The sequence below is a fragment of the Pteronotus mesoamericanus genome, unplaced genomic scaffold (assembly GCF_021234165.1).
Source record: "Pteronotus mesoamericanus isolate MK-2021 breed Mesoamerican mustached bat unplaced genomic scaffold, CSHL_Meso_final contig_182, whole genome shotgun sequence".
Taxonomy (NCBI): domain Eukaryota; kingdom Metazoa; phylum Chordata; class Mammalia; order Chiroptera; family Mormoopidae; genus Pteronotus; species Pteronotus mesoamericanus.
The window spans coordinates 34,673,726-34,817,904 of NW_026555078.1; the positions used below are offsets into that span (position 1 = coordinate 34,673,726).

The window sequence follows — 144,179 nt, forward strand, 5'->3', positions numbered from 1 at the left end:
GAGTCCCATCATTTACCAGCGCTTTGATCTGGGCACTCTCTGATCTCCCTAAGCACCCGATTGTCTCATTTATAAAATGGGGAAATAATAGGGTCTCCCTCCTGGTAGGGTTATTGTGAGAACTATATATGATTCTATAATACTCTATAAATGAAAGTGACAATGATGATGATGGTCCAACAGATCAGAAAGCTAAACATGCCAGATAAATTTATAGCCCAAATAGTTGGATAATTTTTGGTTTAAATGTCTTTTCCACTGCCTCCCACAAGACTGAAAGTAACCCGAGGGCGGGAGCCATGTAGGTCTTGCTTCTCTTTGTCTTGCCCTGCATCCAGTGCAATACCTGCCTCATGGAGGGCTCCCTGGAAAGCGTGTTAAAAGACAGAGCAGTGGACTGCACACCGTCAGCCCGACAGCCACGCAGGCTCCTGACCCCCGGGCGCCTTTTCCCTCCCAGCACAATGTCTCTCTGGGCAGTCTTTCCCTTCTGTGTTTGCCACCCTTGTGACAATAACTAATCTTTCTTTGTGGTCACTAGACAAAAGAATAATAACTTCCTGATTTGGGCTCTACACAAGCATACTTTACTTTGTTGCACTTCATTGTATTGTACCTCACAGATGTTGCAGGGTTTTGTTGGGGTTTTTTTTTTTTTTAACTGATGTTGGGTTTTTTACAAATTGAAGTAAAAAAAAAACAAAAAACCAAAAAACTCCCCCAACAAAGAGATACAACGCAGCCTACTGTGGTGCCCGCTTTATTGGGGTGGTCTGGAAAGGAACCCTGAGTAACTCTGAGGTACAGGTATGCCTGTACTTCAGTTCTGGAAACACAAAGCACATTATTATTCATCATTAAAGTCAGGTGACCTGTTTCCATTGGTTATAAATTTCCAAGAATTAAAAAGGAAAAAAAAAGAGGATGATCTTCTACTGAAAATAGATTTATTTTACAGGTAATCTTTAAATTACCTGTTTCCATGACCATTTGCATTCTGGGAGGGACTGAGCTGTAGGAAGTTGAGTGGGTTCAGGGTCCATATGCAGAGACCCAGGCCCAGAGGGACAGAGAAGGGGCTGCAGCAGCAGGGGAGCCAGCTCATGCCACCCTGAGGGGTGCCAGCCCAGCGAGAGGCAGCGCTGGATCTAGACTAATGAGGAAAGGCCTCCATCAGCATGAATACCAGAAGCCGCAGCCTACCTGCGTCTGGTTGCTGATTGCCAGTTTGTTCACCACTTTTGAAGACACTCAGCGTCACCTTGTTCTCTCCCTTCCTTTGCTCCTTCAGGTGAGATGCAGAAATGCAGCTGGTGTGCTGCCTGCAGATATTTAGGGGTAGATGTGCCAACAAGATGGGTAAATAATGGAGACAAAGCAAGGAATTCAGAAAATCTGTAACCTGTATGTCACCCCCTCCTCAAATCATCCCGGCCTTGGCAACTGAGCGGTTGCAAAGCAGAGGTGAAGTTTATAAGGGTCTAACTTTCCCCAGAATACTGAAAAGCCAAACGCTCTGGGTTCTTCCTACCTAACCACTCACTGGCCACCAGGGGTCAGTCTACAGCTAAGAACAGCAGCGGACACCCCAGAGCAGAGCTCTGTCCTTGTTCCCCGCCACATGCCAACCCTTGTGCCTGAGAGCCCTCCCAAACGTGGCCAAGCTGATCCAGCAGTGGTCTGTGGGATTCCTTTCCTATTTGCTATACAAGTGGCCAGGAGTTGGGTTAGTCCCCAAATGAATCATTCCCTCCTTTCCATTTGTTAAGTTTGAGAACCACTCACCTCAGAATCACGGTGCGGGGTGGCCGGGGGGGAGCTTATTAAAAAGCAGTTTCTGAGCCCTGACTGTAGAGGCCAGTTCTGGGGTGGAAGGATTGGCTGGAAAAATCTGCATTTTCTGCAGACTCTTAAGTGGTTCTGATGCAGGTGCTGCAGGGCCGCACTAGGACAGACAATGCTTTAGGCAGTTGTTCAAACCCAGGGCAGTCCCAGAGCGGAGCCTTTGGCTTTGTGCTGTGCCCAGGGCTCCGGCAGGCAAAGCCCTCCGGGCTGCTCACCATCAGAAGTATGATCGCTGGCCCACCTGAGGTGACAGGTATGATGTCTGGCATACCGGAGGTGACAGGGCTACTCCTGGCCACATGGATAAACATGGGATGAAGAGGCTGCGGTTGGAGGAGGATCCTGAACGCCCAGTGCAGGAAGACGACCACAGCAGGCTGGCCCTGCCTGCGCCCCATGCTTATCACCCTCAAGTTCTTCTAATCATTTCTGGGCACTGGTTTCCTTATTTCCCTCTTTGAGGTGCCTCCCTCCTCCTTATTGCTCAGAAAAAAGCATCCTGGATTTAGAAGCAGCTACGCTCCCCTGCTCAAGATAATCCTTGTTTGTCCTCCTTGTTGGTGCTAAGAACCATCTACAACATGAGCAGCCTGATGTACTAACAGCTTTTCAGGGAGAAGCGAAGCAAGGTCCGACATCACATATGCACACCCACTGCAAGGTGCCGGCCAATTCCAGGATCAGTGGAAAGTATGCTTTAGAATTGAGAAAACTTCTCTCTTACTTGACTCATTCAACTCAAACTCATTGAGTTCCTGTTAACCATGAACGTGATATAGGTGCTGGGGGAGGGTTAAGCAAGATTCATAAGGTTGTCGGCCTCACAGGGCTCTTTCTCATGCAGGAGGCAGATAATCAAATAACATATAAATGAAACAGTGAATCAGAGAGTTGGAGGTTGTGACCAGTTCTTTTAAAGAAACAAATAGGGTTATGTGGGAGAGATGCAATGAAGAAGTCAGCTTCAGATGGAGTGTTCAGGGAAGACGTTTCTGAGGAGGGACCATGGAGCAGAATGAAGAGAAAGACCAGAGGAAGAGCATTCCAGGCAGAGAGCGCCTCCATGTGCTTTCTACCAAGCCCACCTGGTGCCCTGGGCCATGGCTACCGACCTCTCACTCATTGCTTAACTCAACATCGACTGAGTACCTTTTCTATGCTGGCATGATGCTGGCTCCTCAGGAAACAGTTGTGGGCAAGAAATAGTTTCTGCCCTCGGGTGCAATTTTTAGAGCCAAGGTTCTGCTGTTTCTCAGTTTCTAAGTTTACCATTTATCTTCATCATGCAAAGTCTAAAATAGATTTATTTTACAGAAAGCATGGCTTTGGTGGGGAAACCTTTGTGATTACAAATACCAAAACCCAATGGGAAGATTATCTACAGAGGCCCCAACAACCTAAATGCAGTGTCTGCTGGGTCAGATTTTTAAAAAGTCCAGCCCACCTCATGCCCACTTTTGGGGGGAAGAGTCCCTGTTCATTCTTCAGAACCCTCTTGGCTCTCTCAAGTTCCTTTCATACCATCCCAGCGCTGGGTGAGGGAAGGAACAGGCTCCCAAAGCAGGGTTCATGTCTCCCATAACCGAATGCAGCCCACCCGGCCATCGTCATTTTGGGGTGCCGTGTCTTGATGCTGAGCAAAAGCACAGCAGCCTGGCCAGCCCTGGGTGGCCCCCTGCCCATATCTCAGACCTTGGATGCCATCAAAGAGCAATAAATATTTATCTTTGAACCTCTTAGTCTCCTTTCAGAGGTCCTCACTGAAGATGGATGATGAGAATAAAAAAGGCAACAATCTATAGAAGAGCTTTGCTCCTACTCTTCCCAGAAAGCACCTGCTTCTCCTACAGCACAAATTTATAACTGACAAATGCTGTCAAACCACTGGCAAAAAGCAGGCTTTTACCCCTGGGTTTCAGAACATTCCCTCCGCATCTGAACTGCTTATAAAGCAGAAAGAGGAAAACCTGCTCAGAAAGAGAAAGGACTGACTTTGGGCCTTAGGCAGGAGTGGTCTGGAACTGGCCCGCGGGGTTTTCAGGAGTGGGTAGAAGGATGAATGGGTGCATCAGGAGTCCTGGGCCTTACCCCTAGAGGTTCTGATCAGTAAACGTGGTACGAGGCCCAGAAAGAAAGCTATCTTTTTTAAAAGCTTCTTCGGAACTTGTGATAATCATTTAGGTTTGTGAACGCTTGAACTGGGGATAGACTGATCACCAGTCTCCCAGTGAGCTGGCCTTCCATCCTGACATCCTCCGTGTCTCCACCTCCTCACTCCAATACCAGGCCTCAGGCTCAGTCTTCTGCCCCATGGTTTATCCATCAGTCCTTAGGGGCCTGTGGCTGAAACCTGAGTCAGCCCCAGCCTCACACCAGGTGGAACAATCAACTTGGGCCAGTTCAATAAAGGCTTCGGGTTACCAGACACTCATCTGCTGGCTGTTCTCACCAAGGAAACGGGAGCCAGATCACTTTCACTGGGCAGCAACTCCACGCTTCCCAGTGTGCAGGAGGGAAGGAAGATCCTCCCCACCTTCTGGCGCTTTCACTACAAACAACTCCCTTGTGGCTCCCCGGGGCCCTTTTCATTAATATCTCAACACCTCCCAGAATAGCCCGCATGAGTTGTCAGGAGGAGCCCACATCCAAAGGAACAACAGCTTCACTCTTCTACTCTACCCTCTGGGCTCAGAGCCCACGTACTCTGTTCCCTGGAGACAAATTTAACAGCCCACTGCTCAAAACACCTTGCTTCCATTTGCTGGTCCTTTTCTCTTTATGGCCTCTGGGAACTCAGGGTTCTATGCTAGTAACTGAAATAATTTTTATCATCCTAAAAATAAATTTAAAATCATTTTTAAAGTAATGCATCTACGTAATTTGAAAGTCAAATGTACTGCAAAGCCTCTAACAATAAAAAAATAAAGCAATTTCTTCTTCCTTCCCTCTCCAGACACTAGCACTTTCAACTCCTGAAGTAGTTTTAGAAGAAAAGTATTTACCTCTATATTTCTAAGTCATAGTCTTATAATATATGCGTACTTCTTCAGTTTGGGATATTATCTTTCAATTTCCTATTGAAGATGAGAAGCTAGCACTTTTACACTCACTCTCTCTTACCACCCTCCCAAGAATTCCCCTCTCCTCCCAATAGTTATGGCATATATTTTATTAAGTCAATATTGTAATAACATTTACGCTATGATCATACATGTTCATTGTTGAGCCAATTGTAGATGCTATGATGATGTTTTTCTTCAATTTTTTGTTTTGAGATAATAATTTCCTCTTTTCGTTCAGCTATTCTATGTATATTTCTTCAAAATTTCTCATATTCTTCACAGGACCACAAAAGCTCTCTCAATACTATGTTCTACTTGGTTAAATGCATTGAGTGATTCATCAGTTTTATACCCTCCCCCCCAGCCCTACCCCAAAGACACTCCTTTTGGGACCCTCTATTTTCTTGCTCCTATGTGGACTGGGCTGCTCAGCTTTAAATCTGTCTTCCTGTCACTTCTTCCTGTCCTGGGGGTCCTGTTTCCTGGATCTCATATCTATCTTCCTTTTAAATTTACCGCCCCCCCTTTTTGTGGGAGCATTACTTCAGTAGCTTTCTGAGGATGAAGCTATTAGAGATAAATTTTTAAAAACTTCAATGTCTTGGGGGACTTCTGGTCAAGATGGTGGCACAGGCAGACATGGCTCACCTCTTCGGACGACCGCATCAAAATTACAACTAAAATATAGAACGAGCAGCACTCAGAGCCATCAGAAATTGAGCTGAGAGAAAGTCTGACAACTGTGAAATTAAAGAAACCACATCCATCCAGACTGGTAGGACAGGCGCAGACACAGAATGGGCTGGTCCCACACCCACATGGGGTGATAAAAATTCAGGAGGGATATCTCAGGAGCAAGGAGTGTCAGTCCCTCACCAGGCCCCCCAGCCCAGGTTCTAGTGCCAGGAAGATAAGTCCCCACAACTTTTGGCTGCAAAAACCAGCGAGGATTGAACCAGTGGAAGAAACTGCTGGAACTCCAAGCCATTTCTCCTAAATAACCCACACACAGACTCACTCAGTCAGCCTCACTCCCTCTGAGCTCCAGCACTGGGGTAACAGTTTGAAAGGCACCCGTGGTACACAGAGATAAACTGAAGTATCTGGCATCAAGGTGAGCATAGGCCATTGCCCCATTTCCAAACCCTCCCCCTACAGAATCAGCAAGTTGGTGCCATATCTGACACTCCATCAACCTGGCTAAAACTGTTTGACTCACCTTGGCGATCCCCAGAGACTCTGCCCCACCCAACTTACAGGTCCACCCAAACTACTTTTCTATATGAATGGCTGTTCTTGGCTCACGCTACACAACTTCCTAAATCCTCTCAAACAAGCAGCAGCTGGCCTCAGTGAGCCCCAGGCCCAGCACTAGCAGCAGCCAGCTTAAATTCACAGCGTGGCTTCACCTAGGAATCGCCAAGCCCAGTACAAACAATAGCCATCTCAGATTGCTTTATAGCTTAGGAATGGCCCTGGGCAAAACACAGGTGGAGGCTGATCTTGGTGTGCACCACCTGGGAAACCCTAGGGCCAGTGCACCCAGTGGACAGCTACAGACCACGCTGGAGCATCACCATCCTGCTCCTACACAGATGATCTTCCATGGATGGCAGACATTGGTGGTCAGTGGTCATAGCCAGTCCTTATAGCTGACCAGCCTGGGTAAATTCCTCCCAGTGATCTGCCGAAGGCAACCAAGGTTCAACTACAAGAGGAGAGTGTACTCAGCCCATACAGAGGGCATATCTTGAGTAACCAGCTTGGGTGATAGGAGGCTGTGCCACTGGACCCTACAGGACACCTACTATATTGGCCACACTACCAAGACATGGAGTCAAAACAGCTCTACCTAATACAAAGAAACAAACACAGGAAAGCTGCCAAAACAAGGACACAAAGAAACATGGCCCAAATGAAAGAAGAGATCAAAACTCCAGAAAAAGAGCGGAATGAAATGGAGATAAGCAATCTATCAGATCCAGAATTCAAAACACTGGTTATAATGCTGTTCAAAGTACTTCATAAGGACCTCAACAGCATAAAAAAGATCCAATCAGAAAGGTAGGATACACTAACTGAAATAAAGAACAGTTTACAGGGAAACAACAGTAGAGTGGATGAAATCAAGAATCAAATCAATGATTTGGAATGTAAGGAAGAAAAAAACAACCAATCAGAACAAGAAGAAGAAAAAAGAATGAAAAAAAGCCAAGGATGGTATAATCAGCCTCTGGAACAACTTCAAGAGGTCCAACATTCATGTCTTTTGGGTGCCACAAGGAGAAGAGAAAGAGCAAGAAATTGGAAATCTATTTGAAAAATTAATGAAAGGAAATTTCTCCAATTTGGTGAAGGAAATAGATATGCAAGTCCTAGAAGCACAGAGAGTCCCAAACAAGATGGGTGCAAAGAGGCTGACTCCAAGACACATCATAATTAACATGCCAAAGGTTAAAGATAAAGAGAGAATCTTAAAAGGAGCAAGAGAAAAGCAGTTAGTTACCTATAGAGGAGTTCCCATAAGGCTGTCAGTTGATTTCTGAAAAGAAACTTTGCAGGCTAGAAGAGATTGGCAAGAAATATTCAAAGTCATGAAAAGCAGGGACTTATAGTCAAGATTGCTCTACCCAGCAAAGATACCATTTAGAATTAAAGGGCAGGTAAAGAGCTTCCCAGACAAGAAAAAACTAAAGGAGTTCATCATCACCAAACTATTATTATATGAAATGTTAAAGGGACTTATTTCAGAGAAAGAAGATCAAAACCATGAACAATAAAATGGCAAAAAAATACAAATCTGTCAACGACTAAATAAAAAAAAACAAATTAAGCAAACAAGAAAAATAGAGACAGAATCATGGATACAGAGAGCATTTTGATGGTTGTCAGATGGGAGGAGGGGTGTGGGGGAATGGGTGAAGAGATTAGGGGATTAAGAAGTACAAATTGGTAGTCACAGAATAGTCATGAGAATATAAAGTACAGTATAGGAAATGCAGTAGCCAAAGAACTTAAATGCATGACCTATGGACATGAACAATAGTGGAGGGATTGCTGGAGGGAGTGGAGGGTGCTGGGTGGAGGGGGGCAAATGGGAAAAAACTAGGACAACTCTAATAGTATAATCAACAAAATAGAATAAAAAATAAAATAAAAAAAACATCAACATCTTTATTGTGCTTTTATACTGGATTAATTCATTATACAATTCTAGGTTGAAAATCATTTCCCTCAGAATTTTTAAATTATTATTCATTGTCTCCCAGTTTCCTGTATTATTGTTGAAAACACTGATTCCATTTTGTGTTCTGATTCTTTGTATATATCTTCCTTTCTTTCTTTCCTCCCTCCTTCCCTCCCTCCCTTCCTCTCTCCCTTCCTCCCTTCCTTCCTTCCTTTCTTCCTTCCTTCTTTCCTTCCCTCTCTGTTTTTTCCCCTTCTCTCCTCCATTTCTCTCTTCCTTCCATTATCTAAACACTTATGTTGTGTGGGGGCAAAACATATACAAGAAATCTCTGTACATAGGAAATCTTTGTACCTTCCCCTCAATTTTGCTGTGAACCTAACCCTGTTCTCAAAAAAATAGTCTTAAACACACACACACACACACACACACACACACACAAGGATCAGAGGAACACGTGTAAACTTTTAGGACTTTTTTTTCTTTATCCCTAGTATTTAAAATTTTATGATGAAGTCTCCCAGATTGGTCTTTATTAGTCTTTTTTCTAGGGATTCCATGCATTTTTTTTTAGTTTAGAAATACATATCTTGAAGCTCCAAATTTTTTCCTTGTAAGATTTCCTCATTTCATGTATGCATGCACATAAGCTATTTGTATGCATGCATGTTAACATCTACCCTTGGATGCTTTTGTTCTGCCGAGAGGTTCCCTTTATCATCCACCTCTCCATTGATATGTTTATTTTGGTTATCATATTCTGAAGAGCTCTTATAATTCTCTATATCTGTATTCTTATAGCAGTGTTTTCCAATTTTCTGAGTGCAATATTTTTATCTCTCTGAGAATATTAATAGGTTTTCTATAATGTATTTTTACTCTCTGCATTGTCTGTTTTCCTCTGAGAAGAATATGGCGTTAAAACAAACAAACAAAGCCAAGTCCCCCTTCCTCCTCTGTCTTTAATCACTCCCATCTTCAGACTTACCCAGTTTCGTTTGTTAGATATCCTTCAAGGTCATTTTTCATGCACTTATCTACATTAGCACACACACAGATAATTACATGCTTTATCTTTTTTCATAATTACAATAGTGTGCTGTAGTGCGTCTGTTTTTATACTTAGCATGTGATAAAGATCTTTTAATGTCTGTACTTTTAATCCACTTGTTTTTAACTGCTGCATACTCTTCCACAATGAGAGATTGGCAATATCTATTTAACACAGATCATAGTACATGTTTTTCTCTTTTCAAATTAATACTGTTAAGTCTTTTTTATTTCTGTAGGATAAATATCTAGAAATAAATTGATGAGTTGCAAGTTAACTTTAATCAAAATTGTCCTACCAAATGCTGTACTAATTTATTTATACTCCTATAAAAATTATCGAAGAATCTATTTCTTCACACTCTTACAATCAGTGGGTATTATCAAATATTTTAACCTCTGATGAATCAGTGGTCAATTTGCCAATAGGCAAAAAATATCTTATCAGTACATTTTTTGGTTACCTAGTTATTGGTGAGATTGAAGTGCCTTTCATGTAATTATTAGCTGTTTTAAAAATTTCTCCTTCTGTGAATTGCCCTGTCATATTTTCCCTGTATTTCTACTGTGTTGTGATTGGTAGAATCTTTTTATATACTATAGATGCCAATTATTTGTTTTTTTAAAAAGTTCCAGATATTTTCTCCCTGACCCTTGCCTATCTTTAGAGACATCTATTTTTTAGGTACTACAAAGGATAGTTTAAAAAAAATTTGGATTCAAATTTATCAACTTTGTTTTTTTGTGACTTGTTTACTTTAGGAAGTTCCCCTCACCCCAAGTTTATAAACGTATTTTTCTTTATTGGTCTATAATACTTCTGGAGTTTTAATTTTTAATGTTTAGCTCTTCAAATAACTTATATCTGTGAATGGTACAAAGTTGAGATCTTATTTTATTTTTCAAAAGTACAGCTCATTTTTCTGCCACTAACTATTGAATAATCCATCCTTCCTCTATGATTTGAAATGCTACCTATTTCATTTACTAAGTTCCCTTTTATGTATCGGTCTGCTCTGGTCAATTACATTGCTGTAAATCAGGAATTGGCAAAGCACAACCTGTGTGCTAAATCCAGTCTTCTGTTTGGTGGGTAAAGTTTTACTGAAATACAGCCCTGCTCATTTGTTCACATATCATCTATGGCTCCTTTCGTGCTACAAAGGCTGAGTTGAGTAGCTGAAGCAGAGAACACTTGGCCTCCAGAGCCTAAAATATCTACTATTTGGCCCTTTATAGAAAAAAAATTGCCAACCCTTGAGTCAGTATCATTAATAACAGAAACTCTACAGTGTGTTTTGCATTTGGAAAAGTAAATATGTTCTCACTGGGTTTATATTTCAAAAAGTTCTTGGCTATTCCTTATAAGTGCCTTTGCATGAATTTTACATTCAATTGATTATTGATATTGTTGTGTTTAAATGTACCAACTTTCTACTTGTTTTAAATTTGTCTTATTTGTTCTTTTTTCCCCTCTTTGCCTTCTTTAGGTTTAGTAATTTTTATCTCATGTCTTTTTGTTTTATTTTTAGTGGTTGCTTTAGATTTTATAGTATGTGTCTTTAAGCTATGATAGTCCACCTTCAAGTAATATTACATCACTTCAAATATAATATAAGAAACAATAGTAGAATACTACTTTCCATTTCCCTTTCCTGGTCTTTTTGCTAATATGGTCATACATTTTACTCTTTGGTATGTTACAAAATCTATAAAAACATTTTTATTTTTTGCTTTAAATAATCATTTTCTAAAAGAGATTTAAAATATGAAAAATTGTTTTCTATTTACCCACATATTTATCATTTATGGGGCTCTTTATTCTTTGTGCACATAAAGTTTTTCATATGGTATTTTCTTTTTGCCTGAAAGGCTTCTATTAATATTTCTGGTGCAGATCTGCTGGCATTGAATTCTTCTAGCTTTTGCAGGCCCGAAAAAGTTTTTATTCCGTTTTTCTTTTTGAAAGAGATTTTTGCTGGGTATAAAATTAATTCTAAATATTTAAAAAGACTTGCTTTTTAAGCTTTGTTAGGCAGGACCAGTGCAAACTTTAGTCTTAGAAAATACCCTTCTGAGTACTTCACAAGAAGCCACATGTATTACAAGGTTTTCACTCCAGGTGGTGGAAACACAAATTATTTCTGGCTCTATATGGGCTCCAGGACTGGTTTCGCCCTCTTCTCGTGGTTCTCTCCTTAACTCCAAATGCTTTCCCCACATATGTGTGCTGAACAGTACTCAGCTAGAGACCCCAGAGCAGCGTGTGCTCTCTCCATCTCTCCCTTCCGCCCCACCTCCTGCTGTGGCCCAACCGCCTGCTCTGTGCAGAGCTCACTTCCCTGGTACTCCACCCTGTGAATTCCAGTTTCGTTGCCCTCCCCGAATTTTTCCCTCCACCTTCTCAATTCAGGGAGACCTCGTTGTGGCCTGGAAGCTCTCTCCAGAACAGAAGCTAGGGCAATGATCACGCTCATCTTGTTTCTCTCCTTATGGGACTTACTCTACTGCATTGCCTATTGTTGAAGGTCTACAAAACATTTATATACAGTATGTATTTTGTTAACTCAGGTGAGAGGGTAAAACTGGCCCTTATTACTCCACCATTGTTAAAAATGTTTCATTTGGGGTTTTGAAATTGCTGGGGAAAATTGACATTTATATTATTGAGTCTTTCCTTTCAGGAACATGGTACAGTTTACTTACTTAGGCCTTCTTTTCGTTTTGCCAGTGGATTTTATGATCTTCCACATTCATATTGATGTAATGTTTATTAAAGGCCCCAATATGGGCTCTTTCACTTCTTTCTTAGTGCATCTTATTTGTACCCTGTAGCAGCAATTCAGATACAGTCTATGGGAGACTCTGGGGCTTCTGCCTCAAGTGGCTCCTAGATTCCTCCTCTTCCTCCCACCACTGTGGATCTGAAGGAGAGGGGGCCTGTGGCCTGAACTGTTGGCTTACGTCCTGATCACTCTTTCATGATGGCAGAGCAGAGCTGAGCAGCTGGACTGGGGCCTGGAGTCTGGACGAGAAAACCCTGGACACACCCCTCACAGAACCCCTGGGTTGTACAAACAGGTTTACAGCTTTTTCATGTTGGCATGGCTTGTCTGAGCTTTCTTTTTTTCCTCCTGCTTTTATTTATAGTTTGGCATGGGTGAACCCTGAGAAGTAAACCTTGCTGATTGAAGTACTGTCTATTGGGGGTGCTACCATCTCTATCTGATTGTGAGGTCCCCCACCTACCTTATCTGTATTCTGAGTCTCTTTGATTGATGGTTACTAATGCACAGGAAAAAAAACACCCTAATATTTCTGGGATAAACAGTCATTCATGAGCTAGTTAGGAAAGTTGGGGATATGTGTTCTAAATATCAAACAACAAATTTAGAAGGAAATTTGGAGCATAATTCCTTCCTAAATTGGGAACTGCCTATTCTTGTGAAATCCATCTCTTACCATAATGACAGTAATAAACTGGGGAGACCTTAACTGACTACAATTCACACTAGATGGGTAAACACTCATGCTGTAATGAGTTGGTTAATTATAGCTGTGTCATGTCTATAGATCTTCGATTAATCTCTTGAGAGTACATAAATCCATCACCTACAGTGGCTCACAGCTTCTGAGAACTTTTTGGAGGTCAATCTCCTCCATTAACTCAGAATGCATGTCTTAAGAATCAAAGGGTGCGGTGGAGTTTAGCTTATTTTCATTATACCTCTCTGTGTGGATCAACTAGTATGAAGCATCAGAGTAATGATGAGGCAAATACAACAGTGGCAGGGAGATTTTAAAGTATTTTACTATACTCATATAACCCTGACCCTTTTATTTAGCCAAACAGCCATATTCATATAAAGCCCCAGTCTCTAGAATGTGGGGGTATTCAGAACTTCCTGAAACAGTGAGTTTAGTGCCTCACTTGAATTCTGATTCATTCTCTGACAGCAATTTTTTTTCTGGCAGAAAAAAAAAATGTTACTCTTACAAAATGCAATATACCTGGATACTCTGGAGTTGCCACCCATCCCAAGTATGGACCATGCTAGTTCAGGAGCAGATAACCTGGTGGTTCTGTATTGCTTGGGCTTACCTGCAGACCAATGGTTTGCAGCTCTGACACATGCTAGTATCACTTGCAAAACTTTTATAGTACCATACCCACCCCACAACAAATCAGTCAGAGGCTCTGTTCTGTGGCCCAGGCATTGCTGTTTCTCATTCTCCTGGTCATTCTAACGTACACCAGGGTGGAGAACCACTGATAGACTAGTGTTCTGGTGGCCATTGTGCCAATATTCAAGGTATTCATGCAGGGTAGACTTTTAACTTATAATATAAAGCATAATTAACTCTTTAGTCTTCCCAAGGATATTTCCGAGTATGGCCAAACCACCTGTCCCCAGTATTTAGCTTAGGAGGTGACAACTGTGTGTGTGTGTGTGTCCTATTATTCTGCTTCCTACATAGCTTTTGAATTTCCCCCTTTTTCTCCTGCTGCCACATCTTTAGTTCATCTCTCTAGTCTAGCTGCTCTCTCCCCATTTTCAACTAGCACTGCTCCCATGATTTCTCAGACCTCAAAAAAAAAAAAAACCCAGAAAAATCTCAATGTCCTCATCTACGGGCACCCGAGGCCCTTCATGATGAGGCTGGAGAGTCTCATCAAGTCAAAGGCCCCTTGTGGGTCCTTGCAGAGTCCTTAATGAGCAGCTGTCTCCAGCTTTTAAGCCTCTGCCTGGACAGCTTGTACCTCAGCCCACCCTGCCAGAAGGCTGCCCCATTCAAGGCTCTTCTTCAAGTAAAACCTTCTCTGATCTTCCCAGCTCCTGTGTCCACCCTGTAGATCTTCACCGCCAAAGCGATACATAAATCTTGTGTATGTCAGGCAGAGAATGGGTGCTGGAAAAAAAAAAATAGTGCGTGAACAAATAAATTTCATTTAATGACACTATCAAAATTTTAAGTCTGCCTCCCCTATTAGATTCTGAGCTTTCTCTAAGGACAGTGGGTAACATGGTGTATGTAAGAGAAAAACAAAGGTTTTGGAGATGAGTTCGGGTTTAAAACTCCACTGTATCATTTAGTAGCCATAGGATCTTGGGCAAGTTGAAGAGTTTCCTCAACTACAAAATGAAGGTGACAGCTCCTTGAAGGGCTGTGAGGATTAAACTTGTGTGTAACATCAGACACATTAGTAGGCAAACAAGTATTTTTTTCCCTTGTCTCTAATTTACTTCCAGTTTACCACTCTGCAAAATTCACGAGTAACACCCCGCCAGAGAGCTTGTGTTTTGAATTTTATGCAACCAAATGACCAAATGGCTCAATTCTATAAAAGTACAATGTTTGTCAGATTTAAAAACCTTCCTCTCTTTCACCTTAGTCATCCAGGGCATATTATACTCATTATCTTATTTAATCCCCAGCAATCCTTCGAATTATTATTCCCACTTGTTTTATATTTATAGTCAAGAAAACAGGAGCGAAGAGCAGGTAACGGGGTTTTCTGTTAGAAGATATAGGGGCGTATCAGATGCTGTGTACGATCCGAAACTCTGGGCTCTGTCCTTCACGCCCCGTTGCCCTTACGCTCAGCCTGTGAATAGGTGCTTTTAAATGCAACCACTTAGTTTTTTAAAATTAAAGCCAACACTCCAATGATGACTGTTTCAAGGGCAAAATTTATAGTACAATCATTATTATTTTAACTAAAAAAAAAATATATATATATATTTAAATCAGTAGAGGCCTTGCAGCCCCACACTTTGGAACTGAATAGTGGCTCATGGTCACAACCTCTCACACTGGACTTAGCCTCTTGGAGCCTTGGTTCCTTCATCTCTCTAGCTTAAGAATAATAATGGTACCTGTCTTCTGGAAATGTGAGGATTAAATAAATTAACAAAGGAACTTCTAACACACATGGAGCAGGGTCTGGCACACGGCAGGGCTCGGCATTCTATCACTGGAACTTTAGGTTGTCCTTTAATGTGCTCTATTATAGGAGAGAACACAAAGAAAACATTCACTCTTTAATACTTTTTGTTTAATTGAGAACTCTAGTAACAAAAAAAAGCACTCAAAGACAAATAAAAAGTAACTTTATTGACTGTTAATCTTGCCATGAAATGCCTGTAAGAATAATTACAAAATAATGAAGTTTTTTTTTTTACACGCTTTTGGTACCATCCCGATATGATCATCCTTTCACAGAAAGGATTATTTACAGTTTATGTAGATATAAAGCTCACTGTTGCAAATACAAATGTAGAAGTGGAAGCAATATATACCCAATTGGTATACTAACTAGCAATGGACATTAACAAATGTGGAATAAATAACAGCTTTATACTTTTCTTTTTATTTTTTAAAACAATTTTCAAATACAAAAATGTAGGTATTCAAAATGTAGGATTTTCATATACATATATATAATTCTGCTGCAAACAGTGGATCAAAAAGCAAAAACGTCCTTAGCATGTTTCATTTTTGAAAACCCACAAGACTATTCATCAATCCAATTAGAAAGGAGGTGTGCAAAACCACCAACAGTGCTGGCAAAACCCTGAAGACTTGATTCTAGTTAAAGCAGAGAGAAAATAAAGTATAAAGCACTACCTAGTTAATAAATTTGCTTTTTTTCCCCTTGATGCTTGCAAGAAACACTAAAAGCTAAGGAAATGCAGCACATTATGATTTGGGCTCTTTACAGTCAAACTTCACCAGGACTTGTCCCTTAAGCATCTATAAGAAATGATGGATTATTTAATGACTTTTAAGTAAAATAGTCACTAGATGATCCTTTCATACTTCATCCTTTTATACAGAGACTGAGATAATTTTATACATTCTGGTATCTGAAACTTTGGTTCTTTCAAAATATTTAATAGAAGTAAAACAACTTCACAACTATAGAATTCTATAGAATTTTTTTCCTTTTAAAGTGTCAAGTTAGACTGATCTGACCAGGCTTCTTGTGTGCACACTGCCCTGCCACATCTGCGTGGGGACATGTGAAGGACAGCATGGGTGGAGCTTGTTCATGTTTTCTGCGTGTTTATAATACTGACTCCCATCCATGGGTAACACTGCATGTTCTGCTGTATCCTAAATCTATTTCTTTGTTACCTGAAAACTTAATTTTGTATAAAAATATGACTGTTTCTTTAGAAAATAATATATAGTTCTTTTTAATAAAACCTGGTAGGTAGAAAAAAATGGTATATCAAAATATGGTAAACAAATGTTTTAAATATGAAACCATTAAAAACATCGCATAGAAAGACATTGTGCTAAAGTACTCTCTTGAAGTGTGAGTAACATTGCTATTGTACATCTGAAGGTTAACAAATTCACTCTCCCCGCGTGGCTTCATTATATATCCTAACAGTAGTGGCAGTAACTATCTTAAAAACGGCCCTTTCTCAAACATTAACATTTTCTATATGCTTTTACTTCAAAATTAATAAAAAGACGGCCTTCTGATCAGTGGTTTTCAACTCTGCTGCATATTAGCTCCATATGGAATACTTTAGAAGAAGAGCAATTCCATTTAAGTCTCACCACAAGAGACTAATTCATTGGAGGTGGGACCCAGACTTTTTTTTAAAAAACCTTCCTAAATAATTCTATTATGCAACCAGGGCTGAGAATCACAGCAAAAAAAATACATGAGAAAATAGTCATTTTTAACTATATATGTCAACTGATTGTCTGTAGGTATCATTCATTCAATGACACATCCTCCATATTAAATAAGAAAAACCATGTATGCAAGATACTCATGGAAGGTTTAAACACATACAAACACACACAACCTCATGTATTTATATATGTATAATTACATATGCATATAGTTAGGGTATTTTTGGTTAAGCAGAAACTAGCATTACCATAATTTGTTCTTGATTTATAAAAATAAAACAACACTAAGCGCAAACATTTTCTAAGACACTGTGGTACTTTTAACAGAAACCAGTGTTGGAAACTCCACAGAATACAATATGACATGAATACAACTGATCTGTTACTTGGACGAGGAACTCGACTGAGTCCCGGAGCTTTCTGGGAGAGCAGGAGGTGGCCACGGCACTGGGCGTGGAGGAGTCGCCGCCATCCTAGCATGCACAGCCTCCTGCTTATTGCTTAACTCACGTCTGTCTGACCCTGGACGGCCCTGCGGTCACGTCCATCTCTTTGGCTTGCGAGAAGCACGTGGCTCGGACTGCTTCCTTAGCATTCTCTTTGGGACAGCCCCAGCGAGGCGGCAATGGCTACGGGCTTGGCGCCGTTCTCTCCAGTAAAAGAAGAGAGATTCTTTTCTCTCTCCTCCCTCAAAACATGAACATTTCATGAGGGAGTGATAAAAAAACAAAAACTGACAGGCAAAAAAATCTAACAATATCATTTCACATGATAACAAAATGGGATGTTACGTGTGATTGAACTAAAAAAACAAAACAATGCACAAACACACCATGTTTCAATATTCCGAAGGCTTAGAAACCAGTAAAGCACAATTCCTTCCAAAGGATCATGAACTTCCAGGCACTTGTCTTGCTGTACATTCTCTTTTACCTCTGCGTAATACTTAAAGTGCAATTGTCTCAAGGCTTTTATTTCCGTCACAAATATCGTAAAGAAAGAGCTGTGTTCTGGGTGAAGAAGATATGGCACAAGAAATGAGAGAGAGCTCATGGCTTTTGCAGCCTCTGGCCAACAGCAGGCTGCCGTGAAGCTGCACGCAGACATCCTTTATACAACAAACTCTGGAACTTCATCGTGCGTGAGATCCAGAGAAAAGTATTTGCTGGTTCTTTTGACTGGAAAAGCATCCTGGATGTTGACGCACTGCTGAGCCAAGCAGCTGTTGCAGTAGAGGCCTTCCTCGTCCAGTCCATGGCCACATCCAAAAGTGTAACTCTGAGCAGTGTCTTGACACAGACCAGCAATGCGCAAGAAGTCTTTCTGGTAAAGTCTGATGTCATCAAGGCTCAAGCTATGTCGATCGGTGGAAGTCTTTGGTTTTCGACATATAGTCTGCAAAACAAGGGAAGGCTGAAACAACTTCAAGAGTATAGGCTAAAGAGAAAGGTTAGCAATATCTGCCCTGTGAACAGAGGGCTGCAAAATTTATAAAGGGTTAACACATCCCTGTTTGTTAGAGAGGTTTCCAATCTGAGATACCTGGGCCCCTGGGAAGATAAGTATCAGTACCACTAATAACGATAATAGCAGCTAATATTTACTAAGTCTTTATTATGTGGTTGGCCCTGATACAAACACACTACATGTATTATCAACACATTTAATCTTCCTATTTGCCCTATGAGGTGAGTGTTGTTATTCTCCCCATTTTACAAGTGAATAATCCAAGGCTCAGAGAAGCAATGTGAGAGGAATCCAACTATTTCTAGCACCTCAGAAATCAAACAATTACCTTAAAGTAAGACTGTATAGGTAAAGATACTGTTTCTCTGTTTCTTTTTCCACTAGGATATGGCAATTCAGTGTAGCCAACGCTTTCATGCTGAGGTCTGTTATTACGTTAATAAGAAATGGGAACACAAACCAATTATTACTCAAGAAACACAGAGTGAAGAACTATTTTTCAAAAAGCCAGAATTCTTGGGTAGAAAAAATGATCTGAAGTGTTCTTGGTGCAGAGAAGGTTGGAGGCAAGTGCCAGGATTAAAGGCAGCGCTTGAACATCGCTAGAAGCCATATTCTGCCAAATGCTTCACACAGCAGGTAGCAGACTTTTGGAACTCATCCCAAGAGGTGGTGCTGGTTGAACATATATAAACAGGCTGAAAAATGGCTCAGATAATTACAGTAATAGGAGATACTAAATGGGTTATTTATGGAAACGAGGCATTGGATCTCTAACTTTCGCTGCTGAACATCACATTAGGAGACAAAAGTAACAGGAGGAGAAAACAGGGTCTGAGCCCAACAATATTTTACTAGGCAGTGTCACATCTGAGCACTCCCTGAAGATGACAGCCCCTTGTACTAACGTCATCTTCTCAGGCACTGGTGTGGTTTCACACAGAGAATTCATTAGGTCTTCACCACAAACCCTCAAGGGAGGCACAAGGGTGCTCTCCCCACTTTGTAGGAGGCCTCTGATCCTTAGCTGTGCCCCCAAAACATTTATGTACAACAGCTCACACTTAGTGGCCCAGCAAGGGGGCAAACCCAGCCAGTTTGACTCTGGAACTCGTCTGCCAAATCATCATGGTACACACACAGCTTTACAAATCACTCACTGGAGCTTTCAGAAAACACTTAATAAAATGTCATTTCCCATTATGACTAGTTAAATGGAAGTTAGAGGGAAAAAGGGCAAATGGGAAAAAAGAGAGAAAAATGTAGGAGACGAAGACTGCCAGAATGTAAGAGAAAAAAAAAAAGAAATAAAAGAAACACATAGAAGAGAGAACCCAAGAAAAAGGACATAGGAGACAGAGTACTCAGAAAATAGAGGCAAATATAAGTTGTACAAATGCTGCAACAATGAGTATTAAAGTATGTTAATTTATCTCTACCTTTGACATTTTAACAGCCTAACCAGCAAACACATGTTATCAAATACTCTCCCTCAGCAGACTTTGAAAATTTACTCTGAACAGAAGAATCAGAGTACGAAACCCTTCCGTCCCAGCACACCAGACGAGTTGCTTTGGTCACTCAACACACACACACTCAACTGAAATCTGAACACTAGAGGCTTCCCATCTACAAAAAGTGTAAAACTTAAGTACATAATTTATCCAAAAACAAAATCAACTCAAAGATAAATGGAACTAGCAACTAAAATGGAAGTAAGTTTGGAATAAAACTATGATGTAAGAATCATTTCCTCAGGATTTTTAATATTCACCTCTTTATATAAATATAAATTTTAAAAGTTCCTATTTAAAATTTTCAATTCCTTTCATACCTGTGGAAGAGAATCAGTACTCTGGCCACGAAGTTTTACAACTGTTTCTGAGGAGCTGGAGGTGGAAGAACCAATTTCTTTCACAATCAACCCTAAACAAAACAGATGGAAAAAAATGAAGACTTCAAATTATTTATACCTCTGGCCACATATCTATACTGCTAAAAATGAAAGATCAAATGTTAATCATTATTGGAAAATCTCAGTGACTCTTCAGCGGTGGACAACCAGAAAGGAACACACTTTATCTCAGATCTTACAGTAAATGGTGGTAGTCGGGGGTGGGGAGTGTGTGTGTGAGATGAATGTGGGGTTTGAATATAGAAAGGAGTTTAGAGCTTCAATTTTCTAAAATAAACTTCTAATTAAGCCATTTGGATGAAGTCAGTATTACAAAGGCCACAGGAGTAAAGCAGTGCCTTTATGACACTCCTAAAGTTTCCCCACCTTCCACAGAGCAGCGCCTTTGAGCGGATCCCCGCCGGAGCAGGGACGGCCCTCCAGGCCCGGCTCCGCTCAGATGTGCGGTGGGCAAGTGCGAGGGCTCCGGCCTCTGGAGTCACACAGACCTGGGCTGCCACTCGGCCCAGACATGGAACTAGCTGTGTGTGCTGGCCAGTTCCTTATCTGCCCTTAGTCTCAGTCTCCTCTTATAAAAGGGGGCTGGTACCAGCACCTATCAGCGAAGTTATGGTGGTTAAAGGGCACATGCATGATGAAAGCGCGAGGCACAGAGCCTGTGTGTGGAACATGCGTGGTTCACGGGAGTTCTTCCGGGCCGACGGGGACAGGTGGCCCATCCCTCCTGCAGCCAGTCCCACTCACTGGTCACAGGCAAACATGGGAGGCCACAGTGAAGAGTCAATTCTGGATCTTTAGGATCAACAGGGTCTCAGTCATCCCAGAGCTCAGGGGCAACCTGCCAGTATTTGGAAACAAATCCAGGGCTGAAACTGCCTTATGACTGGCATGTGAGTGAAGGTAAAATTGCCAATAAGAACTGGAGACATAAAGGAAGACCTTGCAAATAAATGAAGCAAGTGGGTCAAGTCCCAGATCCGTAAGGCCAAATGGCTTCAGTACCTTACCATCTTATTTAAAAACCAAAAAAAAACTCCATCATGTGATTTTTATTCAGCCATTGCTACTAACCTGCAGAAATAACTTTTTGTGTTAAATGCTTCCCTTATATGCCCTTCCCACAGCCACTTTTGTGTATATTGTTTTAGACACACATACACGCGCACGCACAGGAGCAAGAGTGTGCTATCTGTGCACCAATAATGTGCATATAAGTTTGTATTTAACATATGTTGAAATACATTTGTAAAGAAAAATTTAATACAATAAAGCAAATGGGTAAAAATGGGGGAAGTTGGGTGTAAGAACACTGAGTGCAGTTAGACCAACCAGCCTGCTGAATCTTTTGTTGGTCAGGCAGTGATTCCCTGCAACCACTGGCGGCTCTGTTGCGGGTGGAGTGTTCACAGGCCAAGGTTCTGCTGGGCTAGCAGATGGAACTCCGCAGTAAAGGCTCCTCATGCTCTTACAGCGTAAGTGCCAGGAGGGCGGGGACTGGGTGCTGGCCTTATTCACCTCTGACCCTCCACCCGTGCGCAGAGAGGCTCACCACCAGGACTGTGGGTCTCACAGGGCGATGCAGTCACTCTGGTCCGAACAGGGTCTCTCAAAGCTCTGAGGGACCTAATGATAAGCACTGGGGCCACCTGGACAGTACTGGTTCCTAAGGCATATTTCTCTGAAGAATAGAGGCTCATTCATGACATGTGACAAAAACAGAAGTAACTGAGGTTTAAAAACAAAACCCATTCTGCTCCTATATTTGAAAGATAACATCTTTCGCTTGATAGAAATATGTATTTTAGAATATTATAGAACCCTGTAATAATAGGGTTAGGGTGAAGGCATGTTTTCTATAAGAATTCATCAAACATGGAATTTTTTAAAAAGTGTTTTTTTATGTCAATCTTTTTTGAAACTTTTTCCTCCAAATTCCTGTACTTAGTATAATATACTGGGAAGAAACCAAACAAACCTGGAGACCCAACTTCTCTTTCTAGCCATGTAGCATCTGTCCTCTCTCATCTCCTGGTTTTCTCAACTATAAAAAGGAGGAGGCTGGTCTAAAGGGTCCCTGAGGACCCTTCCAGATGTATTATAGATGTATTATATAATTTTCTAATTATCATTTAAAATAGTGAAGGAGAGAGAGAGAAAACCCTCTTTTACAACTTTGTCCAGAGCAAGTGGTAGAGGATGCCGCTTCCCAATCCTGGGAGCTTCCCTCCCCTCCCCCTTTGCCTCCCCACCAAGAGGCACTCAGTCCTGCAGTCGGTAACACTGACTTGGACAGGCTCCAGTTCCAGCCCTGTCTCTGGTCCAGTCCCACCCCTTCTATTTTCGGAGCCACTGATTCTCAGTCCAGGACAATCCGCTAGCTAAGGAGAGCTTCCCGCGAGCTCACCGGAGTGTCCATTCAGCTTCCGCGACAGGAGCATGTCCTCCGTGATGTAGATGCACATGTCTGGGCTGACTTCCAGAGACTCAGCATTCATCTGCTCCAGGTCCCTGGGGTCATCTACCAACATCTCTATTTCTGACACAGAAAAAGGAAAAGACATTTAGTTACATAAAGGGAAATGACCACCATAAGTCATAACCACATTCTGAGGAAGGCTATGTAATTATTCATATTTAAAAATAAATTGGCTAAGGAGACTCTGCAACAGTCCACTCTAGGGACAATTCTCAATTAGATGCCATTTGCTCTCCTTCTCATGGGATTGCCGACAAGTCTCGTAAGTGGCACGATCTGACTCTCGACTACTGTGCACTCCTTAAGAAAGAAGAGCTGTGCTACCACGCTGCAATGACAGCGCAAACCGAGACTGATGGGTCCCTTGCCTAATGCCAGAGCAGATGGCCGACACAGAGAGCATGAGGAGTTCATGAAGCTCCCCACTGCCCACAGCTGCCTACTCTTGGTGCATTTAATGACTCAGTTTGAGATCCACATGAATTCTGCAGTAACCAGATACATGTTCTGCAGTTTTCCTTAACAGAGTATCTTTTCCCCAAACCTGAATGCTATAGCAATTATTTGACAAAGAAAAATAATTAAAAAAAGATGTATACAAGTGCTAAGTTTGGTGGGTATAGGCTGCAGGTCTCATCTATTTCCTTTATACAGAGTCAGGCAGCCACGTGCTGTTTCCTTTGTACTCCCTAGCATTCTGGTGACACTAGAAGTATTTAAGAAATCATAACTAATCAAATGACCTGGGCTCAAACGCTTCCTTTTCTTATTTTTGGCAGAAATTCAAGACACTTATGCCACTATCATTGAGTCTAGTCTGTGTCCTGACCAATGCTTATTTCATCTGGAAATCAGAAACGAAGACCCGAGGGCGGCAGGACTAACGTCTATTCACTTCATATAAACCACTAACACTCAGGATACACAACCATCCAGCCCTGTGGTAGCAAAGGATTATGACTAGAGGGATGTTTTGTTCGCAAACACAAACAACTGAACCAAGTTGTTGGGGAAGATGGCAAGAAAACGCTTTCTCTACTATTACTTCTTGGTTATTCTCCAGACACCAAGTCTATAGAACTCACACTTGGGAGAGAAAAAACAAAACTAGGAGAGAAAAAGAAGAGAGCCAGTGAGGACGAGTCAGCACTGTTAGCTTGGAGGGCCTGGGGGAAAGGTTACCATCGTCCTGTGAGTCCTCCTCCAGCCGGTCCTTGCCGCCACTCTCTACCCCTGAGGTGTGGGAGCTGCCGTGGCTGGTCATTGAGCTGCAGGTCTTCAGCTTGCGGTGGATGGCACTGCCGGAGTAGCTGTCCTCTGGCCCCGTGTCCCGGGGCTTGGTGTCTGCCTCGATGCCCGAGGTGTGGGAACTGCTGTGGCTGGCGGTGGAGTGACGAGACAGGCGCTTATGCTTCATGCTGCCTGCGCTGCTCCCGCTGGCCCGGGACCGCTTTTCCAGCTGGTCCATGTCAAGGTCCAGGTTGTCGCTGATATAAGATTCCCGGTACTGCTTCTTCTCTGTGTAGTAAGGAATACAGCTCGTCATTATACTCAGCCAAGACAGAAGGAATGGTCGGTGAGCTCAAGTGAGTCATCAGGCCAAGAACAAGCACAATTCCACACTCACAATCTAGTGCCTGGAAAGTGGTCCTAATTCTGATAGGCTCTCCACTTAAGAACACTGCAAAATGAATAAAAACCAGGACAACACATTCGAGGGGACTACTTAAACTACTTAAAGAGTTTTAAAGCTTCAAACACTATTGAAGAGTGCTACTTGACCGACCACCTCTTGTCAGCAATCTGTTACTGGTCCACAGTGACATAAGTTCAGTAATTGAGAATAAATGTTTAGAAAGTTTTAGAGCAATGTGACGTTGGCATGACAGCCATTAATGTGATTTTATATTTTGCAAAAGTATCAGTCCAAGGGAGATTAGGAATTTTAAAAACCTGGTCCTTCCCCACAGATAATTTTAGAAGCACTGCTATAGGAGACTGTTTAATAAATATAATTATGCTAATTGCCATTCATTTTATTTGTTCATTTGTTCAATTTGTTCCATCGTTTGCTTAGCTCTGTCAAATACAATTTAAAGTAAAACTAGTCTTCTGAGAATTTCTTTCAAAGAATTCTAAAATTTAGATATACATTAATGAAGATTGCTTTTCTCCATTTGGCTGAATTAGTGAGGCTTTGTCATCTATTTTAGAAAACAGTAATCACTACTGGTTTGCCAGTTGGCCTCTCATTGGTGAAAATGTTCTTTAACATGCCAGCGCTGTTCTTTAATGCAAACACAATAGAGGAAAATCCCTTTTATCAAATGCTAAACTAGCCCTTATTACATTAAGGCACAAAGTTACAACTGAGGTGCAGGTGTACAACTGATAAAAAATATCATTTTGTGTGCTTCACGTCAGACATTTAAAACAAAAAAAGTTTAGCTCCCTTGTATTTTTTAATACTGATGAAAAATAACACAGAACAATGCTAAAAATGGAAAGTGCATTTGGGGAACGTTAAGTTGATATTATCTCAGAAACTGCTAACTAGTAGACTAATTAGATTCTTAGGGGGCTGATAATGGATTTAATTATCTTGTTTTTTGGTTAAGTAAAAACACTTGCACTGCTGATGTCTGAGTCCAGCCCTTAAGTATAATCGCCACAGGATCCCTAGAGAGGGACTGAGCGGCAGCAGAAAGAGAAGCTATGTCTTCCAGGACGCATGATAGAAAAAACGCTCACATAGGCTACGGGTTCACTTCTGGGCTCCAGCCACTCACGTCAATTCTAAGGAGTCAGGCTAAAACACAAAGGCATGTGCGTGTGGTCACAGAGAAAGCTGACTGGAGCTAGGGCATCACAGCCCAATGCACACATTACTCAGACAAAAGAGCATCCACCCCCTTTTTTAGAGCTGGATGGGGTTCCAGTGATTCCCATTTTCTGAAGGCAATACGGGTTGAGATGAAGATGAGAGCTAAAAGCATTTACAAAATTCTCATACAGTTTCTACTTACTGTAGTTTCAAATAATAGATAGCCATGTGACCCTTGAAAGGGTGGTAAGTGAAGAGAAAAAACAGTAAAAAAAGAAAAAAAAGAATTTCTACAGGGCGTTGGAGTTCTAAGACAATTGGGAATTGCAGATATACTAATTTAAAAGATTTTCTACCGCTTTACAAACAGTCCTTTTAATCCCAACTTCCAGGCAGGTTTGGAGCCAACCCTAGTCCTTTCATACTCACTAGCACAGCCACTGAAAGACAAGCACTCGCCAGCCTGCTCTCTTCCTGACAGGCGCTTAGTGTAAATCTACTTCCTGTCAAAATGTCAGCGCAGCCTTGGTGCTGCTCCACAGGGTGGCTCCTGTTCCCTTCATAGCGAGTACTACTCACTTAGGGGCTCCCAACTCTGCGGGCCGCATGCGGTCCAGGATGGCTATGAATGGGGCCCAACAGAAAATCCTAAATTTACGTAAAACCTCTTTTTTTTTTTTTTTTTTTTTGCTCATCAGTTTTCATTAGCGTTTGTGTATTTAATGTGTAGCCCAAGCCAACTCTTCTTCCAGTGTGGCCCAGACACACCAAAAGGTATGGACAGCCCTGACCAACCCTCTGCAAACATTTAAGAGCTTCACACCACCCCGTTACAAACAGAGGGAAATGCTAAAACAATTCAGAAATCGGTATAAGAAATGCAAAACACAATCTATCATCCCCCTAGCATTCACTGGTGTCAACAGTGCAGACGGTCAACATGCCAGTGAGTTTTATTCCCTCTGTGGTGAAAGCTCAGAGACCACAAAGTTTTCCATTCGCTATTTTAGAATGTAACGCAGTCAATATGACTTCTGGATATATGACCTGAGACTAAGCTCCAGCTACTGAATAAAGATGGGTTAAAAATTTTTAATGACAAAGGCATTTCTTCTCTTCTAAATACTGTGGAAGGATTCTTGTGATCATTTTCTACCATAAAATGCTAAAAAAGTATTTTAGACAAGCTAACTCTAAATTAAATTTAATTAAGAAAAATAAGATTCTTTTTGTGCTGCTTTTTTGCTAAGCCAATGTTGAGAAAGGGTTTCTGTTTTTAAAAAAGATGAAGTCCGTAAGTGTGGGTGAGATAACTGGATTCAGGCCAAGGCTGGTCCAGAGAAACTTAATTTCAGGTTTTCTTCAGGCCTGGAGGGATCTGAGTAGAAGAAATTAAATATGTTTTCTTTGGAAGAGGGAAAAAAAGATGTTCCCTCGAAATTTATCTGTACTTACCCAAATAAAAAATCCAATTTATAACTTCTTCACTCCTTCATTGCTCTACACACATAAGCCTTCAAATGCACTTGGTACTATACTTGGTAGTTTACCTTAGACCTTATGGTTCCTTAATTCTTATAGACTCTAAAAAGCTCCCCTTAAAGTCACCTAAACAAGAATTTGCTAAAATGCTGCAGGCAGAGAGCTGATGGAATAAATGAACTTCTCAAGGCACCAATTAGGAATGAGGCTGATTTGGCAAATGATGGGCTCTGCACCTAAGTAACTCACCTACCTATTCTCCCAAGTTTCCCTGGCACTCTGTCCCGTCTGAATTCTTTTTAATATTCATGTCAGCATCAGAGAGACATATTTGTTATTCCAATGAGTCATCAGAGGGAAGAACTGGCAGTCTGGGGCGAGGAAGCCAACACACCTGACAATTTCACCCATTCTCTCCAAAGACAGACACAGCTTGGTGGCAGACAGTGGGAAATGATTCATACTCTAATCACTGCTTAAATTACAGTGACATCTCCAAACTGGGTCTCATTTAGATAGAGACAGCTTTTGAAAGATATCAATGTGCAAAACTTTATAAGGTTTTTTGCTTGTTAAGAGAGAACAGGCATTTGCCTTGTTTCTGCAGGAAAGGTGGGCTAGAGATGTCCAAGTTTGTTTCAGATGTGAACCTAAGATACAAATCTGCATCCTAATGGTCACACAAATGCCTGAAATCTACTAATCTCATTGAATTACTGAGAATTAGTGCAACACTAATTTGCAAAACAAATTGAAAACATTAAAAAATAAACAAATATGCAAAGTAGCATTTTGGGGAATCAGAAGTTGGAGTGTTAAAAGGAGAAACCCCAGGGTGCTGTAACTCAAGACGAAGGGCTAACCAGGAGCTTGGTATTGTAAAGCTGAAGCCTGCTATTAGAAGCCCTATTCCTGCTTTCTGCTTCCCCTCCATGTGTCCTCTTTTCAGGGCCCAGGATTCTGGTGCCCCGAATAGACTGCTCAATTCTGTGTCTCGGCAAAGCCCCTAAAGGACTGGCGGAAAAACCCTCAAATACGAATTTCTCTCTCCTTCGTTTGTCATTCTTGCTAAGGCAGATTTGGGGGCCTCCCTGCAGTCAATAAGAGAAATTAGACACATCCCTGTGACCCGCCTCATTGGAAGGAATTTCAGATTGCCCGCAGATAACAGAACCCAGGTGGATCAGGGTATATACAGAGCTCTGAGATGCAGATAAACCTTGACCCAAACCTTCACGTGGCAGCTTTTTGCAAGGATTTTCAAGCCAAGTGTGGGATCATTTAAAGAGGCTGTACTCAAGGGGTAGCTGAACGACAGGGATAACCTCAGCTATTTGGGATAGGTATGGCTGGTGGTCAAGGCTATCCCTTGCCTTCTGACACAGAGCTGAGATGTGAATGGGAATGCGGCACTAAATCTGGAGAGGCCCAGTCTCCAAATCCCACTCTTCAGGAGCTCAAAGCTCCAGTTCATGGCAGCCATAGAGTAAGGGGTGCGGGGTGGCAAAGGCACCATTTGCTTCCCCATCTGAGACCCTGCGATACCTTCATTTTCCTCCAGCTTCCGAATGTGGCGCAGGACAGGCTGCAGATTCATGTAGAGGCGGTGGCTGTTGCTCAGCAGCTGCAGGAGGTGTCTGGAGCGCATGGGGCACCCCGTGTAGTATATGAGCTTCCTGGCTGAGGGCAAGCCATCTGGCAAGATCTCAAATTTCTTACCCTGTGGAGGGAAGGCATACATTGGATTCGGGAAGAAAAGCCTCTGATTTGCCAAGGTCCCTTTCATTTTCTATTTAGTAAGGAAAACTGCAGATTCAGAAATAGATGTGCAGTGGGTCCTCAAATAATGTTGTTTTGTTGTAACACTGATGAGCTGCTGCAGGAACTTAACTCTTGTTAATATTAATTAGCCTATGTAGAACAGGTTTCATGATACATCATTTTGCTTAAAGTCACTGAACCTGTTGATGACTTTAAGTGAGGGCTTATTATACAAAGTTCCATTCAAAATTTGCTGAACATAAATTACCATGTTCCCTATCAAATGTACCACAGACAGAGGATTACCAGAAATTCAGGAAAGTGTCTAGCAAGGGTCTTCTGGTAATCACGGACTGGGTTTCCCTGGCTGGTCTGGCCATTTGTTGTGTAGAAGGGAAGGGAAGGGAGGGGGAGGGGGAAGGGAAGAGAAGAGAAAAGAAGGACCCATCAGGACAGCACCCTCAAATGCAATCCCAACACCTTAACTCAGCAAGCAAACAAATTTTAGAAGCGTAAGGCATTCAGATACTTGTTAAACACTTGCCATGTGCCAAACACTGTGCTAGACACTGAAAATAACAGTGAACAGGACAGACAAGGCCTCTATGCTCTCGGAGACACATTCTGGTGGGACAGATGGTAAATTAACACATAAAATAATTATAGTTTATGATAAAATCTGGGAAGGAAATAAATAGAATTATGATAGTGGAAAATACAGGATACCTATTAGGGTTTAGAAAAAAATATAAAACTTCTCTAGTTGGATAAAAGAGGGAGCTGGAAGCTAGAGGGACAGAGAGAGGGATAGGACAGGAAAGTGAAAGCAGAGACATAACCAGTGTTAAGTGTCTATCGACTGAGATATAAAGAATCTCATTCTTTAAATATGGGATCATTAACATAAAGTTCAAAGTTGATGGTGAGAGTTTCGTAGCATTCCTTACAGTTATGGAATGTTATGAATTACTTTCACTTTGCCATTAATGAATAGCACAGCAGAACTACAAAAAGGAAAATTCCAGACACAATCATTCTCAGCCAGAGGGGAGAAGTCAAGCAAAGGGGGAAGCATATTCTAACTTGGAGCCATTACAAAGCAATGTGGGTTTCTCTAAGTCAGACATGAAAATTTTCACCTCTGGACTTTAACTGATACTTAATGAGCACTAAGCGGATATTAACTCATTTATCCTCACAATAAGTCTATGGGGAAGAGCTAATTATCCCCATTTTTAAATGAAGAAACTTAAGGCACAGACAGGCTAAGTAATTTGCTCAAGGTCAGGGCTAGACTGGCTGTAAGAAGACTCATCTGAGAAGCCTGACAAAGTAGATTTCTATTCTGCAACCTACAGCCAGTGAATCAAAAATCTCTAGGATAGGAGAATGAGGCACAAAAATCTGTATCTTCAAAAAGCTCCTCAGATGAGTCTGATGCAAAATTAGATTCAGGAACCACTGAGTCCAGGACCTGTAAAACACTCGATTTCATAAATGTATTTTATTACTAATTTGGGATATGAAAGGAGCAAATATGATAATAATTTGCTCATTTCTGAACAGCTCAGATACTTTCACAAAGAGCTGGAACAAAAGAGAGCCCATGAGGAGGAGGCGGGTCAGGCCTCACTTAATGTATGAGTAAAGTGAAATCAGATTGAACTGTGCCCAAGTAATTAAAGTAATGTAAAGTCAGGAACAGGTCTTTTGACTCACAGAGCAGTGTGGAATCAGTACCCAAATTCTATCTGGCAATTTGGCCCTTTATTTATATAGGCCATCCTCTTTATGGGAGAGAAGCCCATGTGTACAAATCTTTATCTTCCTCCTTTCTTTGTATATTTTTTCAGTAATTTTTGAACAAATCATGGATTTTAATGACTAGTAGATAGACACACTATTAACTATAATTCTTTGAACCCTATTAAAACATGGATATAGCTGCAAAGTAAAGAGTGAGCTGGAAATGCCCTGGCTGGCGTGGGTCAGTGGACTGAGTGCCAGCCTGAGAACCAAAGGGCCGCCAGTTTGATTCCCAGTCAGGGCATGTTCCTGGGTTGCGGGCCAGGTCCCCACTGGGGGATGTGTGCGAGGCAACCACACATCAATGTTTCTCTCCCTCTCTCTCCCTTCTGTATAAAAATAAAAAAGTAAAATCTTAAAAAAAAAAAAATAAAGCTGGAAAAATCATGCATTTGCTCTAACCAACAAAAAAGTATACTATTCTCAATATTCTAAAAATCAAAGTATTTTCCTGTTAAGAACTCTAGACCTTTCTTTATAATGATGAGTTTAAATGAGTCAGATATTAATAGAAACATCTTTTTATATCACCCTTTATTCCTTGTTCAAAAGAACTGGCCAGCCCCCACACTAACAGTAACTTACCCTGTGATTACGACTTACTATTTTCTAATCTCTCTGCTTTACGCTTTTAAAATAATTCTATTTGATGAACTCATCTTGTTACATTTCTACTGCAAGCAGAATAACTTAGGGTAGTGTGGCAAAGACCAGGCACAAAAATTAAAATTAGTAATTTATTTTGCTATGAGATCCTTTAACTTTAGGTTCACCACTGATGAGTGACAAGGATTACAGCACATGGATAAGAATGTAAGAAAGCTATCTTCATCATCAACTTTTAAAAAACATTAACTTTTGTGTCTGGGACAGTATTGTTTTAAAAAACAAATGACAAAAAACCTTCAAAAACAAAAAAGTGACTCATTTATTTTAGTCAGTTATTTTGAACTTACCACAAACACCAACTTCCCAACATTTGTCCAGGGGAAATCATAAAGTAATTGTTTCTCTTCATCTAAATTCTGTGGAAAGAATTACAATGTATATAGAGTTAGTGATGGAACTGACAGACACTAAAATGGCTCTAATTTATCTCCCAGAAAACGAAAATACATTAATTAAAATCTGAAAGAGGTCCTCAACTCTCTTTGGAGATGTGCAGACAGTAATTAAAAGATTAGTGATACAATTCTGCAACTTCTAGTTCATGAGTGACTGTATTAACTGGCCCTTTTAAGGCAAGCTTTTCTCTTTTGGCCTATCCCTAACTTTAAATAAAGTCCAAAAGGCTCAGGCACTCACAAGATGAGATAAGGTACTCAGACTTTCATAGCTGGATATTTTGCCCACATTAAATACAAGATATCCTTATATTCTTCTAGGCTCACAGAAAAAGGAGTTTTCATCCCCCTTGTCGATGGCTATAGGACAGCACCATCCCACCTACTTATTCCAGGCACAAGCTTTATCAAAAAAGCATACGGAAATTAAAACATCTGGTCAGGTACTGTATTAATATCATCTTTACACAGTTATAAATGCTCCAGGGTAAAAGAGTACACTTTAAGTCACACACAAAATGTTTGGCTCTCTCTCAGTGATAAAAACGTGGGCCAATCTTTGGCTTTTTGTTTTCTGTGTAGAAGACGTATTACTAACAAGGTTTAGACTGCGTCACATTGTCTCTCCCACGTCATCCACATCAGTGGTAGACAAACAGGAAGTAATGAGCAATCCATAGCCACCAATGGATCGGTGAACCTATCACAGGACCACACAGGCATACTGTCGATTAAGACAGAGTAGATACTGTTTGACACTTCTCTCACTCACTAACCTGGAAAATCTGTATTCCCCGCATGGTCAATCCCAGGGTCAGAGAAGCTTCAATTTCCCTTTTATCCTGTAGGAATTTTATTAAAAAAGGACATTTTTCTTCAACAATAAACAATTCAGCACCAAAGAAAACAAAGAGAAATTTCAGAACTGGCAAGTTTTTGACTTGAAATAACTGTCTATCTTTTGAATCGCTAGTTTTCTACAAGCTTTAAGAAAATCATAAGCACATGGTAAATCAATAATTGTATAGTCTATATTTTTAAATCCTTGAGAGTTAAAAGCTCTGTTACTGTTTTCACTATGTTAAATATAATTTCATATCTGACAATATTCTACGTATGTTTTCAGTAACTCCTGAAAATAAGCCTATTTTTGCTGCTTTCGCATCATTTCTTTTTACCTTCCATTTTATACCTAAGAAAAGTATAAGTACACTTTTGTGATAGAATCTTAAATCTAATGTCACAGTTAAATTCTGAGAGGCACTAGACTAGACTTCATATGTTTCAAACTGGTCACACCTTTCGGCTCAGAAGCTAAAATTAGAGGCCAAAATGCTCCAGGGTCTCTCATGAGGACAAGTCATAAAGCTGTAAAAGTTTTATATTTGGTTAGTTTTTTTAAAAAGTACTTATTTTTAAAATGTTCTATTATTACTTGCCAAAATGATATACATTCTACTAGCTAAACGATAAACTGTAAAAATAAAGTACAACTATATAAGGAAAAAAATTCTGCAATTAAAATGTACTCAGAAATTTGGCCACATCTTTTAAGTGCTTATCTGCAATAAGTTGATGTAAAATATAAAGTTTAAAATAAAAGATACATAAAATTACTAAGTAACTACTTTTGCTATGAAATTTCTCAGTAAAAACAATAAATGAATATGTACAGATCCTTATCATGTTCAGTGCCAGTTTGCCCATGAACATGGTAAGAAATATTTTTAGAAAGCATATCCTCACCAGGCATAGAAAAGAGAAGATATAGCCTGTTTTTACCTTTTTTAGGCTGTTTTTTTCTAACCAATATTTTTTACATCAAGAAAGGCAAATATAGTAAGAGAAAACAATCCATCACTATGAGTTTAGGCCAATTATCCTTTTCAAGGCTGTTCTGTTGCTTCCTGAAATGAGATTGTGCTCATAAAAATGCTGGTTGTGCGTGTATGAGTGTTCAGTACTGAAAAGGGAGCACAGAATTTTTTTTTTTCCAGAAAGTTTCCTGTCCTCCATCTGCCTTATTTCCATCTTATAACCAGGCCTTAAATGAACCAGTTTTAATGGCTGCCACTTGACTTCTCCAAAGAATGAAAACTCTGCCCAGGAGGTAACAATGTCTATTTCCCCACTTCATTCAGTTATACTATTATTAATTATCTCCTTTTAAGAAGACAAGAGTAATCTTCTCTAGCAAGTAGAAATATCACACTTTAAGTTAAATTTGAAGGATTAATTTTTACACAAAAGATAAATTGAGGATATCTACTTCACTAAATGATTTTTAATAGGAATTTTTTAAATACTAAATTTTCTTATCAAATAAGAATCACTAATATACCAGGCATTCCATCTGGTTATTTCAGATTCATTATCTCACAGAACTTTCTCAGCTTTGGAAATGCATTGAATCATTCCCACTTAATAGATGGCCCATAATTATAGTTATATTTGCTTAGGGCCCCAGTAACAATCAGTGGTAATACAGAGTTTCTAACTGATATCTGATTCCGAAGCCACACTCTTTTCAATGCATCACTGATACTTCTAATACATTTTAAAATTGTAAATGAATTGTTAACATTGTTATTTATTTGCATTTTCTCCTATAAACTGTCACAAATAAAATGTCTTATGGAAAAAAAAATACCAACTCAGTCCTTTAGGAATTTAGCCAAAGAGATTTTATGGAATTCAATTACGCCTTTCGAGGATGACAGGGCATTAACAATGCATCCCTTGGGCATGGAAGAGAGAGAAAATGCCATCCTTCGCTCTCTTACTAAATTTTCTGAACTGGGCAGGATCATCATCAGCAATATATCCAAACTACAATCCAGTCTCCAACAGTCTAGTTATGCTAATCTTACCACACAAGGGCTGTAGTAGTGATAATAAACATAATAACAATGATAATGTTAAGAACTGCACGGAGCACTTTTCCTCCATTATCCTTTAGGTCTTCAATAAACCTCAGAGGTGTTACCATCCCCATTTAACTACGGGGAATCTGAAGCAGAGAGGTTAACTTGTCTAAGGTCACATGGTAAAAGCTGAAGCTGGGAGTCAGTCCCAGAAGTTAGGTCCAACAGACCACACCCTGAACTACTTCATCCTATTTGGGTTGAGAATTACCTCCGAGTACGAGTACATGAGTGGGAATTTTGGAGTTCTTGCCAAAGATGTGATACAATGAAGTAAGAGAGGTGTGGAGAGGAGGAGGAGTTAAGGGAAGAGAAGACAGAAGATGATAAACAATAGTGAGTGATTCCCTGCAAAGCCTGGCCCCAATTGTTACTTGGGTGACCTCTGACCTCTGAAAAAATGAGGCTAGGGATACACAGGACACAAGAGAGAGTAACAAACATCAGAGGGAGAGGGAAGCCAGAGTGGTGTGGTGAAAGCACACAGGCTCTGTGTTCAGATAGACCCTGAGTTGAATCCTGGCTCTGCCACTTACTAGTTTCGTGGTCTTTAGTCTGTTTCCTGGTCTGTAAAATGAAGATTACAGTTGCCATCTTACAGAGTTGTGAGGATTTTTTTTTTAAAAAAAGGATAAATATAAAGTGTGCCCCATAAACACAGGACTCCATAAACGCTGTCATGGTGATGTTCTTGTTATGAATGGATACAATGCAGCCATGACTTCACTTTGAGGATATTAGAAACTACTGATTCAACAAGTTGCCAATGTTACTCCCCTAGGTGGATGTGCAGATTTTTAAAGGAGAAAAAGAACTATTTCTTATCACTGGAAAGCCAGATTCACAATTTGCAGTCAGTGTTATCTCAACATTAGAACCATGAAAGCCTCTGTCCCAGGCCCAAGGAAAAGCATCACCAACTCCATGACTGACCTTTGATGACAAACTCCTATGAAACTCTTGTAAAAGCTCATTAGAAAGTTAAATGAGAATTTTAAATAAAAGCATCTTGTGATGGAGAAGGAAGTTTTTCTCAGAAGCTGCAAATGCACTAGTTTTGTACCTTATACAGTCTATAGTAGTGAACGGCGACATCATCCAGTCGGACGGCCTCTTTGATATATTTAAGATGAGCTTCGGAAGCTGTCAGTGCAAACTGATCTTTGTGCATGTTTGGAATGTGCTTCAGGATGTAGTCCTTCCCTCTCTTGGAAACAACCTGTTGGAATACAATGGGTGTGCAATGTAGCATTTGTTGGAGGGATGTAACTACCCTCATCCACAAATGGCAAAAGGACAAGGACATAAAATAAGCCATATAAACTAGCTAATGTCTATTAGAAAATTCCTACTTTCACCATTGGTTATGTTAGTAAGCTGAATCAGCTAATACTAAAAGCAACAAAGTCAATTTAGTTGTAATACTGAATATCTAAGAAATCAAGAGAAATGGGAAAAATATGTTTTCTTGGTTTTAAACTCACCAAAAAAAAAAAAAAAAAAAAAAAAAAAGCCAAAAACAAAACCATGCAAACTTGCAAAATTTTTATACACATTGCTTATACTTGCAAATTACTGGTACCATGAAATACATCTCCTGTCAGCACATCTTCAGGTTCTGGATCCTACTTAACTCTTCTAAAATTACAGCCACAGAGTGGGAGGTTCTAAATGTTAATCCAAAGAAGGCAGGGGACTGTGAGAAATTCTCTGAAATGTGTGGCTTTTGCATAACAGGCTGACACGAACAATCTATTTGAATTCTTACGAGAAAACAATTTCTTTCATATATTCATTGCAATTCATTGTGCCTATATTTTCAACAGACAGTAGCCTGAGCTTTTAGACTACAAAAATATATAGTATCTAGCAGCTGCAAGCCAAAAGTGTTGATTAGTTAAAGGGTCTACCTGATTTCATAAGGATTATAAAATGTAGAATTATGCACAATAAATGAGGGGTGTTTAAAATCATCAGAATAAAAAAAAATAGAGAATTTTTAGTTTTAAAGCGTTTTTATAAAAACTGACTTTTTATTTCTGTTGAATTAAACATGATAAATTATTGGCCAATTATCAAGCCCTGTTGAGAATTTGAATTTTTCTTTCCAGATGCCTTTTACATGGAGATCATCTCTACCAGTACTATCAATGTTCCTCAGGTCAAAGAACACAGAGAAACTCTGTGTTCATTTGGTAGGGCAGTGAAGTAGCAGCTTTGGAGATCCACAGGGGTGAGGACACTGGTACCTGGGCACCCCGGGTGCCATGGCACACTCATGGGGAAGCCCTGATTTAAGTGACCAAGGTTCAGTGAGTTCCTGATGATAACTAGGGGATTTAAAAACAGGCTAATTTTGGTCCAGCTAGACATCTTTTGCAGTTTCTCTTCCAAAAACTGAAGCACTGTCAATTAAATGTCAATCAACAAAAACTTATATTGACTACCATAATGTTAAGTGCTGAAGAAACAGAAAAGCTTAAGTTTATGCCTGTCCTTTAGAACATACTAAGAAACACTAAGTTTACTGGGGGGGCGGGGAAGGGGGAGGGTGAGCAGGCAAAATAAGATGTAAAACACAGGGTCCTGTTGAGCACAGAGGTAGGGTGCTGGGCACCCAGATGGTCTCCCAGAGAAAACTACGCCTGAGCTGAGCCATGGAAGATGACAGGTGTAGTCGGGTCACCGGGAGAGGGGCTTCACAGGCAAAAAGAATTGGAGGAAGAAAGATCAGAGTGTGAGCCACCCCAGGTGTGGAGACACTGGAATTACTGGATGACACTGCGGCATAAAACTCAAGGTGCAGAACAACAGAATGGAATCTAGGGGAAGGCTGGCAGAGGCCACGCCCTGTAAACATCCTCAGCCAAGCTTGGGAGCCTGGGCTCCACTCTGCAGGTGACAGAGAAGCCTCTGAAGGCTCCAATCAGAAGCAGAATCAGTGCTGATGAGAGCCAGAATCTGGGAGATGGGAGGAACAAAGATGGGGAAAGGGTGCAATAGGCATTTAAAAAATTAACAAAAATACAGCAGAATTTTATTTCTTAAGCTGGGTGATGGGTTATCAAGTGTTTATATAAAAGCATGTTCTGGTTGGCTGGATGAGACAGGGAGAAAGAAGGGTGATAAGGGAGAGTTCTGTATGAGTCTCTAGTCTGTGGGTGACCAGTGGATGGCAGTGCCACTAGTGGAGGTTAGGAACAGAGGTAGGAACACACAGCACTGAGGTGCTGGGAAGAAGATGAATGTCACTTGGCACATTTTGAATGTGAGATGCCTTTGGGTAAACAGCTCTCTCACGGACACAGAGGAGAGGTGGTTATTAAAAGCATTGCATTGGATGAAACCTCCCAAGGTTGGGAGGGATTAAGTGTCAAATACAGCTGAGAAATTCAGGAAAAGCAAAAAGGGCTCACTGGTGACCTCAGGGACAGCACCCTGAGGGGAGCGGTGGGGAAAGACGGCGGATGGAAGTAGGTTGAGGAGCACAGGTGGAAAGTAAAGAAATTAGAAAATCAAATATACATTATTTATTCCAGAAGCTTTACTAAGAAGGGAAGGCCAAAGAGGAGCATTTCTTTCCCTTCTTTCTTGCCTGAGGATGGGATAGTGTGAACCAAACATGTCGTGTGTGTTCTGACTGAAGGAGAGTTAGTTTGAGCAGAGGCTAAAGGTATAGAAGAGAGAGAAGTTACAGCAGAGACCTGGAGGAAGGATGGGAACAGGTACAGAAGGGGCAGGGTAGAGAGAGAACAGTTGAAATTGTTCATGCTGGAATAACCTAAATTTTCTTTAAGTAAGGATATGGTAGTCAGAACAAGAAGTTTACTTATACAGAGGGGCTCAATTTATGTTTTGACTTAGGATTTTCTAACTTATGGTGGTGTGAACGCAATACCCATTCAGTAGAAATCATAAATCGAATTTTGAGCGATCGGTCCTCTCCTGTGGTGCTGGGCAGCGTCAGTCAGCCCCAAGGTCGTGAGGGTAAATAACTGATCCCCTGCAGGCATTTGCCAGCATTTCTGTTTTAGTTCAACGCCTCAAACATGCTTCAGGCTGTGTTCAGGCTTTCTGCTGGGTCTGTCAATGCTGCATACCCAGCAACCATTCTGTTTTTCATTTTCAGTAGAGTATTCAATAAATTACATGAGATATTTAGCACTTTATTATAAAACAGGCTTGTGTTGGATGATTTTGCCTAACTGTAGGCGAGTGTAAGTGTTCTGAGTACATTTAAGGTAGGCGAAGCTAAGCTATGATGTTTGGTAGGTTACATGTATTGAATGCATCTTGACTTATGATATTTTCAAATTACAATAGGGTTTATTGGGAAGGAGAAAAATGCTGCTCAATTAGGAGTAAGTAAGAAGACCAAGGTCACGTAAATACTCAAAGAAAGCTGGAAAATTCCAAGTTCCACCATATTTAGAATGGAGAGCAATCATCTTTTGCATTAACTATCAGCCAAGAATATATCAAGAGATCATGGGTACCATGCAACTAAGTGTTAAATTTATATTTGGGCATCACACAGGGTTTCACTGGCCATGAAACGTCTGGGTTTCCATTTCTTGAAGCAACAAGAGTAGCAGCATAATGAACTAGAAAAGTGCTAGAGAAAACATTAGAATTTGAAAATAGTGCCTACCCAAGATGGGAAGTAAGCTTCAGGCTCAAAGTATTTTCCATAGTGTTTATTCCTTTTGAAGTTCCCAAGATCAGCCTGCAGGGCAAAGGCTGCCAGCAGGAAATAGGCCTCCTCTCGGAGCACACACTGAGAATGAAGGACTTGTTTTCTCAGGTGCCAGTAATAATAGTATCTTGCTGCTCTGTCACTAGGAAAATAAAAGAAAACAGAACTTACATTTTGATGGTACAATCCAATGGCATGTAAACAGAACCCAAATCCTGCTACCTATCTGCTGACAAGGGCTCTTCTGTCTCTGCTCCCTCCTCCCATCCTCCTCCCTCCCCACTCACTGAAAAAAGGGGAGGCTGCAGGGAACACCTGATCACTGCCTCGCTGAATTCTAAGTCGGACTACCTGGACTGAAAAAGTAACATTTCCTAAGGTCTGTAACGTACAATTCATTCAGAAAATAGAAAAAAAGATCTGAATCATTCCACTCTAATATGGTAAATATTTCAAGAAACAAGTATAACAATAGAAACCTAGGCATTTGTTGTATTAAAATAATGTTGTTACAAAAAGGCTGTACACATAGCATGAAGACAAATCTGAGGGGACAATCCTGGCTTTAATGTTTTGCTACTCTTCTTTGTCAGCTGAGTACACTACAAATACTCTAAGGCCTTTTTAAAAATGTTTTGTTGATATGATTATCTAGAAAAAAATTAATTATAAATGGTGTTTTTTCCCCCCAGAATGAATGAACTGAAAAATGCTTACCTTAAATCTTTTTTTTTTAAATTATGTGTTTTAATAGGCACATGTTATGACAATCATGATACTCCTCAAATATGGAAAAAGTACTAGTGTACTCATTACAATCCACTGAGGTCAGAAATAAATATAGTCCGCATTAAACATGTTGAGTAAGAAGTGCTGACTGGGAAAAACATGGTCAAGCTTCAAAAGATGTCACAGGCATATAGAACGCCTTTGTGATAAAAGTAAAAATGAAAAAAAAGTACGCATATATTTAATGTACTTATTTTCCTCCCTATTATTTAGGTTGAATATTTACCTGAGATTCATAGCTCATTAGCTGATGATAACACATGGGTTTCTTTTAACCAAGATCATGTTTAACTATAAAGAGTTTAAAAATAAAGCATTTAACAGAAGCAAAACAAAAACAAACAAAAAAAGAGAATAAAAATAAAGCATTTATGTAACTTTCCCCCCTTGGGACAGAGTACTTTTTGTAGCAATTCTTTTTATAATGCTGACCACTCAGTGTTTGGCCTTGTTCTGCCACGGGAAAAGGGCAGAAGTATAAATTAAATGCTCATTAGCCCTAAGAGGTTAATTAGTGGCTGAATAATGTATTTTCTTTCTTTCCTGTGCATTCCATATGTAATAGATAAATTCAGTAAAAATTTTATATAAACTGGGAATAGCTAAAAATTTCTCAAGCCTTTAAAAAATTCCTTATGAGCTAATATATTTTACTTTTTAATGTGCACGTGGCAATGATAGAAATTTTAAGATTGAATCTCACATACATCACACTGGCCAAATGTATCTTTGTCTCTTATATGGGATTTCTCAAAGTTTAATTACAAGTAAGTAAAACACAGAGTTCACATTTTTAGTATTTTCTATCAGCCAACAAAATCATCTCTGAAAGTTTCAAATGATAAACCTGCATTTGAAATAGTGAATTCTGAGTTTGTATCATGAGCATAGTGTTTGTTCATGCAGCCACCTCAAAGAAAAAGAATCAATTACCCTCTTTTGCCAAACTGTGTCAAAGATTCTCACAGGATGACTCTGTTGGGTGTAATCTTAGCTTTAAAGCTACTGACAAGAACAGAAGCAAGACCCCCAAAGTGAAAAGAAAACAAGGCTGTATAACACCCAAACATTTTTATGGAAGACAGTTCTTACTGCTGCCCAACTTCCCCACTTCCACCAGAAAAGAACTTAATCCTTTCAGCAATTTCTCCACAAAACACAGAAGAGCTAGTTCCTTCTTGAATGAAGTATCTTTTTGGTGACTGATTTGTTATTGAAAATATGAAATATAGAAAATGTGAGCCAGTGATATTGCTAACATTTTCATCAGCAGCCTAACATGACCATTCATTCATTCATTTAACAAATATTTATTGAGTGCACACCGTACCTCTGTTGTAGGACCTGAGGATACATGTGTGTAAAAAGATTTAAAAAAAAAATAAAAAATCTCTGCTTTTATAGAATTTATAGTCTAGCAGGCAGAGACAAACAAACACTGGTACTTTATTCAGTTATAAGTACTTTACTTGGTTTATTTATGTTAGAAGATGAGTGCTAGAGGAAACAAAGGCCTAGAATCTCTCCCTGTCCTCATACCTGATCAGCCTGCCATTTTCCACGTAGTACTGCACACGGAAGTGGATGATCATAGGAGGCCCAAACTGGTCTATACCCTAAAACAAGGACACACATAAAAATCAAGCTCTTTTTAGTTATTTCAAAAGTAGATTTCAAAAGTAATAAAATACCATTATTATTTACAAGATATTTTTTAAACACTGAAAGGTTTTATTTACTTCAAATGAGTGTGGCCTTGCAGTAGACAGACAGTTGTCTCATATGGATGCCAGGTTCATGCACAATCAGGAAGTTATAAAGCATCATTACTGTATTTGATACTCATTCACTATAATGCCAATGACAACATAAGGGAAGATAAAAATAAATGCCAGTGGAAATTTCTAGCTGACGTCCAGCTCCTTTCTCAGCTCTGTCCCCTGTGGTGACCATTTGCTCCTCATTACAAATGTTCTCTTGTTCCTCTGACATTCCACATACCAAATTCTAATATGCTGTTTGTTTATTTAGACATTCATGTTCCTTACTTTGTAGTTAGCTTTGAAGTAGCCTTCCAGTTTAGTCCACAAATTCTTAAATACAAATTGGAGGATCAAGGATTAGATACTGGGGATTTATTCCTGATTTACTAGGGTGATCCTGAAAATACTAGGTAAATCCCCGGGGAGTGCTCCCCCATGTACATAGAATTGAGATTTACTAAAGAAAGGCACCAGAAAAAATAAAACAACAAAGTATCAAATGTAAGGATAGTAAAAATAGATTAAAAAATTGCTACTAATATGTAGAACAACAGTCTTGACAATTAGCATAGCCATGTTAGAGGAACATGCACTTCTTTCATGTTTTTCATTTCAACGCATTATCCCATGATTACTGAAAAATTACCATCTAACATTATTTAAACAGATATCCAAAATCTAGTTATATGCTAAAAACTATTAATATTTCATTGATGTGACATTTTAGAACTTAGAAAATTCATTTCCCTTTTCTATTCTCTACTGTATAAAATGTTATTTTTAATGTATAATAGCTAAAATAAACCTTTAAAAAAATCAAGATAATTTTGCTCATAAATATAGTCTCACCCAAGTGACTTCGTATTGTCGTACCTTGCTGGCCTCTTTCTTCCATTCTTTTGGACAATACTTATAAAGCTTTTGTGACAACTCCATATACACATGTTCATTATCTGCACATTAATTTTTTAAAAAAGGAGACAAGATGATAAAAAGGTTAGTTTTTTTTTAAAAAAGAATATATAAAGAAACATATTTTTTTGAACTCTCAAGATTTGTGAATGTACTCTGAATTCACATACTACCAAGAAAATGCAACAAGATACTAGGACATAAGTTCTGTGGGCTAAACATTAACGAGGTTCTTTATGAATTACTTTGTTTTTGTAATACAGAACACATACTATTAAAACATGTAATATGTAGAAGAAATCCTACTGCTGCTTTTATATAGCTTGTAGGGTCATTACACCTTCCAGTCTAACTTCCAGCACTGCAGGAGTTACTTGGTCTTACCAAAACATGCTTGTGTTTGGCTCACAGAAGACTCTTCTCACAAGTGCAAAATAATGAAACAATGCAGAAACACCATCTTAACTGCTATACAAGAAATTAGAAAACACTGATGATGATAGCACATTTTCAAGTGAGGAGCCTGACCCATGCTTTGTGAAGAATAGTCCTTAAGTGTTCATGTAAAACACAGCATGACAAAATGATAAACCATTACTCATTCTGCCTTTGGGACTGATCTTGTGGGAAGAGGAGAAGAATCTTATGCAAAACAAGAATGGATGCCAAAATAGTTCATGACAAACAGAAAATAAGACAGCCAAAAACCCATATAAAAATGATCTACACATGTGAAAACAAGCTAGTAAAAAATATTTTAAAATTTCAGACTTCCCAAAGAGAGTATTTTAAGAGAGATTTCACAAGAAAAGCCTTCAGCATTCCTATCTTGTACAAAGTTTTTAATCTTTTTTTTTAAAGTTCATTCCTTTTCCTCTAACCCTTACTAAGGGGGAAGGCTCACGGACAGCAGTACATAAAAATGTACTCATTCTTACAGGAAAGCCTGTCTGACTACCCCAAGGACAATGTTTTTGACCACACTGTTACTCCTGACTGAATGCTGGGCTTTGACTGGAAAAGTGCCATAAGAAAATAGGAAGGGAAAAGCCACTTAAGTTTATAAATGGCAGTATTAAGTCAAGCAATTTGAATGGAAGGAATAAGAAAAAGGTCCCAGAGGGGGGAAAAAAGATGCTTCTTCAATCCACTTATCAGACCAATTAACACCACCTCCCATCTCTCATGTGTTACTGATTACACATGAAATGAACAAGACCAGGCAACTTTCCCCTTGAATCTGATGTGTTTGGCTTGAGTTCCTGTCTGAAGAAGCAACATAATGAAGAGAGCTGAGACTGTTCACCACAATAGCACATACATATTTTTAAAGTACTACTGTCTCTACCATCGGACAGTTTGACTAGACCTTTATTCTTTTAAAATTTTCAAGCACACACCAATCTTGCAGAGCAGGTGGCAGAGTAATTTCCATTTGACACATGAGAAAACTGAAACTGAGGAAGTCAAGTGACATATCTACAGCCACACAGCTAGCTAGTTGTAGAACCAGAATTAGAACGAGGTCATCGGATTCTTGTTCCAATGTTCTTTCACCATATTACACTCTCTCTTTTTAAAAAAAACAAACTCAAGAACCCTTATTTTGAAATTTAAGGAAGCTGTAAACTGGTTTTATTAGACTGATTTATTGCACAACAAAGATGAACAGTCTGGCTGTAGTTGTAGTAAGAAGAATGAATTTCAAGTGTAAAGTAAAAGTAGTTACTCAGAATCTATAGGGCAACTAACTTCTTCCCAGACCCTTTCTTGAAAGAATGACTGAATTATGTACTAATACAAGGATGGAGCTGAGCATTTGTGTTTTTATTGCTTTACCAAAGGGAGAAACTGAAGAGCAAAATGGTTGATTCACCAATTCCTGATGTGTGTTCTCTGCTTAGGTCTCACCTAAACATACTACTAGAAACGGCTCACATTGTGGAGAAGGGCCTTGCTTACCTGTTGATCATGATACTTTCCCACCTGACAGATCTAAGCATTTATGGTACTAACCAGAGTCAAGATATCATGAGCCTTTAAATATAAACCAATTCCAGTAGTAGAAAATAATTCATATCCAACTATAAAATATAAAAACATTTCATAAAAAATTCTCCTTGAAAAACTGAGCAAAGATATGAAAAGTTTTTGGCATCTAGAAGATTAAATTAGAGAAATTTTAAAATATGATTTGAAAGAAGAAAGCTTATAAGGAATGACTGCAGGTAAACCCTGGGAACTCTAACTAAAGTGTTAGTGGGGAGAGGAGCCCTTTACTTAGAAGTCTTCCCCACATGAGGTATACAGGGGAAACTGGTCCCCTTTCTCAAAGTCATACATCTGACTGGAAAAAAGAGAAGAGTAAGAAGGGAAAAGCAGAACGTAAGAGTAAATTAATAGATCACTGTTATATAGTCAACTGAATAGAGTCAGTTCTATTATGTCTTCATTTATTTTCATGCCAAAAATTATAAAACAAATTGAATTACAAAAATATCCAAGCTAATTTCCTACTAGTTCCAGCTGCTCCCTCTGTTCAAGAAAACAAAACTCAAGCTTGGTTCATTGCAGCATAAAAGAGCAAACACAGAAAATCCAGACTCCTAAAGAGGAAACAATTTTTAAGTTCAAACTATAATAAATGCATGATCTAAAATTCTAAATCTTGTAGAAAATATACAAGAGTTAAGTTTAAAAAACGAATACTAGAATAAAAATGATTTAAGTTACAGCTTTTATGTCATTTCCTTAGAGAGAGTTGGCTAAATCCAGCAGAGCTGAGAATATGTCTTACTCTGAATAACACTGAGTCCAAAGAGGTGACAGTCCTTTAGCCTGAGCAGGTCACACACCTGGACCAGCAACTGGTGACACAGAATTTTAACCTGTAAGGAGAAAAAACACAACTTGAGATAATAATTCAACCAAGTCCACACAATGGACCACAATGGGCAATTTAATGTGTCCTCAATGGAGTCCTTGAAAGGGCAGGCTGACATGAGCAAAACAACTGTTGGTTTATTAAAATAGTTTTATCTGTGGCTAGGTTTCAATAATGATTATCACAATGCAGATTTTTACATGGTAATAGCACACCAATGCAATCTTGTAGAAGATTCATAAATCTTATGATACACGGGCAAGGAAGGCCTTAGTCTAAACCCACAGAGCATGATACATGTTTCAGAAGGAACTCAAAACAGCCTACTCAGATTATCAAAAGTTTTAATTTGTCAAGTATCTTTATAAGGAAACTTTTCCTCTTGATGGCCTAAGCAAAATACTCATATACTGTACAATATATGAACTCCTAGCTTTTATTTATTTCAATTAATCACTTTATTGTCTCATACCTTTTAGGTACCTAAACCAGGTTCCTTTCCTGAATTCTTATATAATTCAAATACCATAAACCACATTAATTTAAGGCTCTGGGAATAAATTATTCTGAAAAGTCACATGTTGAATGATAAAACAGTCCTTAAAAGATGGTTTTAAAGACTTATCAAATGTTTAATGAAGTGTTTTGGGGGATTGTAGCTGCGCTGAGTCTACTTTTGTTGAATTTAGAAACACTAGAACTTAAGAGTAGTAATTGACTTTAAGAGACTAAAGCAGTCAATTTCTTCATTTTGTAAAAGTAAAAAATAAAACCCAGAAAGCTTAAAGTAGCAAAGATAACAACTCACAACTTTGCTAATTTGGGTACTGTATCATTTTTATATGTGTATATTAAAATATGTACAACACAGTTGATCATTTTATATATATAAAATGATATAATGTATAGCATTTCACCTTTCATTTGCACTATCACTTGCGAATTCTGTCTTCAATGATAATGATGCTTTAATAATTATAAATTCTAAATTAGTTAATTCTGAATTAATGACACTTTATCCTATCTTAATCTGTAACTCAGATTTGAAAAATAAAAACTTGAGATTCCTTGATAACTAACAGCCAAACAATTCAGAATGGTGACAGTGACAAGTGGAGTTAAAAAAAATAGGTTTACTACTTTTCTCCGCATTCATTATTAAAAGGCAGCTAATCTGAAGCATCTTATCTGCTGGAAAGTGCAAACGGTCTTTACATAAGGCCAGAGTAGCACAAATTCAGCTTCTTACAAGCACCAGGAACTCAGTATAGCTGGAATGGGGTATTATTTTATATTCAGTAAATATGCAGCACTCAGTAAATATTTGATGAATGAAAGCCAGGAGTCTGATTTCCCTGTGGGTTCCTTTTGTTCTGTTCCGCCACTACAGACTACTCTCTGACCTACAGAACAGATCATTTTATAAATGTGCCATACAAGAATTTAGGGAAAATGTATTAATGCAAATTCACCAACAACACTGAAAGAATACACTTGCCCATAGGAAATCATTGTCATTTTCATTTATTAAAACGACTTTGGATTTTGAGTTCCATATTACATAATTCCATTTTACAAATAAGCTTAAATAAACAGAATGATAAAGGAAAAAGTATCATATGTTATATAAAATTAAACTATATACTTCAAATTTGAGACTTAGAATGTCATACAGGATAGGGCACCTTAGGATAAAATGTGATGAAAAGTTTTTAATATAAAAATTCTTAAACCACAAACCATACACAAAAATAAACTATACTGTATTGTGTAACTCTTATTCAAATAACTCTGTGCATTTCCTTAATATATCCCATATTATTATTATTATTATTCTGTAAGTTAAAATCAAGTATTTGGAGCCTACTGATAAAGCTCTTTAACAAAACTATCAAGTGTTCTTGTTTAAAAACTGCAATTAAGTAAGGCTGTGGCTCTGAAGTCTTACCTGCTGTGAAAACAAGCTTGAGTTTTTTTTGTATTGGCATACTGTAAGTCTTTTAAGGTTACATTTTACCTGTTGTGGTATTTTTCATTCTTTAATCTTTAGGAGAAATAGGAACTTTAAAAAGTGCTATAAAGTATGAGATATTAAGAGTAAGAATTAAGCCATTATCTAAAAATATACTCCATGTGGAAGTTTTTAACAAAAACAGCATTTAATCCTAAATGTCAATGGTTTGTTTTGGGCAAGAATGTTTAAAATATGTTCCGGGGGGGAAAACAAAACAACACCCCCTGCCAAACAAAAAACCTGTTCACTCTAGTCTTAGTTAAGAGGAATAAGCTCTTGGCCACAATTTATATCACCCCAAAATTTTTGGCTCTTACATTTACCACGGCTTTATTTCTAAAGATTTCCAAATTTCCTCATTTAATATTTATCTGATAATTAAATGATTTAAAACAGCCCCTATCAGTTAAACTCATGGAGAATTCAGAATGACCAAAACACTAAATTTATCCCACATGCAGAAAGACAACATTCTATCAAATACATTCTCACGAAATAAACTTTCTTTGTTTAAAAACCTATTTAGAAATGATGAAAAAAATTAGACCATTAATGAAATACTTTTTGTTACAGATAATCTGTTACACCACAATTCTACAGATATCAAATGTTATTTTCTGAATACAAAAATAAGATATAATTTCAGTGGCATGAAGTTCAGAAACAAGAAAGTTACTCTCTGGGGAATAGCAGCTGCCCTTTGGGTGGAGATTATTGACTAGGAAGAGTGACAGAAGATCTTTCTGGGGTGCTGGAAATGTACTATATCTCAATTTTGGTGATTATTACATGGATGTATATGCTTGTAAAAATTCACTGAGCTGCATGCTTAAGATTCTTACATAATACTTTCCTGCATATAAATTATAACTTAGTTTTAAAAGGTAAAAAAATAATGTCATATTCCTTAATGTCCAGGAGAACTAAGAATTAGCATTGACTCATGAAACATAAGCAACAGATTAATGTTCAAAAACACAGCCTATTCTTAAAATTTGCTAGACTTGGGCTACTATTAAAACAATGATCAAAACATATTAAAAAGCAAGCAATTATTACCATTTCACATGGGTAGGTACAAAAGTATTTAAAAAGAAAATTCATATTATATATCAATAAAAAATTATATTTCAATAAAAAAATTTACAAATAGCAAAGTGTTTATTTTTAGTGTGGTAGCCAAAATTCTCTAATTTTACCCCAGGTGAGAGAATGTTGAAGGCAGCTGCACTTAAGCCATAATTCAAAATTCATACCTGTGCAGACTACTTTAACTCCCCAACCCGCCACATTATTAATGGTCTCATCCTGTAATAATTTCACCCTTAATTAACCAAGTCATAACTTGACTGTGGTCAACATTTCTAAAGTGAGATCTACTCACATTTATGATGATATTCAGAGATTCATCATTGGGAAGGAAAATACACACACTCCGGCGGTCTTGCATGACTCTGTTGTTATGAAAGTTCAGTTTGTTCATTGTGTGTGGGCTCTCTAGTGGTCAGGACTGGGCTCCGAGTCCTCGGCTATTCCTCTGGTTCCGAGAACTCCAAAGCCAAACTCTGCTCCTCATCACACACTCTACAGAAGCACCATGCTGTTCCACTACGTAGGTTTCATAGCTGTAAAAACAAACAAAAAAAAGCCCAAAACAGGCCATGAAGGAAGGTGGGGAGACTGGTGAGGAGAGACAAGGAGATGAGCAGCAACACAACTGCTCTCACTGGCACAGAGACAGCATGTCTCAAAGCCAGGTCTGCCTAGCAGGATAAATGAGAACTCTCTGAAATTTATTCTGTGTTTTGCCCACTAACAACTGTTTTAAAACTTTCATTCACAGTTGTGAATTAATCCTAAAGCCAAGGGCCCCTCGCATTCGAGGTGGTGCCATGCGCTGCAGGGCTCACAGAAGAGCCTGCCTTTGGGGAGTTTCCAGCCTCACATGAGGGATAATAAATGGCTCTGAAAATAGCAAAATGACAAAATAGCAACAACAAAATTCTCAAACTTTTTCTCCTTCCATTACAAATTCAAATACACGTCTTGGCCCTATCACTACATTCCTTCTTCAACCACTTAGGGCTGGCTTTCACTTCCTTCACGTCCCCTACATGGCTCAGACAAATGACGTCAGTGATCTCCAGACCACGAGCAGTGGCCATAGGAGTCACTTTCACTGATGTCTCTATGACATTTACCATGGTTGTTAAGCCCTCCTTACAACTTTTTTCTCCCTCAGTTTTTATGGAACTGCTCTCTGGATTCTCTAATCCAACAATGCAAACAATTTTTCTATTTGTTATTTCACAAACCAATAAAATATATAAAAATAACAAGACTGTATATATATCAAACCATGTTTGTATACAAAAGAAATGTGGATTTAGGATGCCTCTGATATCTAATCAGTTTATTAAATATATTAACTATTTTGTTTGCAAGTAAGACAAGTTTTGCCTCCAATTTTCAATAATTACACCTTTTATTTCTGTTTCATGTCTCATTGCATTGGCAAGATCTTGCTGAGTAATTTTAAAACAGTGGTGGATATTTCCTACTTTTAAGGAATGTGTCTAGTATTTTATATATTATTGCTAATACAACACTATTCAATCAAGATATATTAAAGCTAGTTGCCTCTCAAGCCATTAACAATATTTATCTTGTTCCTTTATATTGTTGTATTTATATTGTCCTTATACTAGTGTGATGCAAAAGAGAATTTCCAGGAATATGGAACTGTTTTACTAAGCACAGAGTTATAACAGTATAGTTTTAACAGAAAGCTATTATCAGTGTTCACATAAATGAGATTGAATCTTGGCCTATTTTCTTCTTAAGATTAAATGTCCATCTGTTATCAGCAGGAGGGTGAGAGAGAATATACTCTTAGATGACAACATGAATAAATAGAAACTACTATTTCTTTTTGAAGTATTGAGTATAAAAAACATACTATCCGTAAGGGAGCTACCCTAAGAGTGAAAACAAATGGTAATCTTATATATAGTATTTCCTCCGTAGGAAGGTGACCAAAAGGTCCCTTAGGAGTATGCTGCTTTTCTTAAAAGATAATAACAATTGTTTCACATTAGGTTATAGTCAGCACATCACCCTATAGCGTCACTGGAGGTCAATGTTGCAGTTCTGTCCAGGATGGAAGGGATGGTTAACCCATGTGTTCTACGACTGCAAACTCACTGTACCCCAAAGCCGATCACTTATCTAAAACATGCACACTTTCCGTTCAACAGTTCCAAGCACCACTTATAGGACCAGTGTTGACTGCATCAGAATCCCCTGGGCATTTGAAATAAATACAGGATCCTGAACACAGTGACACTTCTACTTGATCAGAATCTCCAGGGTGCAGGCCCAGGAACCAAAATCTTTTTAAAAACCTCCCCAGCTATTTCTGATATGCAGTCATGTTTGGCACTCACACTTAGTTAACAGAAGGAAGGTACTGAGCACTGGTTTGGATATCATACCTCCATAGTACACACCAGGAAAACATCTTGATGATACAGAATTGGGGGAAGCAACATAGGTAAATGGTATCACATCATAACTATAACTGGGGAAAAAAAGTACTCAACATTTTCAAAGGTATAAATTCCTAAAATTGGTTATATGTGTATACTCAGAACATTTTCCTGAAAAATGTTACTAGGTGACCTAGGGATAAATAAATTTGGGATGTAGGGTACCCTAAATATACCCTCTCACAAAAATTCAGAAAAATGTTAAAGGCTCTGAGTTTAATTTAATATTTCTCAAAGTTACTTGGGCAGAGAATACTCCCATATCCACCACATAATCTATTAAGGTCCTGTAGAATAAAATTCTTAGACATACCATTTAGGAAACACAGTTCTAAAATGATTTCCTTAGCAAGCATTATATTTCATGGCAAATTTCCCCCATATATTGATATATTCCAATACTCAGTCCTCCTCTCTGCTATTAAAATCTTTCAAAAAGAAATGATAAGCTATGCTTAAATGCATCTTATTTAAATTAAAACACTTAAGTGACATTAACCCCAGTATATTTCTTCTTATTTAAATCTACACTTCAGATTCAGTTACTCTTATAATTTTCCATTTCTAATTAAACCAATTAAAGTCGGGTATTTCTACTGACCTACTTTCTAGAATTAAAAAAAAAATAAACTAGGGAAAAATATGTTCTGAGGTTTGGGATGTTTCCAAAACTTCATTAATTTTAAAATTTCATTTGAGTACAATTTTTATTTATTTCATGGTTCAAATAATGCAGTGAAAAAAGACTAAAAGAGGATTACTGAAGAAAATTTAATAAAAGCAGAGTCTTTAAGAAGCAGTATGGTTCATTGTTGCTTTTTCTCGAAAGCTTTGAGCATAGCAAACTACAAAAGCCCTAAAAGAGAAATAGGATTGAATTTTTACTTTACCCAGGACTGCATTAAAGCTGATTAAAAGGTTCAACTGAAAGAGCAAATAACTGTATCTCTAAAATATGCTCCTGAAAAAAATTTAATCTTAAACTGGACAGTCCTAGGGAAGAGAATTGGACTAAATTGATACCAATCTGAATTGTAGAAATTAGCCTTTTATCCATGGGCTACTTATTCTGTGTCCTAAATTAAGTTTCAACTCAGTCCCAGAAGGGCACATGTCCTATTCCAGGGCAGCCTTTTTTCTGTCCAATGATCTTAGGCTAGACTATCTACAAAGAACAAACCATGTCATAATATCATTTTCTAGGCAACAACAAAGCAGCTTTTAACTGATCAAATTCCACCTTGCCATTTTTATTAATACCCAACTTACAAATAAAATGTTAAGCTGTAAGATTCCCACACTTGATTTTAAACTCTATTTTAATTCCTTATTTCCTGATAAGCACCACTGGTTACAAAATTACTTCATTTCTTTTAAGGATCAGGAAACCACTACCCGGTATGAGCATTCTATACTGATTTCCATTTTTAAGAAATTATTGGAAATAACCTCTGAAACTGGGTCACCTTGAAACAAAAGCATGGACTTCAGTTCAATATACAGGTTATGAAAAAGTAAGTTTAGTCTGAGTACACAAAACACAGAGTATATTTTTGTATTATTTATTAATTACTGTATTATTTGCCACACAAACAACTGTAAACCTACTTTTGCCCTACCTGTAATATAGCAATATTGGTTCACTAGTGACAAACGTACCATAGTCATGTAAGAGTTAACAATAGGGGAAAGTAGGTACATGTGGATATATAGGAACTATCTGTGCTATCTTTGCCACTCCTGTATACCTAAAAGTATTCTATAATCAAAAGTTTATTTTTAAAAAAATGAAGTCACCAGAAATTTCCTACCCACATAACGTAGTCTCATTTCCAGTGGAGGCAAAAGGAAAGGGGGGCGGTTTCAATTTTGAGAGTGTTACCCTTAAAAAAGTGAAAGGATGGTAATTTGATAAGAAGATTATCATAAGGCAACTTAAAATACCTCCAGACATTGCCAAATGTTTCCTGGGAGCAAATTACCCATTGCTGTGAACCCATACTCTAGCAGGGGCGTCCAACCCATGGCCACAAGCCACGTGTGGCCCAGGATGGCTATGAATGCGGCCCAACACAAAATCTTAAATTTCCTTAAAACCTTTCTTTTGCTCATCAGTTTTCGTTAGTGTTTGTGTATTTAATGTGTGGCCCAAGACAGCTCTTCTTCCAGTGTGGCCTGGAGATGCGAAAATGTTGGACACCCCTACTTTCCTTACAGAGTCATTATGGGCGACTTCTTACCGTCTGGCTATTTTTTAAGTACAACAGATCCTCAAATAATGTTTCATTTGATGTTGTTTCATTACAACATTGATGAGGAAAAAAAGTTGATTCCTGGGGGCCACTCTCTGTATGAAATTTGGATATTCTCCCCAAAGGATTTTTGAATAGGTTTTCTCTGGATACTCCCACACCCCAAAGGTGTGCGCGTGAGCTGAACTAGTGTCCTGCACTGTCCCAGGCTGAGTGAGTGTGGGTGAGAGTGAGAAGCCCTGAGACGGAAGGGCGTCCTGTCCGTGGCTGGTGCCCGCCTTGTGCCCTGAGCTGCCGGGATAGGCTCCATAAGCAGGTTGGAAAATAATGATCTTACTTGTTTTTATTAACCTTTCTTAAATATATTATAACTCTCATTTATTTCAATGTTTAACTTTAGAAGTGTTTTGGATCTTTATTTAGAAGTTTGGTGATGTTTTTATTACCAGAAATATGCTGTAGGGACTTAACTCTTGTTTATAGCAAATAGCCAATGCTAAAATGAGTTTTCTTATACATTGTTTTGCTTAAAGTTGCAGTTTCCAAGAATCTGTTGACAACGTTAAGTGAGAACTTTCTGTAACAGTACAATTGTTATTAAACATGAATTTCCCAACTAAAAGTCAGCAATTAAGTTCCAAACTCAGATAGCTGGCTTGACCCTGTAAGTAAAATTTTTTAATCTCTGGAATGTCTAATGGCCTCTGGCTTCAGAAAAGCTTTGAATGTTAGCCTTCTCGAAACTTGAATTTGTAATGTAGTGTACTGCCAAACTTCTCATATAAGTACACATCTATTATTACCAGGTACTTGTTCCTAGACAGCCCTACATTTTGATTCTAGCATCTGGAGATAAAAAAAATTAACCTGGAAACACCTGATGCTTGATTTTCATGTTGTCTGTATCCTCTGCATTATGAGAATTTCTTTTTTTCTTAAGGGGCATTTGCTCATAAGAGCTATTCTGGAATCACAGAATTATGTTTCTTGAGAATAAGTAAATCAAACACTTTCTACTTCATGGCCTGTTTTGCAGTTACTGTTTTACTCCAAAAAATAAGGTAGTTGAATCTATGAACCTTCTGGGACAAAGCCTTTGGAAAGAACATCAGGCTCTGTTACTATCTCATCTTACATTCCAACCATTGCTCTAGTAGATAAACAAGGGACTGCAGAAAGATCACCTCCCCTATGACTGAACCTCAGGTGTTTAGAGACAATATGAACAAAATATTAATTAAGAAGACAGACTTAACCTTCCCAATAAGTCAAACCTGGGTTCTGATCTGGATCCTACAATATTAGCTATATGACCTTGGGCAAGTAACCAGTGTCTGAGTCCAATTCTTTATCTGTAAAATCTATAATATTGGCCTCCTAGGATTATTGGAAAGATTAAGTGACATAATGGATATAAAGCATTAGCTATCAGGTTGTTGAAAGAAGGGTCATTAAAATAAGTCATGAGAAGGCACATCTACAAATAATCAACAACTACACATATAACCTAGAGTTCTAGAACTGAGAGTCAGATGCAGCAACTGAACTAGACTTTGGGAGGTCTACTTTGGGGTCAGGAAGTTAAATGTATTGCTTGTTGTAAATAAAACAGTTGTATTATGTTAGGTGGTGACTCCTCTGAAATTTTATTTATCACATAATTAATGAAAAAGAAAAGTGTGTCTGAGTGTACAGTTTCAAATGTGTGCTGGAATGTGGATGACATCTGTTTTAATCTGCTTGGCACCATCTTTCCATTGAAGACTGCTCCTCTCCATCCCCGAGGTTCCCAGGGGGCTATCAATGAGTGTGTTCTCCACTCTGAACGGGTGGAGAGAGGATGAAAGGTATGGATGTGACCCAGGCCTGGTCAAACAGGTACCCTATTCTCTAGTCACAGTGCTTGGTCTAACCCAAGCAAAGTCAGGATTCCTCCATGAAATTTGTTACACAAATGTTGGGATGGAGAGGCCTGCAGCTCTTTTTGGATTGCTATTAGAGCAAACAATGTGAGCCTGGAGTTGCTGGCAATCATCTTTACATGGTAAGAATTTTCCTGAAGCAGGAAGACATCACAGAGGAAAGTGAAACTCAGAAAGAATCCCGATCACATCATTTTAACTGCTGTGTCTAGCTGTGTGTGAAGGCAGAAACCATTCCTGGGAATTCCCATAGAGTGAGCCAATAAGTTATCTTCCCTCTTAAGCTAATTCTGCCACTTGCAACTGAGTTCTAACACAGCCTATTCAAACAAAAAGCTGATTTGTTGCTTGATACACTTATTCATTAATTCACTGAGGGTTTACTATCATTGGTTTTCTAAAAAGACTGATATTTACTAGGAAAAAAAAGCAATCCTCTAAGGTTTAAAATTTCTTTCTATTCTAAAGTAAAGTAGAATATTCACTATGATGAATATATATATATCATTAGCAAGACCTAGAAGGTGGAAAAAAATCTGAGTAACTGAAAAGTTTAAGTGGTTGAGGTGTGTTCAGACACCGCCATTCTCTACAAGCACTACACACAGCAAATGATTTATGGGAAAATGCATAAGTTCTTTCAATGCAAACAAAGTCCAGGGCAATTATTCATAATAGAAATTTTCAGCAACAAGAATATCTCATCTTGAATACTAATCTGTTGGTGAACAGTCCTGTCTTATTAAAGAACAGAAGGTGCTATTACAGAGTTGAGCTGAATGTGCTTTTACTGTGTTGTCCATTTGTAATAAATTACAATAGCTGCAAAAAAAAAATTCATTTTTGCAAACAAAGTACTGCTAAGTACATTTTATATATAACTTTGCAAGTGGTCAGTTTAAAGTATAGTCATGAACTAAAGCAATTTCAGTAAAAATAACTTTCATTTTGTGTCTATTTTATAACTTTGGTAAGGGGAAGTCATTAAGTTAATTACCAAAAGCAACCGAGTATAGACTGTAATATTATCACACTACACAACTATAAATGGATGTGTATGTTACTTGAAATAGTTATTGCACTAAGTTATTGTATGTAGTATATACAGATAAATATGTATATACACATATATTTTACATGTGTAGCATGTGTATGAGTATGTATATGTGTAAATCTGTAAATAATAATTACACTTAAAATGTAGTTATTGAAGCTATGGAAAGCTGAATTTGGAAAGACAGAATATAACGACAGGCAGTATAATGTGCAGCTTGTAGAGTATAGATGCACTCTACAGCCAGACTGCCTGGCTGGAGCCCCAGCTGTGACATTTTGCCACCTGGGTACCCTTGGGCAACTCTCTGTGTCCATTTTTCTCACCTCTGAAATGAGACTGTCATTAAGATTATTTAACAGGTTTTGTACTTTCTACCAAGTAACATTATTAACTACATATCACAGAAAGCAAAAGCAAAAATTGCTTTTTGGTAGTATGTAGTGGTCATAATCCATTTATTCTGTCATTAATCATATGTTGAGTTATAAAAGAAACGGCATTTTTCTCCAGTTAGTAGCTAACAGATCATTTCATTTCTGTATTTAACCAATGAGATTTACTACACTTTGGGGCTGAGATAGGAAGAAAACCTTATAATTGAAGTGGATTTGAGTTGGTGCCAAATAATATTTATCATACTCTAATAAATAAAACTACGCAGCTACTCTTTCACTATAGTAAAGGGAAAATATAAGAAAGATAAAGAAGCTTTATATTGAAATGAGGAGAAAAATTAGTCAAATCGACGTATGCATAAGCTATAGTTTACACTGTAAATCACTGCAACCAGTATGACTTGGCTTGTAGTAAGAATCATGAAGATGTTCATACCTTTTGATCCTATTAGATAGGATCAAATAATCTGACTTCTAAGGAATATATGAGGAAATAATTCAATCAAAGCCAACCACACTTTTGAACAAAAGTACTCACTGCACTATTATCCATCAGACTAAAAACTGGAAGAAAAAAATCTAAGTAATCTAACAACAAGAACAGATTAGTAAATTCGTGCATCAAAAATAATGCACTGGTAGGCCCAGTGGATTGAGTGCCAGACTGCAAGTCCAAATGTCGCCAGTTCGATTCCCAGTCAGGGCACATGCCTGGGTTGTAGGCCAGGTCCCCCGTTGGGAGCGTGAGAGGCAATAATCAATGTATCTCTCATACATCGTTATTTGTCTCTCTTTCTCCCTTCCTTCTTTGTAAAATTAAAATCTTAAAAAAATATATCAATTAAAACAAAACACCATTTATTTAGCATATTCCCCCCATCACAAATGTTCCCTATAGCACAAAATTACCCAGTGTTACTACATGTTTTTATAATACAACTAGCAGGAATAAAGAAATCCCATAAATTAAAAAGGTAGAAGAGAGAAAGGAAAGATGGGAGGGAAGGAGGGAGGGAGGGAGGGAAATTGTTAGTCAATGAAAAAAGCATAAACCAACTGTATTTGAGTGTTCCAGTACTTTAAGTACTGATACTTTTTTGTTGATGTTGTCTCTCAAACCATTTCTAAATTCTCGCCCTTAGAGAGTTTATGATCTCTTTGAAGAATCAAAATCAACACAGTGGAAACAACAGGAAGTAATAAATTATATTTTAAGTTAAATGTTAAACTATATGGTTTAATGAAGGTTGTGGGATTTGAATAAAGGCTGAGAACTGAGTGGAGTGCAGCCTCAGGAAACAGTTCATGGGGGGAGAGGACGCAGTGGGAAGAAGAAAGAATTGCAAGGGTGGAAAATAACACAGACCCCAGCAGGGAGGCAGGAGAAACCTGGGCCCAAGAAAACGATGTGTTGCTGTGCAATGGTGCAAACTCAAAGACTGGATAGATGAGAAATTAGAGTGTGCGTGTTCCCCTGCATCTTAAGGCGCTTTCCTCAGTACCTCAAGAGGCTTCTAACAAGATTCACTGGAAGAGCACACAGTCGGCCATTTTCCCAGTTTTGCTCTCTGTAAACTCAACAAATCGCTTTCTCTAGCTTTGGCAACAGTTTTGCACTCTGTGGTACTCTGGCTCCTAGACTTTGAAGCATTGCCCTTCTTTGGCTGTATTTTCTGCTATGACCTTACTCACTTTATTCACTGTATTCCAGAAGCAAAGCAAAGGGTAATGGTAACAATGGTACTTGAGGCAATGAAACCACCACTTCCTTTTTACACTTGAGATTAAACACATATTTCTGCAAAGCAAAATTCTGGTATACTCTCTCTAAACTGAACAGCAAGAAGCATAATTCTGTTAATCAACAATGACAACAGCTTCCATGCTGTAGTCTATAAAAGAAGTAAGGAAGATCTTTAGAGTTATTTTAAATATTTAAAAAGTGTGATATAATTGGCATATTTACCAATGGTGATACCTCAAGGGAAATTAAAAGATCATTTACTTGAGTAACTTTATATCATTTTTAAGTGCTTATTTGATAGTACATTTAGTTTTACTGCCAGATTTAAAAAATGAAAACAAATGACTTAATTTATTTTGATAGACAATCTTTCCACACATAAGGCCCAAGGAAGATGAGGGAGAGGAAGGATAACAAAAGTGATCCTCAAAGGCTGGGACAGATTTAGTTGCTACATATGTACACATTTTAAAAACAATCTAGTAAGGAAAAAAAAAAAAGTCCTTCCATCTGTCTAGTCTATCATTCTAGTGGTTTCCCCTTCTACCATCGCTCTTGCTATGTTCTCACCTGGATTTCTAAATGTTCTTATCCCACTCTTTACATCTGCCACCTCCACCCTGCTGGCAGCATGACCTTGTTTAACTGTACATCCAGTCTTGCATATCACAGCCTAGGTTACATCCTTAGGCTACAGCACTGCACAGGGTAACACCTACCCTGCAAGGCATTACAATCTTTCACCGTCGGGTCCCATCCATCCTTGGCGTGACCATTCTACAACTCATGTTTCATATTAGTGCAATACTTTTCCTCATGGTTTCCTGAACAAGCCTCCCTCTCATGCTTCTATGCTTCTGACCATGCTGTTTCCCTTGCATATCCTCTCACCCATCACCCACCTCCAAAAGAAAATGGTATCTTGGGACATCCTGGAGAACTCAAGACCCTGGTCTGTGAAGCATGCCTCCACATCGGTAGGCAGCAGAGGGGCAGATCTCTTGCACTCTTTTTCTTTTTAACAGAGGAAAATCAAATTTTAATATACGTGAACAGGGAATTCACATATGCATGAAACTTCCAAAGACAGTGAAGTAAAATTGGGTGATTGGGTGATTTGCAGATAATTTAGAAAGAATGCAGCACACATGACAGGTTCCTTTTTGTTAGGCAACCAGGAAATAAGGGAAGAATGGTAATTAATAGGCTCTTGCTTGGAGTCTTTCTATCCAATTCTTTCTCCTGCACTCTTATCATCCTTGTACTTGTTGGCAAGTCTGCCTCCCCAAAGAAGGCTGGAATCTCCTCAAGGACACAATCCATCAGTGTTTTTATGTCTCTAATGCCTGGAGTAGTCCTACATCTGTAATAGGCACCCAATAAGATGTGTTGAAGAAATTATTTCAAAATTCACCAGAAATATGAATAAATTCCCTAGCAATTAAGATTAAAATCATATTCATTAAGAGGCATTCCCCCATCCCACAGCTTCTTGAATATTTTTTGCATGTTATTTACAGGGGAAGAGGGTACATTTTTTCTTGACTTTTAAGTTTAATGGACCAACATAATGGAAGAATACTATTCACCAACACTGTCAACAAAATACCGTTTCTAGGAAAGTCTCCAAGTATATCAGATTAAGCCAACTTATGTAAAAGCAAACAGAAAAAGATACATTGGTCAAGATGCAGTAAGTTGCAAGAACAAACATACTCAACTCAAACTTGGACTCTAGAGCCAAATTGCCTGGGTTTGCCTCTAAGCCAGCTCTTTTGCCAGCTCTATGACTTTGGACAGTACCTTCACCTCTCTACATCTCAGCTTCCATATCTGTAATATGGAAAGTATAGCAGTATCAACTCTCTGGGATGTTATAAGGCATATGGTGGAATTATGTAAGTGTTAACTATTAGTAAACTTGTTAAATGATATAAGTGGAATTTATAAAAACCAAAGTAACTTGAAGCCTAAAAGTAGGATGGGTGGGGCTTGTGGGTGGTTTGATGTGGTAGCTCACAATGTCATCTAGAACGTAGTTTCTTCCTGGCACCTTGAAATCACTATACTTTTTAAGGATGGCATTTCTGCCCTGGCTTGGTGTAGTTCAGTGGATTGAGCAGAGGCCTGTGAACCAAAAGGTTGTACGTTCAATTCCCAGTCAGGGAACACACCTGGGATGCGGGCCAGGTCCCCAGCTGGGGCATCCAAAAGGCAACTGATCAATGTATCTATGGAACACTGGTGTTTCTCTCCCTCTCTCCCTCCTTTCTCCTCTCTCTACAAATAAATAAAATCTTAAAAAAAAATAAAAAAAAGGTTGGCATTCCTCAGAGTGGTCGCATCAAACATAATGTGGAGGCAAACAAGAGTACTCATCCTGATTGGATGCCTTAGATCAAGGTGCCCATCACTGGGGATGGAATAATTAGATCAACTAAAGCCACCAAGGGCCCACCTCTAGAGCCATAGCTGAAGTTGCAATTAACGTCCCTAAAGTACATGGACATCAAAACAAAAACCTGGGTACCTTTAGGAAGTTGGGAGATAAGGGGAGATGCTAGGTAGACAACAATAAGAACACAGGCAATAAAATTCATAAATTTTAAATCAAAGAAATTGCTTCTAGAGGACATACAGAGGACCCCATAGACATACGAAAGGTTGTTCGGCATCATTAGCCATTTCAGAGATGCAAGTTAAAACCATAGTGAGATATCACTTCACACCTGTCAGAATGGCCATCATAAACAAATCAATAAACAAGTGCTGGTGAGGTTGTGGAGAGAAGGGAACCCTAGAACAGCGTTGGTGGGAAAGCAGACTGGTACAGCCACGGTGGAAAGCAGTATTGAATTTCCTCAAAAAACTAAAAAGGGAACTGCCTTTTGACCCAGCAATTCCACTGCTGGGACTATACCCTAAGAATCCTGAAACACCAATTCAATGGAACCTATGCACACCAATGTTTATAGCAGCATTATGTACAATAGCCAAGTGTTGCAAACAGCCTACGTGCCGCTCAGTGAATGAGTGGGTCAAAAAACTGTGGTACATTTACACAATGGAATACTGTGCAGCAAAAAGAATGAAGGAACTCCTAACCTTTGTGACAGCGTGGATGGAACTGGAGAGTATTATGCTAAGTGAAATAAGCCAGAGGGTGAAAGATAAATACCATATGATCTCACCTATAAGTGGAACCTAATCAACAAAACAAATGAACAAAAAGAACCAGAGTTATGGAAATAAAGACCAAACTGACAGTGACCAAAGGGGAGGGAGGAGGGGGATAACGGGGGAAAGAAGGGGAAGGGTCAAGTCAAGGAACATGTATAAAGGACCCGTGGGCATGGACAACAGGGTGGGGATTGGCGGTGGGGGCAAGGGGGTGGGCAGGGCAGGTGAGAGCAACGGGGGAGACAGTGGGACAATTGCTTCTTGTCAAGATGGCAGGTACTCAAACTCAGTACTTGCCTCATCCCAAAACCACATCAAAAATACAATTAAACTACAGAATAACCATCATTCAGAACCATCTGAAATCTGGCTGAATGGAAGCTCTAAACTAGGATATTAAAGAAGAAGCCACATCAAGGCTGGTAGGAGGGACGGATACCCCCAATGTCCCACACTCACATATGGTGGATAAAGACTGGAGGGATATCTCAGCTGCAGAGGTCCCTTCTGAGGATCCAGAGGTCCCAGGCCCCTCCAGCCCTGGGTTCCAGTGCCAGGAAGATAAATCCCCATAACTTGTGGCTGTAAAAACCCTAAGAATCCTGAAACACCAATTCAATAGAGGGCTCCTGGAGCCCCAGACAGTTCCTCCTAGAGGGACTGCACAAGGACTTACTTGGAGTCACTTCCTCTGAGCTCCTGGGCTGGGGTAGCAGCTTGAAAAGCACCAGAAACACGCAAGAAAGAACTGAAGTGTCTGGCATCAAGGTGAGAGATGGGAGGCGGCTTTCTTCCAAACAGAAGTGCTGGCAGAGGCCACTGTTCCTTTGATGAGCCCTCCCCCTACAGAGCCACAGAACTGGCAGACAAGCATCATATCTGAAACTCCATCAACCTGGCTCACACCATTTGCCCCACCCTGATGATTCCCTGAGGCCCCACCCCACCCAACTTTCAGGCCCACCCAATCTATTTCCAGTGGCTTTCCATACAAATGGCTCATGCTTCAGATTTTCCCACAGTCTCTCAAACAAGCAGCACCTGGCCTCAGTAAGCTCCCCCTACCTCCCTTTTAAGTGGCTCCAGGCCTGGTACTATCAGCAGCTGACCTTTGTTTATAGCTTATCCTCATATGGGTACCTTCAAGCCCAGCACTAGTAGCAGCCATCTGCAGATCGTTTTATAGCTTATGCTGTGTGACCCTGGGCAGAAACACAGGCACCAGCTGACCTTGGCCTGCACAACCCGAGAGGCCGCAAAGCCAGTGCACCCCGTGGACAACTACAGACCACGATGGAGCACCACCATCTAACCACCTCCACAACTGACGTGCTCAAAGGGCGAACTCAGCAGGCACCAGAACCCCATTGAAGTAAGTCCTGTTCGGTAAGGCGAGCCCCTGTGTAGCCGATCCTCCACAATGGTTGGAAGTCAGTGGCTGGAGGTCAGTGGTTGGTGGTAGTAGCCAGTACTTGCAGCTGGTCAGCCTCGGGGTAAGTCCTTCCCATTGATGTGCCAATAGCAATCAAGGCTCAACTATATGAGGAGGGTGTGGACATAGAGGGGTACACTTTGAATGCCCCACTTGGGTGATGGGGGAGGCTGTGCCACTGAACCCTATAGAACACCTACTATGTTAGACCACTCTATCAAGTCTGGGAGATGTAGGAGCTCTACCTAATATATAGGAACAAACACAGAAAAGGCTGCTCAGGTGAGAAGACAAAGAAACATGTCCAAATAAAAGAAAATTCCAGAAAAAGAGCTAAACAAAATGGAGACCAGCAATCTACTAGGTGCAGCGTTCAAAATACTGGTTTATAAGATGTTCAATAAACTTAGAGGAAAAACATATGATCTTAGTGAAAACTTCAACAAAGAAATAGGGAACATAAAAACAAAAGTAGAAACCATAAAAAAGAATCTGTCAGAAATGAAGACTACATTACATAATCAACAGTATAATAGATGAAGGGGAGGATCAAATCAGAGATCTGGAAGATAAGAAGGCGGAAAATACGCAAGCAGAAGAGCAAAAAGAAAAAAAGAATCAAGAAAAAAGTGAAGGACAACTTCAAGCACACCAACATCTGCATCATGGGGGTGCAAGGAAAATAGAGAGAGTAAGGAATTGAAAGCCTATTTAAAAAAATAATGACAGAAAAACTTTCCTAACCTGGTGAAGGAAATAGACATACAAGCCCAGAAAGCACAGAGAGTCCCTAACAAGAAATGGGAGGGAGGTTGGGGGGATGGGTGAAAAAGGTGAAAGAATTAAGAAGTCCAAGTTGGTTGTTATAGGACAGCCATGAGGATGTAAAGTACTGCATAGAGAATAGTGTCAATAATATTCTAATAACAATGTATGGTGTCAGATGGGTATAAGATTTATCAGGATGATCACCTAGTAAGTTATGTAATGTCTAATCACTGGGGCGGATTCCTGAAACTAATATAATAATGTATGTCAACTGTAATTCAAAAATAAAAACAATGGTTTAAAAATAAATAAATATAATTCATAGCATGGGTTTTAAAATAAATAAATAAATAAATGAAAGTTTTTTGGGGTTTTTTGTTTGTGTTTTTTTACAGCCATCTGTATTCAACTGTCATATTAGGTTTGGCAACCAGGCACAAAAATTTCTTTCAACCAAGATGAATTTCTAGCATGACATTGCCAACAAAAAGTGCTGTTCTCAGGGAAAATCCTTGAACTTAGAAGCATCTGCTTCTAATTTCCACAATGAAATCTTTGATTCCTTCATTCATGGCACTTGCACTCAACTCCCTAACATAGGAACTACAGTTTTCTAGATACTGATTTTGCTGTGAAATTCTCACTATCTAGGAGTAATATCTAAAATATTAACTTTACTTATGTTTCCATGAAATATTTTTTTTCCAAAGAGAATATAAAGCCTTTAACAAAGATTGAATTAAACATTTGGAAAGTTGCTAGCTTTCTTGTAACATTTCACAATGATTTTTCCATGTTATAAATGCTTCTTAACAACAATGATGAGATGTGATGTACAAACTGGAAATGTGAAAGTCCATTGACAGTAGAACATATAATTAAAATATGGTACATTAAAACAATTCAGCAGCGATCATTAATGAATGATAGCTACACATTAACAAGTACAATGCTGAGCAAAGAAAGCACGTTGCAGAAGAATATAGATACAGTATGATTGTTTTCTATGAATAGAAAATTCAAAAACGGGTGACCATAAGCCATAACTCAATTAGGGACGGACGGACGGACACACACACACACACACACACACACACACACACACAGTCCAGCACAAGTAGTAACGCCCCTTTTTTAATTACAAAAATCTTGCATTACAAAACCAGAGGCATGTAATTGTAACAATATCACACTTAAGCACACCATATGACATTTTAGGTGAAATGTTCAAATTAAAACTATAAATTGTCACACTCATATTATTACCCAACCAAGCACATTCAAGCAGGCGTTACTTCTGCTGGACCTGGTATATAGAGACTATAAAGAAACACAAAGGAATGATTAACCTCAAAACTGCAGTAGCAGTGTTGGAGGGGCCAGCAGCCAGGGAGGGGGGTTTGGTGGGTACAGGGGTCTTAAGAAAGGGAATACTTCTCTAGCATCAAAGGTGCTAGAGAAATACTCTTTTTCTTAAGCTTGGTAGTGAATACAATGGTGTCCTTTTATCACTATTATTGTTTAAAATGTACATAGACATTATAAGCATTCTTCTATGTGTGTATTTCACAATTTGAAAAAGTAAAAGAAATCAGTATTGATGCTGAGAATGCTGTGAATAACCACGTACTAGTGATTAAACTGTAAAAAGATACTTAAGATAGGACAAGTATGAAATCAACTACAGCACACTAAAATAATCCTTATAAAATATTATTTTGGCTATACACAATTGTTTCCATGGCCCTGAAACAAACAAAGAAGTCTTAGATATTCTGGTATTGTTCATTAATTCCTATAGGAGCTTTTACAGTTTAGTGGCATGTGTACATAATAATTTCTGGCTTTCTATCTACTACTAAATGGAAAAATAATGTAATAGAGTGACATCGAATGAAGACTTGACCATGTATAAGATCTTAGAGATGGTCTAGTCCAACCCCTTCATTTTATAGGGGAAGAAACCGACGCTTTGAGCAAATGACCTGGCAAGATGGTATCAGTTAGTTTTAGGCAGGTACCAAGTGTTGTTTCTTCCTGGATTTTTCTTCTCTAAATTCTATTCAAAAATTCCCACAAGTGGGAAACAACATTGTTGAATCTTGTCTCTTTTCAGAAAGTTCATGTTTTATGTATTTAAATATAAAGTCAAGAAACATGTTAGCTCTGGCCAGGTAGCTCAGATGGTTAAAGCATCATCCCTATACACCAGGGTTGCAGGTTTGATCCTGGTCTGAGCACATACAAGAATCAACCAGTGAAATGAATAAATAAATGGAACAATAAATTGATGTTTCTCTCTCTCTCTCTCTCTCCCCCTTCCTTTCTCTAAAATAAATTTTAAACATGCTAAAATGATTTACTAAAGTAAATGTACCCAGATGCTAATAAAACCTGCCTCCTACCCTAGTAGTTGTAGAATTATATGATTAAAAAAAAAAGTTTATGAAACCAGGAAAAGACTTTGAGATGCAAGGAATCCAATTTTTACCCTTATACACATAAATTATGGGCTGAAATTATTTTGTTAACTGAACACTTCCCAAACAGTAGCATTTGCAGCAGGAACACCTCCACACATACACACATATGTGCATGTCCCAAATGTGCAGAATCGGGTGAAGTGAGGCTCATGAGTGCAGGTACTCTTTATAGTAAAAGGAGATCAAAAGCACAATCTATAGACTTCAAAGTAAAAGATTCCTCCGGACATTCTAACAAGGCTTTACATTGCAATGAAAGTCCTTATTTAACACATTTTTGGGGGATTTTGCTGTGAATATGTAAGTTAGAGACAAACTTGTCACATTAAAAAAATCCAATACTGAGTCACTGAACAGCCCAGTCTAGTCACCTCCTTTTGACCTGCCTGTTCATTGGGTTTTCTGGTTCTCTAATGTACATCACCCCCCACCCCCACGCAGCACATTGCTAAAAGAGAGCATTCCTTCTTACAGTAATCATCTTCTAAAGCTTTGAGATAGACTTAAAGTCTGGTTCTTAAAGGGTGTGGAGGAAGGAAATGAGGATCACACCTTACCCTATGCCAACAGGGTTAATCTTCCAAGAAAAAATGGAACCACGGCTCAAACTTGAAGGTTAGAGTTAAAAACAAGTCAACCAATCAATCAAAAAACAGAAACCACCCTACCTGTGCTTAGCATTGCTTTTTAGGTGGCTCTCATCATGCTAGAAAGGCAACTAGTCTAGAGGCATGTAATTATAACAATATCACACTCAAGCACACCATATGACATTTTAGGTGAAATGTTCAAATTAAAACTATAAATTGTCACACTCATATTATTACCCAACCAAGCACATTCAAGCAGGCGTCTAGGTCTACAGACTTTTATCCTGAAGAAATAAGAGGAGCAACCTAACTCCAAGGTCAGCCATCCCTCATGGCAGGGCCACTCCCCAGCACCACTGGTGCGTCACTGCCATCTTACTCCCTAACTCCTATCACAAAAAGGCTACATCCTGCCATCATTTGCCTTGCAAGCGTATCATCTCAGATGCAAAGGCAAAACTATTCGTGTTCAAAGAGTACTCATTGAGGAGTGCCAATTTTCCTTCAAGACTTTCACATTTAGAAGGGTAAGTTAAGAAAACATGGTATTGATCCTAGCCATGAGCTTTCAAAGGAAAGCTGGATAACAATTCCTTTTCAGGTAAGATTTGGAAAGTTTTGAGTTACATGAAGCTATTCACCTTCATTACAGGTCTAGATGATCAGGAGGTAAAATCCTGAAATTCCCTCTAACAGTCTTTCAAAAACATCTTCCAATTGAAGTCATCTGTCTACAATTTGGAAATTATTTGCTCTCAGTATAAGAAGTCATGACAGTTTATGAAAAACCTACAGCTAATATTACACTTAACGGTGAAAGACTGAATGATTTTCCCCTGATGTAACAATGCAAAGATGTGTGCCCTCACTACTCAAAGTAAAACTTGGAGGACTTACTATCTGATTTTCAGTCTTACTCTAAAGGGTACATATGAAGTCAAGCATTTATTTATCATACAATTCAGATATCTTGTTGTTAGGTGTTCGCCCAAGATAAATGAAAAGATATGTCTACCAAAGACTAACACATGAATGTTCATAGTAATTTCATTTATAGTAGCTTCGAACTGAAAACAATCCAAATATCCATTAACAATAGGTAAATGAATAAAGAATTGTGACAACTGAAGACTACCCAACAAGATAAAGGAATTATTGATAAATGCAACCAAACGCATGAAGAGAGAAAGAGCACTATGCTAAGCAAAAGAAGCCAGACACAAAAGACACAAAAGGCTACATGTCATATGACTCTATTGACATGAAATTCTATAACAGGCAAAAGTAAAGATCAGTAGATGTCAAGGATTGGAAGGGGTGTAAGGGGGAAAGGAGGAAGTGAGTGTGGAGGAGAAGAGGTTTGACAAAGAGCGGATGTAGAAAATTTTTTGGTATGACAACGATGTTCTATTTTCACTATAACACTGCTTTCATGATTATATATATTTGTCAAAAGTCACCAAATTATCTATTTAAAATTTGTGAACTTTATTTATATCGTATGTAATTTATATCATAGAAAACTGATACAAGAAAACTTTAATGAATCTACACGATCATTAAAGTGCCTTAAACATTAATACCTTGCCTTAAGCCCTTTGCTGCATGACACAGAATATAAGCACAAGTGGTAAATATTAGCTAAACTAACTAAATTTGTGGCTTCAGAAAGTTTAAACCAGACCTCAGGGTTAAAATGTAAGAATTCATGGTGATTTGGAAATAGGGTATAATTTTAAAGGACACTAGGTAAAAACAAAGTTTGGCCTTTTATGTTTACCAAAGGTATCATCCCAGCAAGAATTCTGGAGAAAACAAAATTCTTATTAAAAAACAAACAAACAAAAACTGAATAGCACAGTTCTAAATAAGTAGTACACCACACCTGTCACATGGTATAATTGTTCATTTGTCTGTCTGTCTCCCCTCATCAACCGGGCTCTAACCTCAAGGTTAGGTCCATGCTGTGCCCAGCTGGACACATTAATGATAGTTGAATGAAAGAATGAATTGCAGATGTTCTCATCCTAAATTTGGTTTCATTTGCAAAATCCACATGTAAGTAAAACTTCCTACAGAAAAGCCTATGGTAGCTATGCTCCCATGAAACACTGGCACTATTCATTACAGCTTCCTAGCCTTCTTTATTTCAATTTACAAATTACAAAGTTCTAAAGAAAAATCAAGTAACTGTATTTAATGTTGCACCTTTAAATGTATAATGAGAAATCATTCAAAACACCTTTAATTTCACTAACCGAGCCTATGAATTAAGGCACTTTTTCAAGTTAACAGCTGCTCAGAACAAAGGATTGACAGAGGATTGAAAGTGTGAACTTTTACACATATTTTTCAGATAAAATCTAATGATCTAGAATATGTTCCAAGTCAAATGCATCATCATGGGAAGTAGAATATATTTGAAAAGATCACCCTGTCTAGTTCAGACACAAAAATCTCTAAGGCAAATCAATGTTAAGCTAATTTTAAAATACACAAGTTGATTTAGTATTAGTCAAAAACTAAAATTGACTTAAAAAGGCACTACAAAATAAAAAGAAATCAAACTGTTGTACCATATTTTGCAAATACTCTAGAAATACTTTATCAACAGGGTAGCTGTGACTGTGGTGCAAGATAAAAAGCACAGTCCTTTTTATCAGAACAGTATCATGCTCTGGTTTTATCACAAACTGTGTCAGGGAAAGGTGTCAAGTCAGACAAGTCATTTAACCTTCTCATCTGTAAAATAGACTATTCCTTTGAGAATCCAATAAAAATTTCTCTTAAATTCCCTTTAAAACTACAAAATGTTACATACATATGACCTATTATGATGCTAGGAAATCTAAGGGAAGGAAATAAATGCTCATCAGCCTTTAAAGAAAGAGATAATATATACAAATCACGGTTCCTAGATAATCTGATGAGTATTACGTATCCTTGTTCTTCATATATATGTCCATGCGCACACACACATTTGTGTTTAATTTTCGAGTTTCAGAGTCTCCCTCTCACGACCTGCAGTCTAGGTTAAGCGACCTTGCTGTGGGCTGACCCATGTACACTATGATAATTCCTACTCTTCTTTGTCCTGCTGACACCTTTCAGTTGTAAAGACTATCCAAATAACTATAAGACCTCAAGGTATGTCTGTACAGGGTATCACATTTATAAAAACACTTTCAAATATTATTTCATCAAATTATCTTTCATTTTCTAAAAATAGTTTAAGATGTATGACCTCACTCAAATATCAGCTATAATTCAACTTCTGAATGGTGGTTTTTTTATAATATCAAACACTTAATCAGAGTTAAAATTCTTGATCATGCAGTATGGATATATTGCTATCTACATTTAGGCAGAAAACCTTATTAGTTAAAATGTATATAAATTTATGAAAACCTATTTTATTTTACATTTTAGCATCTCAGAGAACTGAAAGAACACATTTGGAATTATTATGATTACCTAAATTATTTTAATTAGCAAATATTTGAAAATACATGATTTTTTAAAACATTACCACAGAACCCTAATCAATGACATCTTGATTTGTTTCTTTGAGGGAAATGTTTTATTTTAAAAGCTACCTGCTATTAGTAATCTTAAAAATTCAATCTTTATAGTTTTTGAAAATTTAAACAGAATTTTTTTTAAGTGCATCAGAGTTTATTAAGTAGGGACTGGAAAAGGTGTGACAGAAATAGAAGTATGCAACACCCCATTGGAACCAGACCTGAAATTCCTGAAAAAAAATCTGCCAGTTACCCAATCGGCCACTTCCTCCCCAACTGAAACAGGAGCTTGTGAGGGAAAGTGAGGGAGTAAGTCCAGTGGCAGGACAGGCCGTTGTTTCTGGGGCTAAGAATGAGCTCCGCAGAAGTTTCAGGGCCAGGCTTGTGAGGGCTCAGGGTCAAGGATGCAGCCAGACTGTGAAGAGACTGCTGTACTGTGAAGCCCTGGGTGGCGATCCAGGTGTGCACAGTCGGCTCTGAGCCCGGTAGATAAGGGCGGCGATCCAGGTGTGCACGGTCGGCTCTGAGCCCGGTAGATAAGGGCGGCGACCATGCCCTGTCAAGCTATGGATACTTCTGGGTTTTTGCGTATCTCCCATTGGATCTTTTCCTTAAAGCTTTCTCTTGTTCTAGGGCATTCTCTTCCAGGGCCTTTCCATCCAGCCCATGCCATCACACCTGGACACCAGGGTGTTCCTCCCCACTCCCCGCCCCCCACCCACCCCCCCACCCCCGCCCCGCTCATCATTAATCTGGCCTAGGCCCGGACATTTGCCAGCGGGGACAGAAAGCTGTCCTCTGAGATCCAGCCTCAGGGTAATTCAGGCAGTAACCACCTGAGGCTCCATCCCAGTCAGTTAAACAAAATTTGTTTTTCAATGCTACACTAAATCTAATTACTCTCGTAAGTTATATATTTCACTCATATGTCAGACTTGGAAGACATATACATGGGTTTTCATAAACACAGTTTTTAGTTTATTTTATGGGTCAAACTGCTCCCTGGTTTATGGAAATTTTAAATAAATTCATAAGGTACTTACAAAGTAACTTTATTAATATCTTCAAGGGGAAACACACACACACACACATATTTGAGCAAACTATACTAGGAAGGAGTAGAATCTCTATTTATATTTTTAGTTAATTTTATTTCCACTAGTCTTTTCATCCTAATATAGAACATACCATATCAGTTTTGGGATTTTTAAAAATAATAATAGAGAACACACAGGTGGTCAGACAAGGCAGGAACAGAAAACAGAAGAGGGTTGGAGAAACAGAAGTCTGGGGAAGCCAAAACTCCTGTCTCCAAGGAGGTAAAGGCAATAGCAGATAAGATGGATGGCATGGTAATATAAAAGTTTTATTTAGAAATAATCCCAGAAAAAGGACTCATGGACATGGATAACAGTATGGTGATTGCTGAGTGGGAGGGGGTTATAAGGGGACTAAATGGTAATGGAAAAAAATACAATAAAAATTTTTTTAAAAATAGAAATAATCCCAACTTGTGGGTCTTTCCCCACCCTAATCTGAAATAAAGGCAAAACCAATATAAACACTTTTATAAAACAATATGAAGTCTATTATCATCTCATTCCTAGGTCGCAGAGCCAAGCATATCAACTCAGTCAGCAGTCCATGTCAAGTTAAGACTACCTCTTCTCAGACAACCTGAACACCACAACAGGAGTGGACAACACCAGGTGTCATGCCAAGGAGAAAAAATGGCAACAAAGGTTAAATAGGGGTCTATAATGCAGTAAGCTTATGCCTTCGTCAACCCCAGGAAAGGAGAGGAAACTTGTACCTTCATCACACTACCCAAAAACTCACAGCATGAGGAATCAAGAAACCTTGTTCTTACGCAGGCTGGAAAGAAACCCCAACAAACTAAGGCATTTCAAAAGAGACCTTCCCCTCCTGCATCAAGAAATCACAGATAATTTCTACTGCTGCATTCTATGTCAATATTTAAAACCCAATCTTTACTTAGGGTTTTTTGAAAGTTTAACGAACAAAATTTGTATTTTTCAAAGACTTTTGAATATTTAAGTAACAAAACATTTTTTTATGCTAGCAAATCTGAATATATATTACTGTTACGGTAAGACTTACATTTTACTTCTATGTCAGACTTGAGAGATAGGTATATGAGTTTTCACAAACACTCTTCTGTTACTTCTTTTATGGGTCAAATGCCTTTCTGACTTGCTCTAGGTTTAAATCTAGATGATGATTCTGTCACCTTAGACGAGAAAAGATAAAGCTGTAATTCTGTAGAGCTTAAGTCAAGAGCCAACAGTTTTCTAGGAGCTATGAAAGAAATGTAACATTTTGTGTGAATTCAAACAGCTTACTGCCTACCTGGAAAGGTGTGACTGACCTCCATTAACACAGACAATAGCATCACATCAGAAAAAGATATATAAATAAGAGTCACCACTGTAACATGTCAGGATTCCAGCACTAGAAAACAGAATTCAGTGGAATTCACCACTAACTAGCCTACCCAAGCCCCAAAATTTCAGACCCTTTCCCATCCTCTTGGCACTTGAGAATATATTTCAAAGTCTCCTAAGTAGAAAATAGGTTATACAAAGTCTGTCCAGAAGGTATCCAGCCATGGACTATGAAAAACATTGTACACAGAACAATGACACCTCAGTCCCCTTCAAAGTAGGCACCTTGGGACCTCACACCATTCTCCCAGTCGCCATCAGATGCCCTGTCATATTTTCCTGAATCTCACCGACGGTCTGTAATCTCTTCCTTTTCAAAGGTGATTTTAGTTTTGGGAAAGCAGAGAAGTTGCAGGGTGTCAAATATGGGCTGTAGGGGGACTGAGTCACCTGAGTGATTTGATGTCTTGCCAAAAGACCCTGCAGGAGGTGTGATGCATGAGTGGGCGTGCTGTCATGATGAAGCTGCCAATCACCAATTGCCCATAGCTGAGGTCTTCTGAATCATCTGAATAGTTTCTGCGTAAGAATGTTCAAGCTTAACACAAAAGTTGACACAGATTTGTTGCTCTACTTGCTCAGTCATTTTAAATGTGATGGCCACACAGTACACATGCTCACTCCTGGCATCGACCATCCTCCCTCAACTAGTACAGTGAAATCATTCACTGATGCACATTCCAGTCCACTCTCCGTGGCTGCCAGGTTACACAAACCATCCTCGTTATATTAACAATGGCTGGACTTTCTTGGGACAGACCTCATACATTAAAATGCATCAGTTTAGATCCTATATCTATAATATACTGATTACAAATTTCCTGAAAACTTATTGGTCAGAAACACAAGTCTAATTCAAGAATCCATAAGGCAATTATTAAAGTGTGTTATATATTAGATAACTTCTACTTGCTTTCCCTGCTAGGTTTTACTCTACATCTGAAATTCATGAAAATTTCTCTAGGTATCAGTATAAGTAAAATAATTTAGTATGTTACAACTGAGCAGTTCAACATCCTTTTTGTAGATTTAACATGAATGTGGGCTCAGTTAGCTAATATTTGAGGTTAAAAAGATTTGTTTTGGAATTTATTTTAAATTCTATGTGACACTTGACATTTCTTAAAAACTATTCCCTGATCTTATTTCCTCAAATTTCCTTAAGATCACATCTGGAAATCTTGGGTTTATTTGAAAACTTCCTAAAATGTGTTAACTTTTCTGAATCTCCTTCTATAATCACAGGTAACATGAATTTCTCAATAGAGATTTCAGAAATGGCACCACCGCAGCAGCTGACTTTTGCTTCAGTGTGACACTAAACTATGCAAAAAATTAACTTTACCACTATGTTTAGTTGGGTTAAGTACAGAATTCTACTTTCTTTGGAAACAATACTTAAAGCTTTTCTGATTGTTGTGATAAAATATATGTAACCACACAAAACTCTACTGTTTTTTGGCTCTCACATATGTCACCAACTTCACTGCTGAGGTTTTCTTATGACACCATATTTATATCACTCCAAGATCAGACTGATAAACTATTAATCACTTTCAGTCATGGGCTTGGAAGTATAAAATAAAGGTACTATCCGCTAGTTCCTCTTCAAGAAATAAATCAACATACTTTTTTATAACCTATTTGAGAGCCATAAGAAAAGTCCTACTGAAAACATCTTTGAAAAAATTAGTTTCATAAAATAAAAGTTGTTTTGCAAGTTAGCTATATCTGAAATTTCTGGCCCAATTTCCCGTTTACTTATTTAAACAGAAGACAACTCAGGTACCAAGCAAATGACAGTGAACTCTAGAGCTATAAATTAAAATTCTTTATCATTAATGCAATGACTACAGCCAATGGCAAATTATTAGGAAAAGTTTTATTTTTAAAGCCTTATTTTGTTTTAGAAATTACCTCTTAATTTGTTTGTTTCTATGGTTAAGTTTTTACATTCAGAATATTTTACAAACTGCTGTGGAATTATGAGAAAGTCAAGAAGTTTTAAGTTTAGTCGCGTTATACCTCCCACTACAGCCCCCACCCCCGGACCAGAGAGCTCTTTTATAAGGTCTCAGAGCACAACCTGCTTTTTAGTAATACTTGTTAAAATTGAACAATTATATACCCCCGTTACTATCTGTCTTTCCAGCTAAACGGTACAAGCTTCAGGAAAGCAGTACCATCATGCCTGTTAAGTTCATACTTTCTCCAGGTCTTCTGTATACACTATTTCTCAAACGAATGAAAAAAAAAAAAAAAGACATTCAAAACAGTATTAGTCAGTAGAAAGCAGCATATCTAAAATAATTAAGATGGTATGTAGTAACAACTCATTTATTTGGAAATTTAATCCACCTACATAACAGAATCAGAGAATTGGCAGTAAATGAAGTGTTTAGTAAATGAATACTCAAATATAGTGGTTTTCAACTAGTATGCTACAAGAGTTTTTTTAAAGATTTTATTTATTCATTTTTAGAGAGAGGGGAGGAAGGAAGAAAGAGAGGGAGAGAACACCAATGTGTGAGAGAAACATCGACTGGTCCTCTTGCACACCCCCAGCTAGGGACTTGGCCCACAACCCAGGCATGTGCCCTGACCAGGAATCGAACCAGTGACCTTTAGGTTCATAGGCCAACACTCAATTCAATCCACTGAGCCACACCAGCCAGGGCAAAATGAGAATTTTTAAAACATGCAATGACTGACTATTTAGTCAGGGGACCTGGCCTCTTTTCCCTCACATTGTCAAATTAAAAAAAAAAAAAAAAAATGACAACAGTCAACACAACAATAGACATTCAGTGTAAATGAATCAAAATTATTCTTTTTGGTCAGATCAGCAAAAAAAATACACTTTTTGGTGTGCCACAGAATTTTAATAATTAGTTTATGTATGCCATGAGATGAAAAAGGTTGAAAATTACTTTTCAAACAGATTACATAAATGCTCCTACAAAGCTACAAAGGAATGGATAGAGTAAATTATGAAAGCCCTATCTGAGAACTGGCTGAGTGGCTCAGTTGGTTGGAGCATCCCATAGTACACCAAAAGGCTGCAGTTTGATTCCTTACCTAGGTTTCTGGTTAGATTGTCAGTTGGGATGCATATGGGAGTCAAATGATCAATGTTTCTCGCTCACATTGATGGTTTTTTTCTTTTCTCTTTCTCTCTCTTCCCACCTCTCCTTCCTCTCTCTCAAATCAATAAACATATCCTTGAGAGAAGAAGAGGGAGGGAGGGAAGAAAAGAAGCGAGGGAGGGAGGCCTATTGCAGAAGTGGATTTTACACAAGATTTTGATTTTTGAATTGTTCCATAGAATCATAACCACAGATTACTGTCCACTGGAAGCTAAATATGAACATGTCATTCTAGTAAATTTACAAAAAACTTGCAGGCCCTTGTAAATTATCAGATACAGTCATTGCCCTCACGAAATATGTAATACAGTTGGAGAGCTAGAAAAAAGTACACAAAAAGACGTGCATACAGGAGCATTTGCCACATTCCAATGAAGTGATACAGGCAATATGCAGCTCAGTTCAGTGGAAGGAGAGGAAGCATGATCCAGACTAAGTGTGTCTGTGCCTGGTGGGACAACAGGGAAAGCAACGGGGCCTAGACTTAAGGAGCTTTGAAATGACATTGGAAAATAAGTCAAGTAACTACAACGCATGGAGAGTATACGCATGCCTACAGGAAGAGGTAACAAAGGAGTGAAGCCTGCAGGGTGGAAAATGCCAACAGCAGAACCCTCACTCCATAGAAAAGACGAAGCTGATGTATATTGCTCCAAAAGATCACTGTCACGCCTTCCAGGTTTTCAAAAGAAGGTGTGATATCAAAAATTTTTAATGTAAAATTTCTCAATTTTTAAATGTTGGCAAATAAATGTTTTTAACACTGTGTTAAGAACCAAAACACGTCTGCAGGCAACCTCTCTGGTGGGCCACAGGCTTGCAACTCTGGTTTGGAGTGTCGAATTCCACACTAACAGATCTGGAGTTCATCCCGTAGTCACCGACTTAAGAGAATTAACATTTATTTCAAAATTTGCTTAGTTTGCACCTCTGCACACTCCAATATTTACCATGTAAAATGCTTAGTACTGCCAAATTATTTCACCTTGGCCTTGCATATTTCTGTTACAAGCCAATTATGTTCATTTAACTAACTGTAGAGTGACTTACAAGTTTCAGCTGAAAAAACATTCAAAGTGATTCTAATAAAACAGTGTTGACAGAGCAGTACCTAAGAGAATGCTGACATGATTATGCCACAACCCATTAGAAACACACATCACCGGAGCTCCACTTCTCAAAAAACATGTGCCATAATCCACTGCAAATAAAAATCCTTGCTCTTTCCAGCATTTTCCCATAATTAGCAACTTTCTAAAAAGTACTACTATACTTTATTATCAAACAACACTCAAACACATGTAACACAGTTTTAATTCTAAAATCACTGTAAGCTTTTAACTACCCAAAAACAATATTTAAGCATTAAAGGCCTATGTGTTAGCATTTTAATCAGCTTAGGGAAAGAAAAGGTAATTAGTATTAGAGACTTGTTGATTCATTTTGATGATAGTATTATAGAAAGTTAGCATTATAATTCAAAGGTAATTCCCACAAGAGAAAATTCTTGGTGCATAATTATGACAAAATACAGAGCTATGAAAATTGCTTAATCACATGCTTTGAAATAATATTCACAATGAAAGTCATCAAAAAGTGAGAAAGAAATATTAAACAAGCAATGTTTCTATGACTTCATTTGTTCTGGCTCTTGAGAACCCCAAACGTGCGCATCCACTCTGTGAATGAGGGCGTCCAGGCTTGTGAGGTACTACAATGTGTGCATGGACACCTCAACTCAAACCTATGACCACTGCTGAAAAAGAAGCCAACTCAAACCACAGGTCTCACTGGGGCTCTGTTGTATCCTTTTCAAATAAAGGATCAATGGATTGAACTGGAAAACAAAACAAACAAGAAAGTCTTAACAAAGTGACAGTGCTTCCAAGATAAAGTTCTTATTCAAAGGGATGCAATTAAAAAAATAAAAAGAAACTGCATTAGAACTTTTTCCTTTTTCAAAGAAACAGACTGCAATTCACACACTAGAGCTTTACTAATAATAACTCAGGGGAAGCTCAAAGGCTCCTCATCCCTACCAGAGCCTGTGGAAGACCCTCAGGGCCCCCAGCATTCCAAAGCCCCACCCCACATTCTATCAGACATATTAAAATGTACTCACATCCAAAATTGAATATTTATAAGACACTGAACTGAAAATCAGAATTATCTTTCATAAGCTTTTCATTCTCTCTTGAGCCCCCTCCAATCAGGTTTTTGTCCCAATCCTCCATTGACGTAGCTCAGGTGACCTGACATAGCTCAGGTCAAAGTCAACAATGACTTCTGCTAAAACCACCAAGCACTTCTTAGTCCTCACCCTACTTGATCTCTAACCAACCCATGAAACCACTGATTCACTCTCTCCTCCCCGAGACACTTTGAGTTCAAGGGTATTCTAATTTCCCTCCTTTTCTCGCTGCTCCTCAGTCTCCTTTACAGGTTCTTCCTTATCAACTCACCTCTAAAGGCTGAAGCACCACAGGCTCAAGCCCAAGCACCTCACCACAGAAAAATAACTCATAGTTCCTTCTTCCCATGGTGTGGGTCAACAGAATTAACTTCTTCTAAAAATAACAATTATGTACACTATGGTAGAAATCTGTGTGTAATCCTTTAGCTTAAGATATTATCTTATGAGATTTCTTCTCTTCTCCAGAAACTGAAAATATTGATATGACCCAAAGCTTTATCTGTGGACTACTGTCTCTGTCTACACACATTCCCAAAGTTACCTCACCCGAATTCTGTTGGTGACTTCCAAATTTCTATCTGCAGCCTAGACCTATTCTTTAAACTCCAGATTCTTATATCCAACACCATATTCAACTTCCCCACTTAGAAGGTGAACATAACATGGTTCAAACAGCTCATAGTTATCTTCCCCAAACCAGCTCCTCCTCTATGAGATCCCTATCTTGGTTCATGGGAACTCCGTAATTATGCAGAAAGCCTTGATGTTATCCTTACTCTGATCTCTTTCTCATAGTCCTCAAACAGTTGGCCAGGAAATCCTATTGGTTCAACCTACAAAATAAGTTTGGTCAGTTCTCACCTCCTCTTCCACGGCTATTTGCATCTCTCAATTGTATTACTACAACAGCAGTATCCCTGTTTCCACCCTTGGCCGCCCTGCCCCATTTTCTATCGCAATGCTGCAGCCAGTGATTCTATTAAAATAAAAGTCAAATCACCTAACTCCTCTGCTCAAAACTCTCCAATGAGTCCCCATTTCACTCAGAGTAACAAAGCTCTTAAAATGGCCCACCACGTAGGCCCTACAGGGTATGCTCTCCAAACCTCTTTAACCTCATCTACTACTACTTTCTAACTTTCTAACTTGTGGCCTTTCTAACTATTCCTGGAACACACGAGGCACACTTTCACCTGAGGCCTAGGTTAGTCCCTTTGCTGGAACGCACCTTCCCCAGTGTCTCTGTATAACTAACTTCCTCCTTCAAGTCATCTCAGCGAGGCTGTCTTTGACCACTCTACAGTAAGTCCTCACTTAACGTCATTGATAAATGACTTTATCTGTCTGTGATTTTAAGCAAAAGACATCATGAAACCAACTTTACCACAGGATAACTGATACAAATGAGTTAAGTTCCTACAAAATGACATCAAACAAGACAACATTATTTGAGGACCTGATGTACCTCAAACTGCCAACACTCCCGCTTCCTACCTCTTGGACTCCTATAAAGTTTTGTTATGTTTACTGTTTGTCTCCTAACAAAATGTAAGCTCCATGAAGGCAGAGCTTTAATTTGTTCACTGATATATCTCTGGGGCCTAGAACACTGCCTGGCACCATAGTACATTATGGCATAGTACACACAGGCATATATTATGTTGAATAAATAAGTGAATTTAATTAAACATTTAATAATTCCAATTTCATAGGGGTTTTTTTTTTTTGTATTTGAGACTTTTACCAAATCCTGAACATTTCTGCTGTTTTTTAAAAAGCTCATTTGTACTTGAAAAAATAAAAAGATCCCAGCCTGACCTCACGGCCCAACACAAATCAAGCAGCCCCAGGGAATCTAGGAACATCCCATCTTTGGTCCTCACTGATTTCTGCTCCCTAAAACCAGGACCCCATTTAGTATTTATCTGAAACATCTACCACATTCCACACACATGTATTTTGTTTTCCCACCTAGACAAAAATTTGCTTTGGTAGCACTGACACAAAGTATTCAACATAGATGTAGATACTTCATAAAGATGTAAAACCTGTTTTTTGATGGACTTAGTGAACATTTTTAAAGCATTAAGTTTACTGAGTTCAAAGTATTACACAACACATAAGAGAATAGGGTTATCTGGGGTAAGTCCCCCTTTTAATGAACATATCACAATGATACATCATGATTGTTCTGGAGGATACTGCGCCTATTTTGACTAGGCTTGTAATTATGCTGTTTAGATGTAAATGTGTCTTTCTAATGTGTTTAAGTTTGTTTTTCTTAAACACTTCCTTTGAAACTTTCAGGCTATTAATTTCCTTTGAAGGAATGATTTAAAATCTTAAGCTCTGGGCCCCATAATAGAAAATTATAAAGAGGTCTGACCCATATTATATAAACTGTGCCAGTGGTGGGGGATGGGGCTGGGAGGAATAAACAACAATTGCCTTCTACCAATAACAGTGGCTGTTTTTAAAAGGGCTCATGAACTCTACAGGGCACAGGAGCAAAAGACATGGGCCATTTGTACTCTTTAATTTTAAAAGCACTTTGCACAACATTAATCATCATAAAGAGAATTTTTAAATCTGTAGATTTATTTTTTAGCATCTGGAAAGAAATAATTATCCAGCAGGCAGAAGCTAGGGGACTGAGATAGCTAGGAATTAGAAGAGAATTAGGAAAAATAACTCGATCAATTAGTGATCAGTAAAATAGGCCAGCTGTTCTTGATGCAGCAATACAGACTGCTCATTTCTAACAGAAATACTAGGTTTTGTTGCCTACATAATGCCATCAATAAACAAAATACATGATAAGGCAAAAGTAGGTTTACAGTTGCTCATACAAAAAAGAATGCAATAATTAATAAATAATAATACAAGAATAAACTGTGTTTTGCATACTCACAACTGTAAACCTACTTTTGGCCCACACTATAGAATAAAATCTTGTGAACAACTGCTTACAAACAAAAGCCTAAGGGAAGTCCAAGAAAACTTTAAACCCTTCTATACATCATTTCTGTCTGTCTTAGGTAATAAGAGCTAACATTACTTGACTTTCTACTATGCTAGACCATGCTAGTTGCTTTACCTGTACTATTTCATTTAATTATCGAAACAACCCTGTTGGACCTCCACTTAACAGATGCGGAAGAACGGTTCAGAGGGACTTGCCCGAGGTTACACACTGGAGAGCAGTGGAGCCTGGATGTGGACCCCAGCGGACAGATCTAAAAGATCTCATTCTTACTGTTATCCATCACTGCCTCTCTTCTATATTGTCTTCAAAACACATTACTATTTTCTACAGTAATTTCAGTGAGCAACTTGTCAGAACTGTGGCCCTATAGCAAGCACAATTCTTTCATTTTCTAAGATTAAACATGGTAAGTATTTGCTGTTATAAGCAGTATCTCATTCAAGCAGGATACATTAACTGCCCATTTGTAAAACATCTGTAATTTTACCGTTTTTGTTTTTTTTTTACCTTTCTAATGAGCCTCGGTTGAAATTCTGAGCATTTTCTTGAACCATGTGAAAATCCTTTTTTTTATTTAGGGAAACATGAAAGAAACATCCATATCAATAGTTAACCTTTGCAAGCACACTGCTCTTTCTATTAGATTTCTTAGTGAAATCATAACCCTATGTTTTACAGTAAGTGCTTCCTGAGGACTGCCACAGATTTCAGCATCAGAATTTCACTGTTGTTTTAGGTAGATACGGATGTTTCCAGGGATATTTAAGGATTAAAATAACTTGGGGAGAAGATCTGGGGGGGGGAAGTGTGCTATAAGGGTGGGAGGAGGCACAATGGCAGGGAGAGGCAAAAATATCTTTTTTGCACCATTTTCTTCAGAATGAACTATTTTAAAACTACTTAGAAAGCAGTCCTTTGAAATTAGGATCCACAATCTAGATCATTTATCAATCAATGAAACAATGAGTCAGGGGGGACCTCAATATATCACATACTTGGCACTCATAAACCAAGGCTGCACTGGAAAGTCCTAGAAGAGAGGGAAAAAAAGATGTCCCAAGGGCTCTCTATATAGGGGCAGAGGTAGAGCAGGCTTGAGAAAGTAAAATTCTGCCTCATTGGACTACACCTCCATTTTCTCTGGGCAGGTCTGAGTCTATCTGTCCACAGGACACCTTTGTGAGAATCAGAAAAGGGTACCCTGTCCTCTAGGCCGGTGGTCACAGGATGCAGGATTTCAGCCCACAGATGGCACTAGTCTAGACTAGACAGAGTCAGAAGCAGCTTCTACTCTCAGCAGTGTCATTTGCTGTTAAGACTGTATGAGTCACTCATATCTCAAGGGACCTCAATCCCTCCACCTCTAAAAAACGATGGCGCTAGCTATCACTGATGATCCCCTCCCCTCCCTCTTCTCAATTCTCAGTTGAAATCTGGCAATATCCAGTTGGCATATTCCGAACTGTATCTCTGAAACACTAGGATTCTGTGGACTGAGGCGAGGCTTTAGTTTTTTGTGATATTGCATTTTTTTGTCTCACACATTTCTGCGGTATTTTTTTCCTTTTTTAATCATAAGACTGTACTCTTCTTTCAGTGCCAAAGGGCTTGTTTTTTCCTCAGCCATCAAAAGTTCACATCCAAGTATATCAGCCCCAAACCACCTAAATGTTCATCAATAGAATGGATGAATAAACTAAGTATATTCATTTTCAGAAATTTTTTTAAAAAAAGAAAGATTCAGAAAACTACTACTGCTACCTGCATCAATTTGGACAAAACATTATGTTGGGACAGGGAAAACACAAAACAGAACTTAGAGTCAATATTTGATTTTATTTAAATACAGTCTAAGAACAGGTTAAAACCAACCACTTGCAATGAAAGAATAGTGGTTACCCATGGAACAGGGATCTGACTGCAAAGGGAGGCTCCTGGGGGGCTGGTTTCTTAATTTGGATGCTGGTTCCCTGAGTATGATCACTTTCTGGTGTACACTTCTGATCTGTGCATTTTTCTAGTGGCATGTAATTATTCAACAACAAGCTCATTCAAAGAAATTAAGCCATAGGGACCCCTCTCCCCACACACACAAAAACAATCTACTATAACTGGACAGCACAAGTGGTGCTACATACATACATACATACATACATACATACATACAAGGAAGAGAAATAATTACACTTCATTTAATGTTAACTAGACAGAGAACAACCTGAGAAACTAAGTAAGATACTTCATTAATTTCCTAATATCTTAATACAGAATTTGCTTGATTTTTATAATGATTTTCCCCTTCACATGAAACTGTGGCAATAAGTTAACATAAAATATTGCTTTTTCCTGCCTTCATATACCAGTAAAACACCACTGCTCAAAGATCTATAATACATACGTACAAAGACAAAGTTGTTAGAAACATCTAAAAATATCCCAGGTTCATCAGTTAAGAATATTGAGGTTCTAAGTAGGTACTTCTGGTCAGAATTATCCCAATTATCACATTAATGAAATCACCTAGGTAATGCCCAAATCTCCAAGTAGTTGCCTGCTTTATAAATCGAACTCCACTCGGTAAGGCCACATAGGTGGGGAAAGGCATTCAAGAACATGCTGTGCTACAGACAACTTCAGGGAAGGACTAGCAAACCGTGTCTTCTCCTTTGGCCAGCGTTTTTGGCTCCTCTGTGAATTTGTTTCAGCACCACCTTTTCCTCTTCCTCTGGTAATACAACCAGGTGTCTGTCAGATCAGTGATTTCTTTCCCCTTTCCAGTGTTCAATAATCCCTCTTTGATCATTGTGGTATACTGAATGATTACTACATTTGATACATAAAAAAAGTGATAGTACACAAGTTTGCATTAGAAGTAATTATACCACTAATGCACATAAGATCACTTGCTTGTTTTCATTCAAAACTTTGTGATAACTTCAGCCATTACTTCTGTGGAGTGTCTTTGGTCCCAGAGCTTTCGAGTGGGAAGTTACAGTTCTCCCAAATGCTGGGAGACTAATTGTTTGTAGGATCATTAGAGCTAAGACAAAAAAAAGAAAATGTTTCCAGTCTTTGAAATGGGGTGGGGAGAGGGGCATAATCATAAGCATCCAGTCCCTGAACACTATATAATACCAAACTAGTGATTCAACACAAATGTAGTCAAGGTTTCCACAATAAATATCACTTAGCACTATTTCATGCTGTCAAAAGACTTTATAAGGGCACCTTAATTCTAAATCCTTTTTTTCTCAGCTAAAAAGATCTTATTCTCTAATTCCCACTTTTAAATAGAAAGTTTTACCTACTATAGCCTTGTTTTAAATAGTCACCCTTCTAAGTTAAGATTTTCCTTGCAATTCAATGCCCAGCATTCTACTTCCTTCTTCCTCTCAAATTATCCCTTTAACTTATTTCTACTTATTTTTACTGGGCCCCCAAAACCTCTTCCTCAGGATAATGTGCAATTCAAAAGCCCTCTCAAAACTACCCCTATATCAAAGTTTAACTACAGAGGCCAACAATACCATTTTTCTTGTTTGAGTTTTAGGAAAGATACATTTTAACTGAAATTTCACCACTCATAAAATGCCCTCACCAAACGTTTCCTATACTCCCCTAGGCATGATTGCTTTATACACAATCACAATGTAACCAAACTCCCAAAATGTGTAATTACATAATCATGCAAAAACTTCCTAAAGTATATCATACAAAGACTTCCTAAAATATATATAATTTTAAGTGTGCATTACACACCCTTTATAACTTCATTGTTGGGAGTGCAGGTTGAAAAAAATACTGAAGTTTCCGGTAACACACAATATACAGATGTATGAAAGAATGATACACTTGAAACTTATATAACTTTATCAACCAATGTCACCCCAATAAATTCAATTTAAAAATTATCAAGAAAAAAACAAAGAAAAAATACTAGAGTTTTCTTATAAATTGTGTGTATCTTTTCTTGCTGGCAGAGGGGAGAGGGGATAAGAGGATCATTGCAGAAGGACCAAATGCTGCATCAGAAAACACAAATTGTATTCCAATAGGATTCTACTGAAGACTGTAAACATACTTAAAACTTTTTTTTCTTTACAAGAAGAGAGTCGGAATTGGCATAGTTGAATGCCATTCTTTGCCCATAAAGATACACATTACTAAATACCTCATTTCCCCACTTACAAAACGGGCTCCGTCTACCAAACCAGGACATTTATGAGGTTTGTATTAATGAGTAACAGGAAAAACCCATTTTTGCATAAATGCAGAAAACTTAATGTTCTTTAGAAGGCCTAAAACAATATTAAAATGACTTTAGAAAAGGCCTGTTAAATTTAGTTCTGAACTCAGAAAACCACCGAAAGGATAATTTGTGCATGCCATCTGGGATCCAGGCAGCCTCATCAACAAAAGGGAAAACTTGTTGAGATCATCCAAATCTAAAAATCACATACATTTTTACATCTGGACTGAATTAATCTTTTCTTGGTACTGGCTTTCATGTAATAAAATAATTGTTTGCAGGTTTTATGTTTTTTGTAAAACCATAGCCTTAGGAATCAAAATGGGCAACATAGAAGTTGAAAACTACAAAGAATCCCTTATCAAAAAAGTTAGTTGTGAGACAGGACTCATTTACACTAAACTCTGAACTTGACAGCTCAGTCAAAAGCAATTCTGTTTGAAACTTCCATTTCAAGCATCTGCCACAAAAGGCTACACAGTCTATTATGTCATTGGTTCAGAAAGCCAAAAACTTTTTAAGTGAAGTTGAAAGAGGAAACAAAGTACAGAAACTAGAAAAGCTCTACAACCCCTCCCCCTGCATGCAGCTTTTGAAGAACCTGTACCTAAAAATTATTACTTAACACCAATATTTTGCTTTTAAAATCAGACTTATCCTGGCCTGTATTGTTTTTCTGTAAAGCTAGGAGGAGCATCTCAAATCTTCCAGTTCATACAAAAAAAAAAAAACCAAAAAACAAAAAAAATTACGTATTTGAAGCTAGCAGTTTACCCTGTTGCTCCCCTAAAATCAGGGGGTGAAAATAGAGAAAGATTTCCTAGCCCTTAAAATGTTTTGAGCACTCCAAGAGCTGCTGCTAATTGTGGTCCAAAAGTGTCAGATCTCAAGGCATTCTTACAAGCAATTCAAAGGGTGAAAAATTAGTTCATATTACAGTCAGTCTACTTTCTGAAGAAGATAGCCTGAAGATAACCTGACAGTAGGTATCTCGTAGGGGACCCCTCTCACCTAATAACCCCCTAGGCCCATTTTAATATGAAATATAAATCCAGTATGTTTACACACATACTGAAATGAAACTCAAATGTCAGTTGGTTCATATGGTGGAGTATTTTCATTTATAACATAATACCTTTATTTCTCAAAACCACATCCAAGGAAAATGATTAAGTGCTAGAAGTTTTATACTACAAAGAACAGCAGCAAACGCATCTGTTTTCCTGCCTCTCGCTTCTCACCTCCCCTCCCCCACTCTCCATCCTGCAGGCTGTTTGTAGGTCTTGGTGGTTGTTAAAATTACTCTCTACAATGGTCTAAAAATGCTATAGATCCTGAAAAACTTCTTATTCTTTAACATTGCTGAGCCTAAATTTATTCACTGCTCTAAAAAAGAAAAAGTCAAAAGCCTTTTTAATGACAGATGTATTACGGAAAATTTTCCCCACAAAGTTTTGATGCTGTGAAATATCAACTCCCTGAAATCACAGAAAGGAAATGACTTACATTCTTGGAAAATGAAGCCACTAGCAGCTTTCTCCAGCAGCATTTTCTAATCCGTAAACTACACCCTGTGGTAACAGGGAGTATTTCCTGCAAAAACTAAATTTAAATAGATGCTTATAAAACCAATAAACAAACATCGCCGGGTCCCAGAGAAGAGACACAATTATACACTGAAAATTCAGCAAGAGATACTTTTTCTGCACATTAAAAAAAACAAAAGACAAAAAACAACAACAAAAAAACACAAAACAAAATTGCAGAGGACAGGCTTGAAGTCAAAAGCAATCCGAGAACATTGCCTAAGTTTTCTTTCCCTGCTGCGGGCAATCCACAGCTCCTGAGGGAAATACTGGCAAACAGATTTGTGCTAAAAAAAATAAAAACAAAAAGGGTGTTTTTTTCCTCTGGACACATAACTGCATAACCTGAAAAATCTACCAGCTTCACTCAAAATTTAAAATATGCTTATTTTGACAGCTCTCCATTTATTCATGCCTTTAAGAAAACGCCCTCACCATTCGGTTCTGCCGTCCCGGGACTCGAGGTGCCGCTACAATCCCTGTGGACCTCTCACACTGGAGGCCCCCAGCCGTCCATACCTGACAGTTCGTGGCCATCCTGGAGCAGAGGCTGGTGGTCTCCTCTGCCTGGAGCCGGGCCTGCGCGCCGCAAGCTCCTCCAGGAACCCAAATTCTGCAGTCTGCGCCCCCAACTCGCATTCCACCGAGGCCCCCTTCTGGCGCCGCCGAGCTCCAACTTAATCTCCGGCTCTCCCGACTAGGCACTTTCAGGGACGATGGAGCAGACGCTGCGCTCGGGTCCTTTCCCGCAGCCAGGCAGCCCGGCCGCCCGGCCCCAAGGCGCGCACAACAGGCGGCAGGCACCGCACCCAGGAATGCAGGGCTCAGGGGCTGGCTCAGAGGCTGGCCCCGGCGCCCAGGCACAGCGACGAGGCGCGACGGACAGGCGCCCCCAGAACAGGGCGCCGGAGACCACCAGAGAGCCGAGGCGACGCACCGAGCCCAGGGGCACAGCCAGCAGCCCGGGCGGCCTCCCGCCCTCGCCGCCCAAGCAGCCCCAGAGCTCCGCGTCTCCCCTTGCTGCCCAGCTCGGTTGCCCCGGGGCCCCGTCCTCCCGCCCTAGCGTGGGCGAGCTTCGACTCACGAGAGACAACCTACCAGCCCAGTGCCCGACGCCCAGGGCCAAGGGAGCGAGGAGAAGGCGAAGAAAGACGCGGAGAAGGGGACACTGCTTTCGTAGGAGCTCGCGACTTTCCTGAAACCCCCCCAAAGCCCGGTCCAGCCGTCGCCGCCCGGCCGGCAGGGGGCACAGCGGGCTGCCGGGGCGCAGTGGCCGGGCTAGGGGGCGGGCTGGAGGGCCCCAAGACTCTGGGTTCCCGCTCGTACCTTGAAGAAAAGTCTGAAGCACCAGGCGTTGGACTCACATCAGCGCTCTGTCCCTTCCTGTCCGCGCCGCGACTGCCCGGCTCCTCTCAGCCCTTCTGGCTGAACAGCCAAGGGAGCGCTCCGCGTCGGCCCCGCCCCCCGCCCACGCCTCCCGCCCAGCCCCCTGAGGCTCCGCCTTCTTCCCAGTCCGGCTTAGGCGGGGGAGGCACCACAGCCGCGGGAGCCGAGCGCAGAGATCGCGACTGCACGTGCGGCGCCTACCGGCCCCGCCCCGGACCCAACCAAGCGTCCCTCGAAGGGGCGCCGCGAGGTGGGGACGGGAAAAAGCGAAGGAAACCACCCCTCTGGGATCCTAGGGAGGGAGGCTGGCCGCAGGAGGACAGTGTGTTTGGACCCCTGTGATCTAGGCCTTTCCTCGCCTGAAGTAGAGAGGGGCGAGAGGGGACACTGCTAGCGCTTCTCCCTCCTGGCCCGATGGCCCTCTCCGACCCCCGACCCCGGTTCCCCGGGAACGCTCCGTTCAGGCTGGCGAGGGGTGGCTGTTTGGCCTGAGCATCCTCTTACTAATTCGGAACGACGGAGGGGAGGCCACTCAGAGTGGAGGCGTTTCCAGCGGAGGAGGCTTCGTGACTCTTAGCTTCCCGCCTGTCCTCCTGTCCCGCACCCACCTGCCCACCCATTGCTCGGAACGCCGCGCCCTCGAGAGTTTTATTCGGGATAGAGAGGGCGCCGCCGAGGAAGCCAAGCCTCCCCCGCTAGCTCTGCCTCTCCAGTTCTTCAGGTAGACGCAGCCTCTCTCTGCTGTGGTTTAGTACCTGTGGCCCCTCAGGAATTTTTATATTTGCCCGCTCCAGAAGGTGTCTGGAGAGGGGGACCGATGATGCCTAGGGCCAATGGAAGATGTTTTTATGGCACTGAAATCGAGGGGGTTTTGCCATTTGTAGATGCTGGGTCTGGGAAAGGGGCGATCTATGCCTCTCCCGGGAGGCTGTCCCCGCTGGGACCTGCAGTTAGGGACTGGTGAACGTGCGAGGGAGACCCACGTCCTTCCTGGCCCCCAGGCCTGGGATGCACAGAGCCCCAGAGAGCTCTAACCCCCTGGGCTTCTGCCCTCCTAAGTCTTAGGCTTGCAGCTGAGCCTGTAATGCCTGGCCAGAGGGGTGGGAGGCAGCAATGCCCCACAGGGCTCCTCGCCAAAGGAGTGATGGGTTGTTTGTACAGTTGGGTGAGAAACAAGGAGGCACAGGAGGACCTGAGAAAGGACACCACCTAAAATCAAATTTGTGCTGATAGAAGCCAACTTTAAAACTGCCCCCTGTTTTGATCCAAACATAAATGTGGAAAGCTAGACGTCACTGGTTTAAAGCAGCGGTTTTCACCTTTTTCATCTCATGGCACATATAAACTACTAAAATTCTGTGGCACACCAAAAGAAATCATTTTCTTGCTGACCTGACAGGAAAAAAAAATGAGTATAATTTTGATTCATTCACACCGGATGGCTGTTGTGTTGGCTGTTATTTTTTCACTCAGCAATCTAAGGGCAAAGAGGTCAGTGCCCCTGACTAAATAGTGAGGTATTGCATATATTATAAAATGCTTGCAGCACACCAGTGTGCCTCTTGTGACACACCAGTTGAAAATCGCTGGTGTAAGGCATGCCAGTCTGTGTGCTTTGCTAGGCAAAAGAAATTCAGTTTTGTGTTCATTACAGCTAAAAGAAAGCTCACTTAGAATAGTAGTCTCCTCAGCTTTTACATTTTGGCATCAAGGACATTAGAACTGAGTATCATGAACGGTGATCTTTTGTCTTTTCACAAAATTGACAGTACATTCAGAGCTTATTTCTCATAAAGTAGAGCAGTTTCTAAGGATATTGCACTTATGATTTAGAGTCATGACTGCATTATGAAAAGGATAAGAACTATGTTTCAGTGACTGCTTTTTCAATTAGTTGTAGTTAATAGAATAAATTAAAAATTGGTTAACAGTAGCTGATTACAATGCAGGCATGTAAAAGTAGAGAGTTGAACTTTTTCTTATTTTTATTATATGCATTCAAAATGAGCATATATTGAACACTAGTTGGGAAGGCCTTAAATTAATTTGATGTCTTATGAGATAGCCCAGCATTTCATATATAAATAAAAATTGAAAAACGACTAATATCTTATTATTTTGGAAAACAGTTCCTGAATCTGATTTCTTTTCAGGTTTTGTATATAACAATCTAGTGAATAAAGAATAACATATTGTTAGATTGTAAAACATTGCTGCAATATAAAATAATTAGGTAACTCAAGAAGCAAAATATTTTTAGACAGCTTTTTTAAACATATGTTTAAGATCGGGTTTATTGTCTAGAATTAGATTGTAGCAAAATTTACTCTGTGAATACTTTTTGAATCATAATGATTGTATGGAGGCAAGGAAGCAGAGGAGGGCCTGAGAAAGGACACTGCCCAATGGTAGAACAGTGTGAATGTTACAACAAACAGATTCTTACATAATACTTAGTAAACTAAGTACTTTAAAACTCTTAAAATCAGTTTTTTTAAAGATTGTATTTATTTACTTTTAGAGAGAGGGAAAGGAAGGGAGAGAGGGAGAGAAACATCAGTGTGTGGTTGCCTTTCATGTGCCCCCTACTGGGGACCTGGCCCGCAACCCCGGCATGTGCCCTGACTGGGGATCGAACGGGCAACCCTTTGGTTTGCAGGTCAGCACTCAACCCACTGAGCCACGCCAGCCAGGGCTAAAATCAGTTTTATAAACCCCTGAAACATCATAAAATTCGGAAAGGATTGCTTTGGAAAACACATACTAGCACTTTCACAGGTCCTGCCCAACAGTGGGGCCGGGGTTGGTAGCTGGTGCTGCAAGAGAACACTTGATTGCATCCTCCACCTGGGACTGTGCCAGCGGCAGCTGTGTCACTCAGTGGCAGAGAGGGAAAAGACATGACATAATCTATTTAAGATGGAAGTGGAGCTGAGAAAGAATGGATTGTTTTGGATGTTTATCACAGGAAATGTTTTTCTGTGCTTATTAGAGAAAGAATGTAATTTTGTAGGCACTCAAAATTATATTTTACAATTCTTTTTGATGTTGAGATAGTGTTTTATTTTCATTGGTATGAGATGTTTTTTTCCTAAATATGAGACAATGCCCATTAGTGAAACACCATCCTAAACACATCTTAAACTATAACTTTTCCCATGGCATTTAAATATTATCATAGCTATAATTTTGCATTTGGTTCTCTTAGGAAGAAGTTATTCATTCCATGATTTATTGAATATACCCATACACCAGGCACAGAGTTAGGCTCTGGGATTCAAAGATAAAAATATGCCTGAATCTTGCAGTAGCTTGAGGGACCAGGCATGGGAGTAAATAGTGACAATATACTTAAATGCTTGATATGGTAGAGATATGCAGGAGAAATAGTGGGAAAGCTTAGGACCGTCATGGAGGGTATAGAACATCCCCTGTGAACAAGATGGGAAGGATGAACAAAAGTTTGCCTGGGCACAAGTTGGCTGAGATGGTGGTTCTCAAACTTGTCTGTACATTGGAATCACTTGGGGACTTTCCAAAACTATTGATGCCTGTGTCCTAGGCATGCAAGTTAATTGGCCTGGGATGTGGTATGGGTTTGGGTATATTTTCAAGGTCCTCAAATTATACTAAGTGGAGACACATGTAGGAACCATGGGTTGAGGTGTTTCAGGTAAAAGGCACAGAATGAGCAAGTGCACAGAGGCATTTTTAAAGTACAATGGCCGTAAACTCATTTTGTAATTCAAGAGGCTTAACCTTTGGTGGGTGGTATGTAAACATTTTGGTGTAAGGAGTGCAATTATATAGGAAATGAAAGAGATGTGAACTGCTACGATTCACATTCCTTTACAAGGATTTTTCCAAAGACTGGAATAGGATGTTGAGAAATAAGATTATTTCAATGTATTGGAAGAAAAACTTTAGTTCTTTTTCATCTTTTATATAAATTCAAAGTTATTTGGATTATATTTTAATGCTGAAATAGAAGTTCTAGTCAGAGAAGTTAGTAATCTGACATACTGGTTTTTAAAGAATACTTTCCCAAAATTAAACGCTGTGCTTCATTTTGGCTGAAGATCATAATAAAGAAATTAGGTTCATTTTTCTTTTTGGTAATTACTGAAATTCATTTAAAAAGCAAAACAACATGCATTTCAAAGCAATCAAAATAAATAACTTCTATTCTAAGGTCTTAAATGTCCATATAGCTAATGTATAGTACTTTGAAAGATAAAATAATCACATGTGGAAACTTAATAGTGCAGTGATGAAGTTCTGGTTTTTCATTGCCTAACATTTAAAACGCACTCTTTATTATTCTCACTTGGTATATTACTATATTCTGCAAAATGAAAACACAAAAAAAGGATTTTAATGCTTAAGAAAAGGCAGAATTGATTAGCAGTTATTTAATCCAGCTGTTTTATTATAGCACACCACAAACCCCTAACCAGGAATACAAATCATTACTTTGTAGATCCAGCACAGCACAGAGATTAATGTTATGTAACGGTCTAACTCTGGAAGATCTCTGTTTACCCAAATTAGGGACACAAATTTGAAAAAATTAAATCTTGCTCTCTTGCCATCAAGTTTTGAGAAAATATTTTAAAAATAGGATAACTTGATTATCCTGGGGCAAGGTTTGGTTTTAATACAGCAAGGAAAAGTTTACCAGACGTCTTTGAAGAGCTACTTTATTTCCATTCTCTGGTTTTTGTGTCACCAACCACAATCATCACATTCCAGTTCCCTGAGGGCTTGAATGCTTGACTACTCCAGACAAAAAGTTTGATAAGACTGGGTGGGCCTGGCCTGGCCCTTCACTCTGGAGAAGGAGAAGCTATTCTAAATGGTGCTGCTGAGGTGTTAGCTGCACAAGGTGGGACAATCCAGCACAGAAAAGCACACTGAGAGCTTGTGGCTGAGAACGGTGGCCTCGAAGGTAAGTGCTAGGTTGAGGGATACCGTTGTTAATTAAAATGTGGTGAGAAATTTAGTGGGAAAATAGCACGGCTGTGTTATGCATGGGGTTTCACATTATAGGAAAAACGACTGAGGACAGGTAGAAGGGTTCTCATACAGGAAAATGTCTAGTAGAAGGGATGAGGCAAGGGGTAGAAGGCTGAAAGTAGAAAATTTAAGAACGCATGCCCTTTGTGTGTTTATACTGTGGGCCGCAGAGGCCCCAGAGCAGTTTCTCCAGCTCAGATTCCTTGCAGACGTAGACAGGACAGGAAAGGAAGTAGGAATCTAGCGATAAACTGGTTAGTCTGAGTAATGCCTCAGGCACACTCTGATTAACTTTATCTGATAATACTGTTCTAGAAGGAGTCACTTTTTTTCAAACACAAGTGATAACGTGGAAGTCACTGAACTTCTCTTCATTATCATCTGACATCTAATCCGTCTGTACAGGAGATACGCTGAACTAGAACAGAGAAAGATGTGAACATCCATCCTCCAGAACACAAGCTTACAGATTGGCCGTTAATGGCTTTCTTGAAAATGACAAATTTCCATTTATAAAGGGAGCATATGAAAACTGTCCATTCTGTTTTAATTTGGTTACATTGGGTAGATTGTAAGCATAACATGCACTTAAACTTGTTTTTAGTCGCTTAAAAAAGAATTATGAATAAAGGGGCAAATAAGAGATGCTAGTTCTTGAATTTCACAGGTAGTTCATAGAAGCTGTAGGACTTGGTGTAGTCTCAAAGGGACACCACCCATCTCCGGTGGTTGGGATTTTGGTTATTACACAAGGTCCTGTCCTGTTGGTTATATTAACTGATTGGATAAAGGGGGAAACTATGAACACCCACATTAGAGCCCTGTTTTCCGCTCACCTGATGCTAAGTTAGAAACAAAGTCTCCATTTGCGCCTGTTTGACTTGGCTATGGAACCAAATGTCAGAAAGTCTTAAGAAATTTTTCTACAGGCAAGGCAGTGGTTCCGTTTTTCTTTTTCAAGGGTCGCCGAATGTACCATTTGATTAGCCTAATGCACCATTCAATTAGCCTAAACTGAATTCTTATGTTCTAGTTCTTTGAAGAAAGAACCCTGGTTCTGATCTTTAGAACTAGATCTGAACCATGGAGTCTGATTTAGAAATCAAGGATTGTGAGGTTGTTGTCAAAGGACCTCAGCCCCGGATGCTTGGTTTTGACAGACCTGGAGGAAAAAAGCTGGGAGTGAGCACTCTACATCTGGTTTTGAAGGTAAACAGGGGCTGGTGGGAGGTAAGGCCTTCTTAAACCTGCTCTCTTTTAATAATGTTGTCGTGTATTTGTGATTCATATAGGATTGAGCCAAACATTTTATGTGGTATCTTGAGTAGAAGTACAGAATCAGCAAATCAGTTATTTTCTGTTCAGCCAATAGTTCTATATTGCCTTGGATAATAATTTTTGTCACTTACACCCTAATTTCTTAAAGGAAAATAGAGACATATATGTATATCACAATTTTATGTATGTATAGACTTAATACACTAATCAATATAAACTTTTATCGCATTACTTATTTTTATAGCACTTTCATCGTCTGAAATTGTTTATGAATGTGTTCACCTGTTTGTCAAGTGTCTCTCCCTTTACTTTTTTTTTATTTTTTAATTTTTGTTAAGGGTGTGTCTGAGCCAAACTGACAACACATGCTAGGAAGCAGATCTCAAATGTTCCCCGTGTTACCCTTTAGAGTTTAAGCTTCAGGTGAACACAGACCTAATCTCTCTAACTGCTGTGTTCCCCAGCTTCTAGAACAGTGTCCGGTACATATTTGTTAAGTGAATTAATCCCAAAAATTATAGGTAGGGGTGGAAGGTGTGTGTGCACAGGCTTAGTGAGGGTGGGGTGGGGAAAAGAGAGAAGGCACTGAGGTGACAGTGGGAAAAGATTAACATTTATTGAGGTGTTTCTTGGACAGATAACCCAGCTGATGAAGAGAAAGGATCTATCCCTTAAGAAGATTTTGGTTAATTTGAATAAGGCACCATATATCAGCCAGTTCATGGATTGTTTATATTTAAAGTATAAATATGATGTAATTATTAATAGTCTTTATCTATTGCTATTTCTTAATGCATTTTTTTTCTTTTTGCAGCCTTCCCTCTCCTTTAACTACTCACCCTACAGCCTTTTGAGATACAAAGAAGACTGTTTGAAGGATTTTACTAGAATAATTAATTAATTATGGAATGCCTTGCCAACAAAACATTTTGATGAGATCCCATTGGGAACAGAATAGTCTGAGTTGATCAAGAGGAAAATAAGTGTCCTTGCTTCCCTTGCCCAGTCCCCACACCCCCGCGTGAAGTTGAGCTGAACCTTGTGTCCTCTGGACCTGCTCCACCTCAGGACACTTGGACTGGAAACTGCTCTGTCCACCCCATCTGGCCCTTCTACCTTTCCCACCAGAGCTGTTTTTTGACCTGGAGGCTTTCAGGCACCGAACCTTTCCCAGTACTTTCAGTTTATTAGCTGTTTTTGGCTTCACTTACTGCCTTTTGCATTTAATACCTGGGCTCACCATTTTGAATATATTCTTCTAATAGTTTCTTAACAATCCCAAAATTCAGGTCAAAGCAATGGACATTTAATTGACTTTGCTTTAAAGTCACTAAGAATGACTAAAGAAAATCAAATAAACCAGGTGATTAGTCATATACCCAAGGCAACAGTCGCCGCAACGGAGTACTCAAAAGATGCTCTGTCAACCTTGTGTTCATCCCTGATTGGTTCCCTTTGCCCTTCACTGCAGTGGCTGTTCAGATTTTTATGGCTGTCTTCAAGACCCTCATCCAGCTCAAACTCTGCTGCTCTGAAACCTAGCTTTACTCTTTGGTGGTCTCTGGTTTAAAAGTTTATCAGTATTCTTTGACTCCTCACGTCAGTCCTTTGAGGAAGGTACTGTCATTATTTCTGGTTTACAGATGCCCAAGGTCTTAAAGAATGTAAGTGGTGGTGTGTGGATTTGAACGCAGGAAATCTGACTTCAACCTCACACTCTCCCTACGTTGTCTTTTTTCCGGTTGTCTCACTAGGGCTTTTCTCCTCTCCATCTCTAAATCTCTGTGAATCTTCCTTAGACTATTCTCTCCTGACTCTTAGTCAGTTTCCTCCTACCAAAGCTCTTCATCCCAAGCCCACTGGCTGTTTGGGGGACCTTTTCTGTTGTTCATTTATTCATTTAGCAAATGCTTATCAAGTACCTATTGTGTCCCAGATGTTGGGGGAGACAGAAGTAAACAAGACCTAATCCCCCATCCTGGAGCTTAAAATCTAATTACCTATTCTCCCTCTTAAATATGCAATGTCTAGCAATCTCCTAGACTTTTCTTTCCATCTATCAAATGTTAAATCACCATACATTTCACACTACCTCTAGCACTGACGCTGAGAAGGTACCTGGTACGTGTTTGACAGACAGATAAATTAGTTCAGATAAAGCATTCAAGGTTTGGAAGTTTTTCCTTAGTTCTCTTTCTGAAAAGTAGCCACTTCAGGTGGGCTTTTGCTCTTATACCTTTTCATCTGAGCAGATCTGGGATCATTCTGGAAACCAGCCCTTTGCCGTTATTGACTGACTAGTTCACTTGAGCTGAAATGTATTCCCCCCAAAGTTACCTCAAACTGGTACCTATACTTTAAAACTTGTAACCTCTGAGTGTAGAAAGACACATAGCCTTATTAAAGGAATTTCAGCATTTTTTAAGGGGGAAGATATTTTTAAGACAAGGTACTTTTCAAACACGTTTTGCCACTTCTCACGTAGAAGTTCTCAAAGGGAGGGTGATTTTGTCCCCAAAGGAACATTTGGCCCTGTCTGGAGACACGTTTGATTGTCACAACTGACTAGGGAAGGGGTGGGGGCACACAGTGCTACAGATATCTAATGGATAGAGTCTAGGGATGCTGCTAAAAACCCTACAGTGCAGGGCATCGCGTAACAGAGTTATTGCCACTAGTTGAGAACTACTTGTCTAAAGGGGGAACTTGACTGGAACATTTGGTGCTCTGTGAGTTGGACTGAAAGAAGATCCTCATCTGGGGATGCTGGCTAACCTGCTGAAGGTCTGTTGACAAGAGTTGCTGAAGGTGAAGGGTCATTTGGGACCTACAAAGTGAGGTATCTGTGTTCACTTTCTCCATCTACTCTTCCCCTAATTTTACAATGATCTTTTTGTTGGCCCCAAGACACCTGAAGCTCATTTTATGTCTTCCTGTATGGTGCAGGGGAATAAATAGGATAGTTCCTTTATCTGACAAACGCATTTTTTGCATTAGATAATTCCTGTCTCTGGCTATAAAATTTCTAATGTGGTAAAACACATCCTCTTTGTCAACAGAGGTATGGCAACATTTATTTCAGTCCAAATTAAATGACAGTGAAGCCAAAGAAAAATGTTATAAACACTAAAGCTTTTCACTAAATCAGTGGAGAATCAACTTATTGAACTAACATTAGTCTTAAAGAAGAGTTATATTAATAAAGTATAAACCGTATAATTCAACCAGTCATTAGCTCTCACAATGAATAAGAATTCTAATTACATAAAAAATTTGCTAAATTTTATTTTAAGTAGTGTAGTAGAAATGTATTCAATAGATTAAACAATGTGTGTTTTAAGCTACCGCCAAACATACAGAAATAAATTTTGAAAGAATTGTTATGGCTATCAAAAATTATTTGTATAAATCAGCGATCACATTCATATTGACTAAAGCTATTTCTTTATATTCCCATTCTTTATATCACTAGCATTTAAGATAAACAATATATATGTATGTATTCAAACATATATAAACTGTCATGACAGCAAAACCCAAGAATAACATCTATAAAAAGGACACCGTTCTGCACCTTTTTCAAATATTGCCTGATTTCCACTTAGACTTATTAGCTGATTTATTTTAGATAGTGGCTTCCAAACATATAAATGTATCAGAACCATTTAAAAACTGGTGACAAATGGGGGAATCTCAAATTGAAATAACAGAAAAAAACTCTCCAAATGATTCTGACACCCATTTGTGACAAATAGGTAGTTGCTCTATTAATGCTAATGCTAAAGTAAGATATAAATAAAGAGGCCAGATTAAAGGTACTTTTGAAATGTTTAATTTGAGGTCCCAAAATGCTTTAGGTACTGTAAGCCTACCATCTCCTTCCAATGAATAAAAATGAGATTAGGGGAGGAGGTTGGGGGCAGAATGTGTTAAGATGTGTTTAGTAATCTTTTATCACAGTAGGACATTGATGTCAGTACATCCAATTCCAATTAGGGAGGAGTTGCTTAATTTTAATTTTCTGTGATATGAATGGAGTAACTAAAACTGTGATTATCAATTTGGTCAATAAGAAGCTATTCAACTAAACACAAAACAATGGCACCTACCAGTCTTAGTGAATAACGTTACTGCATCTAGTCCTCAGAAACTGCCACATCAATCTAATAGTGTATAAATGAATCACAGTCATAACGTTTCCATAAATATGCTGAAGGGCAGCTCTGACGAAACGGAATGTGAACTGAATAGGATATGTAAGCATCCCAATTTTACTTCCCATTTCATAGCATTGCCCTTTAGATGCTGCCTAATAAACATCTGTATATTTCATTCCTACTGCACTGATCCATTCAGGCCTTTGGAAAGTGACATCTGATAGATAAATAGAAGGTTGCATGGATAGGTACTATTTTCAATGAATGACAAATGTCTTCAAAAGAGTGGCTTTTGGGAATACAAAGTGCTCAAAATAATGACAGTTGATTGTTTATTGACCATTTGCTGTTTTAGCTGCTGTGCCATGTGTTTTAAATTTATTATTTAATCATAATAGCTTTCCTGTGAGATAGGTACCATCATAATTCTTATTTTTACAAAGAAACCACAGCAGAGATAACTTACCCAGATTTAAATAGCCCACTAATACTGGAGCTTCTAGATAGTTTAAAAAACAAAATAGAAAAGTCACATGAAAATAATGGAAACAACGAGATGTAATAATTAGTTTCTTAATTTGACACTAGTGTGTCCACTTATTTAGCAGATTGTCTGATTTTCATGCACTAAGATCTGGTATCAGGACAGTACTTTGAGAAGTATCCAAAATATGTGCCCACTCAGACTGATTCAAACCTGGATTTGTATATGGGATAGGACGGGCTGGAGACAAAATTCTCATCCCTGTTTCCAGTGGGTAGATATTTTTAGAAATAATTGTGAAGAATTACATGAGGTTATTTGTCAAGAAGGTGTCAATGGGGCAGTGCTTGATGACACCCATTCCACTCTGACAGCTTAAGTTTGCTTGTGTCTTAAGTTGATCAAACTAAAGGAAGAGTGACCAACATTCTCAGGTAAGTCACTTCATCCCTCTACATCTGTCATCAAATCAACTTTTCCCTTCAAGTTTCCAGTTACTTCATTTGAGCGCTACACACAGCAAAAAGGAGAAAGTTGGACAGTTCAGGTTATTTATGGGGACTGACTGGCAGTCCCTGGAACCACCTTAGCCTTTATAGTCCCTATGTTTTTGTTTATCATTGCTAGAGCCAGGTTGTAAAATCTAGCATGTGACAAGAGCCTCCTCTTATGTCAGTTGTGGCTCCCAGAGCAGTGGCTGTCAGCCATGAGAGTCTCCACGAAGAATTTGAACAATGCAGAACCACCCACAGCTGGAGGCTCCCAGGCTGAGTGGGGTGGTAGGGACCTAGTTACTGTTCCCCCGACACTGAAGATTGGGCACCACGCTGTCTCACTCAGTTCCTTACCCAAGCAAAGAATTTGGCAAACATTTCATAAAGAGTTCCCTGTTACTTTCCCAACTTAGAGAACTCAAATAAATGTCCTTGAGTTTCAAGGAAAGCCAGCTATTAACATATTTTAGGAGATCTGGGGAGAGATGAATTAAATTGGAATGTTTTTTTAAGTTTTAGCTGGATTTATCGATTATATTCATGAAGCCATAAAGATATCAACTTGTGAATTTAATATTTATCCTCACCTGAGATTGCCCCCCACCATTATTAGTAATTCCTACTTCAAAATAAGATCCCTTTAGCTTTGTGACTTGTTATGCTAACTGACAAGAAAGAAAATGCTTTCCATGTTCTCTGTTTCCCTTTTGGAAGTTCATATTTTTAGATACACAGCATTGCTAGTGTGTGTGGTAGAGCAAAATGTTTTTATTAATTGTACTATTCTGTGCTGATAACATGCCATTTGCTTTATGTCAGTTTTTTTTCTCCCCAGCAACTATTTCTAGCCAGTGGTATCACTCTTATGTGTTACACTTCAAAAAAGAAAAAAGAAAAAACTCTGCAAAAGTGTGTTTCTAAAATTAAGAAATGACATATATATTTAACATCATTCATTTACATTCTAAATGGGGACACATCAATTATAGAGTAAAAACAGTTTTTAAAGGATTTTGATTTAATGGCTGTTATTTAAAAGGTGATCCTTGCCCTTATATAGGAAACATAGTCATAGAAATAAAATTTTCTGCTAATTATTTTAAGGAAAAACAAATTTTTAAATGTGAAATACAATTTAAGATGTTTATGAATGTGAGAAAATAGCTCAGACGGAACCTGGCCTTTTCTTGCCTGCAGTTGCCTCAGTCTTTCCCTCCTCAGCCCACTAGGGGAAAGGGTTCTCCTTTTCGCCTCAGGTCATCCTCCTCCTAGTAACAGGGTCAGGATAGAAAAACAACAGTCGACCCTTGAACCACACTGGGGTTAGTGACGCAAACCCTCCAACACTTGAAAAGTCTGTGTATAACTTTAGCTCCTCCAAAAGTTCAGTACGGGACTTGAGCAGCCATGCTATGTCGTATCCGCAGGGCGTCCTAGAACCTGGGGTAACGAGGAGAACTATGTGTAAAATGGTGTAGAACAACAGGCAGTGTACTCCATGACCCAGGGGAAATGAGCACTATTACCTTGTAACGATGAGAGACCTTCCAGGAGTTAAGTCCCACAGTCTGGCCTTTCCCCTCTAGGTTTTATGTTTAAATTGGACATTTGTATCTGAATTGCATTTTTTGCATTTTTAAACCACAGGCATTATCTCGTTTGCCTCACAAAAACAGTACGGGGACTTCCTGAAATATCTTCCACACAAGTCAGCATTTCACATGGCTACTTCTTCATAGCTGTCCAGACCAGGCCAACAGCATATAGCCAAACAGAAAGAACCTCACACAACTTTGATGAATTAAAGCAATTTAGTTAGAGCTGAATAGAACTCTGGGGAAGAAGTGAACAGGAGTATTCAGGCAATGATAGCTGCCTGCCTCCCTCATTTATTTTGCAAATGTGAAAGTAAATAGGTCAGAGTGAAGAGGTAAGTACATACCAAATGAACTTTCTTATTGGGTTCTATAGTAGGAATAGAATGTTTTCCTAGATAATAACATATTTGGAGATCAATTGTAGCTGCTTTATTAAGTAGTTACTGTGTTTGAGGCATTCTCTTAAGTGCCTAGCAAGCACTTTTTCATTAAATTCTTGTGCCTCCCATACACCTGTGAAGTAGGTAGATTATTTATATTTTGGGCAATCATTTAGAAAAGATGAGGTGTCTGAGTCATACAGAAAAGTTCCTTGTCCTAAGATCTTTTTATACCCCCAACTTTATTGGGATATAATTGATAAATAACATTGTATAAGTTTAAGGTGTATTGTGTGATGATTTGATACATATAGTGAAATTTTTTTACAGTTGCCAAGATATGGAAGCAGCCCAAATGTCCATCAGTAGATGAGTGGCTAAAACAACTGTGGGACATTTACACAATGGAATACTACTCGGTCATAAAAAAGAAGAAAATGTTATCCTCTGTGACAGTATGGATGAGCCTGGAGAACATTATGCTGAGTGAAATAAGCCAGTCAGAGACAGACAGATACCATATGGTTTCACTCGTGTGGAATCTAATAAATGAACTGAACCAACAAGCAAAATAGAGACAGCCTCACAGAGAGCAGGATGACCGCTAAGGGACAGGGGAGGTTAGGAGGTGGAGGGATTGAGCAAAAATAAAAAATAAAATAAAAAAGGACTCATGGACATGGACAAAAGTGTGGTGATTGCAGGGGTGGGGGTGGCAGTATAAGGGGACTAAATGGTAATGGAAAAAAATTTTTTTAATAATAAGAAATGTTTACCACAATAAGATTAGTTAACATCTTTCTCCGCCTAAATTCTAAAGCCAGGATTCAAAAGTAATCTGCAGAGAATGCAGGGTGGGGCAAAAGTAGGTTTACAGTTGTGAGTATAACAGAGTTTATTCTTGTATAATCTATTAATTATTGTCTTATTTTTCCATATGAACTATAAACCTACTTTTGTACAACTCAAATGTTTCTGACAACTAAGTATGATGCCTAGTGATAAAATTCACCTAAAATATTAAAGAAAATGTGACCATTTAAAATAAATTTGTTTAAAAATTGAATAACCAAGGGCTTTTACTTGTATGCCAAAGATTTTGTTTGCCAGTACCTGGCCCCTATAATTCAGAACGGCCCTGGTCATGCCAGGCTGCCAGCTTGCTACTGGTAAAGACCTGACGCTTAACCCCAAACACTGCTCAGGAACCTCTGGGAGAATGATAAGTAGACACTAGACTCAGAATTTTAGAGCTGGCAGGAAACTTACAGATACTTTAATCTCACCTGTTTGTTTTACAGGTGAGAAAACTAAAGCTCAGAGAAGTAAGTGACTACCAGGCTACATAGCAGTTAGGACTAGTGGCAGAGCCAGATTCAAGTCCAGGCTTTCAGTCAGCTTGCTTTCACTAAGTTACACTAAGCTGCCTCCAAATTCATGAGAGAGAATTTCCATTTACTTTTTCAGTGTTGTAAGAAATGTCAGAGCTAATACCCGTGTATTTAAGTAAATTTACCTATATTCATTTTTGACTATTACAGACATTGGTAAATGAAAATGTGTTTGCATTTTCCAAGAGTATATGAGTTTCCTGAGTTTTACATATCTTACAGAGGGACCAGGCTCAGCAACTTAATTTTCATGGCCTTAGGAGCTCTGATTAAAGCCTTGACATTGACAAATAATTGATTTTGAGAATAGGGGATAGAGATAATACTGAGATAAGCATTTATCCATTTACTCAAAACAGGTATATTGCATGCCTATTGTGTTTGAGACACCATGCTAGGTATAGGTCATCTAAATATAATTACAGCGTACTTCTTTCCCTTTAGGAATAATTTTCCCCTTTCTTTTCTGTTGGCAAAGGATGTGATATAGTCTTGATGTTCTTAAATTATGCTGATGTCTTTCAAGGTGTATTAAGAGTACTGCTTGTGGTGTACCACATGATTTTAGATGGTATCAGATAAGCATTTAAAAAAAATAGTCATGTGTTCATTTAATGGATTATAGGAAAACAAGAACAACTCACAAGCTCATATTTAACAGATATTATGTCTTAAGACATGGCTAATCACGCTGGCAACCCACTTTATGCAGACCATATGAACTACAGGCATGATGCTCAGGCATGTTCTGTGAACCTTCTACAATAACATTTCAAAGATATAAGGATATGGATTCTGTATGTACTGAATTTCTGTGTTCACTGCATTTTTAAAAAAAGATCTTGAAGTCTGGCAGTCCTTTAGTATGTGAAGAATAATGCATAACTATTATGCTAACCATGTATAATGCCATTCTAAGGAATTTGTTTTTAGGTATGCATGTTAGAAATTTTGATTAGTGTTTTTATTTATATTGTTTGCTTTAAAATGTTTTCTTTGTAAAATATAGTATTGCTTTTTATTATAATTTTATGGTTACCTTCTAGTGGTAACTAATTATTCATTTTTCCATTTTTTCTTCAAAGATGTGCAGCTGTGTTTATATTACAGGAGTAAATACTAAAACTAATCAGTAAAAACAGCCATGTTGAACTTATCTATTTAATGAGATGGTTGAGCTTTGAGTTAGCATCTGCAGCCTCAACCTGTATATCTGGGCAATAGATTTTTTGCTATATTAAAACTACCTCACACATCTACATTACTGCTTTGTCAGGTCCTTTAAAAAAAACTATATAACAGGCTGTGAAGACTGGGCAAGGTGTAAAGGCTATAATAGACAAGAGAAACCTAGCATCTCAGTTTTCCCAGCTAAAATACCTGGTAGTGTGATTTTTAAAAAGACAGAGAGAGAGAGAGCAAGAAAGAGGAAGAGGGAAACAATAGCAGATTCCTAAGCCCAATTTCCGGAGAGTTTGATTTAGTAGATTTGGGACTGTTAAGTCTGCATTTTAAAAACCGTTTCAGTAAAAAATAAATAAAAAAAAAATTCAAACCTATGGGGAAATACTGTAAAAAAACAAAAACAAAACACAAAACCAATCCCCATATATCCCATTACTTTGATTGAACAGTTATTAGTATTTTGCCATAGTTGCATCGTCTATTTTTTTGGAACTATTTTGAAGCAGATCCTAACTAAACATGATGTTTCACACTAAACACCTGAATATGCATCCTTAAGTAGAAACAAGCATTTTGTGATATAACCAGGTAGCACAATCACATCTAACCAAATGAATAACTCCTTAGCCTTCAAACTTTCCATTTACTCTAAAGTGTTCTGTTGGAATCCAGATCCAAACACATTCCATACATCGCATTTAGTTATTATACAAGTTAGTTTTTTTCTTTTTTTTTAAGCTAGTTTTGTTTTTTAGTAAAGAATTCCCCTTTCACATGAAACGACCATTAACCAGCTGGCCCTCTAGGCTTTGAGAAAGCAACTCAGATTTAGGAAGTCGTAGATATCATTCCTCCGTTCAATACGCTTCTGTGCTGTGTGGGTTTACCAGTCGACCCTAACTGGAGATCTGAGAAGGACGGGGGGCGGGGCCAGCGAGATGGCGAGAGCTGCCCGGGTATATGAACTTTAGATAGACAGGAAGATATACTCCTAAAGCAACCGCAAATTTTCTGTGCATCTTTCCCCATAATGTGTTACAAAATATTCCTGTGATTAAAAGTCTTTCTTTTCAATTAACTCGGGAAATACCCTATCCAGCGTCCCCCCTTGGAGGCTCAAAATGCATAAAGACTTTGGTGTTGCACAAATTTCACTCAGTGTTTCCCAAACTTACAAAGTTGTTTCTTTTCCCCTACCACAGATCATCTATTAATTTCTGTTGGAACATAGTTTGGGAAGTGCATTGATGTATGCTATTATTCTGATTTTAGTATTTACACTAATAAGAATTTGTTTTGGCAAATACCTTGTAATAACTTTTTCTATTTTTTATCACTCTTAGATCTGTGGTATAAAACTGGTATTTTTATTCCCATTCAAAGGTAAGTGCTATTAAGTACCTGATAATGAGTTTTGAGTAATGTGCTACTGCCAGAGACAGGATTTAATTTAAAGCCCCAAAATGTGAAGACTTAATTTGTAAAAATCCAAATAATCCCCAATTATCAGAATTTGTGTTGGCTGTTATTAAAGAAAAAAAATAATTTCCCAGTATATTACTCACATTCTCATCTATCCCTCATCTCTCTTAACCACAGCCTCTAACTGAATGCTCTAAGAATTAGAAAGAACTAAAGGGAAATAGTGTCATTTCCCTTGAAACCGGATATCCTAAACATGAGTTATCCACCCCCCCCCCGCCCCGCAACAATGACCACATAAACATTTGTGGGAAAAAATGGAGTAAGAGACATGCAGATCAAATATTCCTAAAGACAGAGATTACAGAGGCTTCTACTGTGGGATCTGTATAGGTGTTTCTTTGAGACAGTTCCTCCAAATGTCCTGTAACTCTTTATAGATGTTGTGCTCTGTCTACACTGTTCTACACATTGCTATTGCTGCCACCATGCAGGAATGCTGGGTGGTGGTGGGTGGAACGACATCAGTGAAGATTCCACTTACCCAAAGCAAGCATAATGATTACTCAAAAAATGTACCAGATTAATTCTGGGACCTCTCAGTTGCTCACCTTGGATGGTTAAAAAAAAAAAGAAAAAAAAAAAGTCTGTGGATTTTCTCTGCTCTATCTGGGCAAGTGCTCAGAATGAACAATTTTTTCTTAGCTGAGAGAAACCCAAAATGCCTTTTCAACAATCAGGCATACAACTCCTTATTCCTTTAAATGCTGCCAGCCTGGTTCTTAGTCCCCAGGGTTTCAACTCCGTATGTGCATATGGCACCAAAGTATGGAAATAATAGAAGGCCTGCACTGCAGATAAATGTTGTCAGTATGATTTAGGTATAATAATTTACTATTATAAAATCTCATTGTTATATTTTCTCATTAGTTAACATTTACATTAATTCTTCCCTCCCTTCCCATTCATTGGAATTTTCCTCCTTTGTTATTTCTTTTCAGTTGGCATAGTGAAATAAAATTGGCTTAGGCCCCACCTGGGTAGCTCAGCTGGTTAGAGCATCTCCCAATATGCCAAGGTTGCAGGTTTGATCCCCAGTCAGGGCACATATAAGAATCAACCACTGAATGCATAAATAAGTGGAACAACAAATCAATGTTTCTTTCTCTCTCTCTCTCTCTCTCTCTCAAATCAATAAAAAAAAATTGTCTTGGAACTAGATGACGTGGGCTTGAATCTCAGCTTTGCTTACGATCTATGTGACCTTATGCAATTCCCCTAATCTCTCTGAGCCTTACTTCACCTATGAAAGGGTGACTTTAAAACTTTCTCAAGGATTATTAGAATATTATGATATGAAAAATATGAAAATGCATCTCATATCAAGGATGTGGAAAGTTGACAAAAGCTGAGGTTTTTTTGCTTGCTTCTCTTCCCCTCTGTCTGAATTACCTCTCACCCAATCTCATTGTTTTAAGAAGAAAATAAAAATAGACAACTTCCCTGACTTTGTTTTCTTTGAAATAACATCGGGTACCATGAGAGACTTTTCTAAAGGGATCCAAATAATTTGCTGGAGCAGAGGAGTTGTATAGGAGAAGCAGCTGGCCAGTTGGCTGGAGGGAGGGAAAAAAAACCTCTACCCCTGCCTACATTAAGAACTAGGTAATTATTAATTTTTCTTATTCTAATTGACCAAAACAAGAAACAGTACCTAAGCATTCCTTTTCTGCTCATACAGACATCAAAGGACCTATGTCAGGTTGATAAGTGGACTCTGGTCACTGTAGAATGTGTATGATCCTACTCAAAGGGGTATAATTAAAAAGACAATAGTAGGTATTGGCAAGGAGGTGGAGGAACTGGAACCCTCTAACATTGCTGGTGGAAGTGCGAAATATTTTTCACTTTGAAAAGTAATTGGGCAGTTGCTTAAGAAGTTAAACCTACCATCCACCCAGCAATGTTGCTCTGAGGAATCCACCCATGTGGAAATAAAAACACATCCACACAGAGACATATGTGAAGTTTCATAGCAGCATTATAATAGCAAAGACTGGAAACAATTCAAATGTCTATCAAGTGGTACATGGATAGTGAAGTACTATTTAGTCACAATAAGGAACAAACTACTGATACAAGCTGCAATATGGGTGAAACTCAAACACATTATGCTATGTGAAAGAAGCCAGATGTAAGCGACATTGCATGGTTTCATTCAGATGTACAGAAAAGGCAAATCTATAGGGACAGTATATTGGTTGTCACTTGAGACTGGGGCTAGGGATGGGATAACTAAAAAGAAGCATAAGAGAACTTTTTGGGACATTGGAAATGGTCTCAAACTGGATTGTAGTAATGATTATACAACTCTATACATTTATTAAAAATGTATATTTTAAATTAATTGTAATTACACTTAATTAAAGTGTACATTAATTTGTACGCTTAAATGGATAGATTTTACGGTATGTCAATTATACCTTGAGAAAGTTCCTTTAAACACATGCTTATTGTTTTGTAGTTCATGAGATGATCTCCATATCAAAAGTAGCATTCAGAAGTTGTGGAGGATATTGTAGTCAGGCTGTGGTCCTGGAATTAAGCCGACATCTGTCTTTCAGTTCTGATATTCATTATTCTGTGACTGATGGTTAACAGCCCCAGCACCCCCGCTTTCCCGCTGGGTGAGGCATGGAGCAGTGAGTGAAGGGGGAGCGGGGTTGGGAGGTGGGAGCCACAGAAGAGAGGGCACAGAGAGGGCAGGCAAGCAGGCCGAAAGCTCCTGTTCATCCACATCAGCAATGCAGGGGGCAGGACACCTGCATTGCCTGATATTTTGAGAACCAGGACCCAATATACCCATCCTGCCATTTCTTATTTTGGCCGATAGTCTCGGCCAAAATAAGAAATTCTTATTAGTCTCTTTACCCCACCCTCTCCCATTCCTGCTTTTTCTTGATTCCCAATCTCCTCAGGGCTGTACTTCTCCATCTATTAGTGCCTCGGTCATCTGTGCACCAGGGAGTCCTAACCTGGCTTGCCTTTCTCCTGAAACGCCTTAACCCCTGCATACAACAGTTCAAACCAAGGAAAACCCTATACATTAATCATATTTTTCAGTTACATATAAAATTTTTTCTAGATCTCATTGACAAACATATACCTAAGGAGCTAAGATTATTAATTTTCAATTTACCTTATTGAAGGAAATGAATGTGGGTTGGAATCTCAAACAATAATGAAGTATGATTAGTTCGGGACTTGATAATTCAATGATTCTCCCTTTCACTTCATTCAGTCCCAGTATTTCAGACTAAAATTTTCGAGAGAGAGAGAGAGAGGGAGTGCACTGTTATCATGCAGATAAATGTGATACACTCTTAATACTGATGGTCGCAATTCTACAGACTGTTAGAGAAATTGTGTGACTCAACTAAATATCATATAACTTGGTGTACAGTGCTTATTTAATGTAAAGTCCATTTAAAATGTACTTAAAACTGAAGATGCCCTCCAAAACCTATCTGCCAGTTGAATAATCTGAATTTTGAATAATATAGTTTTTTTAAAAATAAGAAGCTTATAGTAATTTACAAATAATAGCTAAAATTTTTTAGTTCTTACAATGTTCCAGGCACCTTATCAAATCATCACAATGACCCCATGAGATAGGAACAATAATAACCCCCATTTTACAAATGAGAAAAGTAAGGCATAAAGAGGTTCTCTGCTTAAACTGGCAATTGATAAGCAGCACAACCAGATTCGAGCCCAGATCTTTCTGACTCCAGATCCAGTGTCCTTAATCACTACTGAATTCATTTAAATAGACCTCATGACAATATCTTGTAAAAATTGTCACCCTCATTTTTACAAATGGGGAAGCCAAAAGGGTTCAAGTGCACATGACCTATTCAAGAATAGGTAACAAGTTGGTTCTTTGTAGAGTCCTGTCCTTGAGTCACATGAACCTCCTCTTCAGTGCTTTATAAAATAAATTGTTCACTATATTAATATAAGACTTGAACAGAACATTTTATAGCATACTTACCTGAATTCTAGCTATAGGTCCTCCAGACAGACAGAACATTTCAGGCTCTTCATTTACTGGAAATCACTGGAGTAGCTGAAAATAAAAGGATCATTTGTGTTTTGGTTAGAGCTAATTTACTAGCAATTTGGTTTGGTTTACATTTAATGCAAAGGTTTTGACATTCGTTCCACTAAGGAAAAGACAGAGGAGGTTATGGATCAAGAACATTATCATATGGTAGATATAATGGATATATTTTAAGTAACTAAAACTAGTGATTGACACAAGGTAAGTCATTATGTATCACATTCCTTTAAAAATCTCTCTTTGGTATGTCTCAGAATTATGTATCTTCTTCATCTGACCTCAGGCCAGCATAGCAGAGAACACTGACAAATCCTGAAGAATGGAATGAATGACTTGCAGAGGAATATGCTCTAAGACTTTTCATTATGAAGATGCGGCTGCTGCTATATTTACTGTGCAGAAAACCCCAGGCCCGGCCCTGAAGATGATAAGCAAAGACCAAATTGCACAAACAAGCCTGTAACACACTGCGGCCTTTTCCATTTTCCCATTAGAGTTCTCTGATCAAAGATTGCTTTATTTTCCTTCACTAAGAGAAACCTCAAAACCCTTTAATCTGTTTGACAATCTAATACAAAATAGAATAACCATTTCCCAGGCCTTGGTACATAACCAATAACAACTTCCATTTATTGAGAGCCTGCTATAGAGAAGGCACTGTACTTGGTATTTCACATTTACTGATTCTAACCCTGACAACTTGACAAATTAGGTCTTTTTATTTCTATATGTAGGAGACAAAAAAACAAAAACAGAATCAAGGGAGAATAGAAAATTTTGTCTGACTCCAAACTCATGTGCTTCACACCAGGCTATCTTGCTCTTCGTCAAACCTTGGAGTACCACTGAGAATTGGATGAGGTCTTTGGCAGCTTGAACGAACATTTATCCGTTGCCTATGTAATGCCTAACATGATTGTAGGATGTGATAACCCCTCGAAAATAAGACACAAACCTTGTTCTTTAGGAGCTTATAATTCGATAAAGAGGAAAGGAGGACTGAATTAAGTTCTAAGGACAGCGATTCCCTTAAGAACTGTAAGAGCTAGGAGGACTTAGAGAAGGATGTGGTTGCAGGCTGTTTGTGAGATGGGGGAAGCCTCCTCAAAGGTAGTGAGGCCTCGGTGACCCTGACAGAAGACACAGCTTGGGTGAGCAGAGAGCGAAGCATTCTACATACACCGGGAACTTGGAATGGACAAGTTGCATGGAAGAATAGTGGAATTCATGGAGTTTGTGCTTGGGAGCAAAAAGATTTGAATGGTACCTCATCATGACCTTAAAGAAATTACATTCTAGTGAGGGTCCAGGGAACAGCCATCCAAGTACTGCTTCCTGTCATCGGTAGAAATATGTCTATGTTTGCCATCATTAAGAAAAAAAAAAGTAAGGAGAATCCCAAAAGGGCTATGGGAAAATAGAGGCTTAGACATCAGAATTTCTGGGTTTTCTTTTCAGTTACAGTCAATAATTCTCTAAAAAGGCAGTAGTAGAAATTATCAAAGTTCTGAATTAGGTTCTTCTCTAAGGGAAACTAATATATATATATATATATCTTATCATCCTCACATCCAACACATACACATTCATCCCATTCTAAATATGCAGAATGTTGGAAGAAAGACAACAAGAGTTCAGAATACTGATTTTTTTTTGCTAATGAAAGTACCTTCAAACTGTCCAGTTTCACCCACTTCTAGCTCATCCTATGCTAGAGACAGGATGGGCAGTAAATGTAGCAATTTGTGACAATGTTGGCATCTTTTAGTTTAACAGGAGAGAGAGTGTTAACTGTCTCTAAGGTTTCCAAGCAGAGTTTCTAGATACAGTATACTTTTTAAATTACAATTTTGCTGCCACCTGGAAAACTTGCAAGTTTTCCAATGTGTTTAATTATACAGTTTTTAATTTGTGCAAGACTGGGGTGAACAATTGTTTTCCTGAGTTTTAAGATGGCAAATTAGCCTTCCCGAGAAATTTTCCCATGCTCCCTCAGCTCTAATTTAGACTTAAAAAATCATTTTCCTAACTTACTGAGCATAAAAGATTTAGCTATCTCAGTGCTACAGTTTCGAAGGGCGAGTGAAAAACATCCCTCTGGGCTCCTGAGGTTGGGTTGAAGCAGCAACGGGCGATGCTTGCGCCCACTGGCTAAGCAGAGCCTAGCAGACGACCCCAGATTAAGGGGATCTATATCCCAGATGGGAGAACACGCCCATACACACTCTCATTACAAATTCATCTTGCTTTCAGAAAGACAGCAGTAGTAAAAGCCAGAAGTGAATGGGTCTGAAAGGGAGGGTTAAAAATTGGAGAGTCCAACTTACCCTTTTGTATAGCACTCAAGGATCCCAGAGCCTGAAGTTCCTCTTATTTGAATCTGTGGTTAGAATTACCCATATGCTGTTCCCAGAGAGGGCTACAGTTTCTCTGTTGGCAAACCCCAAAATAATGTCCACAGGAAATTATTTGAATCTATTTCCTGAACAACTGACCCACATTTCTTGCCTCAGGAGTGCCTTCTTGCTTTCATCCAGGTAGCCGGTTTTCCAGGTAGCAGGAAAACTGTAATTTAAAAATGACATTATATCTATAAACTATGCTTGAAAACTATAACTCTACAATGCCTTCTTGCTTTCATTCGTTCACTTAGCATTTATTGAAAGTCTACTACAACCATAATAAACACAATCCTTACATTCAGATTGCTTACAGTCCAGTGGGGGGAGAGAGAAGTCGATAAAACTTGACGGTACAGTGCAGAATACTATGATGTGGTCAGGAACTAGGTGCTACAGTGATGCGCAAGAACAGCAATGGTCAGGACGTCTTCCAGGAAACCGAGAGCTGGGAAAACTTCGAAAGGTGACAAGGAGCAGTTCGGGTGGAGATGTAAAGAGGCATTCTAATCAGAGAGCCAGCATGCCCAGAAGCAGGAGGAAATGGGTGGGACTTTTGCAAAAATATGAAAGGCGACAGAGCTGAAGGAGGGCGGAGTGATTTGCAGAATTATCACTTTCCGAGTAACCAGCCAGAGCCCTAGTTTTCACAACCTTATGAATTTGAATGTTGGAACCTGTGGAATTCAGGAGCCCATTTAAAAGGGCATTTTCTTGATTGACAATCAGGAACCATGACGGCAGGCTGGTTCAAAATGTATTATTCCTTGAGGCCGAGATCCTGCAATGCATCCAGCTGGTGATGAAACAAGAGCTTCTCACTTCATTTCTTGGAGTGTGATCAGGAATTCCACCAAGACCATTTGGTATTGTTTTGTTTTAACAAGCACCTATTCTTTCCTCACATTCCATACACCTAAGGTGTTGCTTTCACAGGTGCATAGAGGCCAGCTGATTTTAAAATTTGATCTGGGTTTTTTTTTGGTTTGGTTTGGTTTTTGAGGAGTGGGTATTATTTATATTTTCATTGTACATCTAAGAAAACCAAGCATCAAATGACAAAGCCACAAAAAATGAGTCAGTGCCATGAAAGAATTCGACTGAAGGACTCCCAAAGCTTGGTGTGGATGAATCTTTAGGGTACTGTGATTAGGAGCAAATGCCCTGGAACCTGAGCAGAGTGTGCGTGATTTGGAGGATGGACAGCAGCAGCAGAAGCTGGATCAGAGATTGACTCAGAGTGATGCTCCGGGGCAGGAAATAACACTGCAAGTGGAAACTATGGAAGGACGGAAGCTTACACACTTACAGTGGACCATTTTCTCCTGTTCTTCTTCCTACAACAAAGGATGAAGGATCAGGACTATTGCTGCCATTCTTCTTTCACCTGTAACCTTCAGCTCCAATGGGGAGATTGACATTCTTCTCTAGAGCTGCCCCTTGTGACCATTTTATCCTAATTTCATTGATATAAATGCAGTGAGGCTAAGAACAGCCTGATTTGCAGTCTGTTGGAATAATGCTGATGATCCTTGCTCCTCTCTTCAGACTGTGCACCTAAGCAGGTGCCCTCAGCACAAGGTGTGGCACCTGAGGCTTAAAACAATTTGGGTGAGGGTTAGGAGGTGAGGCGAGGGATGCTCTTTAAGAAAAATAATAAAAAAATATGTATGCAAAATTAAATACAAAAATGAATAATTATTCAGGAGAGAAATCAACAGGTATCTGAAGCCTTGGAGATTCGGGACTTTGCCTAAAATGTCTTAAGGAGAGTTACCAGTGATTCTTACCAAAAAAACCCAACCCTAATGCTTCCTGATTGCAAACCGGCTTTTGCTCCACACCTACAACTCTCAAGGTGCAGCCACGCCCAGCACTCGCAGGGGCCCCTGCGGGAGAGATGTGAAGCTTGTGCCTCATTGGCTTCATGGTTCCCCCAGACATGCTACCGCTGGTGAAGCCGCAGGAGAATGACTTCCTGGTTTGCCAGAAAGTTCCAGGTTACACCTATTATTCTTGTTTAAATTTGAATGATTCCCTTTTCATTCTAAAAACAACAGTCCTGGTTTGCATAATAAATGATACGGTCACCCTATTTCTGTCCTTCACCTCTGTGACCACACAAGCCGGGTCTGCTGGGAGACTTCCCAGTCTAACTTTAGAATCTCCATTGCCTTCCCGACCTGGCTGAATGTGGCAGAATCTCTGTTTCCCAATCCTAAAGTGGGGGTTAATCACGTTGACCTACTTAGACTGGGTTGCAAGGAAGGCTCTTGCTGTGTGTTTTTCTATCTTTTGAAGAGTCATTGTTTTGGTGTGTAAGTGCTCTTTCATTTAGCGATCCAAGAATCTACATGTTATCCAGTAGATTTAGTCCTTTCTGTGAAGCTTTCATGAAGACCCACCCAGCTTAAACAATGTACAGGGCGGAGCGGCAGGGCATTCAGGCCTAGTTAACACGATCACCCGAGTACCTGTCCTCTGGGTGAAACATTGCATCTAAATGTGCTGTGAAGCCAAGGAAGTGTTATTGGACAATAGCCTGGCCTTGGTGGGTTACACCGTGTCCGTTCATCACTATTAGAGAAAACAACAAGCAGGAAAACAAGGCAGGAAAGCTCCACCCCGACCTGAAGCCGGTTTGCAGGCGGGACCAGCGAGCACAAGACAGCTCCACTGTGGGCAGACTACCGGATCCGACACACCACTTCAGAGCCTTTGAGTCATACATCAAGCACAAATAACCAGGCTTATTTTCCCTGCCAAAGTCACATGCAATGTTGAGGCAACATCAAAAAGTTAGGGTTTAAAAGGCAGTTTCCTCTGAGTGCTGATTTGGGCACATAAACAGTGGCGTGGTTAAATGCCACTCTGTGTTTAAAGTAATTATACTTCAGCCCTGGAATGTGGTGATGTGAAAGCCCCACTGCAGCAAACAAAGTTGATTCTATCAGCAAACTTGGGCAAGTCAGCTCCTCCCTGAATCTACTACTTCCTACTTGGAAATTGTCTCTAGGAAAGTCAGAACTTGAGGACAACTCTGAGCGCACTGCCTAGCTCTTTAAGGCTGGTGCCAGCCTGCAACCAACAATAGGTCTGCGAGGCGGCTTGGAGACCTCGGCCCGCAGCAGCTGTGGTCACTCATGTTCAGTGAGAGCCCTTGGAAAATAGCTGAGGCCTGTGGGGGTGGGCAGTGGCCTGGGCCTCTGCAGCACCCTGTCTTCCCCGATCCTGCTGGGGCTGAACAGGCACTGCTCAGCAAGGCAGAGAAATCCAGCCGGATAAAGGCTTATGGGGTGGGCAAGGCTTCCCGGGAAGAGTGACATCCCCAGGAAGAAAGAAATGATGACTCCAGACACTGGTTCCAGACGCTCTGCTTTAATGAATGGGTCCAGGCAAATATTGGACTGGTGGAGTCTGACTTTGTCCTAGATAGAAGGACTCAGGGGCTCTTTCATTCCTTTCTGCTCAGGAATCATATCTTTCTCAGGCAAAAAGACCTGGCGATCAGCCCTCTGCCCCACATCCTGGCACCCTACCCACAACCATGTGTCTGGGGAGAATCGCTTCACTTTATCCTTACAGAGCTTCCCTGGTAAGTTACTGCTGGCAACTCTATTCATGTTAATTAGCTGCCCTAGTTAGGTTTATTTCATCTAGTTGTAAATTTTAGAGGAGCCGTTCCCAAGCCAACTTAAAAGTAGAATTCACAGGAGAAGCTGAGTGGAAATCAGGTTTGGATGGCCTCCACAGGGCAGGGCAGGCGAATTCCCAGGGCGTCTGAACACAGCATTCCCAGGGAGGCAAGTCCAAGGTGAGCGAATGACAGCCCTGGAAGCCTCCGGGAGACCATTTCATTCGGTCACTTCATTTTACAAACCAGGGACCTGGGGCCCATCAAGGCGAATTAACCTGCCTTCTCGCACAGCTGTTTACTGGTCACCTCTGAAAGTGAAAAGGGTTTGGTGACACTCTTGACCACAGGGTAAGTCCCTCTGGGGGCAGTTTGAATAGGGTTGTGATAAGAAAAGGCTTTGTCCATTTTTCTCAAGTTCATCTTTCTTTTCATCTCCTAACTCTTTTTTTCTTGGAGTAATGTTATATCCCTAAAGAAAACACGTGGAAATCCAGCCATCAAGATTATTTCAGATATTCCAAAAAGTATACAAAGTAGCTGATGTAATTCTGGTAGGTGCAGCGGACCAGCTGTTGCAAAGTACGAAGTTCCCCAAACATCTGGACTGATCTGTGTCCTAGGTTTTAGTCATAAATTGTCCATTAGCTATAAACCTTTATGCTCTGAGTCTGGAATATTCTTTGACCTCCCATCTGTCTCTGGCACTTTAACAGTAGTAAGGGAAAGATCTGTGAGGTGGTGATGGGAGGGAGGATTGTTTAATGGGGTATCTGGGAAGAAATCTTTCTTGTCACATTTATAACAACTCTCCCAAGTGGTATTTTTTTTCCTTCATGTACTGGCCTCAAATTCATGAGAAGTCAAGATTATCTTTTCTTTCTCCTTTCCTTTCTCCCTTCTTCCTGCTTCTTTCTTTCCTTCCTCTGTCCCTTACCCTCCCCCTCTTCTTTGCCCTTCTTGTCTTCCTTGTTCTCTTCTTCTTTTCCTCCTCCTTCATATCTCAAAGCCCAGCTGTGCTATTTAATAAACAGTCACCCACAGTAAATGCTTGTGGAGGGGCTATTGTGGCAGTTGGTCTCTTGTTGAACCCTAGCCTCCTATCCATTTACTAAAAGTAAGTGCTCCTTCATGTTGTTCAACTTCATATAGATACTATGAATATTTGTGTTTTAACACGAAAACAACAAAACTCTTTGTTTTGCAGAATCAAGACCAAGAAGTTTTAGTACAGAACTTCTGTCATGAGAGATTTCTGTCTTGTGCACAGAGAGCTATAACCTTAAATTTAAATGATACCAAAATAACAGTCAAGGAAGTACTAAACCACTGGATGATTGATTATATTTCTTTGCATCTCAACCAATTATTTAAAATTCTATAAACATAGGGAGTCCAAGGATCATCTGGACTTCCTTGACAATATAAATGTATGTGTGTACACACACACACACACACACACACACACCTGGATCTGATGAAAATTCATCAGTTCTTTGAAAAATATACATTTATGATTGTGTTATGATAATTATTTACTGGTTGCAATGGATTAAAATCATTTGCATTTCAATTAAATGATTTGAAAAACAAATGAGAAGTCATCATCCTCCTCACCAAACCTGTTCCTCCTACAGACTACATTGTTATCAGTGGCTACACCGTCTCCCTAGCACCTCAGACTAGAAATTTGGAAATCATTCTAGACAATTCTCAGCCCTCACCCTTCACATTCAACCTGTCACCGAGTCCTGTCAATTTCACTTCCACAATAAATTTTGGCTCCGCCTATTTTGCTTCCCATCTCCACTTACCCCAGTCTTCCCAAGCCACCTTCATTCCTTTGCTGGACCACCCATTAATTACTTCCCACCTGGTCCACCTTCACCCACATTTGCCTCTCTCCAATATGTTCTGCTTACAGCAACCAGAGTGAACTTTCAGTGAAGTGAAAATGAGCAAGTTGTGCATTGTCCCAAATTCCTTTACACGGGTCAAAATCTCCTGCTGCTTTTTTCCTAGCTCCCTAAACTCTGTCTTCTTCTTTTTGGTATGTAAAATGACATGGAAGATTTCCTCCTTTTCTCCCTCAGCCCACCCCTCCCCCAGGCAATGATTACCTTCTCTTCATCCTCAGGCAGGTCTTAACAAAACGTCAATTCTCAGAAAAGTTTTGTACCCAGACTAATGAAGTTCCCATTGTTATTCTCAAACATAACAACTGGTTCTTCTCTTTCAAAATCCTTGCCGCGATTGTGATTTTTAATATTTATTATAGTATAATAATCTATTAATGTGCTACATAAATTCCTAACCTCCTCAGAATGTAAGTTCTAAGAGGACAGTATATCCTGGCTCAGTGCAGGCATATGATATACATTCAAAAAATACTTGTGAGTGAATGCATCATCATTATAATGCTTTTGTACTTTCCCTGTTTTATTTAGTTTAAAGGGCATGAGTGTTCTGGTTCCCTTAAGTTTACGTACCTACTGACCAGATAATTTTATCCTCCTTTTACAGAGGGTAAAATGGGTTAAAGAAGAAAAGTAAGTTAGAAAAGATAGTTTAAGTTCCTCAAGTTAAGAGCTGCCTAATAGCTATAAAAACAATTCTATAAAAATAATAATAACAATTAACATTTATTGTTCTTTTAATGTGTCAGGAGTGTTTCAACTATATTAACATATTTACTCCCTATCACAACCCTATGAGGTAGTTAATATTATTACCTCCCTTTTTTTTTTAAGGACGTGGAGGTTAGGTAAGTTGTCCAAGGTCTCAGACACACATACATTTTATATTAAATGTTTTTTTTACATAATAGGTGTGTATTCATGTTGGTGTTCTCACTGAAATACTGTTCTACCATATTGAGTTTTACCCAATCAGGATTCCCATACAGAGGAATATTGCAGGTGGGAGAAATGTTTTTGGTTCCTCTCGGTCACCATTCTCTTTCTTCTCTCTATATCCCTTGCCACTTCTCTCCCTACCTTCCACTGTTCCCTCCTTTCTCTTGTTCCTTGCTTTCCCGCTAGTAGTTTGGCTGTAAAATCTCCGATGGAGCCACTTTTCTGCCTGGCGATCATATACAAGGTCAGTGTTTCCACATTCCAAAGGTACGTAAAAATGCGTATGGAGAGTGGGGAATTCTGCCAGAACCACGACTCACTCTGTACATGTAACTGATTCAATAATAGGTCACTACCTTATCAAGAGCAAACTTCCCATCCCCGTGGAAAGTAAGGGGGCTGGCTGACAGCGCTCCTGTGACTGGGAGAAGCTCCCTATGACACATGGGAAAGCCATACCCATCATAAACCATGACCTGGCTTTTTATTTCATGGGCTTGAAAGGTGGTTTTCATAAAGGCATAGGCATGAAACGAGTTCTTGACGTGTAATGCCATACATATTTATAGCAAGCATGTACAGTCAACTCTAGGCTATTCAGCAATCAGTGACATAAATGATATAGTATGCGGTCCCCTTGCTTCTGCCAGTGGTTTGTTTACTTGCTTGTTTTTTGGTCCATGTAGAGGATTACGATAGAATCAGATTGGGCTGCTCCCTGCCTCACTTCCTTCCAAACCCAGCCTAGACTGTGTGAAAATGACGCCATGGATCAGTTCCCCCGAGCCTGTGTAAACCCCACCTCAGGACGGGTCCCACAGCCGGTCTCCTTCGCTGCTCTAACACTGCTGCAGGGGATGGGGAGGAGGGAACCAGCCCTTCCAGACTTGGGCTGTCATACATTTACCATCTTTAGGCTCACCTGGTCTTTAACATTGCCTCACATTATTTTGCTCATCCTTAGCTGCCTTCTCCATTTCCCTCAGCAGCTATTCCAAACCCCTTCACTACTTTTTTCAGCCCCTTACTCTAGTTTAAGCCAGTAGTTCTCAACCTGGGCAACCCACTAGAATCACCCCAGACCTTTAAAAATGCCAGTGCATAGGCTGCATCCCAGGCTTAGATTCTAGATTATATTTGATTCTCTGGCAGTGGATCCAAGCATCAGGATTTTCACAAAGCTCCCCGGATTAATCCAGTGTAGAGCCAAGGATCAGAACCATTGCTTCTAAGCATATAACTTAAGGCCTACTGCATCAGAAAATGGGAGGCTGTAAAGCACAAATATCTGAAATTCCTATGAGCTCACAAGCTTTTCTCCATGCACCCCCACCATGTGATCCCTTCCTCCAGTCTCAGACGCTGAGGCATCCCTCTCTTTCAGGACGACATGTCAAACTCTGTCCCTCCTACCCATATTTTCCAAGATCTTCTAAGACCTATTTTTATCTCTAATCTCTATTGGATCTTTCCCTTCAAATTATAAGCAAGATTAAGACTCTCCCAGCTTTGAAAATGTGTCCCTGGAGCTTGTCATCTCTGTCTCCAGTCTCATACCCATACACTCTCTACTTAGTTCTTTGTATTCTGGTAATATTCTCCCTAAACACCAAGCTTTCTTACCTTCATGAACCCTTACTAATCTTTCATAGCTGGGCTCAGTTTCTACACCCTCCATGGTATGTTCCCAGATGCACTGGCTGGACCAAGACTCATATGTATCATTTAGTACATTTGATTGACGTTCTCTATTTGTTTTTCTCTTCTCTTCTCTCAAATTTAAGCTCCTCGAGGGCAGGAACCATGTCATTTTAATCTTTTTAACATCAACGCCTGTCTTTTTGTAGGCTTTCACCTGTGCTTGTTGAACTGCACTGCAAAACAGTTTTCCCCCAGCTTCTTAGGCAGGATGATGTGGTCTGACTTGCTGTAAGTGAATTTCGTTTAACCAGAGTCCCTTGCTTTTTTTTTATGAGTAACTGCCAGAGAAATTATTTGGGGCAATTATTGGGACATTCTTTTGGACTTTATATCACAGAATAATGTCATGTTAATTTGTTTAGGATAAGTTTTTAAACAAATCTAATACAGGAATCTTTTCATCAGCATTTCTATGCTTTCCAAGGCCATTGTCCCAACAATAATGATCATTACTAATCAGGACAATCAATAATATATGGCTTGTACTTTATATGCAGTTTTAGAAATTAAAATTAATAACCCGGTGCAGTCCATTTTATTTTTGAATTTAGCACCATTTCCCTGCAGAAGCACAGATGACTTAACTCCGCAAAGTAGCTAGAATAGGCGGAGCTGCTACACTGAGCTATTAGCAGCAGCAGCTTACTAAAGTTTTTCTGTTTCCTTCTATTTTCACTTAAACTCTCCTTCAAAAGTGCAGGTTACTCCTCAGTCGTACTCCCAATGCTAAGCTCCCTTAACAAAGTAGCCAAATCCCTGCCCTGCCTGATTAATTAGCTGATAAACCTAAGAAACTCCTCAGCAGTATGGCCCTTCCTTCTGCCAAGTTGTGTATAATTTATGGACTGCATGTATTCATAAACACAAGAAAACACCTGTGAGCAATTAACCAAATACCCTTGATTTAGAGGCCTTGGAATATGCTGATGGCCTTTAGACCATTGGCAGAGCTCTATAATTACGTGAAACCACAACCAGATCATCCCAGTGGCCAATTACAGGAAGGGTCATTCTTTCAAATACAACATGATTCTGCCTCTAAAAATAATTCTGTCTGAGATTCAGAAAGAAGTATCCTTTATAAGGGTGCTGCTTAAAAGCAACAACGCATAGGAATTTGAATAGGGACTAGTACTTCAAGCCATTTATTTGAAACATTTATATAACCATGACAAGGGGAAAGGAAGCCACCAAAACCAATTTAAAAAATTCACTATAAATAAACAAACAAACAAATAAATAAATATTTTTTAAAAAGAAAGAAAAAAGTTCATTAAATTAATAACTGTGTTTAAAATTATCCACCTGGAAAATATTGTATAGAACTCTTTGCTTCTGTCTGGCCTAGAAACAATATCCACAGAGTTAATAAACTAAGTCTGCACCAACTGAGAATATAAAAATCCATGTCTCAGAGCAGGCAGTCTACTGTAGAACTATAAAACAAAATTATTTAATTCTTCTATTTGCAAAAATAAATTCCTATTACTCTGCAGTGTATACCACTTCATATCCTATGTGACTAGAATATTTAAAATTAAACCTTACAATACTGAAGAAAGCCATCTATTTTTAGAATCAATCTAAAAAACCCAAAGACCCTAAAAACAGGAATTTTTAACCAAGCGTACATGCTTCAGGAGCTATGAGCATCCCTGTGACTTCTCAGAAAACTGCACTGCGAAACCACATGCATATTTTGTGTATATGCATATTTTTCAGGGCAGGGGAGCAAGAGGTATCTATGGCCACACAGCCTAATGCACTATATATTGTTGTAAGTGTAAAATTCCCCCTGGATTTTGAAGACTTAGAGTGATTAAAAGAATGAAAAATATTGCATTTATAATTATTATGTTGATTAATATTGAAATAATATTTCGTATGTATTAGACTAAAATATATTATTAAAGTTAATCCCACTAGCCTCTTTTCATTTTTTAAAAAATATGGCTACTAGAAAAGCTAAAACTACAGTGTAGGTCTATTAGATGGAAATGTGTCTATAGTTTTCATCAGTTTTTCAAAGCGCCCTTTTTCTTAGAGCAAAGAGGGACCTGCTCATCCCTCATGCCTTCAGATTCTGTCTCTGAGGGCCTTGGATAGAAGCCAGCACCAGGGGCACTGATACAGGTAAGGCTGTCCTTGGCTCCCATCTGGAGACGTGCTGCTGTGGAAGCCTCCAACATTCCTGGCATTTTCAGAGATAAGCATTGACCCACCCATCCCTTCACCATTGGCACACATTCTGTCATCTCTCTCCTTCCAGCCTTAGAGATCCACACACCTGCGAACCTGCACTGCCTTCCTGGATGCTCCATCTAAACCCTGAGTGTATTAGCACTTCTTACACCCATCCTGCTCCTCCTGCATGTTCTATCTGGGTCACAAGTGTCTCTGAATTCCTCCTCTCCTCATTCCCTCCCCATGCCAGCACATGCAAACAGTCATTAAGGCCTGTCAGTCTTTCTAATACGCCCTTTTGTGTTTCTTTGTCTCCACTGCCTAGATTATTGTCATAACCTTTCACCTTACCTCCCTTCCTCCAGATCATCTTCCTCACCGCTGTTAGAGTTGATTTTAAAATCCAAATCTGGCACTATCACCCTCTGGTTCAAAGGTTATATCATAAAATTCCCACTATAGCCAAAAAAGGTCCTCCCTAAACTGTCTCATTCCAAGTGTTCTCTCTGCTATACTCACCACAACCCCATATGCCTCAGCCGCACTGGACATACAGTCTTCTCTCCTCTTCTTTCCTACCTCCAAGTCTTTACATATGAGCTTCCCTCTGTCTGAGTGCCTTTTTCTCCCCTCCCTCTCAAGATCAACATTATCACCATCTCTACGACATCCACTTTTGCACTTTCATAGCACTTTGTGTATGTCTCCCTAATGGTACATATCACACTGCATTGAATTATCTGACTGTGATCTCCTCCGAGTTTTTCAGCTACTGTCCTGGTTGCCTGGTACAACGGAACCTTATTTGATATCCAGAGAAATTCTAAGAAATCATCTAAAAAGTACAGTTCTCTAACTTCACAAGTTAGAGTCTGAAGGCTCCTTAGAGATCTAGACCAGTGGTCCCCAACCATTTTGGCACCAGGAACTGGTTTCGTGGAAGACAATTTTTCTTCCATGGGTAGGGGGATGGTTTCAGGATGATTGAAGCACATTACATTCAAGCTCACCTCCTGTTGTGCAGCCCGGTTCCTAACAGGCCTGGACCAGGACCGGTCCATGGCCCCAGAGGTTGGCAACCCCTGTTCTAGACTACTCTCTAATTCCTTAATGAGTAAATCAAGACCTTTAGAGATTACACAAATTATCACAGATTGAGTGCCTGCTATCTCATTTCATCTTCGTGATGATCTATGGAGTAGGCTTTTCTATTAAAACTCATTTTACAGAAGAGGAATGAGGCTTCAGAGAATTTAAGCAATGTGCCCAAAGTCACATAGTTAATTACCTGGCAAGTTTAGACAAGAATTCCAGTCTCCTTGTATTTGGGCTAGCCATCTTTCCCTTGTCTCACATGACTACTTACAATCTGAGGTACTCCCTGAGTTATTTAACACACAAAATTTTTTTTACCTTAAATAATTTTTTCAATTACAGTGGACATAGATTAGATTAATTTCAGATGTACAATCCAGTGAATAGACATTATATAACTACTCAGTGATCACCCTGATAAATTTAGTATTCACACATATACAGTTAATTATATTGTAACCATACATAGTTATTACAATATTATTGACTGTATGCACTATGCTGTACTTTATATCCCATAACTACCAATTTGTACTTCTTAATCCCTTCACCTTTTACATCTATTTCCCCAAACCCCTTCCCATTTGGCAACTGTCAAAATGTTTTCTTTATCTAGTCTGTTTCTCTTTTCCTTGTTTGTTTATTTTGTTTTTTAGATTTCATATATAAGTGAAATTATCTGACATTTGTCTTTCTCTCTGTCTGACTTAGTTCACTCAGTATAATACCCTCTAGGTCCATCCAAATATGACTATGGCTGACTCATAAGCCACTGTATATATGCACCACTTCTTTATCCATTCATCTTTTGAGGGACACTTAAGTTGCTTCTCTTGTATATAATGTACATAATTGGTTATTGTACATAATGCTGCAATTGACTTATGGATGTATATGTATTTTCAATTTAGTGTTTTGGGCTTCATTGAGTAAATATCCAGAAGTGAAATTGCTGGGTCCTTCTTTGTCTCTTGTTGTATAACCTTTGTTTCAAAGTCTATTTTGTCTGGTATTTTTTTGTTTGTTTGTTTCCATTTTCATAAAATAGCTTTTTCCATCCTTTTACTTTTAGTTTGTATGTGTCTTTTGACCTAAAGTGAGTCACTTATAGACAACATATATAAGGGTTTTGTTTTTTATCTATTCAGCCTTCATATGTCTTTTGATTGGAGCATTTAAATCAGTTGCATTTAAATTAATAATTGGTAGATATGTATACTTTTGTATATTGTCATTTTAGTATTTATATTTTTCTTTTCTTTTTCTAAAGAAGACTCTTTAACATTTTTCATAACACTAATTTTGTTCTGATGAACTCTTCAGTTTTTCTTGTCTGGGAAATTCTTTATCTGTCCTTTGATTCTAAATGATGGCTATGCTGGGTAGAGTAATCGTGGTTGTAAATCTTTACTTTTCATCACTTTGGATATTTTATGCCAATCCCTTCTGCCATGCAAAGTTTCTGTTGAGACCTCTGCTGACAGTCTTATGGGAGCTCCCTTGAAAGTAACTAACTGGTTTTTTCTTGCTGCTTTTAAGATTCTCTCTTTATCTTTAATCTTTTCCATTTTAATTATGATGTATCTTGGGGTGGGCCTCTTTGGATTCATCTTGTTTTGGACAGAAAAACATCAGTATCAAGATCACTATTAACATTTGACAATTCTTCCCATTTTTTTCTACACTTTCAAAAAAATCCTCACTCAAGGATATGTTCATTGATTTTAGAGAAAGAGGTAGGAAGAGAGAGAGAGAGAAACATCGATGTCAGAAACATCGATGTCAGAGAGAAACATTGATCAGTTGCCTCTCATATGTGCCCTGACTGGGATCGAACCTACAGCCTAAGTATGTGTCCTGACTAGGGATTGAGTCTGCATCATTTTTGTGTATGGGATGATGTTTCAACCAACTACACCTCCTGGCCAGTGCTCTATACATTTTTTATTTGTTTGACATACTTGGTGATCATATAAAATTTTATGTGTCACTGTTTTTTTCATTTTCCATCATGACATAAACTTTTCTTCTTTATTATTATATAATCTTCATAAGCATAACTTTTCATGGCTGCATAATGGCCCATCCACTACTCATACCATAATGCTCAGAGTTGTCTGAGTCCTAAAAGAATGACATTTAAGAGCATAAAATCCAGTAACGTCATAGAATGAGCATTAACAGCTCAAAAGGATGTCAGAGATCTCTAGTCCATTGTTTCTCAAAGTGTGCTCCTTAGACCAGCAACATCTGCATCACCTATGAGGTTGTTAGCAATGCAAACTCTTGGGCCCTATCCCAGGTCTATTGAATTCTAATCTGCATTTTAACTAGATCCCCAGGTTATTCATGTGCACTTTAAAATATGAGACATACTGACTAAGAACCATGGTTCTCAACCTTGGCTGCACTTTAGAATCACATGGGAAGATCTTCAAAATCATGATGTCTAGGTCACACTAGAGACTAAGTCAGAATCTATAGGAGGGAGACCCAAAGCATCAATCTTTTACAACACTGCGCTGGTGATTCCAAGGTGCTCGAAAGCCACAGACAAACTGAGACCCTGTCACAAACTGATTAGATGTTTATGCACCCTCTCTTGCTGGTGCTGGAGTTCTTTTTACAAAGTCATTGTACAAATGTCTATGAGAAAGTCTCATAAAATTAGAAAAATCAAAACAAAAACAGAACAACAACAATGAAGACTAAGTAAGATCCAACAATGCTTTTCAGAAAATTTAAATTTAGAAAGTTCTTTAAATTTTCCATTTGTGTTTTCCTTTCTGTCCCCCCTGACTTCCTTTTCCATTTTTCTCCTTCTCCCAAGATATTCCTGGCTGTGATATTCTCTGGAGATGCTCAGAGACCACAAAAAGTGGGTTTCCTGTATCATGCAGTCAAAAAACAATAGAAGAATACTAGATTTATTTTCAATAATTTTATTTGCCTTGGCACATTCTCCTACTTTCAAGCCTCAAATTTAATTTCTCTTATATGCCTGTATTTAAGCAAGCCCATGGATTTCGAAACTGGCTCTAGCTACACAACGTCACAACCACAGGATGACAAAAAAGCCAAAGTCATAGCCATGAAATTTTTTTCCTAATTTTTTTTTTCAATGAATTAACCACTTCATTAAAGGGTAAAGGGGACCAAATATATGGTGATGGAAGATCATTTGGCTTTGGGTAGTAGGCACACAATGCATTATGTACCATAGAAATCGACACTTCAAACCTATATGGTCTTATTAACCAATGTCACCCCAATAAATGTAATTTAAAAAAAGAATTAACCACTTGAAAAATAAACATCCAAGCTAACTTGGAAGACTTTGGTCTCTTCGTCCCGCAGAATGTTTAACCATTTTCAAACATGGGACCAAGAGGAGTTACACTTTTTCAAAAGTAGGACTTGACATTTGTTTCCTTTTTTTTTTTTTTTTAACATAAACTAGGATCATAGCACATACTCTGAATATTTTGACCTTTGTATAGAATGTTATAATGGAGCACTGGGCACATGGCATTACACCTGATTAATTAAAAGTGATTTTTAAATTCTTTAATCTTTAATCCTAGCTTTAGAGATTTTAGCCATTCTTTTTCTAATTTCTTTCAATATTTAACCCCAATTTAATATTTGTTTTAAATTTTTAAATGTTCTATTTTATTATTTTTAATTATACTTAAACAATATTATATTATTTCAGGTGTATAACATAGTGATTCAACATTTATACACCCTAAAAGTGATCACCACAATTAGTGTAATAACTTAACATTTATTTGAAAAGTTTACCTTTTAAACTTTTTACTCTCAGTAGTACAAAAAAATTTAAGCAGGTATGTTGCTAGTGATTGCCAACTGAGTATAAGCACCTACCTTTTTTTCCTCTTGACAGCTACTACAGATTAAAGATTTAAAAAAAAAAAAACTACTGGTATATAAAAAGAGAATGGGATGGGAGCTATCAGCTTATAAGAGATTCTGAAAATTTCTAGAAGACAGAGAGTGGTTAGAGTGCGACCCAGAAAAGGGGAGGCTGGGGCAGTTCGGCCCTGACACCCTCTCCCCTGGGTCCCTAGGTCAAGGGCTGCCCTGGGACTGAGCCTGTGTGGTCACAGAGCGTGCGACTGCCAATGTGGGACATGTCAAAGGTGTGCACAGGACTGTCCACCCAGCTGCCACTGAAATCCGAGGTGGGCTGTGGGGATGTGAAGGTGGTGCCAGAGGAGACACTGCAGCCACATACGTCAGGACGTAGAAGAGCCAGAACTCAGTTCTCCATCTGAACATGGCATTTCTGTTTAAAACTCTCAGGGCCTTCTCCACCCGAGGAAGAGGAATGGGCTTCAGATCCTCTGAGCCCTAAAACTTCACGTGTTTGTGCATTCCAGGGAGAGAGAAGGGCCATCATGTTCATCATATTTTCAAAAGGGTCCATGTTAAGTGTTTAAGAATCACAGACATAAAGTCCTAATCCTCAACATGACAGGTGAGGCCCCGCGCTGTCCAGACTAATCCACCTCTCTGGAGCCCCACCTCCTGCCAGCACCCTCTCCCCACCCTCCTTGCTCAGCGAGCTCTAACTTCCAGTCACAGAACTTCTCACCAGTTTCAAACAGGCCGTAAGCCCTTTAATACCTCTTTGATTTAATACATGCCTTTCTTTCTGCCAGGAATGCTATTCCTTTGCCGCTTCCTTTGCCTCTTCTCTGCCTGGGAAATTACCTCCTATCCTTAAAGATGCAGCAATAAAATAACATTTTCTATGGTGACATTTTCCCACTCTTCTTCCCCATTTCTTCTTCAGTGGTTTCCTGGTCACTCCATATATCGATGTATGTGGAACTTACTCCTCGGTGTTGTCATTTATTGTTCATATGCTGGTCTCTTCCATTCACCAGTGAAACCTTGAAAGTTCAGACAATGCCTCTGACCACCCCAAACCATAACCTGCAACAGTAGGCAACAATCATACGGATGCAATGAGTGAGGGGGTGAATGCCTTTTTATTAACTTGGCCAATATTGTCTCTAGATCTTAGAGTGAACCTGACTGTAAGGTTCACTGGGAAAGGGAGGCTGGGATGGTTATAACTAGGTTTCCTGCTCAGGTTGTTACAAGTCCAAATGTACCTTCCTGGCTGATTTCTATATACTTTTTAAGAACAACTATGAAAAGAAAAAAGAAAAAAATCAGAACAAGAAAGATGAGTTGGAAATCAAGAATGTAATTGATAACATTAAAAATTCAATAGGAGGTTTGGAAGAGAGAGCTAGAGAAATCTAGAAAATAGAGAAACCAAGGCTGGTATGCAGGTCCCTCCTCAAGGCACCCTGGACATGCCTTCTCACAGAGCACATCTTTGTCACCCAGCATTTTAATTGCCATGTCACCAATCTCTGACCCCCAACAGGCTGGGCTTCTTCTGAGCTGGGACTGTGTCTCTTTCTACCCCATCACCTATCACAGTGCTTGGCACATAGGAGGCATTAGCACACATCTGTGTTGAACAATGAATGATGGATGCGTGAATGAAGGAAGGTAAGCCTCAGCTGAGCTTGGGGTGGAAAGGAAGCCCTGTAATAACTAGCTCTGAGGTTCCTAGAAAAGGGGAGTGAGGGCAAATCCCAGGGAGCACCTGTTAGGGGAGAGCCAGGCTGGGGGCAGCAGGCAGGTCCCCATCTATTGCAAGCTTGCCTGAGCAGGGAAAGGGTGGCTCCCTGGGTAGACACAAGGGGGTGGAGCCGCCGAGAGGAATTCTAGGGGAAGGAAGGGGAGGGAAAACTCACCTAGCAGTTGATATTTCTTCAGGAATTACTACATGCCAGACACTGTGTCAAGGACCTTTCATGTATTCTCTCACTTAGACTTTACAAAAATCCCATAAAATAGCTATAATTTTTACTATATCTATTTTCTAGATAAGTAGAGTAAGGTGTACAGATAATAGGTATCTGAACCAAAGTTCCAGAGCTAGTTAAGGGATGGAACCAGGATATGAGAAAAAAAGTCTGATCACATCTGTGCTGTTTTAATCAGTAGGCAAATGTTCCCAGGTTCCTGGGTTGGTGCTGCTGGGAGCCTGGAGTGCTCTGTTCACATCATGGCTCTTGGACCTATCAGAAAATTGTGACCAATCCCTTCCCCAGATTACCGCAGTCTCCCTTTCCCAGAAAATGCTGTGTGGGAGAGAGTAAATAACTGGGTTTGGGGTATAATGGTTTTCTTCTGTTTTGTGTTACTGGATGTGATGCACAGAAAAATGCCCAGAACCTCAAATAATTACAGTAAGACAGCTCTGCTTCCTTCACATGGCCACAGCAGACAGGCGGGAGCCCAGAGACACTGGAGAGTGAACGCTGTCACTGTAAGATGGGAAAAAGCAGGAGCCTGTGATCAGGAATCTGACGGAACCACAAGCACAGCGTGGCACTTGGCAGAAATGGGAAAAGGGTTCCCTTGAAGGTCACTGACTTGTTTCTTATAAAAATCACTTAATAAAGAGACCATGAAGACATATGATCAAGAGGGGAGCATGGCAAGGTGTAAGGCAATTCATATAGTAGGGTACCATTTGTCAGGAAAAAACCCCACCAGTCTACAGTCTGGAAGACCATACATGCCCTGCTAATGGTGGTAGTCTCTGATGATTGGGCCATGTGCGGGGAAGACATTGGCTTAACCTATATTTTGCACAATACTATGATAGCCATGTATTATTAGGTAATAACAAAAGAGTAGAATAAATAAAAAGAAATAAGTTTAAAAAGAAAGTGAACGAGGAATTCTGTTGTCTCTCTGTCAGGATTAAAAGGAGCTCTTCCATGATCATGCCAATTCCTTTTTTGACGGCTATGACCACACCCCATTGGCCCCCCTTCCATTTTAAACTGAATGCATAATACATCTCCCACCACAAGGTGCCTACAAAACATTGACATTTTCATAGTTTGTTTTGAGTCAGAAGAGACTGAAGAGATTATTTGGTCCAACTATTTTATAGATGAAGAAAGGGAAGTCATTCCTCTCCTTTGCCCTCCCCAATTCCTCCAACTTCAGCCTTCCCGGTTTTCATCATTCCTTTTAGAGACTCAATCCTAGAGCTTTTGGCACAGGAATAATTCATGGACCAAGCCCAGGAGAGCCAGGGCCACCTAGATATTAGCTCAAGACCAGCACATCATTAGAGCATAGTCAGTAAAAGAGGGCTGGGGGCTAGAGATGGTTCTTTGGAAAGGGTCCGCACAGTGCCTAGCTAGTGTGTGCATATGTGTATATAAGTGTTAATATGTGTGTGCATGTGTGTGTTTTTATGTATATGTGTATAAGGCTATGTATGTGTATATGTGCATTTGTGAATTTTGTGAGTTTATATATGTGTATTACCGAATGGGTGAGAGTCTACATGTGTATGTGTGAGTGTGAGTCTGAGTGTATGGAATGAGAGGATCTTCTTTTTCCAAGCCAGGAGCCCAGGGAGGTGTGCCAGGTACTTGGAGACCTGATGCCACATTTCTGAGTCCTCTGCAGAGGACTTCCAGGCACCTCACTGTAACTCAAGAACATGGCAGAGGATCGTCCTTACCCCACCCTGGAGGAAACACACTTTCCCCGGTCTTTGGAAACTGGCCCATCTCACTTCTGGCTATGTTGCCAATTTTCAATTAAGACCAATTTCTCTGACCTGCTGGTGACAATGGCATGAAAACTGGCTGATTAATAATCATCGTAGAAAGGCTCAGCATAGCCAGCTTCAGCAATGGGAAGAATACAAGTTCGGAGATTCAGAGGTTCTAGCTCCTCCTGACCCACCCACTTTAATTCCTTTATAGATGAATAAACTATTTTGTGATTCTAGGTGCCTTCTTTTTTTAACTGGTCTCCAAAATTATAAATAAACCACATCACATTATCAATCATTGCCAGGTCCACATACCAGCCCCAATTGTAGAGGGGCCCAGCCATAGAAAGAGACCTGTCTTAAATCCTACAGAAAGTAAGTTCTACAGCCTTGGTCAACGGGATGCCTTTCCTGCCAGTGGAAGTATGGCACCTCACTGGAGTGCCATTTTTTAAAAATTTTATTTATTTATTTTAAAGAGAGGGAAGAGATGGAGAAAGAGAGAGAGAGGGGGAGAGAAACATCAACTGGTTGCCTCTTCCTCGCACCCAACAGGAGACCTGGCCCACAACCCAGGCCTGTGCCCTGACTGGGAAATGAACCAGTGACCTTTTGGTTCGTAGGCCAACACTCAATCCACTAAGCCACACCAGCCAGGGCTGGATTGCCTTTTATGACATGATATATGCTCTTTCTCTGTATCCTGAAGATTCAGGAAGAGAACGTATATTTAAATTGAACATATATCTTTTGGGATGAGACATGAGCAATGTAATTATACAGACTAACTACTTCAGGCATGAACGCATTAACAGAAAATGATTTACTTCTCTTGTTTGATGTAGCAAAGGCCTGCCTATGCATATCCATTCTAAATTCAGAATAAAAACATATATGAACTAATGTAAAGAAACTGACATAGAAATAAACAGCATATAAAAAGTAATGACTGTGTAATGCATTAGATGGGTGACAAGGTGCAGCCAGGGTAGAGGTACGATGAGCTTCATGAGGAAATGGTTGTGTTTTTGGTTGGTTTTTGTTTTATTTTACCCCTCATCTATCGAGATGGCAGCTCACTTAGGCCATTGACACTTCAAGGATATAACCTCAAGTACTGAACCATATTCACAAGCCAGTGTTAGTACTAAGCATGTCTAGGAGGCTGGGAATATATGAACATGGAGAGGACCTGGGACAGGGTAAAGGTGCAAAATAAACTTTCAGAACAGTATTCCCTGGAAGACGTGAAGGACAAGTTAGAAGAGAATATGGCACACTGTATTTTCTACTTAGCAATATCCTACCCAAGGACTGCTCCTTGGTGTTTGTTGAAAGACATACAACTGGTGACAGAATCTTCTCTTTACCTCTTTTTTTTTAAGACTGTTTATTTTAAGATAAAGATCTATTTATGTTTAGAGAGAGGAGAAGGAAGGGAGAAAGGGAGAGAAACACCCCATGTGTGGTTGGTTGCCTCTTGCACGCCCCCAAGTGGGGACCTGGCCCGCAACCCAGGCGTGTGCCCTGACTGGGAATGAACAGTGACCTTTCAGTTCGCAGGCTGGTGCCCAGTCCGCTGAGCCACACCAACCAGAGCTCTTCACCTCTTCTTAAGCTCTTAGTATCTAGTCCCCTGACTTATCTTTAGAATTTGTAATGACTCTTTATCCTGGCCCAATCATATCCAACCATTTCCTCAAAACATGATTATTTTAACTGTATTTTAGTAATAATCTTCCTTCTTGCCAATCCTTAGTGCGCAAGCATTTTGTGAATGCTAATCACCTGAACTGGAAAGCATGACAAACACACAGTGCCTCTCTCCAAAGTCATCTCTCTAAACCCACCATGAGTGACTGTAGCTCGCTCTGGGCTGGGTGTATCTGGTACCTTGGGATGCCCAGCACCTTTCACATAACAGACACTCAAAATTGAACTGCACTATGAACTGTTGAAACGATTTCCTTTTAAGACCCACACCATCACCTGTACACAGGCGTTCTGCCCAGCCCACCCCACCACCCTGCCCCTGCAATCTAGCTGTCCCCCACTACTGGGGGTGGTAATGGAAGTTTCCCGACCAAAAAACAAAACCAGTGAACAAACCGCTCCATTTCCCAGGCCTTCAGGTTGTTGGCGTTCTCACCCCTCAACTGCCCTGCTGTTCACTCACTCACTTCCTCTGCTTCTCTCTCCACACATTCCCATTTACAGATTTTTTCCCCCAAGAGAAATTGCTATAGAAAGCAGAACATCTTTAAAGCAAATATTCTTCATAAAATATGTTGGAAATTGGTAGATCTTTTAATGTTTATGTGCCTGTCACCACATGAGTTAGTTGCTTTGTACACATGATCTTATTTAATGCTTATTTAACAGTCCTAAAAGGATGTTCTTTTCCTTACTTGAGACCTTGGAAAACCGAGGCTCAGAGGGAGTAAGAAATTCACTCCAGGTGACATAACTAGCGCCTGGCAGGCTTGGTCTCCGACCCCCAGGAAGCAGTTTCATGCCGAGGCCTTTATTCCACCATCTCCCAGGAGAATGTCTTTTTTTCCTCTAGGGCAGGATGGAAAATACATAGTGTATTATACTTTTGTTCTATTTTCCTACCCATGTCTAGTATCAGAAGAAAAAGAGTTTTTCATTATATATTTTTTCTTTTTTATAAAAGTAGTGTTTGTTCACTGAAAACCATTTAGGAAACATATAGAGAAGCAAAAACAAGAAAAAAATCACTTGTAATCCCAACACTCGGATAAATGTGTCTAAATTTTTTATGCATCTTTGAAGACATTTTTGATTGGAATATTTTTATGGGTTTATGCTATACAAATAGTTCATATTGAAAACATACTTCTCTGCCAATAAATGGTTCTACAGAATTCAATTAATCAACACCTCCTGGGGTGGGGCGTGTGTGTGCACGCACATGTGTTTTAACAATTTTGAGATAAACACTTCTGTAACTAACTGTACATGCTAATATTTTTCAAAAAGCAAGAAATAGTGTTTGCTAATTATATGAATAGTAAAAAGCTGTTAATCCCAAATTATTAAAGGTGAAAACAAACAAATAAATAACAAACTTTTACTCTAAATCAAGAATCTACAGGCTTTGTTTATAAAGGGGCAGAAAATACATATTTTGGCTTTGCAAGCCCTACGGCCCCTGCTGAAGCTGGTCCCCTCTGCCGTCATGGCAAGAAAGCAGCCGTTGCTGATCTATAAATGAACCAGCATGGCCATGTGTCAACAAAACTTTTTATAGACACTAAAGTTTCAATTTGTATGATTTCCATGTATATTGAAAATAGTATTTCAATATACAGATGGTGTAGCATATTGAAAATAGTATTTTTCAATTTACAGATGGTGTAGCATAGAATTGTACACCTGAAACCTATATACTTTTATTAACCAATGTCACCCCGACACGTTCAATTAAAAAACCAAAATAGTATTTTTTTTTTTTACTTTTTTTTGACAATTTAAATGTAAAAACTACCCTTTGCCTGAGAACCAAACAAGAACAGGTGACAGGCTATAGTTTGCCTGCCCTTGCTCCAGGTCATCTGTTCATACTTAAAACATGTCACCAGAGCCACAAACCAAGTCACAGAATCAGTGAGAATTCTCTTTTCAAGCTTTCCTTCTCGTGGCCACCCTCCCTCAGGTTCAAATGTCACTTCCATTTTCCTCAGTCAATTCTCTTTCCAGGAGCATCTGTTATCTGACCAAAGTAATCCACATTAGGAGTGACTGGCAGAAACCAGTTTTCCCCCAGGGAATTTCCATGTAAAAGAACATGCACAGATGGGGCTAAGTGGATGTTGAGGAAGACATTTTTCAGTAGCAGGGTGTCATATTCTTTATTCAGAAAATTGATTTTGGTGTTACAAAGCTTGGCAGGAAGGCTGAGGTGAGTTGTCTACTGGGTGTTTACTAACTAATTGTGGAGGCGGGGCAAAGAAAATTAAAGTTTCACACAGCAAGCCAGAAGGGACTGGCAAGAAATATTTCAAGTCATGAAAAGCAGAGGCCTGCAACCATGACTGCTCTACCCAACAAGGCTCTCAATTAAAATGGAAGGCGAAAGAAGGAGTTTCCCAGACAAAAGACAGCTAAAAGAATACACCTCCACCAAACCAGCATTGCAAAATATGCTAAAGGGACTGCTTTAAGATGGAGAAAAAGAGTCTATGAATACCCAGTTCCTTTCACAGTTGCCAATACTTGATATTACCAATATTTTGAATACTCATTAATCTGATTGTGACAGTTATGTTATTTTAATTGTTCCTTCTCTATTTGTTGAAACTAAACCTGTTTTAGTATATCTCTTGCCTATTTCTATTATTTTTTTAGAAAATCTTTAAATGCCTTTTTGGTATTCTTTATCCATTTACTGATTAAAGGTTTGTAGAACATTTTTCCTAAAAAAACAAAAAACAAAAAACAAAAAAAAAACCCTATTAACCGTGTTTTAGATGTGTTGCTAATACTTTGCTATTCTATTCCTTGTCCTTTAACTTTATATATATATAAAAATATATATATATATTACTGTATAGTTAGATGTTTAATATGGTCATATTGTCAATATTTACTTTATAGCTTCTGGGTTTGAATATTTTACTTCATGTCATGAAAAATATTAGTTCTATTTTCTTCTAAAACTCCTTAGATTCTACATATTGACTTTTAACTCACCTGAATATTTCTTTTATAATGTGTGAAATAGGGCTCTATATTTGTTTTATTTCAAGGAATAGTGGTCCATGCACCCTATTTGTTGAATAAGCCTTATTTTACCCATTGACTTGAAATATCAACTTAATCATATATTGTTAGACAGATATATACATTTGTCTCTAGAATGCTCATTATATTTCATTGATCTACTTGATTATTTCTGTGTTGGTGTCATGTTAGTTTAATTGCTGAGACTTTATAATGGTTTTAAATTTTTTAAATATTTTATAATTAACTTTGACATTTAAAAAAATAAATAAAATCAATCTGCATTTGAAAGAAAGAAAGAGAGAGAGAGAGATGGAACTCCTACCTTTTGCGATGACATGGATGAACTGGAGAATATTATGCTAAGTGAAATAAGCCAGTTGATGAAAGACAAATATCATATGATCTCACATATAAGTGGACTCTTTTCAACAAAATAAACTAACAAACAAAATAAACCACAGGCATGGAAACATGGAGCAAACTGAAAGTGACCAGAGAGGATGGGGAAAGAGGACAATGATGGAAAGAAGGGGAGGGGACTAGACAAAGAACATGTATGAATGACCCATGGACATGGACAACAGAGTGGGAATTGATTGTGGGAGTTGGGGGGTGGGGGTGGGATCAGTGGAAGGGTAAAGGGGTAAAAATTGAGGCAACTGTAGTAGAATAAACATGATTTATAAATTAAAAAAATTATTTAAAAAAATAAAGAGAATTAAAGTTTCAAATCAGAAACTATCGACTGTCAAGAAAGTGGCAAACAAATTCAATGGCTAAGCTATGTTGGAAAGTATTATAATTGCCCAGTGGTATCAAGCCCGGGCAATTGTGGGCATTTCTCTGTATACTGGTGGCCACAGGACCTTACCTTTGCCTTTAGTAGGTAATGACTTTGCAACATCCTCAGGGGGTCAAGGCTTTTAGCCTGTCAAAGTCCCTACTTGATCATTTTACATGTGTTATTGTATGCATAAACAAATTTTTTAAAACTTTTTTTTATTAAGCAGCAACCTAAGCTTGCAGGCCATTCTTGAACCTTTCACTAAATGTCCAGAAATTTTTAAAACTCCAAACAAATGCATCCATGAATTCTTTAGTGACTGAGCCTGCGCGAGCACGTGTGTTCTCACCTGGGAGTATCACCACTAAACTTAAGGCCACCATTGAATAAGTAAAGGGAAATAGGGCAACATGTGTTGCTATGAAAGTATTTCCTACATAGGTCTCTTCTCACCAAAAGGTGGAGGAAGGCAAGTTACCCAGGCTTAAGACACAAGAATCTTTTTTCCTGAAAGATGCTAAGAAACAAGCTTAGATGAGCTATAAGGCAACGGTTTCCTTTGCAGTATCATTTACTTGCCATCTACCCAGCCCTGGCCAGAGGCTCCAAAAACTGGAGATCAGTTTGATCCAAGGCACAGGGAAGCTGGTCAAGGGGTCTCTCCAGGAAATGCCAGGAAAAACCACAGAGCTAGGAGAGGTAGTGTGGAGGTCGGCATCTAAGCATCAGATTGCTTCTGAAAGTTAATGGCGAAAAATACACTTTCCCTCTAGGTTCTAAAAATTGCCACCCAGATATTACTTTTTAAAAATCACTCAATTTTTATTTTAATGGCAAGTACAAATTGGTCATTGAAATAATGCACATATTACTAACCCAAGCTATTGGCAGTGCTGCTTGCTGCAGGCCCTGGTAGTGCCTTTTCGTATCTGACCGTTGTTCTACTTCATCTGGCTCCCTGCCTTCCTTTGACAATGGCCAGTGTTTGATGGTTCAGAGAAAGGCAAATGGCCTAGCTAATTAAAATCTGTGCTTTTAAAAATATGTTTCTCTCATATTGTCAGGCAATGTGAAATGGGTACAACTTTCTTTGAGAAAGTCAAATGTAAAATCTGGACTTAGACATTGTAGACAAAATTGCTATCTTAAATTCTTAAATGCATAAGAATAAAAGCTTATCAGTTATTATTTAGCTGTAACTGGAGGAGGGGTGTAGGTATGATACTATCATTAACCTCCTTTACAAATGAATGTGTCAGGAACTATGAAGAAAGACCCAGAGTTTGGTAGCCAAATGCCAATGTGGTTAAATATCCACAGTGAACACTTCTCCCTTCGGTAATTGTAATTCTACAGCTGTTTCTAGCCTTTCTTACCTTGGTTACAGTGCTCTGCAAGAGCCAAATGGATTTCAGATATTAACAAGTGAAGTCCAGATCCCTACTGATAAATAAATGTCCCAATTACTGGTGTTCTTCCAAAATTCAGGGTGGGGCAAAAGATGGTTTACAGTTGTGAGCACATGAAACACAGAGTTCTTGTATTATTTTTTGTTATTATATTATTTTCCATACAAACAACTGTAAACCTTTTTTTGCCTAACCTTGTATGTTACTGAGTGAAGCAAAAAATCAAGTCCTTGAGCTTCAGATATTTTATGTTGCTATCCCCTATAATAACTCTGTCTGTGTTCAAGTAACTCATACCCTTTGAAAATTCAAAGCAGAGCTCTGAATTGGTAAGAAAGGGGAAAAATTACAACCAAACTATCTTGTTTATTATACTTTTCCTGGACAAAAGGTGAAGGGTCTATGTAATTGTTACAAAATAGAACAGTAACAATATCACTTTGAATTTTTGAAGAGCAGGGGTTTCAGATTTGGGATTCGAAGTTTCCTGGCAACTGTTTTTTTTTGAAAGTCGTTGGGAATCCGGGTGATGGTTGGGGATCAGACTGGCCAGGAGCAGGGAAGTGGCCACCACGATTCCTGGCTCCCTCTCCCAAGCCTGCGGACCCGAAGTCACTCAGGGATGAAACTAGACTCCAAAGAGAATCGTGTACAGAGAACTAAGAGGTTCTCAAGGGTGTTTGTTTCAAATTTATCCAAGGGTATTTTACGTGGAGGTCATTTATGATTCAGAACCTGGCTAGCGACTCTAAAGAACAGAGACCCAGAAGAAGCCAGCGCCGGCCCTCGAAGGGGGAAATGGGTGAAGGGGATAAACTGTATGGTGATGCATTAAAACTAGACTTACAGTGGTGACCACTCTGTAGAATATAAAAATAGTGAATTATAATGTTTTCCACCCAAAATATATACAATCTTGTACACTGATTTTCCCACAATAACAAAAAAAGTAAGATGATGAGATTTGACAACCAGCCAGCGATGCTGACTTCTGCCTCGCACCCCGGATGACCTGCCTCATTAGTTCTCAGTTGAACTTCGTGTGCTTCTGAGGTCAGTGCGGAGGGACAGACAAAGGTTGGGCTTTCGGGGTCACTCTCTGTGTCTGCGGTTACAGAATATAACATTGATTTCTGTTTTGGTTTGTTTTTCTTTTTACTTTCCCTTCTACAGCAAAGCTACTTATTTTGTCACTCTTTTTAAAATCCTTTATTTGTCAAAGAAGACACAAAAGAGTTGAAGGGAATTCAAAATAGGGAGTTTTCCACAGGGAGGGAAGGGAATGATGTGAAGAGCTTCTTTCTTTTTCTCCAAACTCTGCATCACTAATAGCAGCACGAGTTAGGAGCAGCAGCCGTCCATTTGCAGAGCTATGTGTGTTTCCAGGCCTCTGTCTCTTTCCACACTGTTCTGCACAACTGTCCCCAGGTTCAATGGCCCAGGGGTTTTGGGAAGCTGGTGGCCTCCCTCAGAGACCACACACAACTCACAGCAGCCTTGCAGCCTGGGTCCTTAGAATTAGAAGGATCTTAGAGCTCATCCAGTCTTGAAATCTCTTCCATTACCCCTTGCATTAATAACTCAGATCTAGCATTTATAGAACATTTACTATGTACCAAAGAATGTTCTAAGTATTTTATATAAATTCACTCATTTGTTTCTCACACAGCTTTATGAAGCAGGCACTATTATCCTCATTTCACAGATGAAGAAACTGAGGCAAAGAGAGTTTTAGTAACTTAGCCAAGACGGATCTCAGGAAGGTGTCCAAGGGTGCCATTCCTCTTCACATAGACCACATTCTAGCTCATTTGCTGTCTACACCCTAGGTCTGTTGTCTTATGACTCAGCTCTCCTCTCTTTCCTTTGTCTGGAAATCTACCCCACCTGGCCCTTTCCCCAAGCCTGACATTGTCTAACTCCTATCTACCCCTCCTGGTCCAGGACACATGCATCTCCTCCAGAGAGCCTCTTCTCACTGCCTTCAGCTAGAGTCAATCTCCTTATTTGGAAATAGCAAAGTACCTTAGTTGTGCTGTGTGGCATGGGCTCTGCATGTTCTGCCCTGTCTTTAAAAACATAAGATGAGCACTTTAAGGTATGATGCATGTCTGATTTCCCTCTCTGCTCCAATATCACCTAGCACGTGGCACATGGTAGGCATTATTTGTTGCAATACTTACATGTGTCAGAAAAAATGCCTAAATGCACAATATAGGTTATATTACTTCACAAACCAATGTCCTTTTTTACAGAGTGCAATTAGGCTCATTGGCTCTCTTTAATGCATATTTTAAAAACGAACATTTACAGGTCAGTCAACTACTGTGCATTTTTTTCTGAGGTGGAAAGTACCTGTGAGGTGCACAAACCTACAACAGCAGAGCAAGAAGTCTGAGGACTTCCGTGAATACATGCAGGGCGCTGCCTGCCTAAAACTGGGAGTCTCATATGCTTCTCTGCATTCGCTTGTATGAAAGAAACCATTTCTGTCTGGCCTCTACTCTACCATCACCCTTTCTGGGCCTGTGAACTTTTGAACCAGGGCAGCGGGGCTCTGCTCAGGGTGACTCTCCCATCCACGATCATGCCCACACGGCAAGTGGTGTTCACAGACCACAAAAGCGTCACTGCTTAACCACGAGCCCTGGGGCTCAGCCACAGCTCAGGCCATCACCCTCAGGATGCAAAACAATCCCACTCTTGTCTGGAGTTCTGCATTTGAAAAGTCAATATCGAGGAATCCACATCTCTTCCTCACTTTCAGGCAGAGAGGAGCATACCTAAAATATTTTGATCTGATGATTTGGCAGGAACTTATACATACAAAGTGTCAGTTTAAGAGCGTGAAACCACCTCCCAGCCCCAGACCTAAACTATTTGTAAGTATTCCTTGAAGTTAAAGTGAGAGTTTTGATTCTGCCTATGTATCAGATTCCCTGTGCAATTTCTCTCTCTCTCCTCTGTCTGTCTGTCTGTCTGTCTGTCTCTCTCTCTCAGAAGTCCACAGTTTGAAAAAGCTGCATAGTCTGATGTGAAATGTGAAGTCTGGGTTGAGAATTACTGTGACAAAAGAAGACAAAAATAGTGGGCAACTCTCAGTCTCAAGCCTTGTTTCTTGCTGCTGCTGCCTTTTAATCAAAAGGGTGAGAGAGGAACATTGGTAAAAACATTAGTTCTGCAAGCGACAAGACACATTTCAAAGCTACAGAAAACAGCGGGTGGCTCTGATTGCAACACCAGTAGAAGTAAAACATTTTTCACAAGTATAAAACAAAACACATACAAAATCCTGCAAACTCTAAAAAAGGGGAATTATGGATTCACGCTTGTGGCTCTTATATTTCGTTCACATTCAAGTGCCATTAATTAATTATTGGCAATATTTTAGTATTAAAATAAAATCAGAATGGCAAAGACCCATGATTGCCTTAGAGTCTAAGGAAAGCAAGTGGTTTATTGAAAAGTTTTTGTGAACCAGAGTCTAAACCCAATGGAAAAGTTAGTGCTTTCTATTTTTGAACATGTAACTGATCTACATTATTATCCCAACTCACTCTGATTACTTGCCTTTTCTATAGAACAGAGGGCTGTCCTCTTGCTGTCTTTAATTTGGCAGATGCAGCTGTACAGGATGCTGTCAGGGCTCACCCCGTGGCCTGCTCTCTAAATACTCTTTCTTTCAGCCGGTTCACTCCAGGGGTGAATCTTCACACTGGTAAAGATCCTTTTCATTTTTCTGTTCACCCTGGAAGCAGGTTTTGTTCTCATCCTTTCTAATATAATCAAAATTTACCAGTCTCATATTCCATTATTCCAGAGTATTCTAGTCCCTAGTCTCACTTAAGGGAAAGTTAAAGTATTCTATAAACTCGTTTGGAGAAATGGGATCTAATAACATACATGACATTTCCAAAGAACAAATTTGAGTTCAAAAGGATAGTACTTGAGCCTAAAAATAGAATATAAAAGGTAGAGTTTCAGGCATTCAGAGTGAGGGAATTGATGTAGCTTTGACAAGACAGGTCTTTTAGAAACTCTCCAGTCAGAGTTTATAAGTATCTCCCCCACCAGGGATCCTGGTTCCTTGGCCCATGTGGACTCCAGAGAGAGAATGGGGATGCACATACCAAGGCTGCAAGAACACCCCCAAAGTCCCTCTGATGGCTCCCCACACAGTCCCACTGCCTCTTCTGTTCGGGCTGGATTATTCAGACTGAACCTAGCAGTGTATCATTCAGCTCTTTCTCTTCTACATAAGTTCTGGCAGTTTCCCTGACAGCATTTTCTCCAAAGGAAGGAATGAAAATTCAAAGCATTCAATTTTGCTCTTGCTTACGGTTCTGACAAAAGTCCTGCCACATGTAAATGGCAGGGACCCTTCCTGCCCTGTCTCTCAGTTACGAGTGTTACGGGGACTTGGATTCCTGCTGAGGAAGAGGGTTAAAACATGGACTCGTTTCCTGTTCTTAGTAAGTCCCTGGGAGAGATCCAGAAAATGCCCTGAGTTCACCTACGTCTCACCACAGTTCACTCTGGCGTTTCCATTTCACACACGCTATTTCACTGTCCCGCAGAGCATACCCACGCATGCCAGGCCACTTCGCCCCATCGTTGGTTCAGAAAGTATGGGGATTTGATTCTCTAGAAGAAGGAATGTGAATTTCCTAGAAGTGGAGGGATGGGCTTTATAAATGTACGCAAAACACTTCAAATTGCTTTCCTCAATTTTGTACTTAAAATAGCAAACAAGCGTTCTTGCATCCAGAAGTGGATTCAGGTTTTGCTTCAATTATTCCCTTTGGGAATGATGCTCACAAGCCCCAGCAAGGCAGATAGAATCAGAACACCAGATTTGCCATTAGAAAGCAGGAGTTCACCCTGCCCGGGACGTCTGTGTGCTGACTGCAGCTCCCCATGGCTGAGGGCAGGGACCTGCAGACGGACCCTTGCGAGGTGCCTGAGTTTACAGGCAGCAGCCAATTGTCAGTTGGTACTGACTGACATGATTCTGTAAATAGTCATTCAATTCCCAGTTTTGACAGATACAATTTAGTAAGCCTGCAAGGAGGGCGATGTTTATTAAAAAGGCCAGGGGCAGTATTGGGGGCTAAGAATTCTAGATATATTTTGAAATTATAATTTATTTGTTTTTGCTTTCACTTGTTCACATTTTTCAAGGAAAAGAGAAGGATATAGTCTCAGAAGGAAGTCAGAGTCTTTCTTTGGCTGACTTAATGGCTGCACTCCAAGAACCTTCTCTCTGTTAGAAGGGAAAATCCGGAGCTGTTCACTGGCAGCTTGAGGGAGCCCCTCTGGCTGCTGTCCTCTGCCGGGGTCGCCTCCCTCTGGAGGCCGAGCTGTGGTGACACAGGCCTCAGCTGTGTCCCCATAGGCTGACCACAATACAGTGAAAGGTAACATCAGGATACCATGAAAAACAAGAGGGTTGTTTAGGTAAAAGCCGCCAAATGCAGTGGGGGCTAAACTAAGGGACAAAAATACACACCTGCCATCTCTGCCTACATCCCTCAGCTCCCGCATCTCAGCCTAAGCTGATGTGGAGAGTGAATCTGTAAAAATGTCAGGAGCTGCAACAGGGAATGCACAGATTTTGTCTTTCATTGCACTTCACACATATTTAACAAACGACATATATTTTTAAACTATTGTTTGTGAGATATTGTTAATTTTTCACAAACAACATTTAAAAATAGAAATTGTAGT

General features: G+C 39.3%; 1 protein-coding gene across 3 annotated transcripts; it reads right to left on the reverse strand.

Annotated features, from left to right (window-relative positions):
* Window positions 1-15,279: 15,279 nt before the first annotated feature.
* On the reverse strand, window positions 15,280-88,532 carry FRMD6 (FERM domain containing 6). 3 transcript variants are annotated; one of them, XM_054567575.1, is made up of 14 exons: window positions 88,422-88,532; window positions 48,962-49,202; window positions 45,477-45,567; window positions 42,641-42,720; window positions 41,544-41,620; window positions 39,171-39,357; window positions 35,583-35,738; window positions 32,372-32,437; window positions 31,488-31,556; window positions 28,510-28,684; window positions 23,841-24,176; window positions 22,587-22,718; window positions 20,102-20,193; window positions 15,280-18,195 (listed from the first exon to the last, which is right to left on the reverse strand). In XM_054567575.1, exons 2-14 carry the CDS (start codon window positions 49,058-49,060, stop codon window positions 17,911-17,913), a joined length of 1,845 nt encoding a protein of 614 aa, XP_054423550.1. In that variant the 5' UTR covers window positions 49,061-49,202; window positions 88,422-88,532; the 3' UTR covers window positions 15,280-17,910. The 3 variants fall into 3 exon arrangements, with proteins under 3 accessions (XP_054423550.1, XP_054423549.1, XP_054423551.1); XM_054567574.1 differs by having other exon boundaries at window positions 42,617-42,720; XM_054567576.1 differs by lacking the exon at window positions 35,583-35,738 and having other exon boundaries at window positions 42,617-42,720.
* Window positions 88,533-144,179: the final 55,647 nt, after the last annotated feature.

Excerpts from the sequence above, each read along its gene's own strand:
- FRMD6 (XM_054567574.1), bottom strand. The coding sequence starts at position 49,060 with ATGAACAAACTGAACTTTCATAACAACAGAGTCATGCAAGACCGCCGG. Across the intron at positions 39,358-41,543 it reads GAAAATGGCAGGCTGATCAG|TGACAGAGCAGCAAGATACT; the intron begins GTATGAGGACAG and ends TTATTTTCCTAG. Across the intron at positions 32,438-35,582 it reads ACTACTATAGACTGTATAAG|GATAAAAGGGAAATTGAAGC; the intron begins GTACAAAACTAG and ends AAATTCCTACAG.